This window comes from Pistacia vera, unplaced genomic scaffold (genome assembly GCF_008641045.1).
Source record: "Pistacia vera cultivar Batoury unplaced genomic scaffold, PisVer_v2 Contig528, whole genome shotgun sequence".
Classification (NCBI taxonomy): Eukaryota; Viridiplantae; Streptophyta; class Magnoliopsida; order Sapindales; family Anacardiaceae; genus Pistacia; species Pistacia vera.
In genome coordinates, this window is record NW_022196366.1 from 222,590 (window position 1) to 366,365 (window position 143,776).

General features: G+C 35.6%; 18 protein-coding genes and 2 pseudogenes across 18 annotated transcripts; 4 read left to right on the forward strand and 16 right to left on the reverse strand.

The window, feature by feature from the left end:
* Positions 1-22,906: 22,906 nt before the first annotated feature.
* On the reverse strand, positions 22,907-31,512 carry LOC116107115 (vesicle-associated protein 4-2-like). The gene is made up of 7 exons (XM_031393418.1): positions 30,981-31,512; positions 26,093-26,163; positions 25,394-25,475; positions 25,115-25,233; positions 23,564-23,641; positions 23,331-23,450; positions 22,907-23,249 (listed from the first exon to the last, which is right to left on the reverse strand). The coding sequence occupies exons 1-7, from the start codon at positions 31,249-31,251 to the stop codon at positions 23,190-23,192; spliced, it is 801 nt and encodes a 266-aa protein (XP_031249278.1). The 5' UTR covers positions 31,252-31,512; the 3' UTR covers positions 22,907-23,189.
* Positions 30,198-30,774, reverse strand: LOC116107118. Its single transcript, XM_031393420.1, has one exon. It carries the CDS (start codon positions 30,601-30,603, stop codon positions 30,334-30,336), a length of 270 nt encoding a protein of 89 aa, XP_031249280.1. The 5' UTR covers positions 30,604-30,774; the 3' UTR covers positions 30,198-30,333.
* A 2,521-nt stretch (positions 31,513-34,033) lies between the features above and the next one.
* On the reverse strand, positions 34,034-34,647 carry LOC116107117. Its single transcript, XM_031393419.1, has one exon. It carries the CDS (start codon positions 34,437-34,439, stop codon positions 34,170-34,172), a length of 270 nt encoding a protein of 89 aa, XP_031249279.1. The 5' UTR covers positions 34,440-34,647; the 3' UTR covers positions 34,034-34,169.
* A 1,834-nt stretch (positions 34,648-36,481) lies between these two features.
* Positions 36,482-37,197, reverse strand: LOC116107130. Its single transcript, XM_031393439.1, has one exon. It carries the CDS (start codon positions 36,958-36,960, stop codon positions 36,688-36,690), a length of 273 nt encoding a protein of 90 aa, XP_031249299.1. The 5' UTR covers positions 36,961-37,197; the 3' UTR covers positions 36,482-36,687.
* Positions 37,198-38,218: 1,021 nt separating this feature from the next.
* On the reverse strand, positions 38,219-39,189 carry LOC116107135. The gene has a single exon (XM_031393445.1). The coding sequence runs from the start codon at positions 39,027-39,029 to the stop codon at positions 38,757-38,759; it is 273 nt and encodes a 90-aa protein (XP_031249305.1). The 5' UTR covers positions 39,030-39,189; the 3' UTR covers positions 38,219-38,756.
* A 4,231-nt stretch (positions 39,190-43,420) lies between these two features.
* Positions 43,421-43,982, reverse strand: LOC116107098. The gene has a single exon (XM_031393394.1). It carries the CDS (start codon positions 43,868-43,870, stop codon positions 43,598-43,600), a length of 273 nt encoding a protein of 90 aa, XP_031249254.1. The 5' UTR covers positions 43,871-43,982; the 3' UTR covers positions 43,421-43,597.
* A 2,357-nt stretch (positions 43,983-46,339) lies between these two features.
* LOC116107144 lies at positions 46,340-48,384 on the reverse strand. Its single transcript, XM_031393453.1, has 5 exons — positions 47,833-48,384; positions 47,092-47,719; positions 46,954-46,999; positions 46,507-46,715; positions 46,340-46,404 (listed from the first exon to the last, which is right to left on the reverse strand). Exons 1-5 carry the CDS (start codon positions 48,382-48,384, stop codon positions 46,340-46,342), a joined length of 1,500 nt encoding a protein of 499 aa, XP_031249313.1.
* Positions 48,385-51,074: 2,690 nt separating this feature from the next.
* Positions 51,075-51,759, reverse strand: LOC116107166. Its single transcript, XM_031393471.1, has one exon. It carries the CDS (start codon positions 51,592-51,594, stop codon positions 51,334-51,336), a length of 261 nt encoding a protein of 86 aa, XP_031249331.1. The 5' UTR covers positions 51,595-51,759; the 3' UTR covers positions 51,075-51,333.
* Positions 51,760-55,345: 3,586 nt separating this feature from the next.
* Positions 55,346-55,933, reverse strand: LOC116107102. Its single transcript, XM_031393398.1, has one exon. The coding sequence runs from the start codon at positions 55,872-55,874 to the stop codon at positions 55,608-55,610; it is 267 nt and encodes an 88-aa protein (XP_031249258.1). The 5' UTR covers positions 55,875-55,933; the 3' UTR covers positions 55,346-55,607.
* Positions 55,934-57,304: 1,371 nt separating this feature from the next.
* Positions 57,305-57,889, reverse strand: LOC116107100. The gene has a single exon (XM_031393396.1). It carries the CDS (start codon positions 57,802-57,804, stop codon positions 57,538-57,540), a length of 267 nt encoding a protein of 88 aa, XP_031249256.1. The 5' UTR covers positions 57,805-57,889; the 3' UTR covers positions 57,305-57,537.
* Positions 57,890-62,723: 4,834 nt separating this feature from the next.
* LOC116107145 lies at positions 62,724-70,522 on the reverse strand. Its single transcript, XM_031393454.1, has 3 exons — positions 70,446-70,522; positions 67,710-67,853; positions 62,724-63,053 (listed from the first exon to the last, which is right to left on the reverse strand). Exons 1-3 carry the CDS (start codon positions 70,520-70,522, stop codon positions 62,927-62,929), a joined length of 348 nt encoding a protein of 115 aa, XP_031249314.1. The 3' UTR covers positions 62,724-62,926.
* A 16,380-nt stretch (positions 70,523-86,902) lies between these two features.
* Positions 86,903-87,408, reverse strand: LOC116107099. The gene has a single exon (XM_031393395.1). The coding sequence runs from the start codon at positions 87,220-87,222 to the stop codon at positions 86,950-86,952; it is 273 nt and encodes a 90-aa protein (XP_031249255.1). The 5' UTR covers positions 87,223-87,408; the 3' UTR covers positions 86,903-86,949.
* A 2,024-nt stretch (positions 87,409-89,432) lies between these two features.
* Positions 89,433-90,117, reverse strand: LOC116107165. The gene has a single exon (XM_031393470.1). It carries the CDS (start codon positions 89,950-89,952, stop codon positions 89,692-89,694), a length of 261 nt encoding a protein of 86 aa, XP_031249330.1. The 5' UTR covers positions 89,953-90,117; the 3' UTR covers positions 89,433-89,691.
* Positions 90,118-93,417: 3,300 nt separating this feature from the next.
* On the reverse strand, positions 93,418-94,005 carry LOC116107101. Its single transcript, XM_031393397.1, has one exon. It carries the CDS (start codon positions 93,944-93,946, stop codon positions 93,680-93,682), a length of 267 nt encoding a protein of 88 aa, XP_031249257.1. The 5' UTR covers positions 93,947-94,005; the 3' UTR covers positions 93,418-93,679.
* Positions 94,006-103,362: 9,357 nt separating this feature from the next.
* On the forward strand, positions 103,363-107,890 carry LOC116107105 (protein THYLAKOID FORMATION1, chloroplastic). The gene is made up of 5 exons (XM_031393403.1): positions 103,363-103,709; positions 104,753-105,020; positions 105,474-105,687; positions 106,921-107,036; positions 107,553-107,890. The coding sequence occupies exons 1-5, from the start codon at positions 103,508-103,510 to the stop codon at positions 107,644-107,646; spliced, it is 894 nt and encodes a 297-aa protein (XP_031249263.1). The 5' UTR covers positions 103,363-103,507; the 3' UTR covers positions 107,647-107,890.
* Positions 107,891-108,016: 126 nt separating this feature from the next.
* Positions 108,017-120,010, reverse strand: LOC116107104 (diacylglycerol kinase 5). The gene is made up of 14 exons (XM_031393402.1): positions 119,784-120,010; positions 119,484-119,693; positions 119,267-119,389; positions 119,015-119,143; positions 118,600-118,685; positions 118,153-118,279; positions 117,982-118,030; positions 117,697-117,779; positions 116,522-116,589; positions 109,894-109,986; positions 109,078-109,165; positions 108,857-108,973; positions 108,324-108,626; positions 108,017-108,151 (listed from the first exon to the last, which is right to left on the reverse strand). Exons 2-14 carry the CDS (start codon positions 119,679-119,681, stop codon positions 108,032-108,034), a joined length of 1,584 nt encoding a protein of 527 aa, XP_031249262.1. The 5' UTR covers positions 119,682-119,693; positions 119,784-120,010; the 3' UTR covers positions 108,017-108,031.
* A 2,561-nt stretch (positions 120,011-122,571) lies between these two features.
* LOC116107146 (coumaroyl-CoA:anthocyanidin 3-O-glucoside-6''-O-coumaroyltransferase 1-like) lies at positions 122,572-124,028 on the reverse strand. The gene has a single exon (XM_031393455.1). The coding sequence runs from the start codon at positions 123,988-123,990 to the stop codon at positions 122,572-122,574; it is 1,419 nt and encodes a 472-aa protein (XP_031249315.1). The 5' UTR covers positions 123,991-124,028.
* Positions 124,029-135,635: 11,607 nt separating this feature from the next.
* LOC116107108 (transcription factor MYB102-like) lies at positions 135,636-137,237 on the forward strand. Its single transcript, XM_031393404.1, has 3 exons — positions 135,636-135,867; positions 135,993-136,122; positions 136,274-137,237. The coding sequence occupies exons 1-3, from the start codon at positions 135,735-135,737 to the stop codon at positions 137,085-137,087; spliced, it is 1,077 nt and encodes a 358-aa protein (XP_031249264.1). The 5' UTR covers positions 135,636-135,734; the 3' UTR covers positions 137,088-137,237.
* A 3,967-nt stretch (positions 137,238-141,204) lies between these two features.
* Positions 141,205-141,976, forward strand: LOC116107147 (annotated as a pseudogene).
* Positions 141,977-142,372: 396 nt separating this feature from the next.
* On the forward strand, positions 142,373-142,939 carry LOC116107149 (annotated as a pseudogene).
* The last annotated feature ends 837 nt before the right edge of the window (positions 142,940-143,776 follow it).

Here is a 143,776-nt window from a genome sequence, read left to right on the forward strand (position 1 = left end):
TAAGCACAGTCAAAGCAGAACAAGATCATCCCAAGTGCACGATAACTTAAGTGATTTTGATATTGCTTAAGCGATTCTTCACTTTTAGCCTTGGTCGCTTAAGTGATGTTGGATCGCTCAGAATCAAGATCATCCCAGGTGCACAATCGTTTAAGCGATTCTTCACTTTTATCCTGTCGCTTAAGCGATGTTGGATTGCTTAAGCAATCAAGTCCAAGGCAGAATCAAGATCATCTCAGGTGCATGATCACTTAAGCGATTCTTTACTTTTAGCCTTGATCGTTTAAGCGATTAAGTCTAAGGCAGAATCAAGATCATCCTAGGTGCACGATCGCTTAAGCAATTTCAGGTCTCACTTAAGCGATTCTAGCCTTTTAGCCTTGGTCGCTTAAGGATGTTGGACCGCTTAAGTGATCAAGTTTAAGGCAGAATCAGGATCACCCTAAGTACGATCGCTTAGACGATTTAAGGTCTCGCTTAAGCGATCGTATAGAAAACCCTTACGATTTAAGGTTCCGCTTGATCACTTAAGCGATATATGTAGTCTTAAGCGATCATGGGCAACACATATGGTTTCCAGTCTTTTCTCTCAATTTTGACAAACTAAAATCACCAACATATACTAATTCCATATTTTTCTTGAATTTGACAACCATTGCATCAACACATTAATGTCATTTAACAAGAATACTAAATAAACTCAGAGTCAAAAAAGGGAAAGAATATTAATTGTTTTTGTACAAATCTTAAATGTGTCAATTACATTAAATTACCATTATAAACAACAATAATGTCCAATATGCACCCAAAATAAAAAAAGCGTCAGCACCTCCATCCTCCCTCTTTATCATTCTCTTCAGCCACTTCCCATTCTTTATCTAGCACAACTTTGTCGCAGCAGCAACCTCTTCGTCTCTTCTACAGAACCCTTCCAACATTATCCAGCCTTGGCCTTGGCCACAAAGCATGCATAAACCACACAACACAGCCTGACGCCTAACAACACCAGCTGATCAATTCAAGACAACCCCTAAGAAATGCTGCATTTCACATAAACTATAAAACTCTAAGTCCAACTTTCATACTTTTTGATGATAGCATCAACAATGACTTTATTTGGGTTTTGGTTAGCAAAAAGGATCCATATCCATGGAAGCACTCAACAGCCAAGCGCTCCCAAAAGTTGCTCATTGTTTCGTCATTCAACCTATCCATTGAGGTGATGGTCATATCAAACTCAATAAATTTTGTGCATATGCCCTGCCATCAACACTACAATAGGAGGAAGACATTAACATTAGAATCAACTTATAGAACAATTATATATGTAAGTTTTTTTGTTACCTCAAGTCATTTATCGGGACAGAAAAGTGGCTTGGTGGCCACTTTCCGTCAGTAGTTCATCACTAAGTGCTGAAACATCCCCTGTCGCGCAATAGCCGCGAAACAATATTCACAGCGACTGCAACTCCGTCTCTAACTACCTTTCTTGACAAATACTCAAGTTGCAATCAAGGATCTATAGCAAGCCCTCCTCTAGTAGCCAAACGATGGTTATCCAATGTATATCATTGATGTTCATGATGCAGTATACTCTTTTAACTTTGCCTAACTGTCGCCATATTTGGCCTTTCCCTCCGTACATACTGCTTCCTCTCATCAAACCGAAAATCATCAAGGACACCATCGAAGTCATCTAGGCCTTTCTTTCCACTTGCCTCTACTTGTTGCACCTCCACCATTGGCCTTTTTTATTAATTGTCATATGTAGTTATAGGCTTTGGCCAAAGGTCATATCGGTGATGGCACAGTACAGATACAAAATCACCATTACTACTCTGTCGTAGCCTCATAACTGCCAATACTCATCAATGTGCTGCATCAAATAAAAACAACGTGATAAGTATACAATACCTTATGGAAAACATAAGCAAAATAAGGAAAATAACTCACTAAGTCGTCGAGCCTATGCCCTTGTCAACTCTTTTCAAACCACTCCTAGGAATAATCCTCGGTCTTGCACTTCACACGCCCATCACTTCCAGAATCATTGTAATAGGCAAAGAAGAGTTTTTTATTTCCTCATCTATTGGCTTATACAAAGACCTTTAACTCCTCCGTTTTCACTTGCCTACTTCCTTTGCCTTCCTCCTCACCCTCCTCCATTTCACTTCCCCACTTCTCCGCCTTCCTTCTACCCTCCTCCATTTTTGCTTCTCCACTTTCATGGACTTCCTCATTTTTTTCTCCTTTTCGTTTTCTCTCTTCCATACATTACTGCCATGTAAGGGGATTTTACGTGCTTACTCTTTTGGCTCTCTCTTTGTGCTTAAGTTGCACTTCCACCACTTTCAATAGCCCACCAACTTCCTTCTCTACCCTACCGAATTTCTCCGCGACCTTATCAACTTTCTCCTTCACCATTTTCATCTGCTCTTCCATCTCTCAAACCTCTCATAAACAGTTGTTCTAAAACTGTCAAACAAACTGTTTATGAGGTCACACACCTCATTCTTCTAACCCTGATGCCTTGACAAATTGGTGCTTGTTGTACCAGTTTGCCAACTGGGTGGAGGCATACGAACCTCTTCCTCCTCCTCCTCCTTCTCCCCCCAACCGATTGGAGCTTCATCCTCCTCGACCTCAAACACATTCTCAAGAAGTGGCCCTGCAGCTGCACTCACTTGTGATGCCTTCTAAGTCTCGCATTAGGTGATCTATCCCTTCATTGCTACATCATCTACTGTCTGAACTATGTAATATACTCATCTCCCGCTTCACCCTAGTAAGGCGAGGAAGGGACAGACGCTCCTGCAAAAAAAAAAAATCATAATCTAAGCCACATTTAAAGCAAGTGCATATTCAAAAGATTAATCATTTAATCTTACAGGATTAATCTACCCAAACCGTTGAATTTCCATTTCTATTTTGTCATAATCCCAATGGGCACACTTCTCGGTATGCCATCAAACTGTTAGTGTATACCCTAGGAACCAATGTGCCGTCGGTTCCAAGGCATTATGTTTTGTATTATATGTTAATGTATATATTTTGTATATACATTTTTTCTTAACAATAGAAGAAAGTGTTTTTATTCACATGTGGTTTATTGCTTCATTATATATATGTATTACATGTGAAATGTCCGATGATACAAATCTTTAGAAGATCAAAATCATCAAAGTATTCCCTATATAGGTAATATTAATTGGGCAATAATATTACATAGTAGGCATGCCGAATGCCTTCGTAGAATATCATGTGATGGTATTAATGTGGGTGATTATAAAAGTTAATCACTAGGGCATTAGCATGGATAAGCGGTTAGTGAACTTTTATCGAATATGACAATTTATGATGAATCACATGGACATTAAAAATGTAGTCAATAATTTATCATAAAATCGTACTAGTGTATTATTAATTCTATACTGAGATATCACAATTGGATTCTGCATAACGCATATGGTTATATGGTGTATAAACACGAGACTAATCATGTCATATGTTAATAAGCCGATTTGGTCATGTGTTGTTTATGTGTGTGAGACAAGTGATAGTCAAGATGAGATCTGTTGACTTGGTATAGATGATAGCAATTCCTAGAACAAATGTTAAGATACATTGGAAAAGGGAAATCTCCGGCCGGGTATATAAATGTTACTTGAAAGCTTGTTCATGGTGACACGTTCCATATGTATTGATTGTCAAATTGATATAAAATTAAGATAAAGATTTTGACATACCATGAATCCATTCTTAATTGGGATTAGACAACAGAAGAATTTGATTATACAACGCGTATGATTATAAAATGGTTTGTTGAAGTATATCTTCATTGTACTTAGGGGTTATGGAGCATTGCTAGATGCCTACCATAATCGGTTGGAGTTTTGTTCATAAAGATTAATGACAAAACATATCGAAATAGACTATGATATTGGGCCTACGGCTAGGCCACAGTGAACCTAAGAGGTCACATATAAACTAAGGAGAATGAGAAATAGCTAAAGAGAGTTGATATCCAAGGTTGGCTAGCACCTACCAAAGGTAATAAAGTTATTTATATTATTTCATTGAATTAGATTCAATGGAGGGTTATATTAGTTATATATGAATAATTTAAGAGTTAAATTGCTAATTGGAATTAATAGAATTCCAATTCATAATTATCATTTCTTTATATTAAATTGGATTTAATAATGGGTTGTAATTGTAAACATATGAACAATTTAAGGGTTGATTGTTATGTAAACAATTTAAGAGTTAAATTGTCAATTGTGATTAAATGTTAATCCAATGTTATTATTTAAGAAGTTTAACAACTTTATAATAATTATGGATTATTTACAACTCCAAAACAATTATGGAATTGTTTAAGGAAGTCCAAACAATATTGAATTGTTTACAAAGCTACATATAAAAAAATAATATATATCAATTTTAGGGTAGAGATCAAAATTCTAAGAATCTTAAATGTCTCTCTTGGCCTAATTCTTCTTTTACCTAGTGTGGATACTTTTTTGTTTAATTTCTCTTGAAATTAAAAGTCTCCAAGGTTGCTAAGGACTTAATAACAAGTTATACCTTACTTGTTTTCATTTGATTGAATTTGTTTTGCAAAATATGAATATACATGTTCTGTATCAATGCATCATCTCTATGTATTCCATTTTTCAAACATCCTAGGAAATTACAGTCGCTCATCCGAAGTCTTCTTCTGTCCCCTGCCTAGCAAGACAGCGGCCTATACATCTAAGCCTACATTGTAAAAAAATAATCCATATCATATATCAAAACACATATAATACAAAAAAAATATAACAAAAAGCTATTAATATTTACCGGCATTGCCCATGGGAAGCCAAACAAATTGTATATGCTCGGTCTATCCTTCTCGACAGCTTGGCGATGTTTTATCGCCATGTCTTTTCCACGCAGGGACTCTGGTTAGCTGAAATGTAACCGTCCCAGCGGATAAGTATTAAGAAGTCCATGTTGCTCGCAAACTTCACCCAATCCATATTAACGGCTTTTGTTGAGTAGAAGTCATTAGGATCAAATGCACGAATCATACCAAGCACATCTGAACTTCTCTGAAGAGGTATCCTTTCCTCTAAATCACGTCCCGTAATAGACGCCTTCCTCCTTAAAACCTTTTTAGTCAGTTATCAGCTACCCTACTCTTCGTTATTCTCTCTTGCTCTTCTGCATCTGAAATGCCCACATCTTAAGCCTGTCATCAGGGCATATTCATCATCCCAAACGTAGTGACTTCCTATCCACTATGAACCACATTTCATTTTTTTTTTTTTTTTTTGCTTTTAATTGGTGCAACAACATATAATGCACTCCCTACCCCCAGAATGCCTTCTTCCAATTTTTTCCGATGTCGCAAAATGATTGAAACAACTATCTTTGAATCGGTCATACTCTTCCTTTTTTCCTCTAAAATCTCATTTATTCTCATAAAAACTTGCCAACTCGACCTAACTGCATCCCTTACGTGAAGTACGGTATCTTATCGCTTGCAGCCTCCAACCCTAGTCTTTATAATTTACGCTTCGAAAAATCTGCATAATCGATATAAACTAAATATTAGCAAAAAAAGAAACCAAAACAACCAATAAGCTGCCAATTTGGGGATATGGGCTTCGAAGGCATTTGAAGTAGTGTTTTTGGCTTCGAGAGGACCAGGGAAGCCATAGGCAAGGCCCTACAGGGCCGGATTTTATTAAATGACAAAATCAAATTTAAATTTAATTAAAATACTATATAGTTTAAAGTGTTAAGTAAATAGTTTAATTATTAATTAACGTTAATTAAATATGATTATTTGTTAATTATGATTATTGAAGTATTCTATAATCTTTTAAAATTTATAATATGTCCCCAAAAAGCTGAAATTCTTGCAAACAAACCCAAACACTTTATTCTTCTTTCTCCCGCCATTAACGCAGCTCCCCTGGTTGATGTTTCTTCTAAGCTTCGTCTACATCTTCTTCTTCCTCTCCATCTTCCTCCTTCCTCTACATTTTCTTCTTCCTCTGCCATTAACATTTTCTTCTTCCTTCGCCATTAACATCTTCTCCACCAAAGATCTGCCTTCTCCTCCTCCTCCTGACATTTCATCCAGGTATGTGCATCTCTTTTTTGCATTTTAAATTTTGATTTACAAAGATTTAATGATGGATTGGGTTTGGGTTATGATTTTGATTTAGTTGTTTAGGTTGTTAGGTTGTGTTTGATGTAATGCTAGTTGAAATGAGTGAAATTTGTTGAATATTTTCTTGCATTTGTTAGTAAGCGGTCCCGTATACGCAGCGGAAATAAATAAAATAAAATACAAGGATCATTTACATGAGCCAAGATCAAGGGTATAATTTTATAATTCATATTAAAGCAAGAATCTGCAGAAATTAATAATCTGTGTTTAGAAACCATACACACGTTTGGAGGCTCCACCACGATTGTCTTTGAACGTTTTGCTACCGATCCAAGTGTAGGATCAAACCCACGTAGTCCACACGAAGACAATCTCAAAAGAACTAAAGAGGTATTTGCTAGATCCTCTTTGGCTTCAAGATTAAGAAGAAAAGAAATCAAATTAATTTGATTTAGGCCAAAAGAAAGGTTTCTGCTGTGGGAGAAGAAAGTGGGGCTGCTGTGTATTGGTTTTTACAAAGAAAAAACAGCTTAATGAAAATCACCCATGTTTTTACATTTAACTTTTCTTTTATAGTAAAACCTTAATGCCCTATTCCCATATGGAATAAGTTTGGGCTCCAACCCAAACACCCCCTAATTAGATATTTTATTAATTTCATCATTATATATTATAATATATCGTCTAATAGATAATAAATAGATATAATATAATATATATATATATATATAACATTTAACAATAATGATGATTAATTAAATATATGCGAACACTTATTTAACGTATTTTCACTTATTAATTTTTCTAATAAATTAAATAAGACTACGACCTCAGCAATTTATTGCACTGTGAAATTACCAAAATACCTTTCGCCTAAAAAGACGAAAACGCCATTCTTTCTTATTGGATCTTAAATTATCTTCTATGTGTGTGACCCTAGGCTCCTTATCATATCGACAGTGTATAGTACGCGAGCAACAACCAATAATCATCTCACTAATACACAGACCAAGATTGGCCCCTAGCAAGGCATCATGGCCACCCGATAGATTCGAATTCAGCAAAGTAGCTACCTGTCAACGATATGGTTAACGTGCAATTCGATCCTTTCATCATACGTTATCTCGACGAGACGAAGGCATAGAAATAGTGTCAACCTTCGGTTACTCTCGATATTATTTATTCAGTTTCTAGACCAATGACCCGTATTATAAACTGGATAGAGCAACAACTCAATCCCACTGTGGCCACAGTTTTAGTGTCATTGCCATATACTGAATTGCGCCGTGAGATAACTTTCTCCCGTACCCGGGAGTGATGAATCATCTGTCAATCCACCATAGTCTTGATACACTCATTGATGCAGTCAATCACCACCGTATTGACAGCTCTGAAAAGAACTGCGTTAAGCTAGTGTCAAACTACACCAATCGGTGCACAAGGTGCTCCGGTGATCTCAAGTCTAAAGATCACATGCACCACCATTCGTTAGAGGATTTGTTCCATAGACACTGGGGTTACCATCCATATGGAATCCTCTGGTTGGTCAGTCCAGTGAACTTGCTGCGGTGTAATCGCCTACAGTAAGCACCCATGTGTTGCACCAGGTTGTCACCAAACAACCTTGACAAGCGAGATCAATCACTGCCTTCCGACAGGGTCGTTCAACACTATGATAGCCTTACCGTATTATCTGTGCCCTTACTTTAGAATAATACTGGGGCTATGGACGTTTCTAGAATGGCCACCATATGTGCTCATAGGGTTCTCACTATCAAGATTTGAAACACTTGATACCCTCGTTATGGTTCTACCATTCTAAGGACATATATCAATACATATTGCAATAATAATGATTTACGCGATATAATATAAAATGTATTTATTGATTAATGAACATTATTACAAAGAGTCAATTCCACAATAATTGATTGGCTCTAGGGCACCTACTCCAACAACATTGTGGGAAGTTGGGGGTGGTAGCATCAATTGTAGGTGGAGATAACTGAAAATGTGTTCTGGATCTGATGGATCGCTCAAGCGATCTAGTGTATTGCTTAAGCGATCTGGTATGTCTGGTATAATGCAGCAGATTGCAGATCGCTTAAACAATCAAGTATATGGTAGAAGATCGCTTAAGTGATCTACTATAAGTCTTATATATGGTAGCAAATCGCTTAAGTGATCACGTATATGACATAAGATCGCTTAAGCGATCTAGTAGGCAATATACCAGATCACTTAAGCGATACACCACATCGCTTAAGTGACTCTAGAGATGTTTTTTAAAATTGTCAACCCTTAATATATCGGTTAATAATTTTTATTTTCTTGCATTATAGGTATTTGGCTATTATTAGACATGAGACAAGTGGTTTTGGGTGTTGAATATTTTGGTGAGTGGGTGGAGGAAGAAAGTTGCTAGAAGTGGATTGGGAAGAGCAAATAAGTTAAAGCAATTGCTGTGAGTACAGAAGTTAGTTTTGATGAGTTGATTGATGAAATCATTAAAAGAGGTGGGTTGAGTTGCTCACGTAGTGATATAATTGTGAAGTATGTTTTAAGTAGAGCTCCTGCAAATTTTAAGGTCCTCATGTTGTATTAATGTCAAATGAAGATGTGAAGTTATTTATGCTTGATGTGGGTGGTAATGGTTCGAGGCCGATTTTAACAGTTTCGCTTGTAGATAAAGCTTTGGAAGTTGGTTCAAGAGTAAGCGGTGATTTGGGTGGGGAGAATGTTGGTTTTAATTTTAACTATGAGGGCATTGATTTCTTTGTTGAAAAATCAAGAGTAGGTAGTGAATTGGGTGGTGAGGAAGACACTATAGAAGAGGTTAGTCATGTGGAACATAATGAAAATGTGGACGAAGAGAACCCTGTACATATTCTCGCAGATATAGAGATTCCTATAAATACATGTTATGCAGAAGGTGTAGTTTGTAAGGAAGAGAACACTATAGTCATTTATGCAGGTTTAGAGGCGGCAATTGCGGGTAGTAGTGAACCACCTCATGTTTTTACTGATGGATCGGACTTGCGCGTAGGTTATTTATTTGACAGTAAAGAGAAAGTGGTGAGAAAGCTAAAACTTGTTGCTGTGAGAGATAATTTTGAGTTCATCATTAAAAAGTCTAATTCATCGGTTGTGACTTGTGAGGGTTGCATGTCATGACCGAAACTGCAAGTGACAGGTTTATTGTAGAAGTTTGATGGAGTCTAAAAAATTTATTGTTAGCACATATATCGGTGAGCACACATGTGGGTTGGGACATATTTTAGGCGAGCATCGACAAGCCTCTGCTGATGTTGTTGGACAATTTGTCAAAAGTCAGTTTGTTGAAGGGAAATGTCAATCTCCTAAGGACATTCAGAAACTTGTGCACATAGAGTTAGGATGCAATGTTAGTTACTGGAAATGCTGGAAAGAGAGATAACATGCACAAGATTTTGTGAGGGGCACGATAGAGCACAGGTACACAGTATTAGAAGCATACTGTTATATGCTTAAGTTGACAAACCAAGGTAGCAAGATGGCTTTAAAGTGGGACAATAATATGGGTTTAAATATTTTTTTGTTGCTTACGGTGCTGCTATAAGAGGTTTTATAAACATGAGAAAGGTGTTGGCTGTTGATGATTACTTTTTAACGGGAAAGTATGAAGGTACATTGTTGGTGGCCACTGCACAAGACAACGAGAATCACACATATCCCATTGCATAGTGTGGTTGACTCTGAGAACAACAAGTCACAGACTTGGTTTTTCCAACAATTACTTACAATAGTGTCTGACAGTGACGAGTTGTACATAATATCTTATAGGCTTAACTCTATAAAGAAGAGGATTGCCACTATTTACCCTCAAGCACATCACGAATTATATATAAGGCACCTTGGCGAAAACATAAAACAAAAGTTTAAGTGTGCTGGCCTCCTTCAAACATACTACATGGCAGCAAAAGCTTATCAAGTTGATGAGTTCGAGGAGCACTTTAAGCAAATCCGGATCAAGGATGATAAAATTGCTAAGTATCTTAAGCATGATGTTAGTTTCAAGCGATGGAGCAGAGCTCACTTTCCTGGAATAAGGTTGGACGTCATGATTACGAATATAGCCAGGTCCATAAATTCGAAGTTGTTAATAGAAAGAGAGTTTCCAATTGTTGCTCTTTTTTATGCAATCCAAAGGACATTGTCACGGTGGTTCCATGAGCGTCGTACAAATTAGATAATTTTACCACAATCCTTGTTCCATCAGTTGAAAAATTATTGTGAGAACGTATGGAACTATCAAATGCACTGTTTGCCTATCATCTCAATGCTCAAGAGTTCACCATGTGCGGCTATGGTTTGAATGCCCTAGTTAACCTTCACAGTAAAACTTGCAGCTGTAAAGTGCTTAACATCAACGTTTACCTTGTCCTCATGCATTAGTAACACTAAAACACCAACAGAAACCAGATTTTGGTTCAAGAATTTACATGGAACTTTTCTCCCCTCTTTATATGGCAAACCATTATATGCTGGCTTATTTGGAAATGATATATCCAGTTCCTCCAGAACAGCTGTGGGTGATGCCGCTAGAGTTGGTTGACATTATCATTCATCCGCCATTGAAGAAGACAGAAAAGGGGAGAAAAAGAGTTAAGCGTATTCCATCAGCCTGTGACGTTCCCCGGAGGATGAATAAGTGCTCAATTTGCAAGCAACCTGACCATAAGAGAAGCAGTTGCTAGAATCGATCACATGCAGATCTAGAAAATTAGGTTCGAATCCATCAGAAGTAAGAAAGCAAGCAACCTACCGTAAGATCTATAGATAAGATTAGATCGCTTAAGCAATCGGCTGTTATTTGTAGATCTAGATAGCAAATCGTTTGAGCAATCTTAGGTCACTTAAGCAATCTACTGTTCAAATCTCCTGATAAGAGCAGATCACTTAAGCAATAAGCGACCCTTGGTCACTTAAGCGATCTGCTCTTATCTGTAGCTTTGAACAGTAGATCGCTTAAGCGACCTAAGTTCACTTAAATGATCTATTGCTCAGATCAAATCTGGTTAACACCAGATCGCTTAAGCAATCCTTGGTCACTTAAGCGATCTGCTACTCAGATCAGATTTGGTGAACACCAAATCACTTAAGCGACAGAAGCTCGCTTAAGCTATTTACTCTTATATGCAGATCTGACTAGCAGATCGCTTAAGTGATCTGATGAAGTTATTATGCTTCTCTTTTGTGGTGCATTAAACTAAACTTATGTCCTTGTATTTTTAGCTATATCATCAAGAAGAATGACGAAATCGAGAGAGTTGCCAAGGCCAACCGTTGAAGACTTGTTGTTTTCAATTTTTTCTGTTTTAAATTTAATTGTCACCTTGAATTAATCATCCTTTATATCGTATTAAATCAAATTAATTATTTTTCATTTTCATTCATTTTAAAAAGGGTTTAAGTAAAATTTCGCATATTACCTCTATACAGCATTGATTGCTGCCCGAAAAAGTAAAACAGGAAAAATAAATATTATCAACATAATTATCATGTCAAGTCAATAAATTAATCAATTTACTGAATTAGTCACGAGTGTGACACATTAGTAGAAACGTATCTCATTTCACAATTATGGATGGTTATAATTGAATATAGAGCTGACCCACAATACGAAATATAATTTCTCACTCAAACATGCACAATATCAAAAGATCGAGGAGATAAGAAGCAAAATGGCCTTGGTTGCTTAAGCAATTCGACCAAGACTAAAAATGAAGAATCGCTTAAGTGATCTTGATTCTGCCTTGGATTTGATCGCTTAAGCGACCAAGGGTAAAAGTGAAGAATTGCTTAAGTGAGACTTTAAATCGCTTAAGCGATCATGCACCTGAGGTGACTTGATCTTACCTTAGACTTGATCGCTTAAGCGATCAAAGGTAAAAATGAAGAATCGCTTAAGTGATCTTGATTCTGGCTTGTACGTGATCGCTTAATCAACTGTGCATCGCTTAGGCGACTAAGACTAAATATACTAGATCACTTAAGCGAGATTTGAAATCGCTTATGTGATCCAATATATTCGTATGATCTTTATTCTACTTTTGACAAGATCGCTTAAGCGATAACATACATCGCTTAAGAGACCAAGGCTAAATATACAGGATTGCTTAAGAGAAATCATACATCGCTTAAGCGATCAAAGCTAATTTACTTTAGTACTTTAAAAACATTAAAATTTGTATTATATAGAATCATTCTAAACTTTAATATTTCTTTTCCATGTTTATCTACATGTAAAAAAATTAGTTTAATTAAAATTAAAAAAAATCGATTAAGTGATATAAATAATCAAATCAATTGATACAAGACAGATCATGGTCTACTGAACTAATCGTATAGTCAAAATTCAAGCTTATTTCAATCTAGTCCCCCCATATCGTACAAGATTTGACAGCATTTTGGTCAATAAAAAGAGCACAATAATCATTCTCAAATATACCATCCATATTTGTGAAATGAGATACGTTTCTACTGACGTGTCACACTAGTGCGCTATGACATTCATCCATATATCATACGGTTGTAAATAATCTTCTTACAGACCTTAATATGTGTTGATGGAATTAGGTTGCAAATAATCCTTCTTGATTGGCCTTAATATGTGTTAATAGCCCATGTTGCTTAATATTAACGTTAATAATCATGTGATGTTGTGAACGTCCGAAGTTCACATTAACGTCACTTAATAGGGGGTTGACAACTTATTCCAAAAAAAAAAAAAAAAAAAAAAAAAGGGATCGCTTAAGCTATCTAGTGTTTATAAGCCTTCATCGTTTAAGCGATCTTGTCAAAGGCAAAATAGAGATCATCCAAATATACTGGATCGCTTAAGCGATTTCAAGTCTCGCTTAAGTGATCTGGTATATTTAACCTTAGTCACTTAAGCGATGAATAGTCGCTTAAGCAATCACGTACTAGCCAGAATCAAGATCACTTAAACGATTCTTCACTTTTAGCCTTGGTCGCTTAAGCGATGCATGTTAAGCGATCAAGTCCAAGGCAGAATCAAGATCACTTAAGCGATTCTTCACTTTTAGCCTGGTCGCTTAAGCGATCAAGTCCAAGACAGAATGAAGATCACCTGAAGCCATGATCTCTTAAAAGATTTACTGTATCGCTTAAGCGATTTTCACTTTTACCCTTGGTCACTTAAGCGATCAAATGCAAGACAGAATCAAGATCATCCCAGATGCACAATCGCTTAAGCAATTTATGTATCACTTAAGCGATTCTTCACTTTTACCCTTGGTCACTTAAGCAATCAAGTCCAAAGCAGAATCAAGATCATCCCAAGTGCACGATAACTTAAGTGATTTTGATATTGCTTAAGCGATTCTTCACTTTTAGCCTTGGTCGCTTAAGTGATGTTGGATCGCTCAGAATCAAGATCATCCCAGGTGCACAATCGTTTAAGCGATTCTTCACTTTTATCCTTAGTCGCTTAAGCGATGTTGGATTGCTTAAGCAATCAAGTCCAAGGCAGAATCAAGATCATCTCAGGTGCATGATCACTTAAGCGATTCTTTACTTTTAGCCTTGATCGATTAAGCGATTAAGTCTAAGGCAGAATCAAGATCATCCTAGGTGCACGATCGCTTAAGCAATTTCAGGTCTCACTTAAGCGATTCTAGCCTTTTAGCCTTGGTCGCTTAAGGATGTTGGACCGCTTAAGTGATCAAGTTTAAGGCAGAATCAGGATCACCCTAAGTGTACGATCGCTTAGACGATTTAAGGTCTCGCTTAAGCGATCCTGTATAGAAAACCCTTAGACGATTTAAGGTCTCGCTTGATCACTTAAGCGATATATGTAGTCACTTAAGCGATCATGGGCAACACATATGGTTTCCAGCTTTTCTCCTCAATTTTGACAAACTAAAATCACCAACATATACTAATTCCATATTTTCTCTTGAATTTGACAACCTAATTGCATCAACACATTAATGTCATTTAACAAGAATACTAAATAAACTCAGAGTCAAAAAAGGGAAAGAAATATTGAATTGTTTTTGTACAAATCTTAAATGTGTCAATTACATTAAATTACAACATTATAAACAACAAATAAATGTCCAATATGCACCCAAAATAAAAAAAGCGTCAGCAACCTCCATCCTCCCTCTTTATCATTCTCTTCAGCCACTTCCCCATTCTTTATCTAGCACAACTTTAGTCGCAGCAGCAACCTCTTCGTCTTCTTCTACAGAACCCCTTCCAACATTATCCAGCCTTGGCCTTGGCCACAAAGCATGCATAACCACACAACACAGCCTGACGCCTAACAACACCAGCTGATTCAATTCAAGACAACCCACTAAGAAATGCATGCATTTCACATAAACTATAAAACTCTAAGTCCAACTTTCATACTTTTTGATGATAGCATCAACAATGACTTTTATTTGGGTTTTGGTTAGCAAAAAAGGATCCATATATCCATGGAAGCACTCAACAGCCAAGCGCTCCCAAAAGTTGCTCATTGTTTCGTCATTCAACCTATCCATTGAGGTGATGGTCATATCAAACTCAATAAATTTTAGTGCATATGCCCTGCCATCAACACTACAATAGGAGGAAGACATTAACATTAGAATCAACTTATAGAACAATTATATTATGTAAGTTTTTTGTTTACCTCAAGTCATTTATCGGGACAGAAAAGTGCTTGAGTGGCCACTTTCCCGTCAGTAGTTCATCACTTAAGTGCTGAAACATCCCGCTGTCGCGCAATAGCCGCAGGAACAATATTCACAGCGACTGCAACTCCGTCTCTAACTACCTTTCTTGACAAATACTCAAGTTGCAATCAAGGATCTATAGCAAGCCCTCCTCTAGTAGCCAAACGATGGTTATCCAATGTATATCATTGATGTTCATGATGCAGTATACTCTTTTAACTTTGCCTAACTGTCGCCATATTTGGGCCTTTCCCTCCGTACATACTGCTTCATCCTCTCATCAAACCGAAAATCATCAAGGACACCATCGAAGTCATCTATGGCCTTTCTTTTCCACTTGCCTCTACTTGTTGCACCTCCACCATTGGCCTTTTTTATTAATGTGTCATATGTAGTTATTAGGCTTTGGCCAAAGGTCATATCGGTGATGGCACAGTACAGATACAAAATATCACCATTACTACTCTGTCGTAGCCTCATAACTGCCAATACCTCATCAATGTGCTGCATCAAATAAAAACAACGTGATAAGTATACAATACCTTATGGAAAACATAAGCAAAAATAAGGAAAAATAACTCACTAAGTCGTCGAGCCATATGCCCATTGTCAACATCTTTTCAAACCACTCCTAGGAATAATCCTCCGTCTTGCACTTCACACGCCCATCACTTCCAGAATCATTGTAATAGGCAAAGAAGAGTTTTTTATTTTCCTCATCTATTGGCTTATACAAAATGACCTTTAACTCCTCCGTTTTCACTTGCCTACTTCCTTTGCCTTCCTCCTCACCCTCCTCCATTTTCACTTCCCCACTTCCTCCGCCTTCCTTCTTACCCTCCTCCATTTTTGCTTCTCCACTTTCATGGACTTCCTCATTTTTTTCTCCGTTTTTCTCTTCTTTCCATACATTACTGCCATGTAAGGGGATTTTACGTGCTTACTCTTTTGGCTCTCTCTTTTGTGCTTAAGTTGCACTTCCACCACTTTCAATAGCCCACCAACTTCCTTCTCTACCCTACCGAATTTCTCCGCGACCTTATCAACTTTCTCCTTCACCATTTTCATCTGCTCTTCCATCTTCTCAAACCTCTCATAAACAGTTGTTCTAAAACTGTCAAACAAACTGTTTATGAGGTCAACCACCTCATTCTTCTAACCCTGATGCCTTGACAAATTGGTGCTTGTTGTACCAGTTTGCCAACTGGGTGGAGGCATACGAACCTCTTCATCCTCCTCCTCCTTCTCCCCCCAACCGATTGGAGCTTCATCCTCCTCGACCTCAAACACATTCTCAAGAAGTGGCCCTGCAGCTGCACTCACATTTGTGATGCCTTCTAAGTCTCGCATTAGGTGATCTATCCCTTCATTTGCTACATCATCTACTGTTCTGAACTATGTAATATACTCATCTCCCGCTTCACCCCTAGTAAGGGCGAGGAAGGGACAGACGACTCCTTGCAACAAAAAAAAAAAAATCAATAAATCTAAGCCACATTTAAAAGCAAGTGCATATTCAAAAGATTAATCATTTAATCTTACAGGATTAATCTTACCCAAACCGCTTGAATTTCCATTTCTATTTTGTCATAATCCCAATGGGCACACTTCTCGGTATGCCATCACAACTGTTAGTGTATACCCTAGGAACCAATCGTGCCGTCGGTTCCAAGGCATTATGTTTTGTATATATATGTTAATGTATATATTTTGTATATACATTTTTTCTTAACAATAGAAGAAAGTGTTTTTATTTCACATGTGGTTTATTGCTTCATTTATATATATGTATTACATGTGAAATGTCCAGATGATACAAATCTTTAGAAGATCAAAATCATCAAAGTATTCCCTATATAGGTAATATTAATTGGGCAATAATATTACATAGTAGGCATGCCGAATGCCTTCGTAGAATATCATGTGATGGTATTAATGTGGGTGATTATAAAAGTTATATCACTAGGGCATTAGCATGGATAAGCGGTTAGTGAACTGTTTATCGAATATGACAATTTATGATGAATCACATGGACATTAAAAATGTAGTCAATAATTTATCATAAAATCGTACTAGTGTATTATTAATTCTTAGACATGAGATATCACAATTGGATTCTGCATAAACGCATATGGTTTATATGGTGTATAAACACGAGACTAATCATGTCATATGTTAATAAGCCGATTTGGTCATGTGTTGTTTATGTGTGAGGACAAGTGATAGTCAAGATGAGATCTGTTGACTTGGTATAGAATGATAGCAAGTTCCTAGACAAATGTTAAGATACATTGGAAAAGGGAAATCTCCGGCCGGGGTATATAAAATGTTACTTGAAAGCTTGTTTCATGGTGACACGTTCCATATGTATTGATTGTCAAATTGATATAAAATTAAGATAAAGATTTTGACATACCATGAATCCATTCTTAATTGGGATTAGACAACAGAAGAATTTGATTATACAACGCGTATGATTATAAAATGGTTTGTTGAAGTATATCTTCATTGTGACTTAGGGGTTATGGAGCATTGCTAGATGCCTACCATAATCGGTTGGAGTTTTGTTCATAAAGATTAATGATAAAACATATCGAAATAGACTATGATATTGGGCCTACGGCTAGGCCACAGTGAACCTAAGAGGTCACATATAAAAACTAAGGAGAATGGAGAAATAGCTAAAGAGAGTTGATTATCCAAGGTTGGCTAGCACCTACCAAAGGTAATAAAGTTATTTATATTATTATCATTGAATTAGATTCAATGGAGGGTTATATTAGTTATTATGAATAATTTAAGAGTTAAATTGCTAATTGGAATTAAATAGAATTCCAATTCATAATTAATCATTTTCTTTATATTAAATTGGATTTAATAATGGGTTGTAATTGTAAACATATGAACAATTTAAGGGTTGAATTGTTATGTAAACAATTTAAGAGTTAAATTGTCAATTGTGATTAAATGTTAATCCAATGTTATTATTTAAAGAAGTTTAACAACTTTATAATAATTATGGAATTATTTACAACTCCAAAAACAATTATGGAATTGTTTAAGGAAGTCCAAAACAATTATTGAATTGTTTACAAAGCTACATATATAAAGAAAATAATATATCAATTTTAGGGTAGAGATCAAAATTTCTAAGAATCTTAAATGTCTCTCTTGGCCTAATTCTTCTTTTACCTTAGTGTGGATACTTTTTTGTTTAATTTCTCTTGAAATTAAAAGTCTCCAAGGTTGCTAAGGACTTAAGGTAACAAGTTATACCTTACTTGTTTTCAATTTGATTGAATTTGTTTTGCAAAATATGAATATACATGTTATCGTATCACATGCATCATTCTCTATGTATTCCATTTTTCAGCAACATCCTAGGAAATTACAGTCGCTCATCCGAAGTCTTCTTCTGTCCCCTGCCTTAGCAAAGACAGGGACGACCTCATACATCTAAGCCTACATTGTAAAAAAATAATCCATATCATAATCAAAACACATATAATACAAAAAAAATATAACAAAAAGCTATTAATATTTACCGGCATTGCCCATGGGAAGCCAAACAAATTGTATATGCTCGGTCTATCCTTCTCGACAGCTTGGCGATGTTTTATCGCCATGTCTTTTCCACGCAGGGACTCAATGGTTAGCTGAAATGTTAACCGTCCCAGCGGATAAGTATTAAAGAAGTCCATGTTGCTCGCAAACTTCACCCAATCCATATTAACGGCTTTTGTTGAGTTAGAAGTCATTAGGATCAAATGCACGAATCATACCAAGCACATCTTGAACTTCTCTGAAGAGGTATTCCTTTCCTCTAAATCACGTCCCGTAATAGACGCCTTCCTCCTTAAAACCTTTTTAGTCAAGTTATCAGCTACCCTACTCTTCGTTATTCTCTCTTGCTCTTCTGCATCTGGAAATGCCCCACATCTTAAGCCTGTCATCAGGGCATATTCCATCATCCCAAAACGTAGTGACTTCCTATCCACTATGAACCACATTTCATTTTTTTTTTTTTTTTTTACTGATTTTAATTGAGTATAATGTCATATAATGCACTAGAACGCCTTATTCCGCCTTCTTCCAATTTTTTCCGAATAACTAAAACCTTTTTAGTCAAGTTATCGGCTACCCTACTCTTCGTTATTCTCTCTTGCTCTTTCGCATTTGGAAATGCCTCACATCTTAAGCCTGTCATCAGGGCATATTCCATCATCCCAAAAAGTAGTGACTTCCTATCCACTATGAACCACATTTCATTTTTTTTTTTTTTTTTTTTTGCTTTTAATTGAGTGCAACAACATATAATGCACTCCCTACCCCCAGAATGCCTTCTTCCAATTTTTTCCGATGTTCGCAAAATGATTGAAACAACTATCTTTGAATCGGTCCATACTCTTCCTTTATTCCTCTAAAATCTCATTTATTCTCATAAAAACTTGCCAACTCGACCTAACTGCATCCCTTACGTGGAAGTACGGTATCTTATCGCTTGCAGCCTCCAACCCATAGTCTTTATAATTTACGCTTCGAAAAATCTGCATAATCGATATAAACTAAATATTAGCAAAAAAAGAAACCAAAACAACCAATAAGCTGCCAATTTGGGGGATATGGGCTTCGAAGGCATTTGGAAGTGAGTGTTTTTGGCTTCGAGAGGACCAGGGAAGCCAATGCAGGCCCTACAGGGGCCGTTGTGGCAGGTTCCATGACTAAAGATGGCTGAGGATGGCAGGAGATAGTGGAATAGGGGGCTGAAGGGCTGCCCTGCAACTGGCCACGCACAATTGCGTGCGCGTAACGCTTCCACTCGCCCAATGCCCGCCAACTGCTCGACAAAACGCCACAACCACCTAACAATCAAAACCAACTACATATCCCCCAAATTCGCACAAACCAATCAATTTTTTCATCAAATTCAAAACCACCAGTAAAAAACGTACCTTTTCTTTACCAACGTCCTCCTCCTCGCCTGAATTCTCGCTGGTGTCCTCCTCTCTAGAACCATTTTCTGATTCTCCTCTCTATTCTTGTGCCACAATTATCTCCTCTGCCTCTAGACCACCTTCACTCATCGGATGATCCACCGGAGCGTCTTCTTCGACAACCTTTGAACAGCAGCTGCCACTGGAGTCTAGGATTTGGAGTGGGGTTGGGTTTTCCTCCTTTTTGTGAGATCAGCCATGATTTGTGTAACAAAGCTTTAGGATCAAATATTGGCCGGAAATAGGAAACTTTTGTCATCGCAAATCACAGAGAAATGGAAGGTGTTTCGTTGATCGTTTTTTGGGTATACTGCTTAATTAAGCGATTTTGAATGGAATGGATCGTTTTTTAATTTTCAAAATTTAAACAAATTTTCATTAATTATACTATTACCTATATACGTTTCAATCTTTTCACTATATCCCCTTTTTGCATGTTTAGTTAAAATTAAAAGTGTCACGTCAAATTTTTAAATTAAAAAAAAAAAAAAAAAAGCCTATGAATTTTAGGGTTATTTTTTTAAATCCAAATTTGGGATGTCCGGGAGTTAAATTTCCTCAACTTGCAAATCAAAGGACCTACACGCAGTGAGTTGATATTGATGGACTAGTGGCTCTCTCTCTCCTGATGGGTCGCATTGGGCCACCTCATGCCTATCACGTGATACTCTTACACTTCAATCATTCTCATCTTGTTTTATTTTGAGTATTTATTGCAAATTATTGAGAATTTCGATTACGTATAAGTTATTTAAGGACCATCAGCACAGCCCTTAAATTTAAATCCGAGGGCTGAAATTTTTTTGAAACTATTTTTTTGTCATTTGTTTGATTTCACAATATTGAAGGGTTTGAGGATGATGATGGAGATGGAGATGGTGATAAGAGGCGGGTCCCTCCTTTCCATTTTTCATAATTGTTAATACGACTTTTTTTCTTAAAAGTAAAAGAAAGAATCCTCTTTTATGATTCAGACTTTGTTTTTATCCAATTAAACCAAGTCCTTTCAATTCAAGTTTAAATAATTAAAAAGTTCAATTTCTTTTCATCCCTTGATGGGCTTTGGTGTGGTCTTACATCAACATGATAAACCAATCTTCAAAACCAGGCCATATAATCATAAATGTATTGCATATGGAAATGAATGTGATAAATGGGTGATATACAACGCATGAGGTTCAAGAATCAAGATGACAAGATCCAATGAGCTAGCTTTTTTCCCTTATTGGAGCTCATTGTTTAACGATAATGTGATCCCACCCAACAATCTTCTATGGGATGGGATTCCATAGAAGATTATAATTTTATTATTCGATATTTGTTAAAGAAATATTCACCCACACCCAACAAACCCAAAAATCATGAAACCTTGTTTCAATAGATGGACCTACAAGGAAAATAAAAATACCACTTAAAATAAATAAACCACTATGCCTTTAACGTTTAAAATAACAAATCTTGGATTCAACTTGCAGATTGAACGAAAGTAGATAAATAAATAAGAAAGAAAGTGAAAACATAATTATAATTATTAGGTGGGGCAAACCCACTATAGTAAGGTAGGATTTATTATTCATAATACTCTCCACTGCATATAATTGATAGTGATAGTGATTAGAGGCATCGTTATTTTGGGTTTCATTCATCCCACCCCAGTTGCCAATTTTTTTATCTTTCACTTTGTTCTCCATTCATCATTTTTTGATTCTTCAAGTATCTTCTTCATGCTTTTGTTGAGGACATGTTTGGATGTCTCAAAAGATATTGGATTTTCATGCCACTTAACAACATCAAATACAATGACTAAACAAATCTCCTTTTTTTTTTTTCTTTTTTTTTTTCATTTTTTTGATGATGGAGTGTTCGGTCTGATTAATGCACACCTCAATTAATCTCTTAAGATCCTGAAACTATTGACTGGATAAGAGCTTCAATAATTACCCCTATTAGTAATTAAGGATAATTAAAGAGAGACTCGAACTTAGAACCTCTTGAGTAATATATATAAAAGTCTCTATCGAACCACTCAACCACCGAGAGATAGTTAACAAATCTCTATGTGTGTGTGTGTGTGCGCACACACATGCACGTGCGTGCAGTGAAAGCCTATTCAAAGTTTCAAACCAACCCCACCCAAATATTTATCTCATTATTTCTCTAAGTCCAAACATCAAACATGCCATATATTATTGTATATATTTAACCAGATTAAGGACCTTAAAATAAGGTTAGTGGACCAGAAGATTCGGAACCATATCCAGAATTAAGATCTTAATAAGCACTTGAATAGCTCCACCTAATTGATAAATTAAACAAGATTATTTTCTTTCCTCGCAAATCTCCAGCTATCTAGCCTACATATCTTCTTTCCAGCAATTTAATAATAGTAAAACCAGAAGCAACATAATTATATCAATTATAGGGATTCATCATCATGTGCGAGAACATTAAGTATCTTTAATTCTTAATGGATGGTTGCAACATTAAGTGTATCAATGCCAGCAAAGCCCTGGACATACGAGTTTGTCAAACGATAATTGGAATCTACTTCATTTTAGGCTATATAAATTCATGAATTTCACTATTTTATAAATCCCTCACCAACAACTCAGGCATGGCCACAGAAAGTGAAAGATAATCGACCAAAATAGGGCTCAAGTCATTGTTCTACATCCTGCAAATATTTGCAACTTTTTGAAAGTGGTACATTGGTGTAGCTTGCGTTCTATAATTCAATCATCAAAATTCAGCACATATTTGAACCTTTCAATTTCTGAATAACCTTGAATACCACCCACCTGGCTGTGTTGCGTCTATTTCCGATGCTCAAATCTTCTACATTCAGGTACATGAGAAGGCTGAAAAATTCCCTGTTTACCACAATTCACCAACCAGAAAACCAAACCTAATGCAGAGACAATTTTCTCCAAATTTCAAACACCAAAATTTAAGGGTAGCTTACAAAGTTGAGGAGAAAATCAGCCACATAAAATATCATAAACGACAAAGTAACTTTGGATCCGCCAAAATCAACAATTTCCATACTAATCAAAATCCCATATCTACAAGTAGCAGGATAAGAGCCCTGAATCAAGTACCTTACACCAGATACAATTCATCTAAATACAACTCGGCTCAAACCTGATAACAACAACACCATACTTCAATTTTACCTTTTTGAGCATCCCTCTTAATCGCTTGAACATCCTCCCAATGACAAAAGGCCGAAGAATGCAACTTTGCTTGATGGAAATATCAGCTCTACAAAAGTAAGCGCTTAAAAAAAAGGTAACAACACTTTACACAGAATCAACCCCTTCAACCTGCTGCCGGGCCAGATACCTTTCCCGTCGTTCTTTCTGACAAAAAGAAGAGCAGAAGACAATATTAGAAAATGTGTAAGTAGAGTAAAATAAACTCCATTGACTGCAATGCCTCACCCATTCGTCTATAACAAGTCCTTCCCCAACAATTCGGGGTCCTGTGTCTTCTGGAGGTTTCTTGCGTGCCTCAAGTGCAGCCTCTGCCTCAGCCAACTGACGTTTGAGTTTATCCAGTGCCTTAGCAGAAACAAAGCCCATATGTAATGATTATGAAACTCCTTAAATGGATAGTACAAGCAAACAAATGAATGGAAATAGCAGGCACAACATTAATATCCTGTTCTACTCACAGGGCTAGGGCGTTCTGGGTCAAGGAAAATAACCCGTAAAATTTGTTCAACTGCTACCTGATCCTTTTGCTCATCAAACTGGATTGTAATAAAACACGTCTTGTCAGCATAAAATCATGGTGTCAAGTATCTTGTGAAAGGAGATAAAGATGACAAGCAGGACAACATTTCACAAACCTTTACATCACCAAACATTTAAGACTTGTTCAAATTTAGAAATCTGTACAGAAGTAAGCTCTTTTGCCTTAGATATATATGTGTGATTTGAATCACTGTTGGAATTTAAGATTGTAAGGAGCAGTTGCTTTTACAAGTGCTGAAGATCCAATATTAACCCGTGAACAACTGAGATCTGAAACTCCTTGTGTGGCAGGTGATGTGCAGGATTCATTAATATGCAAACCAAACTTTTCAGAATCGTTAAAGCCAACAGGTGGAGGTTTTTAGTAAATTACTAAAGAACAAAAAGTTCTTTTATTGTTTGAATATCAAGAATAATTCTAAAAGTACAGACAGGAAACAGAGCTTCAACAAACCTATGCAGAGCTATCAACCAATTTCTATTCTTGGTCAACAGATAAATCATGTTATTGATTGATTTGGTGACCCAGGATCAAAGAAATGGAGGGAGAAAGAAAATATTATACGACAGATATCTTTACAACAAAGCAAGACACAAAACTGAATGTCAAACAATGGAAGCCTATGCCCCAAAGTCTTCCAGATGTATGACCTATACTACATAACTAGCCACACACAATAATACAGCATCAGAAACAGAAACGCCATCACTCTTCAAACTATAGGAAGGCCCTGAGAATGGGGCAGGACCCATGTGCACCCATTAACATAATGGCAGCAAAATATGAATTAAATTTTCATGTGTGCTTGATTTTGAAGAGGCACAACCTATGATTGGACAAGTAAGCTTCCCTTAAGAGGAATGAAGTTATGTGATGAAAGAATTGATTAAAAATTGGGAAGTAAAAGTGATTTAGTTCTAAGACACAAATACAAGAATAACATTGGATTGGCAATAATTTAAAGAACAAACAGAGAGGTGTAAAAATCAGTCGTGAAAGAAGAAGTTACAACAAAATAAGACCTAATTTTAACTTCATTAGTAATTGAAGAACATGTCGAACATCAATAGATCTTGCTCAGCCAAAGCAGATTTCATTAGATAAATCAATAATATTGTTGTTCAGGTGCCCTAATAGTGTAATAACTTTCACTCTACTGGCCCTCAATCAATCCAGAACATAAAAAACTTCTTTATCTATTGTTTTCCCAACATGAAATAGACAAGACCCATTTCGGTTTCCTTAAAAGAGAAGAAATGTTATCTATCATTTGATCAAGAGGTTACTTAAACCATTGATGTTATGTGCTATATATAAACATAGGATTTGAAAGATAAAAAATTTGATAGTAAAAAGTAAAGTAATATCTTTATAAATTTATGAAATCCCATATCAGTTTGCCAAAATCAATAAGATCTGGGAGAAAAATTAATGCTAAAAGGTTGAGAGTTTGGGCCTGCACATTTACCAGCTCTGGGACATAGTCCATTTCTCCTTTCACTTTTAAGCTCATGATTTTAAACTTGACTTTGCTCTTCTGATCTACCGGTCTCTCATTGTTCTCAGGAGGCTCCACGAACTTGAATACTGCCAATTAAGTAACCAATTCAGAAGGGACCAAAATGATTACAGGTATTTGTTGGTCACAAAAATGGAAAAAAAAAAAAAAAAAAAAAAAAAAAAAAGAACAAAAAGCATTTCAAGAGGAGATGGGCAAAGAAAAGGAAAGACCAAACTGATGAATTACCTGTTGCAATAAGACTTTCACCAGGAGCAAGTATTCCCCCTGGAGGACGCATGTAACAACTCTTTGGTGCAGTTGTTTGGAACTGTAATGACAAGCAGGTAGGCAATGAGATGGCCATGTCTTGGTTTTTGATCTCAAGTGTTAATGACAGATAGAAAAGGGACATCAACGAAAAGGTAGAAATGTGATGCAATGTGAATTGTCTACTTGAAAGCCCTTGCAATAATATAATAGCAGAAATGTTTACAACCAATTTATGCTAAAAGTGGCATGGCCATAGAATATAAGCAGGGCTTCCAATATATTTTAACAGCTACTTTTAACTTAGACTTGCACCAGAACTTTCCCAACATGAATAACATAAAATTTCCCAACCGAAAATTTTCCTGAAATCTTGTACTTTTTTTTTAAAAGTCTTTTTCTAACATAGGTAATAGAAGTTATCAGAGAGGCCTACCAATAAATTAATTTCAATTTTAGGCCAGACATAAAACAAGTGTGAATGTCATCCAATTTCATCATGAGTACCAGGCAAATTTCAAGTTGATAAGCTAGCAATGCCTTGTTCAAATTTCAATTCCAGGAAAATAAGGTTTTACTAATATGAAAATGTCTGTGACAAGACCAGATATAAAACAAATCAAACATCAACATCAAAAACATTGAGCAAAAAAACATTGACAAGAACATTTTCCATACCTTGAAAGCTACATGAGACCTGCTAGTGTTTTTAATGGAAATGGCGCTCCTAACTTGTTTACCGGGTTCATCTTCAAATGCAACAGAGATTAAAGTATATCAGGCAGTTTGGAAAAGACAAATATACCTTGTAAACATCAATGGAAAAAGAAATTTGACCAACAATAAGGTTTCTAATCATTTAACAAAATTTTAAAGTAAAACCTGGATAAAGAAAACAGAAGAAAACAAAAATTAACAAAAAGAATCAAAGTTAAATTACCAAGAACTCAAATACTGAAGTAACTCAGATATTAACATCAATGAAAGAATCAAAGAAATTGAGTAATTAAACAAGGACAAACTAAGAACTCACGTAGAACCAATCTATTACACTTAACTCAGGATGCAACAAACAAAAAAACATATAGAACCTTATTTCTGGTGACTGAAATAAGCCTGGATTACTTCTTCTACGAAAAATCTCAAAATCAACAAATCATGGAGTCGAAGCAATAAAAAAGAATAAAGATTCTTTGTCTACACGCTGGATAAAGACATGGCAGATCAACAAAATCACATATTGGACCACAAATCGATTAAACCAGTTATACACAATGTAAACCACTATAACCAGAAAGATAAATAGATCATGCAATAAAAGAGATCGAAGGAAAAGAATAATTTTAAATTCAAGAGATTTAAATTCAATAGACCGAATGAAGGGCAGTGGATTTAAAATTAAAATTAATTTCAACCCAATAGAGAAGTCATATCACAGAATGGAGAACAGAAGAACAGGAGATCTTATAGATATTAAATAACAAAAGCCCACATCAGCCATTAGTAAATGAAACCACTAAACATACTTCAAACCAATCAAATCTGAAGAAAACAATTTGAACCACAGGAATAAAAAAAATAAACAAATAATGAAACACAAGAAAGCAAAAGAAAATAAAATAAAATGGAAAGATAATAGTCTCCAGAACCAGATTACCAATTTCCAAAAGAAGAAAAATTTTATTTCTAGAGAGATTAAAGAAGAATACCCAGATCAAAAAAAAAAAAAAAAAACATCAAACTTAACAACAAAACATATTCAATATATAAAATAAAATAAAAAATCATAAAAAAAGGCCTTACAAGGAAAGTAGAGCTTGTTAGGAGGATCAAGTCTGAGTCTTCTCCTAGTAGGAAGAAAAGACTTGGCCATAGTAGAAAGAAACGTTAGGAGAATGAGTAGTTGATCTTACTCCAAGTTGCTGACTATTGTTCTGCTGATAAACATTGTTGTTATGCATTGAAGAAGATGATGAAGAAGAAGAAGACCATTGCTTGATTGCCAAAACGGCATTTTACAGAGACTCCAAACCTTGCCTTCAGGCCCAGAGCTTGATTTCTGCTCATCAACAGCCATGGTGCTTTTTTTTTTTTTTTTTAGTTATTGTTTGTTTATAAAAATGGATATATGGGTTTGTTTATATATAAAAATTTTATAATTACTTGTCTGTCTGTGTTGGTGAAAGCTCTTTACGTATCAAATGCAAAAATGGTTTATGTTATGTGGGTATAATATGACCTTTCCTTGCAGTACTGCCTCTTTTTGATATTGAAACTGGCGGTGCTTACTTTTACTCTCTGGCTTGCTTAGTGCTGTGTTGGATCTCAAAGTTTTAAGTTTTAGATTTTTTTTTTTTAATTTGATGTGAACATTTCGAGTCCCATTTTATATCGATTCCTGGGCTTTTTAAAGTTGTTGGGGATGTTCTTTCAATTCTCTTACAGGAAAAAGTAAACAAAATAAATTACGCTTTTTTTTTTTTTTTTTGTTTTACAAATATACCCATATTATTTGAAGAAACAATTTTGAAAAACAAGTTAGAGAATAGTTTGAAATTACCCATCAATAGAAGTGACCCAGATTGGGCTGAAGAAAATTTAAAATAAAAATAAGTAAAATGCAATTTAGTGAATATTAATTATCGTTTTTATTCAATCAGATTTGTTTGTTTGATACAATTACCCACGTTATTTTACTAATACGTAAGATCTAAAAGGAATTGAAATTAATTTGTTAAAACAAAATTCGAAACTCAAAAACAGATTCCCTAATTAAGCACAAAAAGAAAATGTTGGGCAAAAGGATTTGTCCAATAACTTTACCTTAAAAAAGATAGAAGAAAGATTGATAAAAAATAGAAATAAAACTAAATTAAATTAAAAAGTAGGGATGAGAGCATAATGTTATGATGTTAGAACATGTCTTTGAGGTGACATTAAGATAACAAGACTGATACTCCATGTGGCCCTCTGCTAAAGCATTGTTCTTTTTTTTTTTTTTTTTTTACCAATCCACGCCCTCACCCAATTTTATTTAACCTCCAATAACACATTGGGCATAAGTAACTTGCTTGGGTATAATCAAACACCCTTTGCATAAGTCACTTTCCCTTCTCATATCTTTGACGCAGTCATCAATTTGGACCCACCATCACCATATAATCTTATTGCTTCAGTCTTTCCTATTATTTATTATAGTTTACTTATCTATCTCCATACAAACTAGCTCTGATTTGTTGATAATACACTTAGTTACATTTTTTTTTTTGTATAATCAGTTGATGCTATGACTTAAGATTTGACGGAACAGGATGTTGGATATTGTAGATAACGAACAGTTTGAGTTTTCGCTGATTCAAATCACAAACAGAGAGAGAGAGAATTTGTCTTTGACATGATCATCTATATGTCTACATCTTAGAATTTAACGACATCCATCCATTATAAGAAACAAAAATTCCACTTTTATTTATATGCATTCAATATTTTTCCTTTTTTTTTTTTTTTTTTGGAATAGATTTGATTTATATTCTAAGGATATGGGCATGTAATCAAACGTTACTATGAGTGAGATGTGTTTAGTTGAAAGCAATTGATCAAATCATCATCACATCTTTTAAATTTCAAGTTTCGGCGCATGCATGAAATACTTTCCTGATTTTAGGTGACTATGAGTATGCACATTTTGCTTTTTATAGAGAGATCAGGTCTAGGGTACACATTTTCTTACACTATTTCTCTAATTTTGTTTCTAACTCTAGTTGGGTCCCCAGCAACTCAAATACATGATTTTCCTGAACGACTCTTCTGATTGCTCTCGCTTGCTCCTCTTGGTTGATGAGGATGATGAAGGTGGTGATCTCTCCACTTGAGAAGACACTTGCCCCATTTTGGTAATGAGATGTTGGTGGTGGAGAGAGTGTATGGTTGAATTACAAGCGCTCATTTTCTCTATTTTGAACTCCTCCAAAGCTGCAATTGTTCCTGCAACAGCCCAAGCCTTGCTTTTCCAACTCATGTTTTCCTCTCAGTACTGTACTCTGGAGAAAGGGGATGAACTATTTTGTGGAGAGCTGCTAACTCAACTTATTATATAAGGTGATGGGAGGAGGGGCCGAGGGGCAGTTACACTTACAGCTTCTGGTTTTGGCCAAACCAAGGCTCTGGTTCCTTTTTACCAGTGGTGTCTTTCGCTACTTTTGAGCCCAGATTTAAGGAAACAGTTTCGATCGTTTTGTCTTTGGTGAATAATTTAGTCTTTTAGAGCTAGGATGCAATGAGAGGTTTAAGCCTTTGAGATTTGTCAAAGCTTGGTTGGCCCCATCCTTCAAGGCTAAAGCCAACATGAGGCCCAGTCTGGCCCATAACACAATGAAATTTGTTTTTGTAAGAGCTGGAAGTGGGCTTGGAGAGGCTTGAATAAATTCTTCTAGCGTGTTAAGCATTTCAATGATGGTGGGTACGCTAAATTCCTAATTTTTTCAAGAGTTCAGCGGTTTTAAGATTTCTTGATTAGTATTTTATTATGTATAAAATTTCATTTACATAGTTCAATTAACAGGCTTAGGAAACTAGTCATCTCATCTCATCTATCAGTGCATTTTGCTGCCATTAGCACCAGACAGTGAAACCTCTTCGTATTGCCACCGCCAAAGATATCAGGTAGCCCATTTATTGATGTGGAACAAACAGAATTAGGGAAATTCCCAGCAATATTATCCCATTTTAACTCGTATAAAAAAAAATATGATCGAGAGGAAGAATGCAATTGTCAAAAAATTGAGTTAATTCGTATATAATGGAGAAACTGCTCTCACGATTTACAAGTTACAATCACAGTGGCAACAAATATCTACCATCTGATAAAATCTACAACTGACTATTAAGTGATCTGATTCCTCACTCAAACAGGTAAGGGTTTAGTTGGGACCCCAACAACTCAAATACATGACTGTCCTTAAAGACTCCTCTGATTGCTTTGCCTTGTGTTCTCTTATTTTGCTTGAAACCACCGCAGAAGATGAAGAAGACAGCTTGTTGGACGACTGAGAAACAGACCTGATGTTGTTCTTGGCATGTTGGTTTAATGATCTAATGGTGTAGTTCCATCTGCAGAATCCTTGATCTTTCAAGGCTTCAACTGCCGCAACACTGGCTGCTACTATCCAAGCTCTGCTTGCTGAACTCATCTCTCCAATTAATGTATTCTTCAGATACCGTTCTTTGACTCTTCTCTTTGATCCTTGTAATCCCACTATGTTGTGATGTCCTGAATGCACGAGTTTTCTGTTTATATAGAGTTTTAGGATGCTGGTATAGTATGAAGTGAAAGGCCAAATGTTTTGGAAATAAAACCAGTGGCTTCAGCTTTTACTGGTGGTTTTATAAANGGAAAGATAATAATCTCCAGAACCAGATTACCAATTTCCAAAAGAAGAAAAATTTTATTTCTAGAGAGATTAAAGAAGAATACCCAGATCAAAAAAAAAAAAAAAAACATCAAACTTAACAACAAAACATATTCAATATATAAAATAAAATAAAAAATCATAAAAAAAGGCCTTACAAGGAAAGTAGAGCTTGTTAGGAGGATCAAGTCTGAGTCTTCTCCTAGTAGGAAGAAAAGACTTGGCCATAGTAGAAACGTTAGGAGAATGAGTAGTTGATCTTACTCCAAGTTGCTGACTATTGTTCTGCTGATAAACATTGTTGTTATGCATTGAAGAAGATGATGAAGAAGAAGAAGAACCATTGCTTGATTGCCAAAACGGCATTTTACAGAGACTCCAAACCTTGCCTTCAGGCCCAGAGCTTGATTTCTGCTCATCAACAGCCATGGTGCTTTTTTTTTTTTTTTTAGTTATTTTGTTTGATTATTAAAAATGGATATGTGGGTTTGTTTATATATAAAAATTTTATAATTATCTTGTCTGTCTGTGTTGGTGAAAGCTCTTTATCGTATCAAATGGCAAAAATGGTTTATGTTATGTGGGTATAAATATGACCTTTCCTTGCAGTACTGCCTCTTTTTGATTATTGAAACTGGCGGTGCTTTACTTTTACTCTCTCTGGCATAGCTTAGTGCTGCTGTTGGATCTCAAAGTTTTAAGTTTTAGATTTTTTTTTTTTTTTAATTTGATGTGAACATTTCGAGTCCCATTTTATATCGATTCCTGGGCTTTTTAAATTGGGGGATGTTCTTTCATTGCTCTTACAGGAAAAAGTAACAAAATTAAATTACTCTAAACAAAATTAAAACTGCTTTTTTTTTTTTTTTTTTTTTTGTTTTAACAAATAACCCATATTATTGAAGAACAAAATTTTGAAAAACAAGTTAGAGAAATTAGTTTGAAATTACCCTCAATAGAAGTGACCCAGATTGGGCTGAGAAATTTAAAAATAAATATAAAATGCAAATTAGTGAATATTATTATCGTTTTTATTCAATCAGATTTGTTTGTTTGATACAATACCCACGTTATTTTACTAAATACGTAAGATCTAAAATGAATTGAAATTAATTTGTTAAAAAAACAAATTCAAACTCAAAAACAGATTCTCCTAATTAAGCCAAAAGAAAAATTTTGGGCAACAGGATTTGTCCAATAACTTTACCTTAAAAAGAATAGAAGAAAGTTGATAAAATAATAGAAATAAACTACATTAAATTAAATTAAAAGTAGGGATGAGAGCATAATGTGTTATGATGTTAGAACATGTTCTTTGAGGTGACATTAAGATAACAAGACTGATACTCTCCATGTGGCCCTCTTGCATAAAGCATCTGTTCTTTTTTTTTTTTTTTTTTTTACCCAATCCACAGCCTCACCCAATTATTATTTAACCTCCAATAACACATTGGGCAATAAGTAACTTGCTTGGGTATAATCAAACACCCTTTGCATAAAGTCACTTTCCCTTCTCATATCTTTGACGCAGTCAATCAATTTTGGACCCACCAATCACCATATTAATCTTATTGCTTCAGTCTTTCCTATTATTTATTATAGTTTTACTTATCTATCTCCATACAAACTAGCTCTGATTTGTTGATAATACACTTAGTTACATTTTTTTTTTTGTATAATCAGTTGATGCTATGACTTGAGATTTGACTGAACAGGATGTTGGATATTGTAGATTAACGAACACGTTTGAGTATGTTCGCTGATTCAAATCAGAGGAAACAGAGAGAGAGAGAGAGAGAGAGAGGAATTTGTCTTTGACATGATCATCTATATGTCTACATCTTAGAATTTATACGACATCCATCCATTATAAGAAAAACAAAATTCCACTTTTTATTTATATGCATTCAATTATTTTTCCTTTTTTTTTTTTTTTTCTGGAATAGATTTGATTTATATTCTAAGATATGGCATGTAATCAAACGTTACTATGAGTGAGATGTGTTTAGTTGAAAGCAATTGATCAAATCATCATCACATCTTTTAAATTTCAAGTTTCGGCGCATGCATGAAATACTTTCCTGATTTTAGGTGACTATGAGTATGCACATTTTGCTTTTTATAGAGAGATCAGGTCTAGGGTACACATTTTCTTACACTATTTCTCTAATTTTGTTTCTAACTCTAGTTGGGTCCCCAGCAACTCAAATACATGATTTTCCTGAACGACTCTTCTGATTGCTCTCGCTTGCTCCTCTTGGTTGATGAGGATGATGAAGGTGGTGATCTCTCCACTTGAGAAGACACTTGCCCCATTTTGGTAATGAGATGTTGGTGGTGGAGAGAGTGTATGGTTGAATTACAAGCGCTCCTTTTCTCTATTTTGAACTCCTCCAAAGCTGCAATTGTTCCTGCAACAGCCCAAGCCTTGCTTTTCCAACTCATTTTTTCCTCTCAGTACTGTACTCTGGAGAAAGGGGATGAACTATTTTGTGGAGAGCTGCTAACTCAACTTATTATATAAGGTGATGGGAGGAGGGGCCGAGGGGCAGTTACACCTACGGCTTCTGGTTTTGGCCAAACCAAGGCTCTGGCTCCTTTTTACCAGTGGTGTCTTTCGCTACTTTTGAGCCCAGATTTAAGGAAACAGTTTCGATCGTTTTGTTTTTGGTGAATAATTTAGTCTTTTAGAGCTAGGATGCAATGCGAGATTTAAGCCTTTGAGATTTGTCCAAGCTTGGTTGGCCCCATCCTTTAAGGCTAAAGCCAACATGAGGCCCAGTCTGGCCCATAACACAATGAAATTTGCTTTTGTAAGAGCTGGCAGTGGGCTTGGAGAGGCTTGAATAAATTCTTCTAGCGTGTTAAGCATTTCAATGATGGTGGGTAACACTAAATTCCTAATTTTCTCAACAGTTCAGCGGTTTTAAGATTTCTTGATTTGTATTTTATTATGTATAAAATTTCATTTACATAGTTCAATTAACAGGCTTAGGAGACTAGTCATCTCATCTCATCTATCAGTGCATTTTGCTGCCATTAGCACCAGACAGTGAAACCTCTTCGTATTGCCACCGCCAAAGATATCAGGTAGCCCATATATTGATGTGGACAAAACAGAATCAGGGAAATTCCCAGCAATATTATCCCATTTTAACTGATATAAAAAAAAATATGATCGAGAGGAAGAATGCAATTGTCAAAAAATTGAGTTAATTCGTATATAATGGAGAAACTGCTCTCACGATTTACAAGTTACAATCACAGTGGCAACAAATATCTACCATCTGATAAAATCTACAACTGACTATTAAGTGATCTGATTCCTCACTCAAACAGGTAAGGGTTTAGTTGGGACCCCAACAACTCAAGTACATGACTGTCCTTAAAGACTCCTCTGATTGCTTTGCCTTGTGTTCTCTTATTTTGCTTGAAACCACCGCAGAAGATGAAGAAGACAACTTGTTGGACGACTGAGAAACAGACCTGATGTTGTTCTTGGCATGTTGGTTTAATGATCTAATGGTGTAATTCCATCTGCAGAATCCTTGATCTTTCAAGGCTTCAACTGCAGCAACACTGGCTGCTACTATCCAAGCTCTGCTTGCTGAACTCATCTCTCCAATTAATGTATTCTTCAGACACCGTTCTTTGACTCTTCTCTTTGATCCTTGTAATCCCACTATGTTGTGATGTCCTGAATGCACGAGTTTTCTGTTTATATAGAGTTTTAGGATGCTGGTATAGTATGAAGTGAAAGGCCAAATGTTTTGGAAATAAAACCAGTGGCTTCAGCTTTTACTGGTGGTTTTATAAAAAACGAAGCAAATGGATTTTGGGGTCGGTTTGTGGGGAATTTGTTTAATATGACTTCAATGTCCTTGTATAATCGCTTGGTCAGGCGCACTCAAAAGGGACAAAATGGGGTTTTGGATACATCACGACAAAGAAATTCAGATTTCAGGCAACGCGCACCTGGTTTTCCTTTTATAAAAATACACTTAAGCCCGAAGTACGCGAGTGAAAACCACCGGTTTTTTTAAAACAAGGAGAAAGCAAACGTTGCCTCGTGCGCACGTGTCTAAGTTATTTAGTACAAGTAGTCTATTAAGCAGAGGATAGGATATGACTGAATTAAATAACACGAGCCAATGATATTTCTATGATTCACTGAACGCATATCAACAAGTTGTACATGTCTTTTCTTATTTTCGTTTTTATTAATAAAAAAATAAAAATTAAAACAAACCTGACTATTGACTACGGTTAGTTTATGCTTAATCAAGATCTCTTGAAGTAAAACAAGTTGTGGTTTGACAATTCTACACTTCTACTGAGAGTTGATGCATTTGTTTTCAAGTTCTTTATCCTCTAGGCTCAAGGTTAATCATATTTGATTTAGTACTCACTTTTCCCTATGCATAAACATTTATACAGTAATAATTAGATCGAATATATTGGTTGACCTTCTCTTTCTTCTCCAGTACTTGTAATGGGGTTCCGTGGATCATGACTTCGTAAAATATAATTAAAGGTTTGTTTAGAATTATGAAACTAGTGAGAAGCTCTGTTTAAACTAATTGACGAGTCATATGAGTCAATTTTACCAAGTAGGCAATAAACATCATAAAGTTTCAAGGCGTTGATCATGTTTTCATATTTGCTTAAGTTGTAGTCCATGCGATTCACAAATAGATGAATCTTCCATGTAAATGCCTAACTAGCTAGCTAGTTATGTACAAATTAACATATTGTCAAAATCTACCTTAAATGATCAGTATAAATAACTTGAATTAAATGAAGAGTTAAGCTAGAAAGCTGACTAATTAAAGTCATCTGTACTTATTGACAAGGCTCATGCCATTAGAATAACAGTTTTTATCAATGATCAATTTGCTACGATCAATACATCGATGTGAACAAACCACGGCCGCTTTGGCAAATGTTCCATCCCCGTTAACTTCTAGAACAAATATTTTATTAACTTTGTTCTTTGAATGTTGTTTTAATGGTCTTATAGCATGGAACATCTGAAGAACCCTTGATCTTTCCAGGCCTTCATTACTGCTGCAAGTAATACTGGCTACCGTCATCCATGCTGTTAAGAGTTGAACCTATATTGGTGCATGTAAACATGGCTCAAGTTGAAGAAACAAAGGCTGCAGTGTTGAAGAGGAAGAAGGCAGATTTGTGGCCAGAGAAGAGTGTGCCGCGCACAGATAGACGCCAAAATCTGGAAAAATTCCAGAATCGGGCATGCCGTGGCACAAAGAAGAAACGTGAAAGAGGGTAACGCATGCCGCGGGACAGGTTAACGCATGCCGCGGGACAGGTTAACGCATACCTTTAGATTTTCGTAAATTTCTGTTTAAAAGTAACTGTTTTAGGAGATTTGTTATTTAGGAAGAATTTCTCTTTTATTTAATTTAGGAATAAAATTTGTTTTAGATTTGGTCTTCTACTATAAAAAGGGTGAAAGTTTTATGTTTGTAATTGAGTCATTAGATTAATAAAAGTATATTTCAGTTTCTCTCTCTCGTTCATCACGTTTTGGGCTTCTACACATGCTATGCTACTCGAACAGAACTCAACTATTATGCTTTAATTTAAAGTCTTTGGGTTAAAGATAGACAGGTTGAAACAAATAAACGGAATTCTCAAAATGAAGATAGGGGCTAATAATTCTCAAAAATTGTATATATTGCTTTAACAATTTACAAGTTCCCATTACTTGGAACACAGATATCTGCCATCTAGTAATTCTTCTAACTACTGCACGAGAGTGACAAATTCGAATATATAACTATAATTTGTCTGAATCCTCCTCGTTCAAACCTTCAAAACTCTCTGCGATCCTCTATCAGCTTAGGTATTTGGACCCCAACAGCTCAAGTACATGACTGTCCTTAAAGATTCCTCAGATTGCTTTGTTTTCTGTTCTCTTATTTTGCTTGAAACCAGAGCGGAAGATGGAGAAGACAACTTCGTGGACGACTGAGAAACTGACCTGATATTATTCTTGGCATGTTGGTGTAATGATCTAATGGTGTAGTTCCATCTGCAGAATCCTTGATCTTTCAAGGCTTCAACTGCAGCAACACTGGCTGCTACTATCCAAGCTCTGCTTGCTGAACTCATCTTCAATTAACGTATTCTTCGGATACTCTTTGACTCTTCTCTTTGTTCTTTGTAAACACACTATGTTGTGATGGAGTAAATGGAATTAGTTTTCTTGTTTATATAGAGTTATAGGACGCTGGGATAGTATGAAGTGAAAGCCAAATGTTTTGAAAACAAAACCACTGTCTGTGGTGGTTTTATCAGTAACGAAGCCAACGGATTTTTGAGTCGGTTGATGGGGAATTTGTGTAATATGATTTCGGTGTCCGTTATATAATCGCTTGGTCACGCACATTCAACAGGGACAAAATGGGGTTTTTGATGGATCACGACAAAAATATTCTGGCAACGCGCTCCTTGTTTTCTTTATAAAAATCCACTTAAGCCCGAAGTATGGAGTGAAAACCGGTTCTTTTATAACGCGGGCAAAGCAAACGTTGCCTCGTGGACACGTGGCTAAGTTCTAAGCTTTTAGTACGATAGTCTGAGGATAGGACTGAACTAAATAATATCAGATGAGATGGGCCATAATTCTATTATCAGTAATGCTATCTGTATTAATCGTACTAAACTAAATACTAATATTAAAAATTTAAATTTTTTTACTTAAAAATTTTAAATTTTAAATATTAATACTGGATCGGTACATATTAGTCGGTGCACATGGTATTATTATTCTATAATTCATTGAACATGTATCATTATCAACAAGTTGCACATGGCTTTTCTTATTTTCGTTTTTATTCATTTATCTTTTTTAGAGAAAAAAGAAAAAGAAAAAGAAAAAAAAAAAAGGCCAGACTAGTAACTACGGTTAAATTATGCTTAATGAAGAGCTATTCCTGAGAGTAGTTGCATTAATTTGTTTTCAAGTTCTTCATCCTTTTGCCTTAAACTTACCGTATTGAATTGGTACTCACTTAGCCTTCTTATATTGCTTCACTGCACATAGTGCTTTTCAATTTCTTCACTTCTTATGAGGAACCAAGTTAATATTTAATCATTCTTGGATGATGACTTATACCAATTAAAGACTTGTTCAGAATTATGAAACAACGCCCACAAGACCACTGTTCAGAATTATGAAGCAACGCCCACAAGACTTTTTAGACGCCTTGACCAGTCATGTGAATCAATCTTATAGCAAGAAGGCAATAAACAAAATAATGTCTCAAGGTAGATCATGTTTTTATAAGCTTAAAGTAGTAGTCCACCTTATATATGCATGATTCACAAATTGATGAATCTTCCTTGTACTTTGCCTAATTAGTTACAGCTATAAAATTGATTAAATCTTCCTTAAATGATCAGTATTAAATAACTTGAACCAGAAGAAAAATTAACCAAGAAATCTGACTAAAATCATCAGCACTCATCATTGTTCTTTGAATGTTGTAATGATCTTATCGCACGGTACCATTTGCACTTTGCAGAACCGTTCATCTTTCAAGGCGTTAGCATCAACAACTACTGCAAATAATACTGGCTGCTGTTATCCCTGCTAATATATGCTCCTCGAACTCATCTATTATGCTTTAATTATAAAGCTTCTCTTTTATGATCTTTAAGTTAAAGACAAGCATCGAGTACTGAACAGATTAAATGGAAACTCGGAGCAAAGATGAGTGCTACTAATTCTCTCAATTTGTATATATACAAAATTTACAAGTTACAATTACTTGTAACACAGATATTTATCTACTCTCTCATGAATCTATAACTTCTACACGAGAATGACAAATTCGAATCTATAACTAAAATTCTTTGGTTCCTCATTCAGACCTTCAAAACTTACAGCAACTCTCATGATCAGCTTAGTTATTGGGACCCCAACAGCTCAAGTACATGACTGTTCTTAAAGACTCCTCTGATTGCTTTGCCTTGTGTTCTCTTATTTTGCTTGAAACCACCGCAGAAGATGACGAAGACAACTTGTTGGACGACTGAGAAACAGACCTGATATTGTTCTTGGCATGTTGGTGTAATGATCTAATGGTGTAGTTCCATCTGCAGAAACCTTGATCTTTCAAGGCTTCAACTGCAGCAACACTGGCTGCGACTACCCAAGCTCTGCTTGCTGAACTCATCTTCAATGAAAGTATACTTCAGATAATCTTTGACTCTTCTCTTTGATCTTTGTAAACACACTATGTTGTATTATTGTGATGGAGTAAATGGCACGAGTTTTCTTGTTTATATAGCGTTTTAGGATGCTAAGACAGCATGAAGTGAAAGCCAAATGTTTTGTAAACAAAACCAGTGGCTATAGGCTTTGCTGGTGGTTTTATCAGTGACGAAGCCAATGGATTTTTGGGCCGGTAAGTGGGGAATTTGTGGTAATATGACTTCGATGTCCTTTGTACGATCCCTTGGTCACGCACATTCATAAGGGACAAAATGGGGTTTTGGCCGGATCACAACAAAGGAATTCTGGCAACCCGCTCCTGTTTTTACTTTTCTAAAAACCACTTAAGCCCAAAGTATGGGAATGAAAACCACCGGTTCTTTTAACATGTGGGGCTGGCAAACGGTGCCTCGTGGACACGTGGCTAAGCTATCAGTTATTTATTATAGATAGTCTTAAATTATAGAGAAGAGGATAGGACTGAAATAAATACCCGAGATGGCCATAGTTCCATGATTCATTGAACATTACTTTTCGTTTCATTCATGAGTAAAGCACATTTACCCACCCAAGGATGGGCGAATCAACAACTTTTCACCCGTGGTTTCATAAATGGTAAGTTCTCACTCTATTTTAAACTCCGTTAAGGTAAATTTTGCTTTGACCAATTTGATTTGTCAAATACCTTTTTTTTTTTCTTTTTTTTTTGTTTCCCTTATTATAATAATGAGTAAATTAATCAATTATTTCTAACCCTCAAATTAATAGAATTAACAAAATATTCAACTTTCTTTCAAATTTATTTCAATAACACTCTCTTCTTCAACCTTCACCTTCTTCGCGACGGTCAGATCTAGTCGTCAGGATCTTTTCTGCCTCTTTCTCTCTTTCTCCTTATCTCTTCTCCACCTCTTTCTCTCTTCTCTTCTCTCTCTCGCTTTCTCATTTCCTCATCTCCGCAACATTTAGATCTCAGTAGCCAGATCTAGCCATTGTCACCTCTTTCTCTCTGTCTTTCTCCTTATCTCTTCTCTGCCTCTTTCTCTCTGTCTTTCTCCTTATCTCTTCTCTGCCTCTTTCTCTTCTCTCTTTTCTTTTTCTCATTTCCTCTTCTCCGCAGCAGCCAAATTTGGTTGCCGGTGGTGTTGGTGGCAGTGGTGGTGGTGGTGGAGTTGGAGACAGAGAGGAAGGGTTGGGTTATGAGAAAATTTTGAGATATAGAGGGTTATTTTAAAATTTTACTAATTTGGGAGAGTGAGAGAGATTAGGGTTTACTCCTTTTTGGATAAAAAGACTTAAATACCCTTTTAACTGTTAAATTTAATGTTTAAAATTTTAAATTAGGTAAAAATTTAAAATTTATGAAACCTTGGGTGGGTAAATGTCTTTTACTCCTTATTCATTTATCTTTTTGGGAGAAAAATAAGGGGAAAAAAAAAAAAAAGGCCGACTAATGGCTACGGTTAATATATGCTTAGTTAAGAGCTATGTCGTACTGAGGGTTGTTGCATTTGTTTTCAAGTTTTCATCCTTTTGGGGGACATTTTATTAAAAAGTCATATGAAGTTAAAATTTAATTAAAAGGCTATATAGTTTGTAAGTGTTAAGTAAAGAGCCTTGTTTTTTATTAAGGTTAATTAAACATGATTAGGGGTTAATTAGGATTAATGAAGTATTGTATAATCTTTTAAAAATTATAATATGTCCCCAAAGAGCCGAAATTCTTGCAAACAAACCCAAACACCTTCTTCTTCTTCCTCCTGCTACATTAACGCATTCCTCACCTGGTTATTGTTTCTTGTAAGCTTCGTCTACATCTTATTCTTCTTCTTCTACATCTTCTTCTTCGTCTACATCTTCTTCTTCCTGTACATCTTCTTCTTCCTCTGTCCTATACATCTTCTTCTTCCTGCCATTAACATTATCCTTTTCCTTTGCCATTAACATCTTCTCCGCCACAGATCCTCCTCCTCCTCCTAACATTTCGTCCAGGTATGTGTATCTCCCCTTTCCATTTTATATTTCGATTTACAAAGATTTAATGATAGATTGGGTTTGGGTTATGATTTTGATTTAGTTGTTTAGGTTGTTGAGTTGTGTTTGATGTAATGGAAGTTGAAAGGAGTGAAATTTGTTGAATATTTTCTTGCATTGTCGGTAGCTGGAGTAGTAGCACCAATTATAGGTGGAGATGACTGAAAATGTGTTATGGATATGATGGATCGCTTAAGTAATCTGGTATGTCTGGTATAATGCAGCAGTTCATAGATTGTTTAAGCGATCATGTATATGGCAAAAGATCGCTTAAGCGATCTGTTATAACTCTGGTGTATAGTAGCAGATCGCTTAAGTGATCAGGTAAATGACATAAGATCACTTAAGCGATCCAGTAAACGATATACCAGATCGCTTAAGCAATACACCGGATTGCTCAAGCGACTCTACAGATGCTTTTTAAAATCTTTCAACTCTTAATACATCAATTAATAATATTTTTTTTCTTGTATTATAGGCACTAGCTATTATTAAACATGGGACAAATTGTTTTGGGTGTTGAATATTTTGGTGAGTGGGTGGAGGAAGAAAGTTGTTGAAAGTGGATTGGGAAGAGCAAAAATAAGGTTACCAAATAATCTTAAAATACTTAATAAAATGGAGGTAATTTGCCCGTTATATAATAAAACAATGAAAAATCTAATGCATCATAGCCAGCCCTGCAATTTAACACTTCTAACACAACAATCATAGCTAGCCCTGCAAACAATCATGCAACCCCTACAGCCCTACAGTAGGGCTTGCATGATTGTTTGGTACAATCATAGCCAACAATCATGCAAACCCATATTGGCAAGGCTGGCCTCGTGCGTGCTATGCAAGTTGTGCATGGCCAACCTTGCCAATATGCAGGGCAGCCCTTTAGCCCGCCAAATTCGGCCACCTCTTGCCATCCCCAGCCCACCGAACTCCTTGAAACAACCTCCCTACGGCCCCCCTTGCCTTCCCCCATCCTCTGGAACCCAAACAAAGCCACTCCACCAATGCCCGCCAACTGCTCGACAAAACTCCACAACCACATCTCCCCCAAATTCGAACAAATCAATCCATTTCTCATCCAATTCAAAAAAACAAGTAAAAAATGTACCATTTCTTCACCAGCGTCCTCCTCCTCGCCTGAATTCTCGCCGGCGTCCTCCTCTTCAGAATCGTTTTCCGATTCTTCTCTTTTTTCTTGTGCCGCCATCATCTCCTCTGCCTGTGGACCACCTTCACTCATTGGATGATCCACCAGAACGTCATCTTCGACAACCTTTGAACTACTGGCGCCTCTAGAGTCTAGGATTTGAAGTGGGGTTGGGTTTTCCTCCTCTTTGTGAATGTCAGCCATGGTTTTGTGTAAGGAAGCTTTAGGATTGAAAATTTGCTGAAATTTAGGCACTGTAGTTGCCAGAAATCGCAGAGAAAGGAATAGTATTCATCGATCGTTTTTTGGGTATATGGCTCGATTAAGCGATTTTGAAGGGTGGGGACTCATTTTTAAATTTCAAAATTTAAACAACTTTCGTTAATTATGATTTTACCCACATATGTTTAAATCTTTTTAGTTTAATCTATTTTACATGTTTAATGAATCTTAAGTGTAGCACGTCAGCTTTTCTAAATTAAAAAAAAAAAAAAATCAAAAAGATTTTCAGGTCATTTTGTTAAATGCAAACTTGGAAGTCGGGAGTTAAATTTCCTCTCCTTTTGGCTTAAACTTACAATAAATTAATTGGCACTCACTTAGCCTTAATATATTTGCTTCAGTGCATGTATTGCTTTACCTTCTCTACTTCTTACGGGGAGCCAACTTAATATTAATCACTTCTATTGATGATGACTTGTACTAATTAAAGGCTTGTTCAGAATTACGGAGCAATACCCACAAGATTAACTAGTGAGAAGTTCTGTTTAGACTCCTTGACCAGTCATGCCTTGACCAGTCATGTGAATCAACTTTATAGCATGAAGGCAATAAACAAAATAAAGTCTCAAGGTAAATCATGTTTTTATAAGCAAAATTGATGAATCTTCCATGTACATGATAGTTAGTTACAGACTTACAGTTATAATGTCCAACTCTGCGTTAATTACGTGATCACTATAAAATCACGTGATCTTTCAAGGCGTCTATAATTGCTGCAAGTGATACTGGCTGCTGCCATCCATGGACCATCATCCATGCTATGCTCCTCGGACAGAACTCATCTATTATGCTTTAATTATAAAGCTTCTCTTTTATGATCTAATTTGGGTTAGAGATAAGCATAGATACTGAACAAATTAAATGGAAACTCGGAGCGAAGATGGGTGCAAATAATTCTCTCAATTTGTGTATATAAACAATTTACAAGTTACAATTACTTGTAACACAGATATCTACCATCTCATGAATCTATAACTACTACATGAGAGTGACAAATTCGAATCTATAACTATAATTCGTTGATTCCTCATGCAAGCCTTCAAAACTCACTGCAACTCTTGATGAGCTCAGTTATTGGGACCCCAACAACTCAAGTACATAACTGTCCTTAAAGATTCCTCAGATTGCTTTGTTTTCTGATCTGCTAATTTGCTTGAAACCACAGCAGAAGATGAAGAAGACAACTTCTTGGACGACTGAGAAACTGATCTGATATTGTTCTTGGCATGTTGGTGTAATGATCTGATGGTGTAGTTCCATCTGCAGAACCCTTGATCTTTCAAGGCTTCAACTGCTGCAACACTGGCTGCCACAATCCAAGCTTTGCTTTTTGAACTCATCTTCAATGTTTTCTTCAGAAAATCTTCTCTGGTTCTTTTGTAAAGACTCTTGTACTCCGATGGCCTAATTGGCACGAGGTTTCTTGTTTATATAGGGAGGGACGCTGGGATAGTATAAAGCCAAATGTTTTGGAAATAAAACCAATGGCTGTAGTTTTTGCCGGTGGTTTTAGCAATAACAAAGCCAATGGATTTTTGAGTCGGTAGATGGGAAATTCATGTAATATGACTTGAATGTCCTTGTAGAACTTCTTGTTTAGTCTTAGTCAGTGAGGACAAAATGGGTTTTTAGGAACATGACGACAAAGAAATTCTGGTAAAGCGCACCTGGTTTTTCTTAATTAAAATCCACTTAAGCCCGAAGAATGGGAAAAGAAACCACAGGTACTTTTTAAAAACTGAGAAGGATGCCTAGTGTCTAATTTATAAGTTAATTAGTGCTAGTTAATGCGCCAAACATTTTGGTAAAGAAATGAGGACTAAATTTAATAATGTGAGCCAATGTTTCCAATGATTCATTAAACAAATACAATATAAACTTTTCTCTCTTATTTTCTAATTTAATTTTAATTTTCTTGGTAGGAGGACAATAGATGCTTAATAAAATTAAGGGCGAACGACAACTTCCCACCCGAGGCTTGGCCTAACGACAAGTTGCCACCTGAAAAGTTTCAAAATGATAGAGTCTCACCCAGCCATCCAATTTCTCTGTTAATTTCAACTACAGAAGGAAAAAAATGACAAATTCAGTTTTTTTTTTTTTTTTTTTTTTTTTTTTTTAAATTTTGGTAACCTAACAAGATGCTTCACTAATCTTCTGACATGATTTGATGAATGCTTCCTCAATTGATTCACAAACCCACCCAACTCAAATTATGATCAAGTTTTGAACTTCAATCACTGAACAAACAAGAACAAAAACAAAAGTTTTCCCATAAAAAAATTAATTTTAAAACTTTGTATGTTATATCCATGTCTGCCAAACTTAGAAGCAGATCAATCGAAGAATCTTCAAATTGAATAAAAAACAAAATCAAACTCATCTTGTAAAATTCATAAAAACAAAAACTTGAAATGAAAAAAAAAAAAAAAATTATCAGGATCTTCAAGAATCAAGATGTTCTTTAATTTCAAGAGTTCTTTCCTGTTCATCACAAACTGCCATAAGGATCCACATCATCACCATGATCATCATCATTATCATCAACTAAATGGGGCGTGTAGGGTGACACATGGCCTTTATTCAAGCCGTCATGTTCAATCTCCTTCTTAATCTTAATGTCAATTCAATTAACCCGATTATCTCCCCCACCACCGAAGTCACAGTTTTGACACCGTCTGGAAATACACGTGGCCGCTTAGTCACCTCTTCCCCTAAGCAAAACCCATCCCAAACACACCACCAAACTTCAATTCTTTCTCAACACAATTACCGCAACACATAACAATCATCAATCAAGAAAAATCATATAAAAAAAAGCAATCAAATAATCAAGTCTTCTCTCGGTCAAGTTGGCTTTGACTCAGTTTGGCCGACAAATAAAGCTTCTCGGTCGGACAAATCAAGCCGACATGTGTCTCTTGGGCCAATGCAAGGGCCTCATGTGTCGTCTAGATCTGGCTAGCAACGGCCACTGCCACAGTGAGGAAAGATAAGAAGAGAAGAAAAAGGAAAAGGAAGAGAGAAAAAGAAGAAAGAAAAGAAAAGAGAAGGTGAAGACATAAAGCGGCCTGGTGCGATTGAGAAAGGAAAGAGAAGAAGAGAAAATTGGGGTTTTGTTTTTCAAGGTTATATATTGGGGATAAAAGGACATAATTATCCTTTAATTTGTTTTTTGAAATTACCATTCTATCCTTTTGTAGTTGAAATTAACGGAGAAATTGGATGGATGGGTGGGAAACTGTCATTTTGAAACTTTTCGGGTGGCACCCTGTTGTTAGGCCAAACTTTGGGTGGGAAGTTGTCGTTCGCATAGAGAGACAGTTTACGGTGAAAAGTGTTTTAAGTAATGTTTTAAAAACCGACCCGGGACAAAACGAAAAGTGTTTTAAGCAATGTTTTAAAAATCGACCCGGGACAAAACCCGGCAAGATGGTCGGGTCCTAGGTCGACCTGTTTAACCGGTTGAACCAGTTGGTTCAATCGGTGACATCATCATATTGACATCAACATGATGACATCATGCAAACACTGTTCACAGAACCTGTATTTCCCAAATTTTGCTCCAAATCATAAATTCTAGTATAAAAACTCCTTAACAAAGCATTATCATACATCATTACATCAATAATACAACAAATTTCAAATCAAAATAACAAAATAAATGAAGAAAAATCAAAAATCACATAATAGTTGTTTCAAGTTTTCAACTTCCAAATCAACACTTCAACATTCTAACCAAAAATGATCTTCACCGAATGGTCTTCAATCCATCATTCCATCCTCAATTAAAATTCACAATTCATAATTCACACACCACCTGGTAGAGGATCGCCATCATTATTAACATTGACAACATCATCTATAAAAAATTCTAACAAGAAAAGAAAACCATAAGTTAAATTTTCCTATTTAAACTAATTGAATATAAACTAGATAATACCAAATTGAAATTGCTTAAAAAATTGTAAATAACCTTCTGAAGCATCTGCTGAGTTATAATAAGAAAGGTGATCACCAGATTCACCACCATTTATAGGAATAGCTCCTTCTCCATATAATGATTGTTCCAATTCTTCGTAATTAAGCTCACCAACCTCCTCTTCCTCATCAACTATCCACCATTCAGTTTTATCAATACTCTCATAATCAATAGGATCATATGTAATTTTCTTGTAACAACCCCTGAAATAGAAGAATTAAATATTCAAATCATGACCAATAAAGACATCAATAAAAATAAAAAAATGAAGAAGGCTTTATACCTATTTTGCAAATGCAAGTTATAATGAGTGAAAACCCAATCATTCAACCGTGGATTCTCCAATCTGTTCCGCTTTTTAGTATGTATGTGTTCAAAAACATCCAATTTCACTCACATCCGGAAGAGGCCGAAGTTTGACTTAGAATTTTGATTGCAAACTTTTGCAAATTTGGAGCACTAAAGCCAAATGTCCTCCACCATTCATCTAATTGAGAATAAAAGTATAAATTACATAAGAAATAAACACAATTTTATAACTTAAAAATTAGACTTAAAAAGTTAATAACTATTACATACCCGGCCGTGTAGTTTTGCAAGTTTGAAGAGCAAGCTCATGAGAAAAGCTTTCCAGACGGTCTCGATATAATCTACTCTCCTCTAGTAACTTTGTCTTGCTCATTTTGAATGCACCTGCTTTATTGTCAATAGTGTCAAGAAAACCATACATGACCTCAGGTTTTTTGGAAAAAGTATCTTCGTCATATTTGAAAGCAGGATTCAAATAATATGCTGCTGCATGAATATCATGGCGCAACATCCTATCCCAACGCTTCTTAATAATTGTTGTATAAGGCTTGTACAATTTTTTTTTGTTCTTAAACAGCTTCTTGATCCCCATCCTCGTTCTGTACATGCCATCATACACATATCCTATTGAAGGCCTCTCATCTGAGTCTATAATCCGAAGCATACGCATCAATGGACTCACAACTTTGGAAATTATACCAATGTCATCCCAGAACCGGTTATCTAGAACTATGGAAATAAAGGCTTTGCCTTTATTAGTTTTTGCATATCGAGACTCCACAAAAGTTCTATCTGTCACTGTAGATTGCAAGTCATGTTTGTGCCGATGTAGGCTGCTCAATGCAATGAAAGTAGTGGCAAAATGGGTTGAACTTGGGCGTATAATTTCTATCCAACCCTATTCAAGTGATAGACAATAGATGTTAGTACTTAGTAAATTATTAAAAAGTGTACATATATAATATGTCTTGACAATGTAAATTATAAACATATGAAGTAAAAGTATATAACCTGTTTTTTCCTCAGCAAAACTAGCACAAAGGAATGATTATACACAAACTTTGTAACCTCAGATGCACGTGTCGAAAGGTTGACTATATGACTCATCTCAACTATGTCTTTCAACGTCAAATTAATGCAATGTGCTACACAAGGAGACCAAGTAATACTGCTATATTTGTCAGTCAACAACTTTCTAGCCACTTTATAATTTGCTCCATTGTCAGTGACAAGATGGACAATATTGTTTGGTCCAACCCATAAAGCTATTTCCTCAAACAAGCTACACAATGTTGTAGCATCCTTTACAACATCTGAAGCATCCACTGATTTCACAAAACACACTCCTTTAGGACAGTATACTAGGAAATTAATCAACGACCTATGTGAATTATCTGTCCAACCATCAGCCATTAAAGTACATCCAACATCCTCCCAAGTTTTCTTGTAACTATCAACAAGTAATTGCACTTCTTTCCTTGCATCTCTCAATAAATTTACACGCAAATTATGATAAGTTGGGATTTTATACCCAGGACCAATTGCAGCTATAACATCCGCCATATGTTGAAAATAAATTGAATTAATAACATTAGTTGAGATGCAAGAATCATAAAATAACCTTGCAACAGCCATGTCCGCTCTCCACTTAGCTTCTTTTCCGGCTAAAACACTCCTAATTGAGGGCTGAGACCTAGCCTTAGTCCTCAGAGCAAAATAGTCACATATCCCAATAGATTTTTTTTCTCTTAGAGCTTGAAATTGAAGTTGGAGCTGGAGCTGGACATGGAAAAACCTCTTCACACTCTTGATCTTCATCTAACATATCACCCTCTTCTTGTTGTACACTAGCTCCATAAGGATTGACATTCTTAAGAAGTTCAACTTTTTGATTATTCTTGGCCCCAATTTCATTTAGTGCTTCTCCAATCTTGAATTTAACATCGAAAGGAACTTTAGGGCACTTTCCAACTTTTCCCTTTATACTCGCTAGATGCAATTTCACTCGATAAATTCCTCCACCTCTAATTATCTTGCCACAGTAAAGACATGTTAATATCTTCTTCCCATTTTCATCAACGCCCTCATTAACATGTCCCCATGCTATATCATTTCTTCCTCGAAAAGTTTGTGAAACATCCATGGAAGCAGATTGATGACAAGACCCAGATGATGACATATTCTTTGTCTTTAATCTTAATATGTACCTTGGTGACACAAATAACAAATAAGGATGGATGATCTGTTACAATCAAATTATCAAACTTTAAAGATCTATTCTAGGTCCCATCTCAACCGATAGGCTGTAACATCAAAATATATATGTAAGCTAATGTAGTGAACTGACTGAACTGAAACAAACAAACTTACAACTTACAAGTTACAACAATTCAGAGAGCAACTAATCAATCATTTTTCACCACAAACACTTTGCAATCACTCATACTATCAATAGAAGAAACTGATGTTACGACAGAGACAAGACCAAATCAGTATCATGCCATTGCTGTAGCTATAACATTTCCATAAAAAAATTCATGGAGTTTACGGTAGCATATCAATATGATTCTAAAGTTGTAAAGACCTTCCCTCTCCCACACCAACATTACCACAACCTTCCCCTGTATTAATTATCCAACAAGAGGATGAATAACAACACATTGTTAAGCTAAAGCACTGAATCCCCTCAATATTAAGCATACAAGAAGCATCAAGGACTAGGGATACACATATCAAGAAGTATATAATATCAGCATCACAAATGAAGTCAATCAACCTAAAACTAAATGCTACAATCACAATATGAACAGATAACATCAAATTACCACGAAAAGAGCTAAAAGAAAATTACAGATCACATAACAAGTCAATCAATGCTGAGACAATGGGGACTCTTGCTGATTACAAACGGCAATATAAAGTTTATAAACTATAAACTATAAACATTGTAGTAAAAAACTAAAAATGAAAATACAAATCAATACCTCGTGTTGGTGAGACTGAAGACGAGCTACCGTTGACCGTTGGAGAGGTGGAGCTCGACTACGACTGATGAACAGGAACACTGAACAGAGCAGAACTGCACATTGCAGAAGAGAAGAAGAGATCGCGATTGCCCACAGTTCGTCAGTTCCTGAGCAAGAAGAAGATGACAACGATGGTGTAGCTTCCAGATCGACGGTGACGGAAGAACATAGCAAATTGGCGGTGAAGAGAGGACTGGGAACAGATCGCGAAATGGGAGATTATTCGCACGGTACCCCAGCTGACGACGAGCTATACAGTTGACGGTGAAGGCTAATGCGACCAGATTCGAAGGTGAACTGGTGAAGGGGAGACTCGTGGATGATGAAAATGCAAAATGGTTCAGTTCAGAGTTCAGAGTTTTCAGACGAAAGAGAGGGAAGAAGTAGCGTGAAAATGTCAAAATGGGGGGAAATGTTGATACTGTTTAAGTGTTTAGTACTTTAGTTTTAGTATTTATTAAATTTAATATTTTTATTTTTTAAATTTTGTATTAATATGCATGACCCGGTTTGCTGTAAAATCACCGGTTGGACCGGTGGGTGCTACAGCACCCCAGTCCAACCGCGGGTCAAGCTGGGCAGAGTAATTCTGCCAGTTATTAGGCTCACCCGGCCCGGCTGACTGGCTGAGTCCCGGTTCAACTGGTTCAACCGGCCGGGTCGGGCTGGGTTTTAAAACATTGGTTTTCAGTACTACTCAAGTATATGCAGTTTTTTGGAGCGTTTTTATTAGTGTCAAAAGACTCAAACCATTTCTTATAGCTAAATATTTTTCAAGGAGTTTGATAATTTTTCTTAACAGCTTCATGGTTTTGGGCAACACACACTTAGGCAGAGCTATTTAACTAAGACGTGCAGTCTTGATCTCTTTAACTAACTCCTGGAGGTCTAGCTGATGGGTCGACTGGTACTGAGACTTGAATGGCTTTTGATTTAAGTTCTTCATTCGTTAGGCCTCAAGAATTACCGTATGTGTGAAGTTTTATTTAGATTTCTTGACCAGTTATGTGAGTCAACTTTACGAAGAAACAACATAAAGCCTCAAGGTCGATTATGTCTTACTTTGCTAAAGTAGCCCAACTTACGAGCGGATTAACAAATTGAGAAGCTACCATGAACAGGGCTAATTACAGAGTCACAATTTTGTCCAAACATATAAAAAAATAAAGTGAGTATAAAAATCATAAATTAAAAGAAGATTAATTTCCAAGAAGCTAACTGTAATCATCGGTAAAGTTATTGATAATCCGTTTCCATTAGATTTACAATATACGTCATTGATCAATTTGCCGCACAATCACACATCGATGTCCTTAGTTGTATATATGAAAAAAAAAAAAACCATGGCCCGTCCAGCTGCAATTCTATCCTTATGTGACTTGATGAATTCGCTCAGCATGCATTAATTTTCTTTAAATATCCAGATACGATATTTTCCTTTCACTGAAGTATCGATCAATCATCCTGATCTTTAATTACTTAGCTTTCAATATGGACCCCAATTACTCAAGTACATAACTTTCCTCAAAGACTCAGTGTCTGCTTCACCTCTTCTGACTTCACTTGAAACCACCGCAGAAGATGTGGAAGAGAGCTTCTTAGCCTGTGAAATTGACCAGAGATTATTCTTAGTATGTTGTTGTATTGATCTTGTAGCATAGTTCCATCTGCAGAAGCCTTGATCTTTCAAGGCCACAACTACTGCAATACTGGCTGCTGCGATCCAAGCTCGGCTCGTCGAACTCATCTTAGTTACCCTAAAACTTCTTCTTTTAGAATCTTTGGGTTACGGAGAACAAACTGTGAGCTCTAGTGAAAAACAAGTGCTCGTAACTCGTAAGGAGTAACAATCTTTTTAATGAAGCAACAGACGAGGGGTTATTTATAAAGCTATGTACTAGTGTAGTACGGGACTAGGCGTAAAACCAGATGTTATGTTTTGAAGAGTGGTTTTGGAATATAAAAGAACCCAGCATATAGATAAGTACATGAGTGGGACACAGCTTTGTGCCTTTGTCACACTAATCATCATGTAACATTTAAGCTATGTTTTTAGTGACGATGGGGGCCATGATGTGAAGCCACTTGGGTGACTGTCTATTATGTACGCGGTTTCCTTGATAATAATCCTTCCAAGCCCAGAGTTTGGGAGCAAAAACTGCTTGGTTCTTAAGACCGGGGGCTAAAAGGATAGCATTGCCTTACAATCTTGCGTATAAGTGTTGTCGCATTAGCTCAATACTTGATTACTTCATGACAACAAGTCAAAAATAGATACTTGGATTATGTGTCATTTCTTTGAGTCCAAAATTGAGCATCATTTAAGTACGTAAGTAGCGTATATTTATGTTTATCTCCAATTATGTCTAAAAACTTAGGGTTAATCTTAGGATTATACTGTTTTATCTATGCTTTTTGGCTAGATTTTGGATACTTCGTCTTAAATTTGTACCTAAATTGTAACTTAATTTCATATATTTTACGTTTCAGGCCAAAACGCGCAATTAGAGCAAAACCGAGCGGAATTGAGTTTCTAGACCCAGAATCAAGCGAATTTCAGGAATCGGGAAAATTCTGATGCGGACTGGAAGCACTATGAAGCTTGTTCCTATCAGGGATCACGAAGATTGAAGATTCAAGCAAAGAAGCAAACGGAGGGCAGTTTCGTAATTTCAAAAAAGTTAGCCGCTGCGAAAACTGCAATATTTCAGTTTGCTAAAACTGTGCGTTTTAATTGTATTGGATAAGTCTGAGGGTTTTGGGGTCGACTATTTAAGAGGGACTTGTTCATTTTAAAAGGGGTTCGACGCTATTTGGAGGGGAGAAGAGAAAAAATGGAGATTGGAAGCCTTTGGGTTCATCAAATAGGGAAGATTTTATTCTTCTTTCCTTTTTCTAGCATGTTGAACTCTATTTTTATAGTTTTTCTTATGAGTTGCTTTATTTTGAGTATGAACTAACTTACTTTTGGGTTAGGGTTTTGATGTAATTGAGATTTTAATGTCTAATCTATAAATTGATATTGCTTTCACATTCTATTGCTTGGATTATGTATTTATTCTTGTTCTAATTGCAATTAATTGTTGAGCATGATGAGACTGAGAAGTGATTCATGTATTAGCCTCTTAGAGTAAATACCATTGATTGATTGAACGCTAGAGATAGGTTCGGAGATCCATGAAATCAATTTAGGATTCCACTTAGCTTAATGGACTTAGAATTATTAACCTTCAATTTGTAGGGTGCAGAAGCTTAGTAGGGATAAGTAGCAGAATATAGCCTAAGAAGATATATTCTATAGATTAGGGTGTTTGATTTATAATCCTTGCATATGAACTTAGAAGCAAAAGAAATCATAAACTAAACCAGAAAATCCTAGTGAAGTCAAAACCCTAACCGCTTTGTCTTGAATTGATATTGCCTTCATTAGTTGGATTTTAAATTATGTTGTTGATTTTGTTTTAACTTCAACTTAATTGTCTCCCACAAATCCAACCATTTTTCGTTTACTCCAACTTGATACAAATTAGGAAAATTAGTACTTGACACGCAATCCTCATAGGAACGATACTCTACTTATCATTCTATTACTTGTTGCGACTAGTGCATTTGCTACATTTGCATGCTTATGAAAACACGCATCATTGACGTAAGCTTACATCAACAAGTACCAAATAGAGTTTAAGAAAGCTTTGCACCATTCAGGATCTGCCACATCGCCCCAAGACAGAGAGAATACGATTGTCACCAACCCAGCAGATTCAAGTTTTGTCTAAAAGTGAACGGGGACTGCACACCTGTCCAAGCCCTAGATAATTTGAAGATATTTCCGAAGTTATCAACCAATGAGAGGCAAAGAAGGACCTGCACGACATCTACCCACTTGTAGACTTGTAATCATTACCTTGAATTCATAAGCTATAAATAGAGGACTCCCCCTCTCAAATTTGGGATCGATGAATCTCTAATTTTCATAACAATCAATAGCAAAGACAACCTAAGAGAAGGAGACTGTCTTAATATTCTCTCTGAATACACAACCATTATACCTCTGCTCATTATTCGCTATACGCGACCTCTTGTAACACATTTATATAAAAGAAACAGTGGATGTAGGAATTGCTTTAAGTATCCGAACCACAATAAAAATCTCATATCTTGTTCATTATTTAGTCTTTGCATTCAACTGTGTTTATAACCTTATTCTAACTTACAAATCATACCACATGTATTTTTTAACACTTGTTTAGCCGCACGAAGTCATTGGTGTCAAAATCAAGCATCAACATCTCCTTTCAATTTTGATTTAAATAAATATCTTATTATAAAAAGAAGAAGTAAATTATGAGGAGAAAGGGTTTTAACTAATTTCATAAAAATGTAATGAAGATGCATATCGATGTATAGTTCTCGTAATTTAGAATATGGTTCTATGAATTTTAAAATTAATAAGATTTTATTTTAATTATTGTNTAGATAATTTGAAGATATTTCCGAAGTTATCAACCAATGAGAGGCAAAGAAGGACCTGCACGACATCTACCCACTTGTAGACTTGTAATCATTACCTTGAATTCATAAGCTATAAATAGAGGACTCCCCCTCTCAAATTTGGGATCGATGAATCTCTAATTTTCATAACAATCAATAGCAAAGACAACCTAAGAGAAGGAGACTGTCTTAATATTCTCTCTGAATACACAACCATTATACCTCTGCTCATTATTCGCTATACGCGACCTCTTGTAACACATTTATATAAAAGAAACAGTGGATGTAGGAATTGCTTTAAGTATCCGAACCACAATAAAAATCTCATATCTTGTTCATTATTTAGTCTTTGCATTCAACTGTGTTTATAACCTTATTCTAACTTACAAATCATACCACATGTATTTTTTAACACTTGTTTAGCCGCACGAAGTCATTGGTGTCAAAATCAAGCATCAACATCTCCTTTCAATTTTGATTTAAATAAATATCTTATTATAAAAAGAAGAAGTAAATTATGAGGAGAAAGGGTTTTAACTAATTTCATAAAAATGTAATGAAGATGCATATCGATGTATAGTTCTCGTAATTTAGAATATGGTTCTATGAATTTTAAAATTAATAAGATTTTATTTTAATTATTGTTCTTTTTCAAAGGAATTAATAGTTACAAGTAATATGAAAAGTACAAACTTATCTACCAAGAAAATAAAATAAAAAGTATTAAAACGTCCAATTACATGCGCAAAGAATTCAACACTAAATTTAGCAAAATTAGCCTCAAGCTGGCTCATGAAGAACATTTTACATAGGATTCTGGTTTTTTTTCCGTGTTTAATAACATTTTAACTTACAAAACAATGGAAAGTAATTTAGTTTTTCCGATCGGAATATCATGCCAAGAGATAGAACTTAAGTTTGTCGCTTAATTAATTATCATTAATCCCATTGTAGGCAATTCTCAATTTCAATACCCAACTTAATTCGGAAAAGTAAAAACAACCTCTCTTAAATTCAAAATATTTGTGTTTGATACTGAAACCTCCATTACATTGTAACATTTACACCCCTGTTGCAAAAATATACAAACATGAATCTCACCAATAACGGCCAATATGGCTCCAGAATTTGCCATCCTTGTGATGTATTCATTCAATAATCAGGCTAATGGCTCACTTCGTTTTATCTTATTTCTATCTTTCAATCAATATATGACGAAGCTATAGCCGCACCCGCACAAGCTCTCGTGATTCCTGTTCATTATTCGGTTCAATATGGACCCCAACAGCTCAAGTAAATGACTTTTCTCAGAGACTCCTCTGACTGCTTTGCCTTCTCTTCTCTCAACTTAACTGAAACCAAACCAGAAGATGGAGACGAAATTTTCTTGGCTTGAGCAACTGGTCTGAGATTGTTCTTGGCTTGTTGGTGTATTGATCTTAAAGTGTAGTTCCATCTGCAGAATCCTTGATCCTTCAAGGCCTCTACTGCTGCAATACTGCCTGCTACCATCCAAGCTCTTGTCGTTGAACTCATTTCTAAGTCTATTTCTTTAAATAAAAATGGATATTAATTCTTTGTTGAAGATAAAACCGATTAATCAGGATATTTGTTTTGATGGAATAAATTGTGAAGAGTGTTCCTTATATATAACCGGAGCTGTTAGTATTGAGTACAACTTTAGTAGAACGTGCTCAAGGTTTAGCGAAACCAGGGGCTATATCTTCTCTGGATGGTTTTGGACTCCAGGAGGCCCGCCGTATCCCTGTGGTTTATTCTAGGTTGATATGACTGTATTGCCCTTACAGGACTAGTTGTTGTTTATTTAACTAGTTCCCGTTTGGGGCTAAATTTGGATTTCTGAGTATACTTCGTAAAACGACGAAGTAATGTCCCACTTGACACCTGAGTTAGCTAATGCGCAAGCAGTTATTTTCTTTATTAAAATCCATTTAAGTCCGGATATTTGGAGCTAAATGTTAGAGCCATTTGTTTTATTGACGATTGCAATTTGCAAGCTTGCAGCTAAAATAACAGTGTCACATTTATTATATAGATATATATGACAAGAAGACAAGAACTAAGATAAGAACTATGATCGATGATCGTACATTAAATTTTATAAATGACTTGAACAAAATTTTGCGGGATTTCTCTGTGCTTGTCTGGCCGGAGTTTTGCATATTTCATAAAAGAAAGATTATAGCTTAAGCATATAGTAATAACGCTTTCTGACTTTTTGACGAAGCTCGTAATTGATTCGGTTACCTGTTTAATATACAAGACAAAATTTCTATTGAATATATCCTTGTTTTCCAATCAAGTGTATAATTATATTCATTTAATATATAACATATCAGATAAGTATCAAGTATCTTCCAAATAAAACAAATTAACATGATTCCGAGGAAAATTAAATCTCTCTGACCCAATCACCCAAAGAGAAGTGTTTCAAGAAATGATTAAATGATAGAGCATTTGGCATTGCAATATTTATTTTATAAATCCTCAATGGAACAGAACAAATCTCTTAAACTCACTTTTAAATATCGCCCACTTACGATAAAAGTTCAATAGTTGGTTAATATCATTACGAATAATGACCAAAATTCTCATTGTTAGATTGATTATACCATGAAGATATCAGTATGCTATATCATATTATATTATATCAAAGATTGCAATAACATGCAAGTGATCCATCTACTTTTCAGAGAAACTGTATAATCATCCCCAGTTTATGAAGTGGCCTGGCTTGGCAGAGCTTGCAACTCTGCAACTCATCATTTTTAGTTTTTAACTTAGGCTAGGCAATGAGTTATCCAAAATCTCCAACAAATTAAACTTAAATCTACGCTTCCAAATAAGCCGATAAAGAAATTAATAAAACAACAAACTCTGTGAAAAAATTCAAAGAAAAAAGGAATCAATCCATCATCTGATCAATAATTTGCTTTCAAGCAAGTTTGTATTCAAGTAATTTATATTTTACATGATTTCCTCTGAGTGTCCTGTTTTCTGTAGCAGTACACATTTCTCGTCACTTCTAGGACCTCACATCACTAGTCGCTATAGGAAACTACAACCTGAACTCTTTCCTCTGATTTGAAGCTGAAATATCAAGAAGTAGTCGCCAAAATACATGTTGGTGAAGAGGGTTCAATTGATTTGGTAAACTCTGGCTTCAACTCCTCGCTTCTCAATTGGGAGCCCAACAGCTCAAGTACATAACTTTCCTCAGAGACTCCTCAGCTACTTTCATTTTCTCGTCTCCCACTTTATTCGAAGCCATAACAGAAGATGAAGAAGAAAGTTTCTTGGCTTGAGCCAATGCTCTGAGATTTGTCTCGGCGTGCTTCTTCACGGACCTTATAGGATAATTCCAACGAGCGAAGCCTTGATCTTTCAGAGCCTCCACAGCTCCAATACTTGCTGCCACAATCCAAGCTTTGCCTTTTGCACTCATTTTGAACTCACGAAATCTTCTTTTTTTGTTTTTTTGTTTTTTTGTTTTTTTGTTTTTTAAAGTTTCTCTTCTTTTGCTTCTAGATAGTTCGATAAGTTGATTATGCTTTCAAGTCCTCAGGATGTTGGGTTATATATAGGTAAAAGATCAGCACTCTTGGTGCCTAAGTGATGGTTATTGGTTTTGTTAAAACAAGAGGCGGGCTTTGTCCTCTTGTGGGTGCCAATTATCATAAACAACTTGTTGTAGGATCCCTAGTCTAATATTTTATTATCGAACGCTTTGTGAGTGCCCCTCGTAAGAAAAATGTTCTCATGGTTCTCTCAAAACCGGTGGGCGCATGGATTAATGGGCTTCTCTCTGGGGAATTTTCTCAGGTTCGGTGCATGTGTTGCCTTGGAGAAGCACCATGTTGCATGTCGGTTGATGAAACACGTGGATCTTTACATGTTTTGTATACAGCTGGTGAATCAGGAAACTGCTACGTAGAATGGTATCTGAGATTGTAAATTATTGGAGAGGGGCTTATCACACGTACTTGGTAGCCGCACCCGCACCCAATTACAAGAGAGCTGATTTTGGCTGGATGTTTCTTGGAGTTGATGAATTGAATAACTAATTAAATCAGCCAGCCATATGTATAGTTCCATGTTGGATTGACTCAATGACAAGTAATCAAGTTAGGCCAACGTAGTAGTTGGCTTTTCCTTTTTTACGCTTTCTTCAACTGTTGTTCAATCAGTGTAAAAACTTGAAATAAGTATATATATAAATATTCGATACGTTTGGGCGAATCCTGAGAATAGATATTAGAAATTACTTGGGATAATTTACTTTGCATAAAGATATATACAATTCTAAAGCCAACCTTTTGTATATTATGCTAGCATTAATTATATATCCATTATCATTTTCATTTGTAAGTACAAAATTAATCTTTCAAAGGGGGTAATAACAATTTCGTTCCTGAAGTTTGGTATAAATAACGTGAAGTCTTGCAGAACTTTCAAGTAAAGTTTTTGTCCCTGTGAAAGTGTTAGTTGCAATTTGGTCGCTAGGATATGCTAATGTCATTGTTAGGGATCAAAATGTTACTGATAGTTTAATACGGGATTAAATGATTGCCAGAAAAAAAATAGAAGACTAAAGCATACTTAAGCCAAACCTTAGAGATGAAATTGTTATTTTCCCCTTCCTTTAATTTTTCTAGTGTACTTTAATGTCAAACCAGTGGTGTTGTAATGAAATATTTAAAACCTTACCTACTTGAGTAAATACTTTCTGATCAAGGGCCGCAAGGTTGCGTTTAAATTGTTCGGTTGGCCAATATTTGTGGAAAGGAATAAATGTTAACGAGAAGTGGGCAATGATACTGGCAGCTTCATGGGCTTCCTAAATAGGAGATGAGAAATGAGGATTATGGATAACATTTATAATTTCGTAGCATACTGCTCTGAGATTGACCTCACTGCACACATACAACCCTTGGCATAAAAGGTGTTAATTATATCATAATATATTCTTTTAGGTAACTATAACGTAAATAGCGTAATGAACTTTGCTGAAATGGATTGGGACATTTCTTAATTATGCATTCATCAAGATAATATATTTTTTACACATTAACTTAGACAAAGAAACATAGTCATCCAGGGAAATTACAATCTCCTGAAATTATACATATACAATCCACATACATTATGTACAATAAGCTATTAAGCTGCTTCCATGTGCCTCGGGAAACTGCAGCTATCGATAATANTTAAAGTTTCTCTTCTTTTGCTTCTAGATAGTTCGATAAGTTGATTATGCTTTCAAGTCCTCAGGATGTTGGGTTATATATAGGTAAAAGATCAGCACTCTTGGTGCCTAAGTGATGGTTATTGGTTTTGTTAAAACAAGAGGCGGGCTTTGTCCTCTTGTGGGTGCCAATTATCATAAACAACTTGTTGTAGGATCCCTAGTCTAATATTTTATTATCGAACGCTTTGTGAGTGCCCCTCGTAAGAAAAATGTTCTCATGGTTCTCTCAAAACCGGTGGGCGCATGGATTAATGGGCTTCTCTCTGGGGAATTTTCTCAGGTTCGGTGCATGTGTTGCCTTGGAGAAGCACCATGTTGCATGTCGGTTGATGAAACACGTGGATCTTTACATGTTTTGTATACAGCTGGTGAATCAGGAAACTGCTACGTAGAATGGTATCTGAGATTGTAAATTATTGGAGAGGGGCTTATCACACGTACTTGGTAGCCGCACCCGCACCCAATTACAAGAGAGCTGATTTTGGCTGGATGTTTCTTGGAGTTGATGAATTGAATAACTAATTAAATCAGCCAGCCATATGTATAGTTCCATGTTGGATTGACTCAATGACAAGTAATCAAGTTAGGCCAACGTAGTAGTTGGCTTTTCCTTTTTTACGCTTTCTTCAACTGTTGTTCAATCAGTGTAAAAACTTGAAATAAGTATATATATAAATATTCGATACGTTTGGGCGAATCCTGAGAATAGATATTAGAAATTACTTGGGATAATTTACTTTGCATAAAGATATATACAATTCTAAAGCCAACCTTTTGTATATTATGCTAGCATTAATTATATATCCATTATCATTTTCATTTGTAAGTACAAAATTAATCTTTCAAAGGGGGTAATAACAATTTCGTTCCTGAAGTTTGGTATAAATAACGTGAAGTCTTGCAGAACTTTCAAGTAAAGTTTTTGTCCCTGTGAAAGTGTTAGTTGCAATTTGGTCGCTAGGATATGCTAATGTCATTGTTAGGGATCAAAATGTTACTGATAGTTTAATACGGGATTAAATGATTGCCAGAAAAAAAATAGAAGACTAAAGCATACTTAAGCCAAACCTTAGAGATGAAATTGTTATTTTCCCCTTCCTTTAATTTTTCTAGTGTACTTTAATGTCAAACCAGTGGTGTTGTAATGAAATATTTAAAACCTTACCTACTTGAGTAAATACTTTCTGATCAAGGGCCGCAAGGTTGCGTTTAAATTGTTCGGTTGGCCAATATTTGTGGAAAGGAATAAATGTTAACGAGAAGTGGGCAATGATACTGGCAGCTTCATGGGCTTCCTAAATAGGAGATGAGAAATGAGGATTATGGATAACATTTATAATTTCGTAGCATACTGCTCTGAGATTGACCTCACTGCACACATACAACCCTTGGCATAAAAGGTGTTAATTATATCATAATATATTCTTTTAGGTAACTATAACGTAAATAGCGTAATGAACTTTGCTGAAATGGATTGGGACATTTCTTAATTATGCATTCATCAAGATAATATATTTTTTACACATTAACTTAGACAAAGAAACATAGTCATCCAGGGAAATTACAATCTCCTGAAATTATACATATACAATCCACATACATTATGTACAATAAGCTATTAAGCTGCTTCCATGTGCCTCGGGAAACTGCAGCTATCGATAATATTCAAAACTTGTATTATGTACGGACACGTACTAGAAAAACTTAATTAGGTCCCCAGCAACTCAGGTACATCACAGTCCTGAGAGACTCCTCAGCTTGTTTAAGCTTGTTAGCATCACTACCTTTAGAAACATTGTTGCAATTTCTGGTATTAGAAGCTTCTGAAAACCTACTCACATGCTCAGAAGAACAAGATGATGTACAGCCAGAGTCACTTCTGGAAGCTTGGTCCTTGCTTCCATGCATTACCTGAGATCCTAATTGAAAGAATTCCCGGCTTTTGTTCCTAAACATCTCCAGTTCCCAAAACAAACTCAAGTACTTTTGGGAAAGAAAGAGAAAGAGGATCTTGTTAGTCAGAAATAAACTGGATTGGAATGGTTGATATACAAGTGGATGGCCATTGCTCTTGGAAATGTAGTTCGATATACATATATATATATATATAGTGGGTGAATAACCAGGAAAAGAAAAAGAAAAGCGGTTTTGCCATATAAAGTTCCTGGTTTCAAGAGCGCTTTCCATAAGTAGTTTAGAATAATTTATTTAGTTCATTCAAAGATCTTCAAGTACTAAACCACTTGGCAAGATCCCTTCCATCGATCCTTGATATTATGTTGCTTTTAAGTTTTAACCGCACTATATTAGAAGAGAAAGTTCAAAGTTACTTGTGATTGGAGAATATTATTAAATTGGATGAGTGAACACGTATTACCGTCTTTCCCGTTGTAATTTAATTGAACAGCACCACCAGCAGGCAGCAGCCACATGCACCTCCACCCTACTGGCAAGATTCGGTCATAAAAAGGAACAACAATGAATGACAGAGAAGATAAGTCCTTACTTTTATCAGCCTCAATCTTTCATGGAGCGCTCTTTTTAAATTACACTATTACAGTCCCGACTACTAAAATATAAATAATTGTCCTTGCCATTATTTCTCCTTATTACTTTACTATAATTAATTAAGACTGGTACAGATTTAGAAAGATGCTAAGCACGTTGCACCAACATTCATTGGAGCACAAGGCACATATCCATGTGAATAAATGGATACCATAGACACGTACGTTTGAGTCGTTTGGATAAGATTGACACATTTATAGCTACCCATGCTTTAGCTTGTAGGCTTATACCACAAGTTATGTTCCTCTGGTGAGCTTTAGATAGTCCACCGTCCATGACCACTACAAAAACTTTGGGCCTAAATATCTAGTTTTGCTATTGTACTTGATTTACAATTATTTTAAAGTATATTGAAATATTTACTTTTAAATTTTAATATAAAAATGAAACCTCTTGGTATAGCATTTTGAATTCTTGAATTGCTATGCCTAAAAAATATACATTGACATCAGTACCGCTNCATAATATATTCTTTTAGGTAACTATAACGTAAATAGCGTAATGAACTTTGCTGAAATGGATTGGGACATTTCTTAATTATGCATTCATCAAGATAATATATTTTTTACACATTAACTTAGACAAAGAAACATAGTCATCCAGGGAAATTACAATCTCCTGAAATTATACATATACAATCCACATACATTATGTACAATAAGCTATTAAGCTGCTTCCATGTGCCTCGGGAAACTGCAGCTATCGATAATACTGAAAACTTGTATTATGTACGGACACCTACTAGAAAAACTTAATTAGGTCCCCAGCAACTCAGGTACATCACAGTCCTGAGAGACTCCTCAGCTTGTTTAAGCTTGTTAGCATCACTACCTTTAGAAACATTATTGCAATTTCTGGTATTAGAAGCTTCTGAAAACCTACTCACATGCTCAGAAGAACAAGATGATGTACAACCAGAGTCACTTCTGGAAGCTTGGTCCTTGCTTCCATGCATTACCTGAGATCCTAATTGAAAGAATTCCCGGCTTTTGTTCCTAAACATCTCCAGTTCCCCAAACAAACTCAAGTACTTTTGGGAAAGAAAGAGAAAGAGGATCTTGTTAGTCAGAAATAAACTGGATTGTAATGGTTGATATACAAGTGGATGGCCATTGCTCTTGGAAATGTAGTTCGATATACATATATATATATATATAGTGGGTGAATAACCAGGAAAAGAAAAAGAAAAGCGGTTTTGCCATATAAAGTTCCTGGTTTCAAGAGCGCTTTCCATAAGTAGTTTAGAATAATTTATTTAGTTCATTCAAAGATCTTCAAGTACTAAACCACTTGGCAAGATCCCTTCCATCGATCCTTGATATTATGTTGCTTTTAAGTTTTAACCGCACTATATTAGAAGAGAAAGTTCAAAGTTACTTGTGATTGGAGAATATTATTAAATTGGATGAGTGAACACGTATTACCGTCTTTCCCGTTGTAATTTAATTGAACAGCACCACCAGCAGGCAGCAGCCACATGCACCTCCACCCTACTGGCAAGATTCGGTCATAAAAAGGAACAACAATGAATGACAGAGAAGATAAGTCCTTACTTTTATCAGCCTCAATCTTTCATGGAGCGCTCTTTTTAAATTACACTATTACAGTCCCGACTACTAAAATATAAATAATTGTCCTTGCCATTATTTCTCCTTATTACTTTACTATAATTAATTAAGACTGGTACAGATTTAGAAAGATGCTAAGCACGTTGCACCAACATTCATTGGAGCACAAGGCACATATCCATGTGAATAAATGGATACCATAGACACGTACGTTTGAGTCGTTCGGATAAGATTGACACATATATAGCTACCCATGCTTTAGCTTGTAGGCTTATACCACAAGTTATGTTCCTCTGGTGAGCTTTAGATAGTCCACCGTCCATGACCACTACAAAAACTTTGGGCCTAAATATCTAGTTTTGCTATTGTACTTGATTTACAATTATTTTAAAGTATATTGAAATATTTACTTTTAAATTTTAATATAAAAATGAAACCTCTTGGTATAGCATTTTGAATTCTTGAATTGCTATGCCTAAAAAATATACATTGACATCAGTACCGCTAATCAGAGCTCAACAAGCACTTAAGGGTAAAGGGTATTAGTTATCAAAACCTAAACCGTCTCAAAGAAATATTATATAATATATGTCCCACCTTTTATCAAAATAAAGGATCTAGATGAATGAGAGCTCTCCATGTGTTAAGACAACTTGCAAAAGCACTCATTACGTTGAGCTCAAAGGTGTATAAATGGATAGCTCTCTTCATAAAAAAGAGAGGCTGGACATATGAGAGTTAGGTATATACTTGAGCTTTTGCCATTATTCTTCTCTGTAAACAAAACATTACTTCATTTTTGTATGCCTTATAGGCGATATCAGAAAAATAGTTGGAGAATAATAAAATAACAGTGGATGTAGGATTCGTTTTAAGCATCTGAACCACTATAAAAATCTCTCTTGTCAATCTTTTATTTATGTTTCTTCAAACATATATCATCTCAGCATCATAATTAACTCTCACAATCATATCACATATAATTTCTAAGACTCTCTTAACACTTTGCACGTACAATATCGTTAGTGTTAAAATTAAGCATCAACATGAATTAATAATAAATTATAGATTTTATGAATTAAGAATTAACTCCACTATCAATTAGTCATGAGAATCTGAGTATAGAAATTCAAATAGGATTCAAATAGGGATACTGATGACCATTTTTATTCTCTTTTATGTAAAGGTTCTGTCCAAATTGTGATCCTAACACCACTTTTGACTTAGGAATTTTAATAAGAATTATCTTAATTTATAGTGTTGAAGTGTAATTTTGACACCAACGATTCGCACGTACAAAATGTCAAAAAAGTCTTAGAAATTACATGAATGATTACGAGAGTTGATTATGGTGCAGCGATTATATATGTTTGCAAAACCAGAAATAATAGATTGATAAGAGAGATTTCTATAGTGGTTCGGATGTTTAAAGCGAATCCTATATCCATTGTTATTTTATTATTCTCTGACTATTTTTAAGATACTACCTGTAAGGCGTACAAAAATGAAGAAATACTTTGTTTATAGAGAAAAATAATGAAGCTCAAATTTGTGCCCAACTCTCATATGTCCAGCCCTTTCTTTCGTGAAGAAAGGTGTCCATTTATACCTTTAAGATCAATGTAACGAGTGATTTTGCAAGTTCTCTTGACACATGGGGACCACTCTTTAATTTTTATCTTAAAATGGGATAGGATTGATATAAAGTATCTCTTTGAGGCAATTTGGGTTTTAACAGCTAATACCACTTTGTCTTTGAGTGTTTGTTAAGCTCTAATTGGTAGTGCTGACATTAGTGTGTATTTTTGGCACAACAGAACCCCCCTAGTTTTTGGAGTGCGTAATTGCACTTCAAAAACTCATGTATTAGATCTAAATGGCTGTTACACTATAGGCTACAGTCTCGAACTAAAGAGCTCAAACTATGCCTGACATGATTGAGTGTTGAGAGCTAGGATTGCGATCTGAGAGCTTAGAGTGATCCAAAGCTAATCACGATCTAATAACTGACATAAAATGTCTAGTAGATTATTCCTGGAGAGAGCTGAGCGTTAGAAGCCCAAACGCGTGGCTTAGAGGTCCTGAACAGACAAGCCAACTTAAAACAGCCATAACTTTTGATCTATGAGGAGTTTTGGAGCCCGTAAGATATCCACGGAAACCTTGTTTCGAGCTCTACATCATGACAATTAGGAAACCTTGTTGGGACCATTTTTCAGGGCCAAAATCCATCATTTCGACATGTTTTGGGGTTGTTTTGAGTTTTCTACATGTTTTTTTCTAACACTGGCAGCTGGTTGCGATCTGAGAACTGATCGCGATTTGAAAGCTAAGAACACAGTTTGAGGCTATTCGCAATCTCAAAGCTGAGAATTGATCACGCGCAATTTGAGAGTTAGGAGTTGATCGCGATATGATAGGGGCTCGATTTGAGAGCTTGGGGTGTGTGATCTGAAAGATCCGATGCACGATCTCAAGGCACAGAGCTGGATCTAGAGTGCGTGTTCTGAAAGCTTAAAGAGCTCGATTTATGCATGTGATCTCAAGCAAATGAGCGAGCTTATGAGCTCAATCAGAAAACATAAAGAACTTGATTAGAGAGCATAAAAAGCTCGATCTGAGATCATAAGGAGCTCGATCTGAGAACTCCAGAGCTCTTTGCAATTTGAGAGCATAAGGAGTTCAATCAAAAAACAAGAGTTTGATCAGAAAGTGCGAAGCTTGATCTGAGAACTCGAGAGCTCTTTGAGATATGAGAGCTTGAGATCTCTTTGCGATCTGAGAGCACAAAGAGTTCGATTAGAAAGCATATAATACAAAGAGTTCGATTAGAAAGTGCGAAGCTTGATCTAAGAACACCAGGAGTTCGATCAGAAAGCACGAAGCTTGATCTGAGAACTCGAGATCAGCGATCTAGGCACTTGGAAGTGCGATTTGGGTGCTCAGAAACACGATCTGGTCGCTCAGGAGTGCAATCTGAGTGCTTGGAAGCACAATTTGGTTGCTTGGGAGCACAATCTGAGTGCTCGGAAGCACGATCTAGCCGTTCGGGAGCACGATCTGAGTGCTCGGAAGCACGATCTGGCTGCTCAACAGCATGATCTAAGAGCTTTGATGCGTGCGATCTGGACAATCTGGTCATGCGATCTGAGAGCTATGATGCGCATGATCTAAGAGATTTGAGCGCGTGATCTAAAGTTGAAGATCAAAGTGATCTGGTCACGCTATTTGAGAGCTCTGATGCATACGATCTGGGAGATCTGGCCCGTGATTTGAGAGCTCTGATGTGCGCGATTTGGGAGATCTGAGTGCGCGATCTGAACCTGAAGATCGGAGCAATATGACCACGCAATCTGAGTGCTTTGATGTGGAACAGGCTTCAGTATTTTGACGATAACTTGAGCTGTAGACCTCAGATTTGGATAGTTCTTGGACCATCGGAAAGCTAACTCGAAGGGCTACAACTCTTGCATTTACCACTGCACCAAATTCAGACTTTATCTGGAAAAATATTGAGAGTTGATGTGAATCATGCCCTTCCTCTAGCGTCAAACTATTGATGCGTGATTTTGACACCAACGACTTGCATGTGTAAAGTGCTAAGAAAGTCTTAGAAATTACACGTGAATGATTATGAGAGTTGATTATGGTGTAGAGATTATATCTGTTTGCAAAAACATAAATAATATATTGACAAGAGAGATTTTTATAGTGGTTCGGATGCTTAAAGCGAATCCTACATCCACTGTTATTTTATTATTCTTTGATTATTTTTTGATATTGCCTGTAAGGTGTACAAAAATGAAGAAATACTTTTACAGAGAAAAATAACGAAGCTCAAATTTGTGCCCAACTCTCATATGCCACCCCCTCTTTCGTGAAGAGAGGTGCCCATTTATACATTTGAGGTCAATGTAATGAGTGTTTTTACAAGTTGTTTTTCTGATCTGCTAATTTGCTTGAAACCACAGCAGAAGATGAAGAAGCAAATTCTTGGACGACTGAGAAACTGATCTGATATTGTTCTTGGCATGTTGGTGTAATGATCTGATGGTGTAGTTCCATCTGCAGAACCCTTGATCTTTCAAGGCTTCAACGCTGCAACACTGGCTGGCACAATCCAAGCTTGCTTGTTGAACTCATCTTCAATGTTTTCTTCAGAAAATCTTCTCTGGTTTCTTTGTAAAGACTCTGTACTCCGATGGCTAATTGGCACGAGGTTTCTTGTTATATAGGGAGGACGCTGGGATAGTATAAAGTAAAGCCAAAGTTTGGAAATAAACCAGTGGCTGCATTTTTGCCGGTGGTTTAGCAAACAAAGCCAATGGATTTTTGAGTCGGTAGATGGGAAATTCATGTAATATGACTTGATGTCCTTGTAGAACTTCTGTTTAGTCTTAGTCAGTGAGGACAAAATGGGTTTTTAGGAACATGACGACAAAGAAATTCTGGTAAAGCGCACCTGGTTTTTCTTAATTAAAATCCACTTAAGCCCGAAGAATGGGAAAAGAAACCACAGGTACTTTTAAAAACTGAGAAGGATGCCTAGTGTCTAATTATAAGTTAATTAGTGCTAGTTATGCGACAAACATTTTGGTAAAGAAATGAGGACTAAATTTAATAATGTGAGCCAAGTTTCCAATGATTCATAACAAATACAATATAAACTTTTCTCTCTTATTTTCTAATTAATTAATTTTCTTGGTAGAGGACAATAGATGCTTAATAAAATTAAGGGCGAACGACAACTTCCCACCCGAGGCTTGGCCTAACGACAAGTTGCCACCTGAAAAGTTTCAAAATGATAGAGTCTCCACCCAGCCATCCAATTTCTCTGTTAATTTCAAACTACAGAAGGAAAAAAATGACAAATTCAGTTTTTTTTTTTTTTTTTTTTTTTTTTTAAATTTTGGTAACCTAACAAGATGCTTCACTAATCTTCTGACATGATTGATGAATGCTTCCTCAATTGATTCACAAACCCACCCAACTCAAATATGTCAAGTTTGAACTTCAATCACTGAACAAACAAGAAAAAACAAAAGTTTCCCATAAAAAAATTAATTTAAAACTTTGTATGTATATCCATGTCTGCCAAAATAGAAGCAGATCATCGAAGAATCTTCAAATGAATAAAAAACAAAATCAAACTCACTTGTAAAATTCATAAAAACAAAACTTGAAATGAAAAAAAAAAAAAAAAATTATCAGGATCTTCAAGAATCAAGATGTCTTAATTTCAAGAGTTCTTTTCTGTTCATCACAAACTGCCATAAGGATCCACATCATCACCATGATCATCATCATATCATCAACTAAATGGGGCGGTGTAGGGTGACACATGGCCTTATTCAAGCCGTCATGTTCAATCCTTCTTAATCTAATGTCAATTCAATTAACCGATTATCTCCCCCACCACCGAAGTCACAGTTTTGACACCGTCTGGAAATACACGTGGCCGCTAGTCACCTTCCCCCTAAGCAAAACCATCCCAAACCAAAAACCAAACTTCAATTCTTCTCAACACAATTACCGAACACATAACAATCATCAATCAAGAAAAATCATATAAAAAAAAGCAATCAAATAATCAAGTCTTCTCTCGGTCAAGTTGGCTTGACTCAGTTTGGCCGACAAAAAAGCTTCTCGGTCGGACAAATCAAGCCGACATGTGTCTCTGGGCCAATGCAAGGGCCTCAGTGTCGTCTAGATCTGGTAGCAACGGCACTGCCACAGTGAGGAAAGATAAGAAGAGAAGAAAAAGGAAAGGAAGAGAGAAAAAGAAGAAAGAAAAGAAAAGAGAAGGTGAAGACATAAAGCGGCTGGTGCGATGAGAAAGGAAAGAGAAGAAGAGAAAATTGGGGTTTGTTTTTCAAGGTTATATATTGGGGATAAAAGGAATAATATCCTTTAATTTGTTTTTTGAAATTACCATTCTATCTTTTGTAGTTGAAATTAAAGGAGAAATTGGATGGATGGGTGGGAAACTGTTTGAAACTTTTCGGGTGGCACCCTGTTGTTAGGCCAAACTTTGGGTGGGAAGTTGTCGTTGCATAGAGAGCAGTTTACGGTGAAAAGTGTTTTAAGTAATGTTTTAAAAACCGACCCGGGACAAAACGAAAAGTGTTTTAAGCAATGTTTTAAAAACGACCGGGACAAAACCCGGCAAGATGGTCGGGTCCTAGGTCGACCTGTTAACCGGTTGAACCAGTTGGTTCAATCGGTGACATCATCATATTGACATAACATGATGACATCATGCAAACAATGTTCACAGAACCTGTATTTCCCAAATTTTGCTCCAAATCATAATTCTAGTATAAAAAAAAATCCTAACAAAGCATTATCATACATCATTACATCAATAATACAACAAATTTCAAATCAAATAACAAAATAAATGAAGAAAAATAAAAAATCACATAAAATTGTTTCAAGTTTCAACTTCCAAATCAACACTTCAACATTCTAACAAAAAATGATCTCACGAATGGTCTTCAATCCATCTTCCATCCTCAATTAAAATTCACAATTCATAATTACACACCACCTGGTAGAGGATCGCCATCATTATTAACATTGACAACATCATCTATAAAAATTCTAACAAGAAAAGAAAACCATAGTTAAATTTCCTATTTAAACTAATTGAATATAAACTAGATAATACCAATTGAAATTGCTTAAAAAATTGTAAATAACCTTCGAAGCATCTGCTGAGTATAATAAGAAAGGTGATCACCAGATTCACCACCATTAAGGAATAGCTCCTTCTCCATATATGATGTTCCAATTCTTCGTAATTAAGCTCACCAACCCTCCTCTTCCTCACAACTATCCACCATTCAGTTTTACAATACTCTCATAATCAATAGGATCATATGAATTTTCTGTAACAACCCCTGAAATAGAAGAATTAAATATTCAAATCATGACCAATAAAGACATCAATAAATAAAAAAATGAAGAAGGCTTTATACCTATTTTGCAAATGCAAGTTATAATGAGTGAAAACCCAATCATTCAACCGTGGATTCTCCAATCTGTTCCGCTTTTTTATGATGTGTTCAAAAACATCCAATTCAATCACATCCGGAAGAGGCCGAAGTTGACTTAGAATTTTGATTGCAAACTTTGCAAATTTGGAGCATTATGGCCAAATGTCCTCACCATTCATCTATTGAGATAAAAGTATAAATTACATAAGAAATAAACACAATTTATAAACTTAAAAATTAGACTTAAAAAGTTAAAAACTATTACATACCCGGCCGTGTAGTTTTGCAAGTTTGAAGAGCAAGCTCATGAGAAAAGCTTTCCAGACGGTCTCGATATAATCTACTCTCCTCTAGTAACTTTGTCTTGCTCATTTTGAATGCACCTGCTTTATTGTCAATGTGTCAAGAAAACCATACATGACTCAGGTTTTTTGGAAAAAGTATCTTCGTCATATTTGAAAGCAGGATTCAAATAATATGTGCTGCATGAATATCATGGCGCCAACATCCTATCCAACGCTTCTTAATAATTGTGTATAGGCTGTACAATTTTTTTTGTTCTTAAACAGCTTCTTGATCCCATCCCGTTCTGTACATGCATAATACACATTCCTATTGAAGGCCTCTCATCTGAGTCTATAATCCGAAGCATACGCATCAATGGACTCACAACTTTGGAAATTATACCAATGTCATCCCAGAACCGGTTATCTAGAACTATGGAATAAAGGCTTTGCCTTTATAGTTTTTGCATATCGAGACTCCACAAAAGTTCTATATCGTCACTGTAGATTGCAAGTCATGTTTGTGCCGATGTAGGCGCTCAATGCAATGAAAGTAGTGGCAAAATGGGTGAACTGGGCGTATAATTTATCCAACCCTATTCAAGTGATAGACAATAGATGTTAGTACTTAGTAAAATATTAAAAAGTGTACATATATAATATGTCTTGACAATGTAATTATAAACTATGAAGTAAAAGTATATAACCTGTTTTTTCCTCAGAAAACTAGCACAAAGGAATGATTATACACAAACTTTGAACCTCAGATGCACGTGTCGAAAGGGTGACTATATGACTCATCTCAACTTGTCTTTCAACGTCAAATTAATGCAATGTGCACACAAGGAGACCAAGTAATACTGCATATTTGTAGTCAACAACTTTCTAGCCACTTTATAATTGCTCCATTGCAGTGACAAGGTGGACAATATTGTTGGTTCAACCCATAAAGCTATTTCCTCAAACAAGCTACACAATGTTGTAGCATCCTTTACAACATCTGAAGCATCCACTGATTTCACAAAACACACTCTTTGACAAGTACATTTGGAAATTAATCAACGACCTATGTGAATTATCTTCCAACCATCAGCCATTAAAGTACATCCAACATCCTCCTAAGTTTTTGTAACTATAACAAGTAATTGCACTTCTTTCCTTGCATCTCTCAATAAATTTACACGCAAATTATGATAAGTTGGGATTGTATACCCAGGACCAATTGCAGCTATAAAATCCGCCATATGTTGAAAATAAATTGAATTAACATTTTGAGATGCAAGAATCATTAAATAACCTTGCAACAGCCATGTCGCTCTCCATAGCTTCTTTTCCGGCTAAAACACTCCTAATGAGGGCTGAGACCTAGCCTTAGTCCTCAGAGCAAAATAGTCACATATCCCAATAGATTTTTTTTCTCTTAGAGCTTGAAATTGAAGTGGGCTGGAGCTGGACATGGAAAAACCTCTTCACACTCTTGATCTTCATACTAACATATCACCCTCTTCTTGTTGTACACTAGCTCCATAAGGATTGACATTCTTACGAAGTTCAACTGTTTGTTCTTGGCCCCAATTTCATTTAGTGCTTCTCCAATCTTGAATTAACACGAAAGGAACTTTAGGGCACTTTCCAACTTTCCCTTTATACTCGCTAGATGCAATTTCACTCGATAAATTCCTCCACCTCTATTATCTTGCCACAGTAAAGACATGTTAATATCTTCTTCCCATTTTCATCTACGCCTCATTAACATGTCCCCATGCTATATCATTTCTTCCTCGAAAAGTTTGTGAAACATCCATGGAAGCAGATTGATGACAAGAACCAGATGATGACATATTCTTTGTCTTTAATCTTAATATGTACCTTGGTGACACAAATAACAAATAAGGATGGATGATCTGTTACAATCAAATTATCAAATTTAAAGATCTATTCTAGGTCCATCTCAACCGATAGGCTGTAACATCAAAATATATATGTAAGCTAATGTAGTGAACTGACTGAACTGAAACAAAACAAACTTACAACTTACAAGTTACAACAATTCAGAGAGCAAACTAATCAATCATTTTTCACACACAAACACTTTGCAATCACTCATACTATCAATAGAAGAAACTGATGTTAAGACGAGACAAGACCAAATCAGTATCATGCCATTGCTGTAGCTATACATTTCCATAAAAAATTCCTGGAGTTTACAGTGCATATCAATATGATTCTAAAGTTGTAAAGACCTTCCCTCTCAACACAAACATTACCACAACCTTCCTGTATTAATTATCCAACAAGAGGATGAATAACAACACATTGTTAAGCTAAAGCACTGAATCCCTCAATATTAAGCATACAAGAAGCATCAAGGAATAGGGTACACATATCAAGAAGTATATAATATCAGCATCACAAATGAAGTCAATCAACCTAAAACTAAATGCTACAATCACAATATGAACAGATAACATCAAATTACCACGAAAAGAGCTAAAAGAAAATTACAGATCACATAACAAGTCAATCAATGCTGAGACCATGGGGACCTTGCTGATTACAAACGGCAATATAAAGTTTATAAACTAAAACTATAAACTTGTAGTAAAAAACTAAAAATGAAAATACAAATCAATACCTCGTGTTGGTGAGACTGAAGACGAGCTACCGTTGACCGTGGAGAGGTGGAGCTCGACTACGACTGATGAACAGGAACACTGAACAGAGCAGAACTGCACATTGCAGAAGAGAAGAAGAGATCGCGATTGCCACAGTTCGTCAGTTCCTGAGCAAGAAGAAGAGGCAACGATGGTGTAGCTTCCAGATCGACGGTGACGGAAGAACATAGCAAATTGGCGGTGAAGAGAAGGACTGGAACAGATCGCGAAATGGGAGATTATTCGCACGGTACCCCAGCTGACGACGCTATACAGTTGACGGTGAAGGCTAATGCACCAGATTCGAAGGTGACTGGTGAAGGGGAGACTCGTGGATGATGAAAATGCAAAATGGTTCAGTTCAGAGTTCAGAGTTTTCAGACGAAAGAGAGGGAAGAAGTGCGTGAAATGTCAAATGGGGGGAAAAGTGATACTGTTTAAGTGTTAGTACTTTAGTTTTAGTATTTATTAAATTTAATATTTTTATTTTTTAATTTTGTATTAATATGCATGACCCGGTTTGTGTAAATCACCGGTTGGACGGTGGGTGACAGCACCCCACCAACGCGGGTCACAGCTGGGCAGAGTAATTTGCCAGTATTAGGCTCACCCGGCCCGGCTGACTGGCTGAGTCCCGGTTCAACTGGTTCAACCGCGGGTGGGCTGGGTTTTAAAACATTGGTTTCAGTACTACTCAAGTATATGCAGTTTTTGGAGCGTTTTTATAGTGTCAAAAGACTCAAAACATTTCTTATAGCTAAATTTTTCAAGGAGTTTGATAATTTTTCTTAACAGCCTTATGGTTTTGGGCAACACACACTTAGGCAGAGCTATTTAACTAAGCCGTGCAGTCTTGATCTCTTTAACTAACTCCTGGAGTCTAGCTGATGGGTCACTGGTACTGAGACTTGAATGGCTTTTGATTTAAGTTCTCATTCGTTAGGCCTCAAGAATTACCGTATGTGTGAAGTTTTATTTAGATTTCTTGACCAGTTATGTGAGTCAACTTTACGAAGAAACAACATAAAGCTCAAGGTCGATATGTCTTACTTGCTAAAGAGCCCAACTTACGAGGGATTAACAAATTGAGAGAGCTACCATGAACAGGGCTAATTACAGAGTCACAATTTTGTCCAAACATATAAAAAATAAAGTGAGTATAAAATCATAAATTAAAAGAAGATTAATTCCAAGAAGCTAATGTAATCATCGGTAAAGTTATTGATAATCGTTTCCATTAGATTTACAATATACGTCATTGATCAATTTGCCGCACAATCACACATCGATTCCTTAGTTGTATATATGAAAAAAAAAACCATGGCCCGTCCAGCTGCAATTCTATCTTATGTGACTTGATGAATTCGCTCGCTGCATAATTTTCTTTAAATATCCAGATACGATATTTTCTTTCACTGAAGTATCGATCAATCATCCTGATCTTTAATTACTTAGCTTTCAATATGGACCCCAATTACTCAAGTACATAACTTCCTCAAAGACTCAGTGTCTGCTTCACCTCTTTTGACTCACTTGAAACCACCGCAGAAGATGTGGAAGAGAGTCTTCACTGTGAAATTGACCAAAGATTATTCAGTATGTTGTTGTATTGATCTTGTAGCATAGTTCCATCTGCAGAAGCCTTGATCTTTCAAGGCCACAACTACTCAATACTGGCTGGCTGCGATCCAAGCTCGGCTCGTCGAACTCATCTTAGTTACCCTAAAACTTCTTCTTTAGAATCTTTGGGTTACGGGAGAAAAATGTGAGCTCTAGTGAAAAACAAGTGCTCGATCGTAAGGAGTAACAATCTTTTTATGAAGCAAAGCGAGGGGTTATTTATAAAGCTAGTGCGTGTAGTACGGGACTAGGCGAAAACCAGATGTTATGTTGAAGAGTGGTTTTGGATATAAAAGAACCCAGCATATAGATAAGTACATGAGTGGGACACAGCTTTGTGCCTTTGTCACATAATCATCATGTAACATTTAAGTTGTTTTTGTGACGATGGGGGCCATGATGTGAAGCCACTGGGTGGACTGTCTATTATGTACGCGGTTTCCTTATAATATCCTTCCAAGCCCAGAGTTTGGAGCAAAAACTGCTTGGTTCTTAAGACCGGGGGCTAAAAGGATAGCATTGCCTTACAATCTTCGTATAAGTGTTGTCGCATTAGCTCAATACTTGATTACTTCATACAAAAGTCAAAAATGATCTTGGATTATGTGTCATTTCTTTGAGTCCAAAATTGAGCATCATTTAGACGTAGTACGTATATTTATGTTTATCTCCAATTATGTCTAAAAATAGGGTTAATTAGGATATATTTTATCATGCTTTTTGGCTAGATTTTGGATACTTCTCTTAATTGTACCTAATTGTAACTTAATTATATATTTTACGTTTCAGGCCAAAACGCGCAGTTAGAGCAAAACCGAGCGGAATTGAGTTTCTAGACCCAAATCAAGCGAATTTCAGGAATCGGGAAAATTCTGATGCGGAATGGAAGCACTTGAAGCTTTATCAGGGATCAGAAGATTGAAGATTCAAGCAAAGAAGCAAACGGGAGGGCAGTTTCGTAATTTCAAAAAGGTCACCGCGCGAAAACTGCAATATTAGTTTGTAAAATGTGCGTTTTAATGTATTGGATAGTCTAGGGTGTTTGGGGTGACTATTTAAGAGGGACTTGTTCATTTAAAGGGGTTCGACGTTTGGGGGGGAGAAGAGAAAAAATGGAGATTGGAAGCCTTGGGTTCATCAAATAGGGAAATTTTATTCTTCTTTCTTTTTCTAGCATGTTGAACTCTTTTTTATAGTTTTTCTATGAGTTGCTTATTTTGAGTATGAACTAACTACTTTTGGTAGGGTTTTGATGTAATTGAGATTTTAATGTCTAATCATAAATTGATATTGCTTTCACATTCTATTGCTTGGATTATGTATTTATTCTTGTTCTAATTGAATTAATGTTGAGCATGATGAGACTGAGAGTGATTCATGTAGCCTCTTAGAGTAAATACCATTGATTGATTGAACCTAGAATAGGTCGGAGATCCATGAAATCAATTTAGGATTCCACTTAGCTTAATGGACTTGAATTACTAACCTTCAATTTGTAGGGTGGAAGCTTAGTAGGGATAAGTAGCAGATATAGCCTAGAAGATATATCTCTAGATTAGGATGTGATTTATAACCTTGCATATAACTTAGAAGCAAAAGAAATCATAAACTAAACCGAAAACTAGTGAAGTCAAAACCCTAACCTTTGTCTCAATTGATATTGCCTTCATAGTTGATTTTAAAATGTTGTTGATTTGTTTTAACTTCAACTTAATTGTCTCCACAAATCCAACCATTTTTGTTACTCCAACTTGATACAAATTAGGAAAATTAGTACTTGACACGCAATCCTCCTAGGAACGAACTCTACATCATTCTATTACTTGTTCGACTAGTGCATTTCTACATTTGCATGTTATGAAAACACGATCATTGACGTAAGCTTACATCAACAAGACCAAAAAGAGTTTAAGAAAGCTTTGCACCATTCAGGATTGCCAGCGCCCAAGACAGAGAGAATACGATTGTCCCAACCTAGCAGATTCAGTTTTGTCTAAAAGTAAGGGGACTGCACACCTGTCCAAGCCCAGATAATTTGAAGATATTTCCAGTTATCAACCAATGGGAGGCAAAGAAGGACCTGCACGACACTACCCACTTGAGACTTGTAATCATTACCTTGAATTCATAAGCTATAAATAGAGGACTCCCCCTCTCAAATTTGGGATCGAGAATCTCTAATTTTCAACAACAATAGCAAAGACAACCTAAGAGAATGAGACTGTCTTAATATTTCTCTCTGAATACACAACCATTTACTCTCTCATTTTCGCTATACGCGACCTCTTGTAACACATTATATAAAAGAAACAGTGGATGTAGGATGCTTTAAATCCGAACCACATAAAAAATCATATCTGTTCATTATTTAGTCTTGCATTCAACTGTGTTATAACTTATCTAACTTACAAATCATACCACTGTATTTTTTAAACTGTTTAGCCGCACGAAGTCATTGGTGTCAAAATCAAGCATCAACATCTCCTTTCAATTTTGATTTAAATAAATATTTATTAAAAAGAAGAAGTAAATTATGAGGAGAAAGGGTTTAAGAATTTCATAAAAATGTAATGAGATGCAATCGATGTATAGTTCTCGAATTTAGAATATGTTCTATGAATTTTAAAATAATAAGATTTTATTTTAATTATGTGTCTTTTTCAAAGGAATTAATAGTTACAAGTAAATGAAAAGTCAAACTACTACCAAGAAAAAAAAAAAGTATTAAAACGTCATTACATGCGCAAAGATTAAACTAATAGCAAAATAGCAAGCAAGAAGAATTACTGGATTTGGTTTTTTCCGTGTTAATAACATTTTAACTTACAAAAATGGAAAGAATTTGTTTTTCCGATCGGATCATGCCAAGAGAGAAGAACTTAGTTTTCGCTTAATTAATTATCATTAATCCCATTGTAGGCAATTCTCAATTTCAATACCCAACTTAATTCGGAAAAGTAAACAACCTCTCTTAAATTCAAAATATTTGTGTTTGATACTGAAACCTCCATACTTGTACATTACACCCTGTTGCAAAAATATACAACATGAACTCACCAATAACGGCCAATATGGCTCCAGAATTTGCCATCCTTGTGATGTTTCATTCATAATAGGTAATGGCTCACTTCGTTTTTTATTTATTCTTCATAATATATGACGAAGCTATAGCCGCACCCGCACAAGCTTCGTGATTCCTGTTCATTATTCGGTTAATATGGACCCCAACAGCTCAAGTAAATGACTTTCTCAGAGACTCCTCTGTGCTTTGCTTCTCTCTTCTTCAACTTAACTGAAACCAAAACAGAAGATGGAGACGAAATTCTTGGCTTGAGCAACTGGCTTAGATTGTTCTTGGCTGTTGGGTTATTGATTAAAGTGTAGTTCCATCTGCAGATCCTTGATCCTTCAAGGCTCTACTGCTGCAAAACTGCCTGCTACATCCAAGCTCTTGTCGTTGAACTCATTTTAAGTCTATCTTTAAATAAAATGGATATTAATCTTTGTTGAAGTAAAACCGATTAATCAGGATATTTGTTTTGATGGAATAAATTGTGAAGAGTGTTCCTTATATATAACCGGGCTGTAGTATTGAGTAAACTTTAGTAGAACGTGTGCACAGGTTTAGCGAAACAGGGGCTATATCTTCTGGATGGTTTTGGACTCCAGGAGGCCCGCCGTATCCCTGTGGTTATTCTAGGTTGATATGACTGTATTGCCCTTAGGACTAGTGTTGTTTATTTAACTAGTTCCCGTTTGGGGCTAAATTTGGATTTCTGAGTAACTTCGTAAAACGACAGAGTAATGTCCCACTTGACACCTGAGTTAGCTATGCGCAAGCAGTTATTTTCTTTATTAAAATCCATTTAAGTCCGGATATTGGAGCTAAATGTTAGAGCCATTTGTTTTATTGACGATTGCAATTTGCAAGCTTGCAGCTAAAAAAACAGTGGCACATTTATTATATGATTATATGACAAGAAGACAAGAACTAAGATAAGACTATGATCGATGATCGTACATTAAATTTATAAATGACTTGAACAAAATTTTGCGGGTTTCTCTGTGCTTGTCTGGCCGGAGTTGCTATTTCATAAAAGAAAGATTATGCTTAAGCATATAGTAATAACGCTTTCTGACTTTTGACGAACTGCGTAATTGATTCGGTTACCTGTTTTAATACAAGACAAATTCTATTGAATATATCCTTGTTTCCAACAAGTGGATAATTATCATTTAATATATAACATATCAGATATAGTATCAAGTATCTTCCAATAAAACAAATTAACATGATCCGAGGAAAAATAATCTCTCTGACCCAATCACCCAAAGAGAAGTGTTTCAAGAAATGATAAATGATAGAGCATTGGCATTGCAATATTATTTTATAAATCCTCAATGGAACAGAACAATCTCTTAAACTCACTTTTAAATATGCCCACTTACGATAAAGTTCAATAGTTGGTTAATATCATTACGAATAATGACCAAAATTCTCATTGTTAGATTGATTATACCATGAAGATATCAGTATGCTATATATATTATATTATATCAAAGTGCAATAACATGCAAGTGATCCATCTACTTTTCAGAGAAACTGTATAATCATCCCCAGTTTATGAAGTGGCCTGGCTTGGCAGAGCTTGCAAACTGCAACTCATCATTTTTAGTTTTTAACTTAGGCTAGGCAATGAGTTATCCAAAATCTCCAACAAAAACTAAATCTACGCCCAAAAAGCGATAAAGAAATTAATAAAACAACAAACTCTGTGAAAAATTCGAGAAAAAAAGAATCAATCATCATCTGATCAATAATTTGCTTTCAAGCAAGTTTGTATTCAAGTAATTTATATTTACATGATTTCCCTGAGTGTCTGTTTTCTGTAGCAGTACACTTTCTGTCACTTCTAGGACCTCAACACATAGTCGCTATAGGAAACTACACCTGAACTCTTTCCTCTGATTTGAAGCTGAAATATCAAGAAGTAGTGGCCAAAATACATGTTGGTGAAGAGGGTTCAATTGATTTGGTAAACTCTGGCTTCAACTCCTGTTCTCAATGGGAGCCCAACAGCTCAAGTACAAACTTTCTCAGAGATCCTCAGCTACTTCATTTTCTCTCCCACTTTATTCGAAGCCATAACAGAAGAGAAGAAGAAAGTTTCTTGGCTTGAGCCAATGCTCTGAGATTTGCTCGGCGTGCTTCTTCACGGACCTTATAGGATAATTCCAACGAGCGAAGCCTTGATCTTTCAGAGCCTACACCTCCAATACTTGCTGCCACAATCCAAGCTTTGCCTTTTGCACTCATTTTGAACTAAGAAATCTCTTTTTTTTTTTTTTTTTTTTTTTTTGTTTTTTAAGTTTCTCTTCTTTTGCTTCTAGATAGTTCGATAAGTTGATTATGCTTTCAAGTCCTCAGGATGTTGGGTTATTATAGGTAAAAGATCAGCACTCTTGGGGCCTAAGTGATGGTTATGGTTTTGTTAAAACAAGAGGCGGGCTTTGTCCTCTGTGGGTGCCAATTACATAAAAAAACTGTTGTAGGATCCCTAGTCTAATATTTTATTATCGAACGCTTTGTGAGTGCGCCTCGTAAGAAAAATGTTCTATGGTTCTCTCAAAAACGGTGGGCGCATGGATTAATGGGCTTCTTCAGGGGAATTTTCTCAGGTCGGTGCATGTGTTGCCTTGGAGAACACCATGTTGCATGTGATTGATGAAACACGTGGAACTTTACATGTTTGTATACAGCTGGTGAATCAGGAAACGCTACGTAGAAGTGTATCTGAGATTGTAAATTATTGGAGAGGGGCTTATCACGTACTGGTAGCCGCACCCGCACCCAATTACAAGAGAGCTGATTTTGGCTGGATGTTTCTTGGAGTTGGAATTGATAAACTAATAAATCAGCCAGCCATATGTATAGTTCCATACTTCCATGTGGATTGACTCAATTACAAGTAATCAAGTTAGGCCAACGTAGTAGTTGGCTTTCCTTTTTTTACGCTTCTTCAAACTGTTATTCAATCAGTGTAAAAACTTGAAATAAGTATTATATAAATATTCGAACGTTTGGGCGAATCCTGAGAATAGATATTAGAAATTACTTGGGATAATTTACTTTGCATAAAGATATATACAATTCTAAAGCCAACCTTGTATATTATGCTGCATTAATATATATCATTATCATTTATTTGTAAGTACAAAATTAATCCTTTAAAGGGGGTAATAACAATTTCGTTCTGAAGTTTGGTAAATAAAGTGAAGTCTTGCAGAACTTTCAAGTAAAGTTTTTGTCCCTGTGAAAGTGTTAGTTGCAATTTGGTCGCTAGGATATGCTAATGTCATGTTAGGGATCAAAAGTACTGATAGTTTAATACGGGATTAAATCATTGCCAAAAAAATAGAAGGCTAAAGCATACTTAAGCCAAACCTTAGAGATGAAATTGTTATTTCCCCTCTTTAATTTTTCTAGTGTACTTTAATGTCAAACCAGTGGTGTTGTAATGAAATATTTAAAACCTTACCTATTGAGTAAATACTTTCTGATCAAGGGCCGCAAGGTTGCGTTAAATTGTTCGGTTGGCCAATATTTGTGGAAAGGAATAAAAGTTAACGAGAAGTGGGCAATGATACTGGCAGCTTCATGGGCTTCCTAAATAGGAGATGAGAAAATGAGGATTATGGATAACATTTATATTTCTAGCATAATGCTCTGAGATTGACCTCACGCGCACACATACAACCCTTGGCATAAAGGTGTTAATTATATCATAATATATCTTTTAGGTAACTATAACGTAATACGTAATGAACTTGCTGAAATGGATTGGGACATTTCTTAATTATGCATTCATCAAGATAATATATTTTTAACATTAACTTAGACAAAGAAACATAGTCATCAGGGAAATTACAATCTCTGAAATATACAATACAATCCACAAATTATGTACAATAAGCTATTAAGTGCTTCCATGTGCCTCGGGAAACTGCAGGATCGATAATACTGAAAACTTGTATTATGTACGGACACTACTAGAAAAACTTAATTAGGTCCCCAGCAACTAGGTACATCACAGTCCGAGAGGACTCCTCAGCTTGTTTAAGCTCTGTTAGCATCACTACCTTTGAAACATTATTGCAATTTTGGTATAGAAGCTTCTGAAAACCTACTCACATGCTCAGAAGAACAAGATGATGTACAACCAGAGTCACTTGGAAGCTTGGTCCTTGCTTCATGCAATACTGAGATCCTAATTGAAAGAATTCCCGGCTTTTGTTCCTAAACATCTCCAGTTCCCAAACAAACTCAAGTACTTTTGGGAAAGAAAGAGAAAGAGGATCTTGTTAGTCAGAAATAAACTGGATTGTAATGGTTGATTACAAGTGGATGGCCATTGCTCTTGGAAATGTAGTTCTATATATATAATATCTATATATATATATATATATATATATATATATATGGGTGAATAACCAGGAAAAGAAAAAGAAAAGCGGTTTGCCATATAAAGTTCCTGGTTTCAAGAGCGCTTTCATAAGTAGTTTAGAATAATATTTAATTCATTCAAAGATCTTCAAGTACTAAACCACTTGGCAAGATCCCTTCCATCGATCCTTGATATTATGTTGCTTTAAGTTTTAAGCGCACTATTATATTAGAGAGAAAGTTCAAAGTTACTTGTGATTGGAGAATATTATTAAATTGGATGAGTGAACACGTATTACCGTCTTTCCCGTGTAATTTAATGAACAGCACCACAGCAGGCAGCACCACATGCACCTCCTCCTACTGGCAAGATTCGGTCATAAAAAGGAACAACAATGATGACAGAGAAGATAAGTCTTACTTTATCAGCCTCAATCTTTCATGGAGCGCTTTTTTAAATTACACTATTACAGTCCCGACTCTAAAATATAAAATATTATGTCCTTGCCATTATTTCTCCTTATACTTTACTATAATTAATAAGACTGGTACAGATTTAGAAAGATGCTAAGCACGGTGCACCAAATTCATTGGAGCACAAGGCACATATCCATGTGAAAAATGGCCATAGACACGTAGTTTGAGTCGTTCGGATAAGATGACACATATAGCTACCCATGCTTTAGCTTGTAGGCTTTTACACAAGTATGTTCCTCTGGTGAGCTTTAGATAGTCCACCGTCCATGACCACTACAAAAACTTTGGGCCTAAATATCTAGTTTGCTATTGTACTTGTACAATTATTTTAAAGTATATTGAAATATTTACTTTTAAATTTTATATAAATGAAACCTCTGGCATAGCATTTTGAATTCTTGAATTGCTATGCCTAAAAAATATACATTGACATCAGTACCGCTAATCAGAGCAACACGACTTAAGGTAAAGGGTATTAGTTATCAAAACCTAAACGTCCTAAAGAAAATATTATATAATATATGCCCACCTTTTATCAAATAAGGATCTAGATGAATGAGAGCTCTCCATGTGTTAAGACAACTTGCAAAAGCACTATTACGTTGAGCTCCAAGGTGTAAAATGGATAGCTCTCTTCATAAAAAGAGAGGCTGGACATATGAGAGTTAGGTATATACTTGAGCTTTGCCATTATTCTTCTCTGTAAACAAAACATTACTCATTTTTGTACTTAGGCGATATCAGAAAAAATAGTTGGAGAATAATAAAATAACATGGATGTAGGATTCGTTTTAGCATCTGAACCACTATTAAAATACCTTGTCAATCTTTTATTTATGTTTCTTCAAACATATATCATCTCAGCATCATAATTAACTCTCACAATCATATCACAATAATTTCTAAGACTCTCTTAACACTTTGCACGTACAATATCGTTAGTTAAAATTAGCATCAACATGAATTAATAATAAATTATAGATTATGAATTAAGATTTAAGTCCACTATCATTAGCCATGGAATAGGAGTATAGAAATTCAAATAGGGATACTGATGACTTTTTTTTCTCTTTTATGTTCCAAATTGTGATATACACACTTTGACTTAGGAATTTTAATAAGAATTATCTTAATTTATAGTGTTGAAGTGTATATTTGACAACACCGATTCGCACGTACAAATGTCAAAAAAGTCTTAGAAATTCACATGAATGATACGAGAGTTGATTATGGTGCAGCGATATATAAGTTGCAAAACCAGAAATAATAGAGTGATAAGAGAGATTTCTATAGTGGTTCGGGATGTTTTAAAGCGAATCTATATAGGTGGAGATGACTGAAAATGTGTTCTGGATATGATGGATCACTTAAGCGATCTGGTATGTCTGGTATAATGCAGCAGTTCGTAGATCGCTTAAGCGATCAGGTATATGGCAAAAGATCGCTTAAGCGATATGTTATAACTCTGGTATATAGTAGCAGATCGCTTAAGTGATCAGGTAAATGGCATAAGATCGCTTAAGCGATCCAGTAAACGATATACTAGATCGCTTAAGCGATACACTGAATCACTCAAGCGACTCTACAGATACTTTTTAAAATCTTTCAACCCTTAATACATCAGTTAATAATATTTTTTTTTTCTTGTATTATAGGTACTTGGCTATTATTAGACATGAGACAAATTGTTTTGGTTGTTGAATATTTTGGTGAGTGGGTGGAGGAAGAAAGTTGTTGGAAGTAGATTGGGAAGAGCAAAAATAAGGTTACCAAATAATCTTAAAATACTTAATAAAATGAAGGTAATTTCCCCGTTATATAATAAAGCAATGAAAAATCTAATGCATCATAGCCAGCCCTGCAATTTAACAATTCTAACACAACAATCATAGCCAGCCCTGCAAACAATCATGCAACCCCTACAGCCCTACAGTAGGGCTTGCATGATTGTTTGGTACAACAATCATAACCAACAATCATGCAAGCCCATATTGGTAAGGCTGGCCTCGCACAACGCGCATAGCGTTGTGCAAGTTGTGCGGGGCCAACCTTGCCAATATGCAGGTTAGCCCTCCAGCCCGCCAAATTCGGCCACCTCCTGCCATCCCCAGCCCACCGAACTCCCTAAAACAACCTCCCTACGGCCTCCCTTGCCTTCCCCCATCCTCTAAAACTCAAACAAAGCCACTCCACCAGTGCTCGCCAACTACTCGACAAAACGCCACAACCACATCTCCCCCAAATTCGCACAAATCAATCCATTTCTCATCCAATTAAAAAAAAAAAAGTAAAAAAAACGTATCATTTCTTCACTGGCATCCTCCTTCTCACCTGAATTCTCACCGGCGTCCTCCTCTTTAGAATCGTTTTCCGATTCTTCTCTTTGTTCTTATGCCGCCATCATCTCCTCTGCCTATGGACCACCTTCACTCATCGGATGATCCACCGGAGTGTCGTCTTCGACAACCTTTGAACTAGTGGCGCCGCCAGAGTCTAGGATTTGAAGTGGGGTTGGGTTTTCCTCCTCTTTGTGAATGTCAGCCAATGTTTTGTGTAAGGAAGCTTTACGATTGAAAATTTTCCGAAATTTGGGCATTGTAGTCACCGAAAATCGCAGAGAAAGGAATAGTATTCGTTGGTCGTTTTTTGGGTATATGGCTCGATTAAGCGATTTTGAAGGGTGGGGACTCATTTTCAAATTTCAAAATTTAAACAACTTTCGTTAATTATGATTTTACCCACATATGTTTAAATTTTTTCAGTTTAATCTATTTTACATGTTTGATGAATCTTAAGCGTGCCACGTCAGCTTTTCTAAATAAAAAAAAAAAAATCAAAAAGATTTTCAAGGCCATTTTGTTAAATGTAAACCTGGATGTCGGGAGTTAAATTTCCTCTCCTTTTGGCTTAAACTTAAAATGTAAACCTGGATGTTGGGAGTTAAATTTCCTCTCCTTTTGGCTTAAACTTACAATAAATTAATTGGCACTCGCTTAGCCTTAATATATTTGCTTCAGTTCATGTATTGCTTTACCTTCTCTACTTCTCACGGGGAACCAACTTAATATTAATCACTTCTATTGATGATGACTTGTACTAATTAAAGGCTTGTTCAGAATTACGGAGCAATACCCACAAGACTAACTAGTGAGAAGTTCTGTTTAGACTCCTTGACCAGTCATGTGAATCAACTTTATAGCATGAAGGCAATAAACAAAATAAAGTCTCAAGGTAAATCATGTTTTTATAAGCAAAATTGATGAATCTTCCATGTACATGATAGTTAGTTACAGACTTACAGTTATATTGTCCAACTCTCCGTTAATTAAGTGATCACTATAAAATCACTTGATCTTTCAAGGCGTCTATAATTGCTGCAGGTGATACTGGCTGCTGTCATCCATCGACCATCATCCATGCTATGCTCCTCGGACAGAACTCATCTATTATGCTTTAATTATAAAGCTTCTCTTTTATGATCTAATTTGGGTTAGAGATAAGCATAGTGTGCTGAACAAATTAAATGGAAACTCGGAGCGAAGATGGGTGCAAATAATTCTCTCAATTTGTGTATATAAACAATTTACAAGTTACAATTACTTGTAACACAGATATCTACCATCTCATGAATCTATACCTACTACATGAGAGTGACAAATTCGAATCTATAGCTATAATTCGTTGATTCCTCATGCAAACCTTCAAAACTCACTGCAACTCTTGATGAGCTCAGTTATTGGGACCCCAACAGCTCAAGTACATAACTGTCCTTAAAGATTCCTCAGATTGCTTTGTTTTCTGATCTGCTAATTTGCTTGAAACCACAGCAGAAGATGAAGAAGACAACTTCTTGGACGACTGAGAAACTGATCTGATATTGTTCTTGGCATGTTGGTGTAATGATCTGATGGTGTAGTTCCATCTGCAGAACCCTTGATCTTTCAAGGCTTCAACTGCTGCAACACTGGCTGCCACAATCCAAGCTTTGCTTTTTGAACTCATCTTCAATGTTTTCTTCAGAAAATCTTCTCTGGTTCTTTTGTAAAGACTCTTGTACTCCGATGGCCTAATTGGCACGAGGTTTCTTGTTTATATAGGGAGGGACGCTGGGATAGTATAAAGTAAAGCCAAATGTTTTGGAAATAAAACCAATGGCTGCAGTTTTTGCCGGTGGTTTTAGCAATAACAAAGCCAATGGATTTTTGAGTCGGTAGATGGGAAATTAATGTAATATGACTTGAATGTCCTTGTAGAACTTCTTGGTTAGTCTTATTCAGTGAGGACAAAATGGGTTTTTAGAAACATGACGACAAAGAAATTCTGGTATAGCGCACCTGGTTTTTCTTAATTAAAATCCACTTAAGCCCGAAGAATGGGAAAAGAAACCACAGGTACTTTTTAAAAACTGAAAAGGATGCCTAGTGTCTAATTTATAAGTTAATTAGTGCTGCTAGTTAATGCGCCAAACATTTTGGTAAAGAAATGAGGACTAAATTTAATAATGTGAGCCAATGTTTCCGATGATTCATTAAACAAAGAGTACAATATAAACTTTTCTCTCTTATTTTGTAATTTAATTTTAATTTTCTTGGTAGGAGGACAATAGATGCTTAACAAAATTAAGGGCGAACAACAACTTCCCACCCGAGGTTTGGCCTAAGGACAAGTTGCCACCTGAAAAGTTTCAAAATGACAGAGTCTCACCCATCCATCCAATTTCTCTGTTAATTTCAACTACAGAAGGAAAAAATGGTAAATTCAGTTTTTTTTTTTTTTCTTTCAAAAATTTTGGTAACCTAACAAGATGCTTCACTAATCTTCTGACATGATTTGATGAATGCTTTCTCAATTGATTCACAAACCCCCCCGATATCAGTCTCCTGTAATTACAACTCAAATTATGATCAAGTTTTGAACTTCAATCACTGAACAAACAAGAACAAAAACAAAAATTTTCCCATAAAAAAATTAATTTTAAAGCTTTGTATGTTATATCCATGTCTGCCAAACTTCGAAGCAGATCAATCGAAGAATCTTCAAACTGAATAAAAAACAAAATCAAACTCATCTTGTTAAATTCATAAAAACAAAAATTTGAAATGAAAAAAAAATTATCAGGATCTTCAAGATGTTCTTTAATTTCAAGAATTCTTTCATGTTCATCACAAACTGCCATAAGGATCCACATCATCACCATGATCATCATCACTATCATCAACTAAATGGGGCGTGTAGGGTGACACATGGCCTTTATTCAAGCCTTCATGTTCAATCTCCTTCTCAATCTTGGCTAGCAGCGGCCACTGCCAGAGTGAAGAAAGATAAGAAGAGAAGAAAAAGGAAAGGGAAGAGAGAAAAAGAAGCAAGAAAAGAAAAGAGAAGGGGAAGACATAAAGCGGCCAAGTGCGATTGAGAAAGGAAAGAGAAGAAGAGAAAATAGGGGTTTTGTTTTTCAAGGTTATATATTGGGGACAAAAGGACATAATTATCCTTTAATTTGTTTTTTGAAATTACCATTCTATCCTTTTGTAGTAGAAATTAACGGAGAAATTGGATGGATAGGTGGGAAACTGTCATTTTGAAACTTTTCGGGTGGCACCCGTCGTGAGGCCAAACTTTGGGTGGGAAGTTGTCGTTCGCGTAGAGATGCAGTTTACGGTGAAAAGTGTTTTCAGTACTACTCAAGTATATGCAGTTTTTTGGAGCGTTTTTATTAGTGTCAAAAGACTCAAACCATTTCTTATAGCTAAATTTTTTTCAAGGAGTTTTGATAATTTTTCTCAACAGCCTCATGGTTTTGGACAACACATACTTAGGCAGAGCTATTTAACTAAGACCTGCAGTCTTGATCTCTTTAACTAACTCCTGGACGTCTAGCTGATGGGTCAACTGGTACTGAGACTTGAATGGCTTTTGATTTAAGTTCTTCATTCGTTAGGCCTTAAGAATTACCGTATGTGTGAAGTTTTATTTAGATTTCTTGACTAGTTATGTGAGTCAACTTTACGAAGAAACAACATAAAGTCTCAAGGTCGATTATGTCTTACTTTGCTAAAGTAGCCCAACTTACGAGGGGATTCACAAATTGAGAAGCTACCATGAACAGGGCTAATTACAGAGTCACAATTTTGTCCAAACATATAAAAAAATAAAGTGAGTATAAAAATCATAAATTAAAAGAAGATTAATTTCCAAGAAGCTAACTGTAATCATCGGTAAAGTTATTGATAATCCGTTTCCATTAGATTTACAATATACGTCATTGATCAATTTGCCGCACAATCACACATCGATGTCCTTAGTTGTATATATGAAAAAAAAAAAAACCATGGCCCGTCCAGCTGCAATTCTATCCTTATGTGACTTGATGAATTCGCTCAGCATGCATTAATTTTCTTTAAATATCCAGATACGATATTTTCCTTTCACTGAAGTATCGATCAATCATCCTGATCTTTAATTACTTAGCTTTCAATATGGACCCCAATTACTCAAGTACATAACTTTCCTCAAAGACTCAGTGTCTGCTTCACCTCTTCTGACTTCACTTGAAACCACCGCAGAAGATGTGGAAGAGAGCTTCTTAGCCTGTGAAATTGACCAGAGATTATTCTTAGTATGTTGTTGTATTGATCTTGTAGCATAGTTCCATCTGCAGAAGCCTTGATCTTTCAAGGCCACAACTACTGCAATACTGGCTGCTGCGATCCAAGCTCGGCTCGTCGAACTCATCTTAGTTACCCTAAAACTTCTTCTTTTAGAATCTTTGGGTTACGGAGAACAAACTGTGAGCTCTAGTGAAAAACAAGTGCTCGTAACTCGTAAGGAGTAACAATCTTTTTAATGAAGCAACAGACGAGGGGTTATTTATAAAGCTATGTACTAGTGTAGTACGGGACTAGGCGTAAAACCAGATGTTATGTTTTGAAGAGTGGTTTTGGAATATAAAAGAACCCAGCATATAGATAAGTACATGAGTGGGACACAGCTTTGTGCCTTTGTCACACTAATCATCATGTAACATTTAAGCTATGTTTTTAGTGACGATGGGGGCCATGATGTGAAGCCACTTGCGTGACTGTCTATTATGTACGCGGTTTCCTTTATAATAATCCTTCCAAGCCCAGAGTTTAGAAGCAAAAACTGCTTGGTTCTTAAGACTGGGGGCTAAAAGGATAGCATTGCCTTACAATCTTGCGTATAAGTGTTGTCGCATTAGCTCAATACTTGATTACTTCATAACAAGAAGTCAAAAATAGATGCTTGGATTATGTGTCATTTCTCTTGAGTCCAAAATTGAGCATCATTTAAGAACGTAAGTACCGTATATTTATGTTTCTCACCTATTATGTCTAAAAAATTAGGGTTAATCTTAGGATTATACTATTTTATCCATGCTTTTTAGCTGGATTTTGGATACTTCTTCTTAAATTTGTACCTGAATTGTAACTTAATTTTATATATTTTACGTTTCAGGCCAAAACGCGCAGTTAGAGCAAAACCGAGCGGAATTGAGTTTCTAGACCCAAAATCAAGCGAATTTCAGGAATCGGGAAAATTCTGATGCGGATTGAAAGCACTCTGAAGCTTGTTCCTATCAGGGATCAAGAAGATTGAAGATTCAAGCAAAGAAGCAAGCGGAGGGCAGTTTCGTAATTTCAGAGAAGTTCACCGCTACGAAAACTGCAATATTTTAGTTTGTTAAAATTGTGCGTTTTAATTGTATTGGATGAGTCTTAGGGTTTTGGGGTCGACTATTTAAGAGGGACTTGTTCATTTTAAAAGGGGTTCGACGCTGTTTGGAGGGGAGAAGAGAAAAATTGGAGATTGGAAGCCTTTGGGTTCATCAAATAGGGAATATTTTATTCTTCTTTCGTTTTTCCAGCATGTTGAACTCTGTTTTTATAGTTTTTCTTATGAGTTGCTTTATTTTGAGTATGAACTAACTCACTTTTAAGTTAGGGTTTTGATGTAATTGAGATTTTAATGTCTAATCTATAAATTGATATTGCTTTCACATTCTATTGCTTGGATTATGTATTTATTCTTGTTCTAATTGTAATTAATTGTTGAGCATGATGAGACTCAGAAGTGATTCATGTATTAGCCTCTTAGAGTAAATACCATTGATGGATTGAACACTAGAAATAGGTTCGAAGATCCATGAAATCAATTTAGGATTCCACTTAGCTTAATGGACTTGGAACTACTAACCTTCAATTTGTAGGGTGCGGAAGCTTAGTAGGGATAAGTAGCAGAATATAGCCTGAGAAGGTATATTCTGCAGATTAGGATGTCCGATTTATAATCCTTGCATATGAACTTAGAAGCAAAAGAAATCGTAGACTAAACCCGAAAATCCTAGTGAAGTCAAAACCCTAACCACTTTGTCTTCAATTGATATTGCCTTCATTAGTTAGATTTTAAATTACGTTGTTGATTTTGTTTTAACTTCAGCTTAATTGTCTCCCACAAATCCAACCATTTTTTGTTTACTCCAACTTGATACAAATTAGGAAAATTAGTACTTGACACGCAATCCTCATGGGAACGATACTCTATTCATCATTCTATTACTTGTTGCGACTAGTGCATTTGCTACATTTGCATGTTTATGAAAACACGCATCATTGACGTAAGCTTACATCAACAAGCACCAAACAGAGTTTAAGAAAGCTTTGCACCATTCAGGATCTGCCTCATCGCCCCAAGACAGAGAGAATACGATTGTCCCAACCTAGCAGATTCAGGTTTTGTCTAAAAGTGAATGGGGACTGCACACCTGTCCAAGCCCCAGATAATTTGAGGATATTTCCAAAGTTATCAACCAATGGGAGGCAAAGAAGGACCTGCACGACACCTACCCACTTGCAGACTTGTAATCATTACCTTGAATTCATAAGCTATAAATAGAGGACTCCCCCTCTCAAATTTGGGATCGACCAATCTCTAATTTTCATAACAACCAATAGCAAAGACAACCTAAGAGAATGAGACTGTCTTAATATTTTCTCTGAATACACAACCATTGTACCTCTACTCATTGTTCGCTATACGCGACCTCTTGTAACACATTTATATAAAAGAAACAGTGGATGTAAGAATCGCTTTAAGCATCCGAACCACTATAAAAACCTCATGTCTTATTCATTATTAAGTCATTGCATTCAACTGTGTTTATAACCTTATTCTAACTTACAAATCATACCACGTGTATTTTTTAAAACTTGTTTAACACTTTGAAGCGCGAAGTCATTGGTGTCAAAATCAAGCATCAACATCTCCTTTCAATTTTGATTTAAATAAATATCTTATTAGAAAAAGAAGAAGTAAATTATGAGGAGAAAGGGTTTTAACGAATTTCATAAAAATGTAATGAAGATGCACATCGATGTATAGTTCTCGTAATTTAGAATATAGTTCTATGAATTTTAAAATTAATAAGATTTTATTTTAATTATTGTTCTTTTTCAAAGGAATTAATAGTTACAAGTAACATGAAAAGTACAAACTTATCTACGAAGAAAAAAAAAAAAAAAAAGTATTAAAACGTCCAATTACATGCGCAAAGGATTCTGGTTTTTTTTCCGTGTTTAATAACATTTTAACTTACAANCACGAAGTCATTGGTGTCAAAATCAAGCATCAACATCTCCTTTCAATTTTGATTTAAATAAATATCTTATTATAAAAAGAAGAAGTAAATTATGAGGAGAAAGGGTTTTAACGAATTTCATAAAAATGTAATGAAGATGCACATCGATGTATAGTTCTCGTAATTTAGAATATAGTTCTATGAATTTTAAAATTAATAAGATTTTATTTTAATTATTGTTCTTTTTCAAAGGAATTAATAGTTACAAGTAATATGAAAAGTACAAACTTATCTACCAAGAAAATAAAATAAAAAGTATTAAAACGTCCAATTACATGCGCAAAGAATTCAACACTAAATTTAGCAAAATTAGCCTCAAGCTGGCTCATGAAGAACATTTTACATAGGATTCTGGTTTTTTTTCCGTGTTTAATAACATTTTAACTTACAAAACAATGGAAAGTAATTTAGTTTTTCCGATCGGAATATCATGCCAAGAGATAGAACTTAAGTTTGTCGCTTAATTAATTATCATTAATCCCATTGTAGGCAATTCTCAATTTCAATACCCAACTTAATTCGGAAAAGTAAAAACAACCTCTCTTAAATTCAAAATATTTGTGTTTGATACTGAAACCTCCATTACATTGTAACATTTACACCCCTGTTGCAAAAATATACAAACATGAATCTCACCAATAACGGCCAATATGGCTCCAGAATTTGCCATCCTTGTGATGTATTCATTCAATAATCAGGCTAATGGCTCACTTCGTTTTATCTTATTTCTATCTTTCAATCAATATATGACGAAGCTATAGCCGCACCCGCACAAGCTCTCGTGATTCCTGTTCATTATTCGGTTCAATATGGACCCCAACAGCTCAAGTAAATGACTTTTCTCAGAGACTCCTCTGACTGCTTTGCCTTCTCTTCTCTCAACTTAACTGAAACCAAACCAGAAGATGGAGACGAAATTTTCTTGGCTTGAGCAACTGGTCTGAGATTGTTCTTGGCTTGTTGGTGTATTGATCTTAAAGTGTAGTTCCATCTGCAGAATCCTTGATCCTTCAAGGCCTCTACTGCTGCAATACTGCCTGCTACCATCCAAGCTCTTGTCGTTGAACTCATTTCTAAGTCTATTTCTTTAAATAAAAATGGATATTAATTCTTTGTTGAAGATAAAACCGATTAATCAGGATATTTGTTTTGATGGAATAAATTGTGAAGAGTGTTCCTTATATATAACCGGAGCTGTTAGTATTGAGTACAACTTTAGTAGAACGTGCTCAAGGTTTAGCGAAACCAGGGGCTATATCTTCTCTGGATGGTTTTGGACTCCAGGAGGCCCGCCGTATCCCTGTGGTTTATTCTAGGTTGATATGACTGTATTGCCCTTACAGGACTAGTTGTTGTTTATTTAACTAGTTCCCGTTTGGGGCTAAATTTGGATTTCTGAGTATACTTCGTAAAACGACGAAGTAATGTCCCACTTGACACCTGAGTTAGCTAATGCGCAAGCAGTTATTTTCTTTATTAAAATCCATTTAAGTCCGGATATTTGGAGCTAAATGTTAGAGCCATTTGTTTTATTGACGATTGCAATTTGCAAGCTTGCAGCTAAAATAACAGTGTCACATTTATTATATAGATATATATGACAAGAAGACAAGAACTAAGATAAGAACTATGATCGATGATCGTACATTAAATTTTATAAATGACTTGAACAAAATTTTGCGGGATTTCTCTGTGCTTGTCTGGCCGGAGTTTTGCATATTTCATAAAAGAAAGATTATAGCTTAAGCATATAGTAATAACGCTTTCTGACTTTTTGACGAAGCTCGTAATTGATTCGGTTACCTGTTTAACATACAAGACAAAATTTCTATTGAATATATCCTTGTTTTCCAATCAAGTGTATAATTATATTCTTATAGTATATAATTATATTCATTTAATATATAACATATCAGATAAGTATCAAGTATCTTCCAAATAAAACAAATTAACATGATTCCGAGGAAAATTAAATCTCTCTGACCCAATCACCCAAAGAGAAGTGTTTCAAGAAATGATTAAATGATAGAGCATTTGGCATTGCAATATTTATTTTATAAATCCTCAATGGAACAGAACAAATCTCTTAAACTCACTTTTAAATATTGCCCACTTACGATAAAAGTTCAATAGTTGGTTAATATCATTACGAATAATGACCAAAATTCTCATTGTTAGATTGATTATACCATGAAGATATCAGTATGCTATATTATATTATATTATATCAAAGATTGCAATAACATGCAAGTGATCCATCTACTTTTCAGAGAAACTGTATAATCATCCCCAGTTTATGAAGTGGCCTGGCTTGGCAGAGCTTGCAACTCTGCAACTCATCATTTTTAGTTTTTAACTTAGGCTAGGCAATGAGTTATCCAAAATCTCCAACAAATTAAACTTAAATCTACGCTTCCAAATAAGCCGATAAAGAAATTAATAAAACAACAAACTCTGTGAAAAAATTCAAAGAAAAAAGGAATCAATCCATCATCTGATCAATAATTTGCTTTCAAGCAAGTTTGTATTCAAGAATTTATATTTTACATGATTCCTCTGAGTGTCCTGTTTTCTGTAGCAGTACACATTTCTCGTCACTTCTAGGACCTCACATCACTAGTCGCATAGGAAACCAGCCTGAACTCTTTCCTCTGATTTGAAGCTGAATATCAAGAAGTAGTCGCCAAAATACATGTTGGTGAAGAGGTTCAATTGATTTGGTAACTCTGGCTTCAACTCCTCGCTTCTCAATTGGGAGCCCAACAGCTCAAGTACATAACTTTCCTCAGAGACTCCTCAGCTACTTCATTTCTCGTCTCTCACTTTATTCGAAGCCATAACGAAGATGAAGAAGAAAGTTTCTTGGCTTGAGCCAATGCCTCTGAGATTTGTCTCGGCGTGCTTCTTCACGGACCTTATAGGATAATTCCAACGAGCGAAGCCTTGATCTTTCAGAGCCTCCACAGCTCCAATACTTGCTGCACAATCCAAGCTTTGCCTTTGCACTCATTTGAACTCACGAAATCTTCTTTTTGTTTTTTTTTTTTTTTGTTTTTTTTTTTTAAAGTTTCTCTCTTTTGCTTCTAGATAGTTCGATAAGTTGATTATGCTTCAAGTCCTCAGGATGTTGGGTTTATATAGTAAAGATCAGCACTCTTGTGCCTAAGTGATGGTTTTGGTTTTGTTAAAACAAGAGGCGGGCTTTGTCCTCTTGTGGGTGCCATTATCATAAACAACTTGTTGTAGGATCCCTAGTCTAATATTTTATTATGAACGCTTTGTGAGTGCCCCTCGTAAGAAAAATGTTCTCATGGTCTCTCAAAACCGGTGGGCGCATGGATTAATGGGCTTCTCTCGGGAATTTTCTCAGGTTCGGTGCATGTGTTGCCTTGGAGAAGCACCATGTTGCATGTCGGTTGATGAAACACGTGACTTTACATGTTTTGTATACAGCTGGTGAATCAGGAAACTGCTACGTAGAATGGTATCTGAGATTGTAAATTATTGGAGAGGGCTTATCACACGTACTGGTAGCCGCACCCGCACCCAATTACAAGAGAGCTGATTTTGGCTGGATGTTTCTTGGAGTTGATGAATTGAATAACTAATTAAATCAGCCGCCATATGTATAGTTCCATGTTGGATTGACTCAATGACAAGTAATCAAGTTAGGCCAACGTAGTAGTTGGCTTTTCCTTTTTTTACGCTTTCTTCAACTGTTGTTCAATCAGTGTAAAAACTTAAATAAGTTATATATTTATTCGTACGTTTGGGCGAATCCTGAGAATAGATATTAGAAATTACTTGGGAATTTACTTTGCATAAGATATATACTTCTAAAGCCAACCTTTGTATATATGCAGCATTATATATACATTATCATTTTCATTTGTAAGTACAAAATTAATCTTTCAAAGGGGGTAATAACAATTTCGTTCCTGAGGTTTGGTATAATAACCTGAAGTCTTGCAGAACTTTCAAGTAAAGTTTTTGTCCCTGTGAAAGTGTTAGTTGCAATTTGGTCGCTAGGATATGCTAATGTCTAGTGTAGATCAAAATGTTACTGATAGTTTAATACGGGATTAAATGATTGCCAAAAAAAATAGAGACTAAAGCATACTTAAGCCAAACCTTAGAGATGAAATTGTTATTTTCCCCTTCCTTTAATTTTTCTAGAGTACTTTAATGTCAACCAGTGGTGTTGTAATGAAATATTTAAAACCTTACCTACTTGCGTATACTTTCTGATCAAGGGCCGCAAGGTTGCGTTTAAATTGTTCGGTTGGCCAATATTGTGGGAAGGAATAAATGTTAACGAGAAGTGGGCAATGATACTGGCAGCTTCATGGGCTTCCTAAATAGGATGAGAAATGAGGATTATGGATAACATTTATAATTTCGTAGCATACTGCTCTGAGAATTGACCTCACTGCGCACATACAACCCTTGGCATAAAAGGTGTTAAATTATCATAATATATTCTTTTAGGTAACTATAACGTAATAGCGTAATGAACTTTGCTGAAATGGATTGGGACATTCTTAATTTGCATTCATCAAGATAATATTTTTTACACATTAACTTAGACAAAGAAACATAGTCATCCAGGGAAATACAATCTCCTGAAATTATACATATACAATCCACATACATTATGTACAATAAGCATTAGCTGCTTCCATGTGCCTCGGGAAACTGCAGCTATCGATAATATCAAACTTGTATTATGTACGGACACGTACTAGAAAAACTTAATTAGGTCCCCAGCAACTCAGGTACATCACAGTCCTGAGAGACTCTCAGCTTGTTTAAGCTTGTTAGCATCACTACCTTTAGAAACTTTTGCAATTTCTGGTATTAGAAGCTTCTGAAAACCTACTCACATGCTCAGAAGAACAAGATGATGTACAGCCAGAGTCACTTCTGGAAGCTTGGTCCTTGCTTCCATGCATTACCTGAGTCCTAATTGAAAGAATTCCCGGCTTTTGTCCTAAACATCTCCAGTTCCCAAAACAAACTCAAGTACTTTTGAGAAAGAAAAGAGAAGAGGATCTGTTAGTCAGAAAAAACTGGATTGAATGGTTGATATCAAGTGGATGCCATTGCTCTTGGAAATGTAGTTCGATATACATATATATATCTATATATGGGTGACTACCAGAAAGAAAAAGAAAAGCGGTTTTGCCATATAAAGTTCCTGGTTTCAAGAGCGCTTTCCATAAGTAGTTTAGAATAATTTATTTAGTTCATTCAAAGATCTTCAAGTACTAAACCACTTGGCAAGATCCCTTCCATCGATCCTTGATATTATGTTGCTTTTAAGTTTTAACCGCACTATATTAGAAGAGAAAGTTCAAAGTTACTTGTGATTGGAGAATATTATTAAATTGGATGAGTGAACACGTATTACCGTCTTTCCCGTTGTAATTTAATTGAACAGCACCACCAGCAGGCAGCAGCCACATGCACCTCCACCCTACTGGCAAGATTCGGTCATAAAAAGGAACAACAATGAATGACAGAGAAGATAAGTCCTTACTTTTATCAGCCTCAATCTTTCATGGAGCGCTCTTTTTAAATTACACTATTACAGTCCCGACTACTAAAATATAAATAATTGTCCTTGCCATTATTTCTCCTTATTACTTTACTATAATTAATTAAGACTGGTACAGATTTAGAAAGATGCTAAGCACGTTGCACCAACATTCATTGGAGCACAAGGCACATATCCATGTGAATAAATGGATACCATAGACACGTACGTTTGAGTCGTTTGGATAAGATTGACACATTTATAGCTACCCATGCTTTAGCTTGTAGGCTTATACTACAAGTTATGTTCCAAATTAGGCCTCTGGTGAGCTTTAGATAGTCCACCGTCCATGACCACTACAAAAACTTTGGGCCTAAATATCTAGTTTTGCTATTGTAATTGATTTACAATTATTTTAAAGTATATTGAAATATTTACTTTTAAATTTTAATATAAAAATGAAACATCTTGGCATAGCATTTTGAATTCTTGAATTGCTATACCTAAAAAATATACATTGACATCAGTACCACTAATCAAAGCTCAACAAGCACTTAAGGGCAAATGGTATTAGCTGTCAAAACCTAAACCGTCTCAAATAAATATTATATAACATATGCCCCACTTTTTATCAAAATAAAATATCCGGATGAATGAGAGATCTCTATGTGTTAAGACAACTTATAAAAGCACTCATTATGTTAAGCTCAAAGGTATATAAATGGGCATCTCTCTTCATAAAAAAAAGAGGCTGGGCAGATGAGAGTTGGGTATATACAGGGGCGGATCCAGCCACTTTTTGGGTGGGCCATGAAATATATATTTTTTAAATATTAATATGTATAATTTATATATTTTGGCCCACCCTAACAAAAATATTAATGGACAAAAATAGTAATGTATAATAAATTTTTATTTTAGCCCACCCTAAAAGAAATTCCTGGATCCGCTATTGGGTATATACTTGAGCTTTTGCCATTATTCTTCTCTATAAACAAAGTATTACTCCATTTTTGTACGTCTTAAAGGCGATATCAGAAAAATAGTTGGAGAATAATAAAATAACAATGGATGTAGGATTCGCTTTAAGCATCCGAACCACTATAAAAATCTCTCTTGTCAATCTTTTATTTATGTTTCTTCAAACATATATCATCTCAGCATCATAATTAACTCTCACAATCATATCACATATAATTTCTAAGACTCTCTTAACACTTTGTACGTACAATGTCGTTAGTCTTAAAATTAAGCATCAACATGAATTAATAATAAATTATAGATTTTATGAATTAAGAATTAACTCCACTATCAATTAGTCATGAGAATCTGAGTATAGAAATTCAAATAGGATTCAAATAGGGATACTGATGACCATTTTTATTCTCTTTTATGTAAAGGTTCTGTCCAAATTGTGATCCCAACACCACTTTTGACTTAGGAATTTTAATAAGAATTATCTTAATTTATAGTGTTGAAGTGTAATTTTGACACTGACGACTCACACGTGCAAGGTACTAAGAAAGTCTTAGAAATTACACGTAAATGATTATGAGAGTTGATTATAGTGCAGAGATTATATATATTTGCAAAAACATAAATAATAGATTGACAAAAAATATTTTTATAGTGGTTCGGATACTTAAAGCAAATCCTACATCCATTGTTATTTTATTTTTCTCTGACTATTTTTAAGATACTACCTATAAGGCGTACAAAAATGGAGAAATACTTTGTTTACAGAGAAAAATAATGAAGCTCAAATTTGTGTCCAGCTCTCATATGCCCAGCCCTCTCTTTCGTGAAGAGAGGTGCCCATTTATACCTTTGAGGTCAATGTAATGAGTGATTTTGCAAGTTCTCTTGACACGTGGGAACCAATCATTAATTTTTATCTTAAAATGAGATATGATTGATATAAAATATCTCTTTGAGGCAGTTTGGGTTTTAACAGCTAATATCACTTTGTCTTTGAGTGCTTATTAAGCTCTAATTAATAGTGCCGACATCAGTATGTATTTTTGGCACAACAGAACCCCCTAGTTTTTGGAGTGTGTAATTGCACTTCAAAAACTCATGTATTAGATATGAACGGTAGTTACACTATAGGCTACAGTCTCGAACTAAAGAGCTCGAACTATGCCTGACATGATCGAGTGTTGAGAGTTAGGATTGCGATCTGAGAGCTTAGAGCGATCCAAAGCTGATCACGATCTGATAACTAACATAAAATGTCTAGTAGATGAATTCCTGGAGAGAGCTGAACGTCAGAAGCCCAAACGCGCGGCTTAGAGGTCCTAAACAGACAAGCCAACTTAAAACAGCTATAACTTTTGATCCAAGAGGAGTTTTGGAGCCCGTAAGATATCCACAGAAAGCTTGTTTCGAGCTCTACGTCGTGACAATTAGGAAACCTTATTAGGACCATTTTCGAGGCCAAAATCCATCAGTTCGGCACGTTTTGGGGTTGTTTTGAGTTTTCTACACGTTTTTTCTAACACTGGCACCTGGTTGCGATCTGAGAACTGATTGCGATTTGAAAGCTAAGAACACAATCTGAGGCTATTCGTAATCTCAAAAGTTGAGAGCTGATCGCTCGCGATTTGAAAGCTAGGAGCTAATCGCGATCTGATAGGGGCTCGATCTGAGAGCTTGGGGTGTGTGATCTAAAAGATCCGATGCACGATCTCAAGGCACAGAGCTGGATCTAGAGTGCGCGATCTGAAAGCTTAAGGAGCTCGATTTATGCACGTGATCTCATGCAATTGAGCGAGCTTATGAGCTCAACCAGAGAGCATAAGGAGCTCGATTAGAGAGCATAAAAACCTCGATCTGAGATCATAAGGAGCTCGATCTGAGAACTCCAGAACTCTTAGCAATTTGAGAGCATAAGGAGTTCAATCAGAAAACAAGAGTTCGATCAGAAAGCGTGAAGCTTGATTTGAGAACTCGAGAGCTCTTTGAGATATGAGAGCTTGAGATCTCTTTGCGATCTGAGAGCACAAAGAGTTCAATTAGAAAGCATATAATAAAAAGAGTTTGATTATAAAGTGCGAAGCTTGATCTGAGAACACAAGGAGTTTGATCAGAAAGCGCGAAGCTTGATCTGACAACACAAGGAGTTCGATCAGAAAGCACGAAGCTTGATTTGAAAACACAAGGAGTTCGATCAGAAAACGTGAAGCTTGATCTGAGAACACAAGGAGTTCGATCAGAAAGCGCAAAGCTTGATCTGAGAACTCGAGATCAGCGATCTAGGCACTTGGAAGTGCAATCTGGGTGCTTGGTAGCACGATCTGGTCACTCGGAAGTGCGATCTGGTCGCTCAGAAGCACAATTTGAATGTGTGATCTCAACGATCTTGAATGTGCGATCTGGGTGCTCGGAAGCACGATCTGGTCGCTCGGGAGTGCAATCTGAGTGCTTGGAAGCACGATCTAGTTGCTTGGGAGCACAATCTCAGTGTTTGGAAGCACGATTTGGCCGTTCGAGAGCACGATCTAGTTGCTTGGGAGCACAATCTGAGTGCTTGGAAGCACGATTTGGCCGTTCGGGAGCACGATCTGAGTGCTTGGAAGCACGATCTGGCCGCTCGACAGCGTGATCTAAGAGCTCTGATGTGTGCTATCTGGACGATCTAGCCACGCAATCTGATAGCTATGATGCGCGTGACCTAAGAGATCTGAGCGCGCGATCTAAAGTTGAAGATCAAAGTGATCTGGCCACGTGATTTGAGAGTTCTGATGCATACGATCTGTGAGATCTAGCCATGCGATCTGAGAGCTCTGATGCGCATGATCTGGGAGATCTGAGTGCGCGATCTGAAGCTGAAGATCAGAGCAATCTGACCACGAGATCTGAGTGCTCTGATGTGGAACAGACTTCAGTATTTTAACGATAACTTGAGCTATAGACCTCGAATTTTGATGATTCTTGGACCATTGGAAAGCTAACTCGAAGGGCTACAACTCTTGCATTTACCACTTCACCAAATTCAGACTTTATCTAGAAAAATATTGAGAGCTGATGTGAATCATGCCTTTCCTCTAGTGCTAAACTTTTGATGCGTGATTTTGACACCAACGACTCGCACGTGTAAAGTGCTAAGAAAGTCTTAGAAATTACACGTGAATGATTATGAGAGTTGATTATGGTGTAGAGATTATATCTGTTTGCAAAAACATAAATAATAGATTGACATGAGAGATTTTTATAGTGGTTTGGATGCTTAAAGTGAATCATATATCCACTGTTATTTTATTATTCTTCGACTATTTTTTTGATATTTCCTGTAAGGCGTACAAAAATAGAGAAATACTTTTACAGAGAAAAATAACGAAACTCAAATTTGTGCCCAACTCTCATATGCCCAGCCCCCTCTTTCATGAAGAGAAGTGTCTATTTATACCTTTGAGATCAATGTAATAAATGCTTTTGTAAGTTATCTTGACACGTGAGAACCACTTCTTAATCTTTATCTTAAAATGAGATAAGATTGATATAAAATATCTCTTTGAGATAGTTTTGGTTTTGACAGTTAATACCACTTTGTGTTTAAGTGTTTGTTAAACTCTAATTGGTAGTGCTGACATCAGTATGTATTTTTGGCACAACATATAGATTTTTTTTTTTTAAATAAATTGCTGTTAGGAAATGTAAGGACAATAATTGAATTTAAACAAAAAAAGAAAGAAGTTACTTTCAAACGATACGAATGCGGTATATCTCCCAAATTTATAGTTTCGTGGAAGACAAAACGCACGACGCCGTTTGGGGAATTACAGGCCCATTAGTTGCTTTTCCTTCCAAATAAGTGAATAACCTTAACCACAAAGCAAGCAAGATGTAACAAATCAGAAATCGCCATCGCCAACAAGGGCCACGTGTCAACAACTTAGCTTCTCGTCAACAAAATGGCAAAAATCCACATTTCATACACTTGGATAAGCCTAGGCTACTTCTTGGCCCTCACTTTCTCTCACTTTCCGAGCAAGAAAAAAAAAAAAAAAAAAAAAATCAAAGAAAAAGAAAACAGAATCAAATGCAAAAATCTCCACTTCTCTCTCTACATTAACATACACATTTATACAATTAGAATGGCTTCTGTTACTTCAGTGGCGTTTACAGCAATCGGTCAATCGTCCTGTGAGAGGAAGGTCAATGTTCCGTCGATACGCTATTTAGCTTCGAATTTCGAAGGTTTTCGTTTCCGTACGAGTGTATTATGTCACTCTACCGGTGTTAGAGCTTCAAATTCAGCTTCTCATATGGTTATTCAATGCATGTCTGCTGCTACTGGTGAGTGACTGAGTTTTTATCTATTTATTTTTGTTAAAGTTAATATTGATTTCAAATTTTATGTCTATCACAAGTGAATGAATACGAAAATTATTATCATAATTCTTTGTTATCTATAGCTAAATAGGTGGGGGAAAAAAAACAAAACTTGATTATAATTTCTTTTTTATTTGCAATGCTCGCTTAGTGCTACAAAAATTTCATTTATTCATTTGTTTTGATATGACCTGTTTGTTTCTGTCGAAATTAATTAAGGATGTCGAAATTAATAAAGGAAATAAAATTGAGAAAACTTGACCTGTTCGTTTCTGTCGAAATTAATTAAGGATGTCGAAATTAATTAAGGAAATAAAATTGAGAAAACTTCTTATGTAAAATTGTGCAATCGTAATGCGTTGTGTTGTTGAGGAGTGCCAAATCAACTCGGATTTTATCAAATTTTTTGAATCTCCTTGGCTTGATTCGAGACTAGTTTGCTTATTGAGCTTAAATATACTTGTAAAGTTCAGCTGGATAGCCTGATAAACAATCAGTTTATATATTACATGTAGTTTGTGCGTGTATGTATGAATATATTGCATGCAAATGCAATACTAATTTGCGCCAATTTTAGGCTCCTACTCAATCTTGAGCTTGAAATTGTTTATTGATTTATTCGTTATGGCCAAGTTCATTAAGCCGAGAGTTCTGGTTAACTCAGCTCATTTGCACCTATATTGGTCGTTGGAGTGGGATTTAAAATTTTGAATTTTCTTGGACTATTTTGATTGGCATACATGGTGTCATTTTGGTTTGCATATGTGGTACTTTCAAAAAATTGCATAATGTTTCATCCAAACCAAGTCACCTGCATTGAAGCAAATGATTACTGATTGTGGTACTGTATACTCAAGTTTGCCCAGGTTTTTGTACTCTTAAATCTTAATCCATTCTCCTTCAGTTACACTTGGCATTTAGAAGTGCAAAATTTTCTATCTTTGATCTTATTATTTTTGTTTTAAATCATTTCTTTGTCATGATTTGTTAATTTACATAACCTTCAGATCTGCCAACTGTGTCTGAGACAAAGTTGAATTTTCTAAAGGCATATAAGAAACCAATACCCAGCATCTACAACGCAGTTCTACAGGAACTGATTGTCCAACAACATTTGATGAGGTACAAAAGGACATACCGTTATGATGCTGTGTTTGCCCTTGGTTTTGTTACTGTTTATGATCGACTCATGGAAGGATACCCAAGTGATGAGGATCGAGAAATCATCTTCCAGGCATATATAAAGGCGCTGAATGAGGACCCAGAGCAATACAGGTCTGTCTACCAAGTTTCCTGTTGTTATGTTGGGATCTCTTTTTCTTCATATTTTTAATAAAGACTATAATGTCATCTGTTTAGAAAATGAAAATGAGAAATGATTGAATTCTTAAAAATAAATGACATATAAAGTATGTAGAACAGATAAAAAAAGTTCCAGCTAAAGGAAAAAGGTTGAGCAAAGTGTGGCTTGCTCTGAGAACCCGAATTAAATCCTTAAAAATTTGGAGATATGCGGAATAAAATTGTGACTATGTGAATATGCTCTGTCGCACCATTATTACTCTTCAGAAGATACAATACAGAAAATTTCAATCTATGTGTGGCTAAATTAGAAGTGCTTAATGTCCTTAAGGATGTCTGTGCCACATCAAATTGATTGCTTACAAGGATGGATGAAAAAAAGGAGTTCTATCTGGATTAAATAATTTTGTATGTTATGCCCTATAGAACTGATGCACAAAAATTGGAGGAATGGGCCCGGGCTCAGAATGCCAGTTCATTAATTGAGTTCTCCTCCAGAGAAGGAGAAGTAGAGGGTATATTAAAGGACATTGCAGAAAGGGCAAGTAATGGGAGTTTCAGCTATAGCCGTTTCTTTGCCATTGGTATGTTTCGCCTTCTTGAGCTGGCAAATGCAACTGAACCCACAGTACTGGAAAAGGTTTGATCTTCAATCCCTTCTTAAAATCATTGCAACCCCTGTATTGCCTGGTGAAGATTCATCTATTTCCTCACCATTAATACTTGCATGATCTTGCTTGATGTTATTTTAAACCTGCACTAATTGAAGAAGATCATTTCTTTCATTTTATATAAATAGCTATTGTAGTTTGGTCCTACCATCCTAAGCCGTATCACATGATGTCTGATAACATTATATTAAAGATACTCAAATATTTGCTTTGATGTACCTGATATAATGGACATGAATTTTATTTATGAAGAGTATGATCTTTGGCATACACATAAGAGTTTTGACAATAAAATTAAACCTACTGTACTGTTCCTTAAATCTGTATATTTTTTGGGTCTAAAATTTCCTCTAGTGCCTAGTGCCCAAGTAAAAGACATATTTAACCCTTGAATTTAGATTAGAACTTGAGGTTTTCTCTGCATATACTTCTTGAGCTAGTGATGTAACTTGCTCCCATGCTTCTGGAGAGATTAGATACCCTGGAAGTATCATGGGAGTGTGCAGAGCTGTACATTCCCAAATCCCAAGTAACGTAAACCTGACAGCTAAGACATATTAAAACTCCTAGAGGCTTGAATGTTTTGGAAATAATTTGTGATGATTGATCAAATTATCATACTTTCATCCTGCTAGGTCAATTCTTGCCTTCCATGAGTGAGTTCAATGGTGGCTTGCCATGTGTTAGGATAGGTTCAGATAGATATAAGCACCATAATAATTTACTGAAAAGTACACAGAATAATTCAGTTTTGTTTGGAAGATTGACCTTCAAATGGATTTTGATTTGGCAGTTATATCTAAGATTCTAACCCATAGCCCGCAATCATACATGCCAGTTTGAGCATGGGTGTACTTTTTTCTTTGGGTCTTTTCTTTTGGACAGATGGGGGGGATTGGATGTGCATATGGTTTTATATACCATTTCCTGGTTGAAATTGACATTTTTGACATGGCATGATGCTAAGTTACAATTAACTTCTCACATATAAACATCATATCTCCACTGAAGTATGTATCATTTTACTGAAGCAACTGAGCTTCTGAAAGAAGCTCTCTCTACATACATGCTTTCAATTTTTTATTCTTGTATTAATTTTTGTGTCTTGATAACTTATACAGAAGGAAATTCAAACTTCGAATGAATTTCCTTACAAAAATATAGAAAATGGAAGTTTCTGACAGATGGTTGCTATGCATCAGCTTTGCACAGCTTTAAACATTAACAAAAGAAGTGTAGATCGGGACCTTGATGTGTATCGCAATTTGCTATCCAAGCTGCTTCAAGCAAAAGAATTGCTGAAGGAGTATGTAGAGAGGTAAAATAACAATTCTCAACTCATACTTCGGATTGTCTTCTTCTCTAATGTGGCATGATCTCTTATTTTATTTGACTGGTGTACACCATCGTATATATTAATGGGACACTAGTACATCAGTGAGGACTGAAGCTTTCAAAACTTGAAAATCTTAAAAATGAAGAGATTTAACATTAACATACATAAACTCCTGCAAGGATTGCAGTAGCAAACCATAGACCAGAGGAAGAAGCTTCATGAACAGCTCACTGATTAGAGGTTTAATCCTATTCCTATGCAACCTTGGTCTTGGACTTGGTTCAAATTCCCTTTTTTACCAGAAAGATTAGGGGTTGAAAATGCACATTTCATCAAACTATACATCAGTTTAACCTCTGGACCTCTGTAGAGTACAAACCTGACAGTATTTGGAACTTTCCGTGTCATCCCTGTAATTTATTTCTCATAAACTTTGTAGCATCCATCTGCTTTCTGTTTGCTCCACAAACTGCTTTTAAAATTGTTTGGGGCTTTCAGGGAGAAAAAGAAGAGAGATGAAAGGGCAGAATCACAGAAGGCAAACGAGGCCATAACAAAATGTGTTGGAGAATACCAATATGTACGCCAGTAATTCAACACGTGTAGCACTCCCACAGTGCTAAATAATCTGTTGTGAAGCTTCAGTACCGTTTTTGTTTCGCTTCGAGGTAGAGTGGGAGCCTCAATGGTCTGGGCACCGTGTTTTAGCTTGTGGGCTTTCTTGTTTTAGTTTACTGTTTACTGTTTTTAATATGGTGATTAAGATACATCCTGTCTCGCCATGCTTATATGGAAACTTGCTTTGCTTTCGCCAAATGTAATTTTCTGTTCATAAATTCTCTAAAGATGCATACAAATCAGCATTACCATTTTTTGAGTTGAGGGCTTTGCATCTTTTTAGTTTTTAGTGCACACCCTTTTATTTTTTTGAAATATGATGATTGAGACCATGTTTAGAAGAATAAGTTTAAATATTTTTAACTCCTCACCGTCTCCAACTGTATAACCATCAGGATCATATCATTCTTTTCGGATATAAAAACCCTACCGTCTATACTGTAAAAGAAAAGAAGAAATTGAAACATCCTCCCATCTTCCTGTAATAAATCAGTTTATGACTATTAAGCTCACATCATTTATATTCAAATAATAGAGTCATCAATAACAATTGAGAAAACCAAATAAAAATCATTATTGGATCTCCTAGTTAAGAAGTTGAAATAATAATATAAAGTAAATGATATATTAACTTAGATGAGAAATATCAACCTCATCTGGGATCTTGAATGTTTCTGCTGCACCGAACTTCCTCCTCTCTTCCCCTTCTTTGACAGAGTCGTCTTCGTCACTAAAACTTCCATCACTGTCATTATGGCTAACTGATGGGTGATCATGCACACTTCTAGAACGACAGTCGTGGGTAGCAAGCATGTTCACTTGGCCAAGATGAGAGATTTCAATCACAACAGTATCATCATCTACTGGCAGTGGTTGCTTCCAGGGTTCTCCATCAATCCTCATGAATGTATGATCAGCTCCACCTTTGTGAAACTCAAAGCGAATTCGATGTGCCTATCTCCAAAGAAAATCAAAGATAGAAAATGAGGTACTACATATATAAAGACATTCACATTAACCCTTACTGAATCACCAAGGTCATCATTGAGTTCAAGAAGCAAGGACACTAACTAATAAAAAATCAGAAATCAGGTGACTTTTAGTGATGCGATTCACATACATGATTCTTTCATGTAAGAAAGAGTCCTGGGACCCCTCTGTGCATATTAGACAGGGATTTTCACCTGTGCAAGACGGGTTCCATGTCCATTTGGAGCAAGTAGAACAAGCCCATGCCAGGCATCTCTAAAACCAACCACTTCTAATAAGCCGTCATCAACATATGGTGGAGTCAAGTCTCTCTGCAAAGTCAAATAAAAAAGGTGTTTCAAAAGGTCTGAATCAGCAAAAATAAAAGATTTACTTACTTCAGCACAGATATACTAGCAACATATTTGGAACTAACATCACGTGTCTTATTGCTGTTTGGCGTTCCCCAAGGATTCAGTCCACCAGAAAAACTGGGCAAGTTAAGACATACAATTGACCTGATGCTGTTTACAGAAGAAGTGAAAGTCAATTCAGTATAATTTGATTCTTTTTTTCTATTCTAAGTGGTATATATAAACCATAAAAAACAATAGCAGTTTGTTAACGAAACTAACTTAAATGCATACTCTCAAAATTACAGCAATGAAAGAAGAACTAAAGTGGAAAATAGGAAGAAAACTGTAGTTAATAAAATATTCAATGAAAAAAAAAAAAAAAGCGGAAAAAATCACAAAATCCAATGCCATAATTGTTTACGTAAAACATTGCAACTAACAGATGCTGAAGAGTACTGTGCAATTTGAAAGAACAAATGCATGCCAATATGAGAGGTATTATGAAAAAGTCCCTTTCATGATTGAATGGTATGCATATTGCCACATGAATAAAGATACCTTGTTAGAAGCTCTTGTTCTTAATGCTAAAGCTCAAATTAAGGGAGAAATTATTGTTTGCAAGTAAATTTTAGACATTTATACATCATTTTCCTTTCACGACTGGATATATTATGCAAAGGTTTCCCAACCATAATTCAATCAGGAGAAATGTGGGAAAAATCACAACTTAAAGGGCACATGTAAGAATCATCAGTTTAAATTTCACATATAATAGTTTTATTGAGAGAACACCATTCAGTGTGATTATATAAACTTAGTTGCATCAAATTGAAAGAAATCTATCCTTTTAAGGAACCAAGAAAATAGTTTAAGACTGACTGTAATACAAATATTACCTGTTAGGTATCTCAAGATCATGCCATTGCCCTTGCCCTTGCCCTTGCCCATTTTTTTTCATAATCTTCACCTTGGCAAGCTGAGCTATGTTTCTGTGACAAAGATCACATTATGTCACAATTTAACAAGAAAATCAGCAAGACCTCTATCATTAAATCCAGCCAAGACAATACATTATAGCATTGAAATGCATTCCTCTAGATCCAATCTATTTTTTTTTTTTTTTTTTTTTTTTGGGTGAACCCGGTAATTACCTCTCCCATGACTCGAACATAAAACCCCTAGGTATAGCTAACCTAGTGGCTAAAGGGCTTATCATTCAGCCACAAGGAGAGGTCCCATCTATTTCAATGCAACAGATTAATATTCAAGCTTTGGACTATAGGTGGTTGAATTACATGAATCAGGACAATGAATGATATACTAGCATAAAATGTAATGCATAGACCTCAATCTGATTCTTCTGGATACGACAAGTTATTGATTAATTTTCTCTTTTCTCTATACTCCACACACTGCTATTCATTATTGAGAAGTTCATTACAGAAAAGCATTCTAACATAAGCATAAATAATTGAATTACTTCTAAAGCCAACAAAATGTATAATCAGTGAGGTAGAAAAACCTATATGTGATCAAATAGAATTACAGTTAAACGAAAGGAAATTGATTACATTCATTAATAATAAAGAGTGAAGTGATATCACACGATGTAATAATAAGTCTTACATGAAAGATTACTATTATTGCAAGAGCTTTTTTATAATACTTTCGTAGCATTTTATCCATTCATGGAACAATTAAAATAAACCTAGGAAAGCTAACCATACCATGGATGTCAATGACATCACCAAAAAAATCTAAAATTAACTACTCTGTCATTGATAAAGCCAACAATAGCAAATGTGCAAACTCTAATGCATAACAAAAAAATATGGAAACCTCTAAAATTCTAAAAGCAAGCAAATATGGAATTACTAACATTGACAAAGCCCACAATGTANCAGCAAGGCACCTCACATTCCCGATTTTCCCTTATTCCCTTTGTATTGGTAAACATGTTTAATGGGAGGTCTATCAATACCACCCCACCCCACCCAACCCCAAACCCCCCAATGAAGAGCCACCTTGTCCTCAAGGTGGAATTGAGGAAATTGCAGTTTAATTACGTCATAAGCCTCCCACGATGCTTCAAACAGAGCCAAATCTTTCCACCTTATAAGGACTTCCCGAGAGCCATTAAGTAGAGTGCGAACAGACAACACCTCTTCTGGTTGAACAAGGAGTTCCATATCTTCGGAGAGGCAGGATGGCAGGGGCTGGATGGGTACTGCTGTGTGCAGGCTGCATTTCAGTTGAGATATGTGAAAAACTGGATGAATTTTGGCCGTAGGAGGCAGCTCCAATCTGTAGGCAACTTGTCCAATTTTTTCTAGTATAGGGAAAGGGCCGTAAAACCTGGGGCTAAGTTTTTCATTTAGTTTCTTGGCCAAGGATTTGAAACGGTATGGTTGGAGCTTCAAATACACCTGGTCTCCTGGTTGAAAACTAACATCCCTACGGTGCAGGTCAGTTGTACCCTTCATCTGTGCTTGGGCTACCGACAGGTTATGCTTCAGTTCATCCAAAATTGAATTTCGGGTGGCCATTTTCTGGTTGACTTCTTCCACAGCGGAAGGGTAATCTATAAATCTGAGAAGAGTTGGGGGATCTCTCCCGTATAAGGCTTTGAATGGAGTCATTTTAATGGAGCTGTGGAATGTGGTATTATACCAAAATTCTGCCCAGGATAACCATTTATGCCACTGTCGTGGCTGTGAACTACAGAAACAGCGCAAATAAGTTCCCAAACAGCGGTTTACGACCTCCGTCTGACCATCGGTTTGAGGATGGTATGCAAAACTAAACTTTAGTGAAGTACCAGCTGCTTTGAACAGTTCCTGCCAGAATTGGTTGATAAAGATTCTATCTCGGTCCGAAACTATGGACTTGGGAAATCCGTGGAGCTTCACAATCTCAGAAACAAAAATGGCAGCAACATCCTTAGCGCTGTAGGGATGGCACAGTGAGAGAAAATGTCCATATTTAGTGAATCGGTCTACCACCACCATGATGGTATCCTATTCTGTTGCCTTCGGTAACCCTCCGATGAAGTCCATGCTGATATCTTCAAAAACCTGGGATGGTACTGGTAAGGGTTGAAGAAGACCTGCTGGTTTGAGAGCAACATATTTGTTTGCTTGGCAAATGGAACACCTCTGTACAAACTCCTGCACATCCTTCTTAATACCATCCCAAAACACCACATTTATCAACCTCTTATAAGTTCTGAAAAAGCCTGAATGCCCCCCCCCCCCCCCCCCCCCCCCCCCCCCCCCCCCCCCCCCCCCCCCCCCCCCCCGGGGACTGCTGTGAAATTCTTCTAGAAGCTTAAGAATGAACTTCGAATTTTTGGGTAAGACCAACCTGTTTTTGTAGGTGAGGCAACCACGGCGAAAACCATAATGAGGACGGCTGGAAGGGTCAAAAAGAAGGTCTTGGATGAGTGCTTGGAGCTTCGGATCTTGCTGTGCTTCAGCTGCTAACTCATCCAAATCTGAAAACTTTACTACTGAAATGGCCTCTAACTCAGCTGCTAATTCAGCCCCCTCTCCCCGTCTAGACAAAGCATCAGCCACCTGGTTTGAGCTTCCCGGTTGGTAATGGATTTCGAAGGAAAATCCTAAGAGCTTGGAAATCCACTTTTGCTGTTCGGGTGTCTTAACACGCTGATCTGTCAGAAACAGTAGGCTGCGCTGATCCGATTTAATGATAAATTTGCGCCCACTAAGGTAATGGCTCCACTTGTGGACAGCAAATACGATCGCCATCAACCCCCTCTTGTATGCAGATTTTTGTCGGGACTTTTTGGAAAAAGCTTGGCTGATGAAGGCAATGGGCCGCTGATTTTGGACCAGGACAGCACCAATTCCTTGTCCTGATGCGTCAGTGTGAACCCCAAATGGAAGGGTAAAATCCGGAACTGCCAGCACTGGAACTGAAGTCATTGTCATTTTAAGAGTTTCAAAGGCCCGTTGCGCTTGATCATCCCATGCAAAGGAGTCCTTACGCAGCAACTGTGTCAACGGCTGCACGATTAACCCATAATTCTTCACAAAACGGCAATAGTACCTAGTTAACCCTAAAAACCCCCGTAGGCCTTTGAGTGTACGTGGGACTGGCCAAGTCAGCATTGAATCAATTTTTTGGGGGTCAGCCTCTACCCCGTTTGCTTAAATTAAGTGACCCAAGTACTCCAATCTCCGCTGGCCAAACATAAACTTCTTGTAATTTATTACCAACTCATGCTTGGCTAAAATTTGGAAGGTATGTCACATGTGGATCCGATGAGTCTGCAAATCAGGGCTATAAATCAAGATATCATCAAAAAATACAAGTATGAATTTCCTCAAGACTGGTTTAAATATAGTATTCATTAAGGCTTGAAAGGTGGAGGGGGCATTGATCAATCCGAAGGGCATGACCAAGAACTCGTAATGCCCTTCGTGGGTCCTAAAAGCTGTCTTGGGAACATCCTCTTCTCTAACCCTAATCTGGTGGTAACCTGATTTTAGGTCCAATTTCGTGAAGATTGCTGCCCCTGAAAGTTCATCCAACAGTTCATCAATGGAAGGGATTGGAAATTTGTCAGGGATTGTGATGTTATTCAGTGCCCTGTAGTCCACACAGAATCGCCAACTCCCATCTTTCTTCTTAACCAACAACACAGTACTAGCAAAGGGACTGGTACTGGGCTGTATAATCCCTGCCACAAGCATCTCTCCCACCAATCTTTCGATTTCATTTTTTTGGGTATAGGAATATTTGTATGGGCGAATGTTAGGAGGTTTGGTATGGGCTTCTAAGACTATGGCGTGGTCGGTGGGTCTTTTGGGTGGAAGCTAAATAGGCTGTTCAAACAGATGATTAAATTTGTGTACCACTGCTGCTACTGCCGGATCCATGGTTTCCCCTGTTTCTTCTTCCTTGACACCAATGGAACAAAATTCAACCACATATCCCGCATCCTCCTGCTGTAGGGATTTCAACATTGCCTTTAAGGACACAATTGTCTTGACCAATGACGGATCTCCTTGTAAAACCACCCTCTTCCCCTCACTGATAAAAACCATTGTCAGATTTCTCCAATTCGCACAAACATCACCCAGCGTACTGAGCCAAGAAACTCCTAACACCACATCTGCCCCACCTAACTCAAATGGAAAATAATCCTGGCACAATTCAATCCCCTGTATCCTCAATTTTACTCCTCTACAAATGCCCTCCCCCTCTGACAGTAAACCCATTTCCGACCATAACTCCAAAAGATTTTCCCCTTTCCACTGCTAAACCTAATTTACGCACCAAGTCATGCGAAATGAAATTATGGGAAGCCCCACTATCCACCAGCACAATCACCTCTATATTTCCAATCACCCCTTTCAATTTTAAAGTTTTATCGGTGGTCACCCCTATTATTGAGTGCATAGACAGGGCCAAAGGAATACCTTCGTCGTTGTTCTCTGAGGTAGGTTCGGGCGTGCTGTCGTCGTTTTCAGTCACTTCGTCGTCGGTCACCAGCAAGATCTGGATGGATTTGCTCCGACATCGGTGGTTTGGCCCGAACTTTTCATCACAACGGAAGCAAAGTCCCTTTTCGTGTTTCTGCTGCATTTCGACGTCAGTCATTCTCCGGAAATTGTCCCTGCGAAAGCTCAGCGTCGACGTTTCGCTGAATCGATTTCTGTCGTGAAATCGATTTGGGGAAAATGGTTGACCTAACTCGTTATTACGCGACGGGTTGGTCCAAGTGGTGCGACTGGGTTCTGGGCTTGGTGTGACCCGGGTGTATAAATCTGACTTAATTCCTTGGGCCTTCGCAAATCTGGGCCTGTTCTTTTCAAGGACCCAATTTCTTTCCTCCACCCTGTGAGCCTGGTCCATCAAAGCCAAAAAGCGAAGTGGGCTGAGTCAGACGAATTTCAGCTCTGACTTCTTCCTTCAGCCCGTTTGTGAACACCCCCATCAATATATCTTCTCCTACCTCACGCAAGGGAGCTGCGTGAGCTTCAAAATTTTCCCTATACTCCGTCACTGTTCCAGTTTGCTTAAGAGCTACCAAGGCCTCGTAAACTGATCTCTTATATGACGGTCTGAATCTCTCCACCACTGCCGTCTTAAACTCGGTCCAAGATCTAATGGGTTGCTCTGGACTCCACCCACTGATACCAGTTCAGGGCACGACCTTCCATACATACTGCGGCTGCTGCCACCTTTTCATCCTCCTCATATTGGTTTACCGCAAAATACCGGTCAGCTCTGAATGTCCACCCATACGGATCTTCCCCATTGAATATGGGTAATTCCAATTTTTTTTACCTTTGAGTTCTCTCCCTCCTTATTCTTATCACTTCCCCTACTGTTAGTACTGTTTGAAGAATCAGAGTTAGATGCCTTCCCTTTATCGTGATTCGATTTGCATCCCTCTCTTCCTTCAATCTCATCCACTCGCGCAGCTCTAATAAGTATCCCTTAATGCTCCCTAGTTCTTCCTTTACAGTTCCCATTTCTTTCTCTACGTTTCCCATTCCCTTTTCCAAACCTTCAACTCTATTCTCCATCTTCGATTTAACTATTACTCGAACGAAGCTCTGATACCACTTGATAAGACCCCCCTGCACTAACAACAGACAATAGCACAAACAAAAGCACAAACAACCCAAGTTGACAGATTATAATCACTCAATCGAGCCTCAACCATATGTATATTACTGGAAATGAAAGAAAAAAACAACCAACAGATAGATCCCAGCAATTCGAGGAGCTGGGGACCTCCCACAATGACACTATTTTTCTATCCCCTTCACCAACTCTGACCCCTGTATTTATACTAACTTCCAGACTACCCATTTCTATGCTAACAACTTGATTCCCCACTCATACCAATAACAACTTGATTCCTCCTCACACGTGACTGTAACCAATTCCCCTAACAACCCTCAGCAAGGCACCTCACATTCCCGATTTTCCCTTATTCCCTTTGTATTGGTAAACATGTTTAATGGGAGGTCTATCAATACCACCCTTGATTCCTCCTCACACGTGAATGTAACCAATTCCCCTAACAACCCACAGCAAGGCACCTCACATTCCCGATTTTCCCTTATTCCCTTTGTATTGGTAAACATGTTTAATGGGAGGTATATCACAGTCTTACATGAAAGATTACTATTATTGCAAGAGCTTTTTGATAATACTTTCGTAGCATTTTATCCATTCATGGAACAATTAAAATAAACCTAGGAAAGTTAACCATACCATGGATGTCAATGACATCACCAAAAAAATCTAAAATTAACTACTCTGTCATTGATAAAGCCAACAATAGCAAATGTGCAAACTCTAATGCATAACAAAAAAAAATGGAAACCTCTAAAATTCTAAAAGCAAGCAAATATGGAATTACTAACATTGACAAAGCCCACAATGTAGCAGAACCTCATCTCTGAAAGCCAAAAAAACACAGACAAGAAAAAGAAAGAAAAACAAAAAAATGTCTTCTGTAGAAGGGAATTACTGTACACTCACCGAGATGAAGGATGGAAAAGAGAAGCACAAAACCATCCTTGGGTGCAGCCAAGCTTTGCATAAGTACTCTGATTTAAGATAAGGGAAATCAGATAAATGACATGTAGTAACATGCCAATCAAGCAAATTAACATTTTACAATTTTTAGGTTAAGATGCAGTACTGTACACCTCATAATGAAATATTTTTATCCATTTAAAACATAAAATCATTCACAGAAATCCATTTTCCTGCAGAACTTTTATGATCTTCAATCTATGAAGATCAAAGGTTTATGGACATAAATAGTGCCATCTTCCATTAAAAAACCAAAAGGTGGCTAGATATAGCACAAAAATTAATTAATCAAATTCTCAAATCACTGTATCAATAAATTAACACAAAGGGGTGCTAAAAATTCCAATTCACCATCAAAATATCAAGGGTTTGAATAAACTCCAATTTAAGTTTAGCATGCATACTCCAGTTCCAAAGGAAAATTAAGGGATGTGAAAAATCCATCACTAAATTGACTTTGAACATCTTGACTAGTTCCTGTATTCACATTGTATGTTTAGAGTAAGTACTTTAATGATAAAAAATGGCAAGTGCACAAGATTATCCCGGCAGTTCAGATGCATGAACCTCAACCCAAAAGAATTAGCAAGGAAAATTAATCATTCATATCTATGAAATGCTACTAGGTTACCACATTCACAATTTAGAAGAAAAAAAATGATTATTAAGATTTAAGACCAAATACATCTTATTGGATAGATATTCTTCTTCTGCCATTCAGTAATACTAGGCAAGCAGCCACATCATCAATCTCAACTGCACATCCGCTTCACAGGTGTTGTCATATATATGTGGACAATCCTTTCAAAATTTATTAACCCTCTATTCGGTACCATTAGTACCCTTCATTCATCTACTAAATCTTACATCTATAAAATAAATAGTTGTCAGGATAACAACTCCATGAGCCAGCATCTAAGACTAACGCTTGACATTATACTCTCAAAGCTTAATTAGAAAAAATCTGATTTAAATATTACCCAATTCAATCTTAAAAACTGCACTACAAATTCCATGCTAAAATAAACTGAGCAAAAATAGAAAAAACAGGACGATCACTCTACTACATGTTCAGGCATCATCCAAAGAAGAAAGTAGCAGAAGCTGTGTGATAATACCTGATTAACCAATTGGTTTTTAAATTTTTCAGGATGCAACTTTCGTTCAGAATGAAATGCATATGATACTTGAGCATCCATCCCTGCCACAACAGCAATATAAGCAAGTGGTTGACATCTAGGAACTTTTTTTATATGAGAACAAAAGGCCATAGATTTAAAGCACAACATCTCTCAAGAAAAAAAATTTGTCAGATCAGAAATTTATCTGTTTCAACTCCCCAGTTTACGTAGTATGACACTAGATCAGCAATAATGGAGAAACTATGCATTAGAAGAGCTTACCCATACTGAAGTAATTCCAGAACCCCCCACGAAATGTATGGTACCCTTCCTGAGGCATAGTCAACATATGTTTAAAAGAATGCAAATGCTGTACATGCTTGAGAAACAACTAATAATTGAGAAACTCGGAACATTAAAGGACTTAAAAGTAGGCAGCATAGCCTATCTAACCTCATTCAACTCATCTGTCGCTGAGACGCGATGAAAAGCATGTAAAGAATGTGGTAGCTCAAGAGGTGCAATAGGATCACAATTAGAACCTTCTTTAGGAGTCTTCATCCTCATGAGAATATGCCAGCTAAAATATAAAAATCCAGTATCACTAACTAAATTGAACTAAAAACAAGAAAACAGAAAGTATTAATAAAAAATTAGATGAAGTGCTCCTGTAATATCATTTACATTTGATCAAAACAAAGTACTATTTAACCCAAAAAATACCATATGACATAATACTTTAGTAACATATTGTATACAATGAAGATAACAAAGAATAAAGCTTCAAGAAATGATATAAGAATTAATCCATGTCATATAAGCAGCAGATATATGCAATTATATTAATTTCTTTAAAAAAATATATATATATAAACACAGAGATCATGTCAACATCCTCACTTGTCTATTTTCATTTCCTTTGCTTGCATTACTTGTTTCAAAAATTGTATAACAGAGTGACGATCAGTCCCAGGATTCTTCTTTCCCTGTACATTAGCTAATTGCATGTTAGAAATACCCTGCTTCAAACAGTGCACTGGTCAGATGACCATGGCCATTTATGGAAATTATTATTCAAATCATAATTATCCATAACTCATACTTAAAGTAGATACTCGTTACAATCTCAATCAAAAACAGAAAGAAAATCTTGGAGCATACACCCAAATTTAGATGATATAAGCTTAATAAACAAACTGATGTTGCTATTTCAAAATTAAGAAATAGAATATAATTGGTCTGGAAATGAATTAAATTTAGCTACTGATTACTGTGAACTGTATGGAAAATGTTTGATTAGCAAGCAAGCTCTTACACAACCAAATGCGAAGGGAAGATTATTTCCTGTTCCAAGAGGCACTGTAGCAACTGGTGGTGAATGAGATAATTTGAGATCACAAACAACTCCTAGAAGCCAGCCAGCTGTCCCATCACCACCAGCAACCTGAAAAAAAAAAATAACATTTAAGATACTTTTAACAGAATAATTTACATATACACACAAGAAAGTAATGAATAAAAAAAAAAAAAACTTGGTAGAATAATCAATTATCAGTCCTTAACTCACAATTATTCTTAATCTCTCCTGAATCTGTACAGCATATTGATCTCCATTAGCTTTGAGCTTCTCTAAATTAAGATAGATTTTCCGTAGAGCTTTATCGGGCGCCTCTTCTCCAACATCAAAAACCTGAAAATGATCCAAATAGAAACTTAATCGCAGCTACAGAACTTCAGTCACACAAAGTAACGAACATCAAGTAGCACTTCACTTTTAGACTTACCTGATTCTTATTAAGAAGATCACGATAAGTTACAAGAAGATCTCCACCGAGCTGTCCACCGCTTCTGGAGTTTATATACACCAGCACCGGACACTTGGGCACATCAGGAACTTCAATGGTCTGTAATTCAGGTACTAATATGTACGTAGGTATAATGAATTCCTTCAAGAAGCTTGCCTCAGAATGAGGATCCTCCATAATCGAGCTTAACTGCGTTTTTAAACAGCGCATTTCGTCGTCAAATTTGAGATCAGAATACAAAAAAAAAAAAAAAAAAAAATAGAGACAGTAATGAATTACCGGAAATTTAAATTTTCTCGGGAAAGTGAAAAGGCGGAGAGATCTGATTGGTGTTCGTTAATATAATATACCGAGTTAGTTATTTTGGATCTTGATTCTAGGAAACAATTCTTTAAAAGAAGCGTTTAAGAAGGAGATATCAAAGGAGGAGTTGACCGACTGGTTCATGAATGAATATGTTAATTAATGTGTAATTTATTTTACTTATTTAAAAGACAATGAGAACGTGATAGTTGTGACTCTGAAAATGAGTTGTGTGGAAATAGCATGGGGTATCTTCATCCATTTATTTGTTGTGACTTGTGAGTTGGACAGTGGAAACTGGTATATTCATTGTGGGTGTTAAAGTTAATTATGAAGAGGAGAAAGGCTTTCCTCCATGGAATGTCAGATTCCACTTGGCAACACGCCGTGGCCCCACTCCAATATGTGGACATTGATTTCGACTTGACTGGTTTTTACAAAGCGATAAGTCACGCCGTTTGGGCCCTCAGACCATGGATCCCTTCTATTTCTAAGTTCGCCCACTCTGCTTTCAAGGGCTTATCAACAAAATACCTTCTTACGTAAGAGACTTAACTGTATGATATTGTATATAGTATAGTACTGCGTGATAGCTCAGTAGAATAGTTTTAAATTGAGGAAAGTACAGAAACTCTTGTCAGAAATTAGTGGTTGTATTTGAAAATACTTTTGGTATACGATATTCCATACTTCTACGCAAAGCAGCTTGTTCTGATGTACCTCAACTTTACCGTGTATTATAAATTTAGCAAAAGTTTTACATCGAACTCATAATTTAAAGGGGCAGTTTATGGTCCATCTATTACCTCAGTGAAGGTTCAATTCTGCCTCAGAGAAAGCTTCAACAATTGAACTAAACTAGACCATGAAAAGAAATTTAATTCTACTTCACCGTAAAAAAGTTCAAGTGTTCAATCAAGCCTTAAACCTGACTAAATAATAAAAAATGCAATGGGATGCGCATAAACATTAAAACATATCAAGGCCAAAGTCCAAACCCAGAAAGATATAATCAATCTAAAGTTTGTTGCATTATCAGTTGGAAAGTGCAGTGTTGTGCCTAAAAAATCGCACAGATGTCAGCACCAACCAAAAAGCTTTGTGCCATCCAGGAACTGTCATGTCACCCCAAGACAAAAAAGATACGGTTGTCACTAACCCAACAGATTCAAGTTTTACCTATGAGTGGACGAGGATCGTATACATATCCCAACTTTATCAAAATAATAAAAAAAAAGATAAGGAGTGGGTCTCCACGCTCATGACAACTTGCAAAGTCATTATATTGGCCTAAAAAGTGTATGAATGAGAGCTCTCTTCACAAAAAAAGGGGTTAGACATATGAGAGCTAGGCATAGATTTGAGTTTCATTATTTCTCTCTGTAAACAAAGTATTTCTTTATTTTTATATGTCTTATGGGCAATATTATATAAATAGTCAGAGAATAATAAAATAACAGTGGATGTAAGAGTTGCTTTAAGCATCCGAACCACTATAAAAACCTTTCTTGTTAGTATATTATTTATGTTTCTGCAACATATATAATCTTAGCACCATATTCAAATCTCATGGATCCATCACGTGTAATTTCTAAGACTCTCTTAACATTTTGCACGTGCGAATCGTTGGTGTCCAAAATCAAGCATCAACATATAGTATTATTGATTGTAGTAATTTCGATAAGTTGAATAAGAAAATAAAGTGCTGAAGTTATTAGCCAAAAAAAAAAAAAAAATTCTATATTTACCTGGATTGATTGAAAGCACATCCATCTTCCTGGTTTCTGCCGAGGTTTTTTCAGAGAACTACTTATCTCTGCTGAAGAAGAAATATTTCCCATGTCGAGTGCCTTGTTCTAGACAAAGGTTGTTAATTTTTGTATACCCAAACCCTTACAGAATCGCGCGTGCAATCGCTCTCATTGTATACAAGTTGGGGCAAACCTCCAGTGCCACCTATATGTAGTTTGCGTTTTGAGCTAACTCAACTGGCATAAAAGTTTTTTGGGCGTGTTTAGCCTTTAGGTCAGGTGAAGGAATAATGAATGGGAAATTTTTGCACTGTATTAATGTTAGGATCATTATTCTCACTTCCCCTGAGGTTTAGGTTTCAATCATTGACACCCTAAAAGTTTTTTTTTTTTTTTTTGAAAACAAAAAAATTATTTCCTCACCTCACATTTCAGAAAAGGTCTAAGACATCCCTTTATTCAATGTATTTGAGTTGTGATTCTGATAATATTTATATTAAATTTAACTAATTTGGACCCATTTCAGGTATTTGTTAAGATCAACAAAAATATTCAGGCTGCAAGATGTCCAATTGCGTGCAAGTTATTCAACAGTTCAGAAAAGATGATACAGATTACATGAGCTTTCATCTTGATGATTCGGAAATTTCATGCATGATTAAGGTTTCGTCCATTTTTTAAAAATAATTAATTTAAATTAAGATTAAAATCTTCAAGAATCAAGAGTGCCAGCAACATAGCAAATCCTTTTTATCCTTTAGAGCCAACTATTGACTAATAACAAACTTCGAGATGATGCCAATCTATTATTTAATAAGAAATCTGGTTAAATACAATAGCTGAAGGAAATAAACATCATTTATTTATCAAACTAATATCTTTCTTGACATCGACAGAATCCATATTTCAATGAAATTGAAATCTTATTTTACGCTATCTATCTGTTACAACTTACATCTAACAGCATCTTATTAGCAGTAAGCTGACAGTACCCTCAAACAAACATTGAAACATTAAGCAGCAAAATCTAATGGATATTGATTTTCTAAGCCCTGCACAAAAATTTCGTTGTACAAGTCCATCTTGTCTCGGCCGAGGACTAAGCCGATCTCAACACCACCTTCCTCATTTCTACATTCACTGAGAGAGAAAGACCCATAAGCGCCGATGTGAGCCAACTCACTCTTTTTTGGTCTGCCCCACCCGAAATCAGTCTCGTACACGCATAATTTTGGCGAGCCAGCTACTGTAACAAGATCTCCACTTTTCACTACTTCCCACAATTTCGACGTCCAATGCTCTGCCCCTATTAATGGCCCTTTCTCCAATCCACTAACCGTTTTTGCAATAGCTTGGGCCGCAATGGCTATCCCATTTTCCCCCGTTAGCTCACTTCGTTTAGCTGACACAAAAAAATATGCCAGGCAGTTTCCAAAATATTTTGCCGGTACCGCAAACCCATACCGCTCCCTGCAGTCGGCTACAGAAATGAAGTGGTAATGCGTGTCTTCATCGAAGTGATCGCTACCAGTTTCACCCTCTTTCAGTTTCTCTTGTATTCTCATCATATTAACCCACATGAAAGCACAAGTTACCACATATGTTGATAAGCGTATCGGCCCCAGTTCCGGGTCGTTTTTATTTCTGCTTTGATTTTTGACCCATTCTTTCAATTTCTCAATTCGGGCACGGCTTAGAACCAAAGTGATGCGAACGTTGTCTTCAGGAACAGTTTCGGTAGGGTTTGAATAATCCCAAATCAGCAAATCCTTCAAGTTAGTAGACGCAAGTTCACCTGGGTCCTTGACCACGTCCTTGTTGTGGTAAGGTAGTGAAAGGGAGGTTAAGGCTTCTCCTCCGGACCTATTAATGGACGCCCAAGATTTGATGAAATGATTGAAACTCCTCCCATCAGCAGCCACGTGGTTAAATGTTATACCGAGGGAAATACCCGAGTTTGGAAATATAGTAATCTGCAGAGCCATAATAGGCGCCACTTGTTCGGTATCCGGTAACACCCTGACCGTTGGCAATTTTGGGACAAGTGACTGAAAAGCTCTGTTATCTCGTGCATGGTTGCCTATAAGATGGTGGAAATCGGCGTCCGATTCAGCGACCGTGACCGAAACAGAGTCGCATTCAGTATAACGAATATATGGCTTGTTGGGTGGTAGAGGGCACGTCAGTGTGGCGGCCAAGGGGAAGAAATGAGGGAGAGTGAGAGAGAGAGAGTGCTTGAGATGGGGAAGGATAGTCTCTATGAAATGAAGAGTAGGGTAAGGAAATTCGTACAAGAAGATACGCTGTATGGGGCCACAAAAAAGCCATAACACATCGAAGAAAGTTAGAGGAACGGTTGTTGTGGATACGGAGCCCGGAGGCAGAGCAACATGGCTGTGTTCAAGAACATTGACTGTGTACCGTTGAGCCATCTTTGGAAACAGAGAAAGAGTTGTCTTCGGAGTCAAAAGACAAATGTTATTGTCTTATTGAAACTTGAGAGTACCTCGTTTATAGATTAAAATAAGGAACTTTAGCATCGTAGTATTCTATTAAATATGTTAAAATTAGCCGGCTAAACCTCGGGCGGTGGTGGTGGTGGGAATATGTTGTATACTCTATTTTATATTAAATTTGTTTTATTTTCCGTGATCCTTATCTAATAGTCTATAACTGCGTCTCAATTTGTTTTGCAAGAGGAACCCCATTGAAAGTTACAACTTTAAAGTAGTTACAAGAAAAAATTATTAAAAACAAGTTGTTTAAGAAAAATCGTCATCTCATAGATCCTCAAATCTTAATTCAGAAAAATTGGCAAATAAAGTAAAAGGAAATGGATCAATTAATATTTCTAATATAAAAATGAAGCATTCAAACTGCATAATTTTTTGGCAGACCAAAGGTTTCAACATCAGAAATTTGTCCTCAACATGATTTTGCTTTAGATTAGATGCCTAATTATTTTTTCAATAATGCTACGGATGCCAAAATTTTACATCAAAATTTTTTATCGAACGACGTGACATCCAATCAGACGTGAACACGTTGAATAAAAAACACATGTCCCGTGAATGGACAACCGTCTATACTTTATGAACAATTGTTCATCACGAATAAACGAGCGTCCACAAAAATATCAATTGACCACGTTCATATTATATGGATGGATATCCATTTATTATAGACGCTCGTCCAAAAAATTTTAAAAATAAAATTATTAACGCCCGTATGGACGGCCGCCCATACCGTCCATATAAAATCCTTCCCATAGAGAATCTTATATAAGTTTCGTTATTCGGAAATGGAGCACTGGGGTTAGTTACAAGTGCTTTTATCTCTGTGCAGTGCTCTTGGTGAGATCTTCAAATTACCGCTGTAGGACTTTAATTTCTTTCTTTTCTCGAATTCAAGTTCTTGTACTGACAGAACAGTTTATAAAAATGGTGAAATTCTTCAGCATCGGGCTACAATAAGTTGTTTATTAACTGTGGATCATCAAATGATTCATCAACAGCCGATGATGGCTTCACTTTATGGCACACTGATAAAGAGTTCATATAAACCGGAAAAAATGTTCTGCTCACTCCCAACAAAATCTTTGATAAGATGAATGCCCTTCGATTCTTCCCTGATGGCCGCAGAAACTGCTACAAGTTGCCATTAGTTTCCCATACTAAGTTTCTATTTCGGGCTGGTTTCTTTTATGGTGACTATGATGGCTTATCTAGGCCTCCAAGTTTCAGTTTGGAGATAGATGGCAATTTATAGGCAACAGTGACAACTTCTATGAACCAAGATCAGCCTGTTTACCATGAACTCATTTATAGGCCAAAAGAAGAAGAGTCAACCGTCATGATGTCTGCTTGCTTAGTGCGTATTAGAGAAGATGCGATTCCTTTTATTTCTTCTCTTCTAAGTAAATTCAGTTACTTTATATGGACAGTATGGACGGCTTTCCGTATTACATGGACGGGCGTCAATCATTTTGTTTTTAAAAATTTCTAGATAGGCGTCCATCTTATATGGATGTCTATCCATAGTAAATGGACACTTGTCTATATAATATGGACGGGGTCCATTGATATTTTTGTGAACTTCGTCCATTTGTGATGAACGGTCGTCCATAAAATATGGATGATCATTCGTGATTGTTAGACGGTCGTCCATAAAATATGGATGATCATTCGTGATTGTTAGACGGTCGTCCATTCACGGGAAGACATGTTTTCTATCCAACGTATCCGTGTTTGACTAAATGTCACATTGTTCGGTAAAAAAATTCGACGCAAAAATTCGGTGTCCATAGCATTACTGTTATTTCTTAAGCTGGCTAGCTCGATCCCGTCCCCTAACCAAATGATTTCATTTTTATCATAGCTAAAGCCCAAAGTTGTCTTCATATTGTCTTACACTATTGAAAATGTTCAAGTATATATATTAGGGTTACTATTAAAATTAAATCCACTTGATCCCTCAACTTTTCCTACAGTGCAAAGTTTATCTTTTTATTTAGTTTTTCAACTAATTGAAAAAGTTCTACATGAAAACTGGAAGCATTAAACTGTACTAAAAATCAGGAGATCGATATCCTTTTATTAATATTGTCTAAATTCAATAATAGATTAGTCGAGTGGTAAAGATTTGGGGCCAAGGGATTTGCTCCCTCTGTGGTCTCAAGTTCGAATCAAAAGAACGGTTGTTAATATTACTGATCACGGATCTTAGGGTTTACCTTATTTCGAAAGTCTTATTTGGGATCAAGCGATTAATCAAAGTATGTATAAATTGGCCTAAACACCTCTGGTAACAAAAACAGATCGTAGGGTTTATCTTATTTTGAAAGCTTTATTTGGGATCGAGTGATTAATCAAAGTATGTATAAATTGACCTAAACATCTCTGGTAAAAAAAAAAAAATAAAAAAAAAAAATTAAGAATGAACCAACCTAATTGATATCATGAAGAGCAGTGTGATGTGATTGAATCTTTGAAGAGAAGTGGTAAACTTTATCATCATTATGAAATTATGTAGTAGTCTTCTGATTTGGTTGAATAAAGGAATATTAAAGTATGAAGTGGACGTATTGGTACCCCACTAATAGATTAAAATAAATTTCATTGTGACAACTTTATCTCTATATTAAATTATTAAAATTAATATTATTTTCTATTTTTTACAACTACTTTTGACATTATTATCCTGTAAACCCAAATTTTTTTTTTTTATGTTATTCAAATCATTCTTAAAAAAAATAGTTTAATGATAGAAGACGATTTGCAATATAATATATCATGTTACAAAGAGGGTTCAGCCCGGACCACCAAAAGGGTGGGTTGCATGCAACCCCTGGACGGACCTGGTTGCTATATGACAACTCGACGACCCGCGGGTTGTAATTTTGTCCTTTCTAAGAAAGGACCGCCAACCCATCGGGTTGACCTGCGGGTTGCAACAGCCAACCCGTCGGGTTTGGCCCAAAAAAATTAAAAAAAAAACTAAAATTTATTTGTTTTTTTGAATTCCCTTTTTACCCTTGAAATATAGTCGTTTTATAGCAGTTGGAGAGGTTTTTTTCGTCATTTTGTTTTCCCAATTTTTTCTATAAATTGGCCCTAAACTCTCATATTTTCTCACAACTCAAATTCTCTCATTCTCTCTAATCTCTAGTCTTTATTGAAATCTCTCAATTATTCTCTTAATCTCTTTGTTATCAATTTGCTCTTATTTTAATTTTTATTAGTTTTTGCAATTTTCAATTTATATTTCCAATTTTTCATATTCCAATTCTCCTTCTTTAATTTTTTATTTCTTCTACATCAATTTTTTTTTTCAACTACAATGGATATATATTTCTCTTTTATCAATTTCAATGAGGAAGGAAACTACTATCCTAGTCCTAGTCCCGCTGAATTTACTAACATGAATACAGGAGGAGATTCAAATAGTCCCACTTTCCCGGTCTCAGAATCCGATACACCTCAAAATATGCCCCCGATTCCTCCCCACGCGCCCCACCTAAGCTCCCCCGTGGTTCTAGAAGTTGTCTGTAATCGTCGTCCTCTTCCAACTTCATCTCAAGCTGAAGCGGGTTATCAACTACTGTTGAAGACGACGACAGACACACATCAGACGTTTGGACGCATTTCGATAAGTTTTACGAGGTAGAAAATGGAGTTCAAGTGAAGAAAGCAAAATGCAAGATTGTGGAAATATATAAAGCGTTCAGGTAATGGTATAGTATTTTAAAAGGCATGCTAATAAACATATTGCTCACACGGAAATAGAGAAACCAATCAAACTTAAATAACTAATATGGGTATTACTTGGCGTTATAATTCTGATGTATATATGGAACAATTAGCTTTATATATTGCTGCAATGATCAACCTATTAATATGGCTGAAGATAAATATTTTGAAAGATTTATAAAAATTCATTTTTTCCAGGATTTAAAAGTTGTTCTAAAACTGCAACTAGAAATGATTTAATAAAATTGTTTAAGAAAATGAAATTAGAATTAAAAAATAAATACATACTTGTCAGTTAGTGGCTCTAACTACCGATATTGGAGTGGTAGAGCTAAATAAGATTATATTTGTGTGACTAGTCATTATTTTGATAACGAATGTAAATTAAATAAATCTTTATTAGAATTTAGATTAATGGATGTAGATCTAGTGGTCAACAAATTTATAATAAAATTGTTGAAGTTTTAGAAGATTATGATATTGTTACTAAAGTGATAAGTTTCATTTAGATAATGCAAGTTCTAATAGTAAAGCTATAGGTTTTTTTCAAAGTAATTATCCTTAACATAACAATTTGAAGTTTTTTCACACAAGTTGTGCATGTCATGTTATTAATTAATTGTGAAAAGTGGTATGAAAACAATTAAAGAAAAATATGATAGAATTAGAGATTGTTTAGCGGATTACTGGTAGTAATAAAAGAAATGCTGAATTTCAAGATGCTTGTATAAAATCAATATGTCTCCTATAACTTTTATATAGACATGCTTGTTAGATGGAATAATACTTATTTAATGCTTGATTCATGTTTACCTTATGCTAATTATTAGTTATTTGTAGCAAATATAGAGGTCTTCATTATTTAATAGAAAATGATTGGCAAATAGCTAAAATATTTCATTCTTTTTAAAAATTTTACCAATCCACTTTGCAATTTTCTGGTATGTATATCCTAACGTCCATTGGTAATACATACAAATATAAAAATTTCAGAGTTATTTACAAAAAACAAAAACAATGAAATTTTAAAAGAACCAATAAAGGCAATGGAAAAAAGTTTTTTAAAATATTTAAACCCATTCCTTTTCTTTATTGTTTAGGTGTCAATTGATCCTGAATTAAACAAGAAGGTTTAGAAAATGGTTTAGAGACATTAACTGAAATTTACAAAACTTAGCATTTGTCAATCAAAATGGAGAGGTAAAAAATTGTCTTGCAGAGGTATATTTCCAATATGAAACAGGTATGGGAACCCGCAAAGACAGAAATACACACGGAAGTTGCATCAGAAGAAACAAATGAAGCATTCTACACCTGAAGTGCATTAATAGGCTGAAGAGGAACCGAACCCGAAGCACCGGCACAACCTCCTCTTCAAAAGCACCAACGGCAACAACGAATCTACTGTCCGTCATGCAGTCACAGAGTAACGAGCTTCAATAATATTTGGGAGCCCCGAAACGTTACCAACAGATCCACAAAAAGAGCCAACTTTGATGTCTTGGAATATTGGAAAACCAGAAAATGTATTTTTCCGGTATTATCAAGACTTGCCTTGGATGTTTTTGCTGTTCCAGTCTCAACCGTCTCATCTGAACAAACATTTAGTGCAAGTGGAAGAATTTTAAATGAAATGAGGACTAAACTTCACAAAAAATGATAAAGTCCTCACATGTCTCGAGATTGGGAACGGTCGAGCCATCAAGATCATATGAGGTTGTCGACGATACTTTAATAGAATTATTTTAATTTTGTAATATAGATGATACGGATGAGGGAGGTCCTAGTCAACCCCAAAATTAGTTGTTTGTAAATTGTAAATGTAAATTATTGTCAATTATTACACTTTTTTTTCCTTACCAAGTTTTTGTCCCATTGAGTTTTTCTTGGTGAGGTTTTTAACGAGGATAATTATTGTAATTTCTTATTTATTTTTGATAAATGAATAAATTTAATTTTTCTTATATTACAATTTTAATGTATTAAAATTGAATTAATATTTGAAATGTACAAAAAAAAATTAATTTAATTGAATTATTGATATTTGAAAATAAGTTAACTAAAAATAATTACATTTATTATTTATAAATTGTTAATTATTCATTTGAAAAATTAATTAAACAAAACAAAAAAATCAAAATCAAAAAGGGGTTAACCCGACCCGACCCGCAGCCTAACCCGGCGGGTTAGGGTTGGCAGGCCGGGTTGGGCCAACAATCCCCAAAATTGGCGGGCCAACCGGCTCGCCTTTGTTGGGGGCGAGTCAAGAACGACCGCCAAAATGAGTAACCTGCTGCGGGTCGGGTCAGGCGGGGCCAGGCTAGGCGGGTTACTTTTCCACCACTAAATTGTATTATGTTCTTGAGATTATTTGTAAGGATTTTTTTAACTTTTATTTTTTCTGAATTCAATTTAATTATACAAATTTATTTCAAGAATGATGATGATGGAATATATAACATAAGTGAAGGGATGAAATGTAAACTCTTTAAATATTAAAAAAATGAAATGAAAGCATTTATGAAATTTATGGGATATCATAGAAAAAAAAAAAAATTTAAAATTTGAAATAAAGTTCTTAAAACGAGGTTTCTTGTCCATTATTGGAGTGTCAATGCCTCCACTCTAAAACATGTGTTTAATGTTATAAATGTTAATAGGATTAATTACAACCACCACCCCTCAGGTTTAAAAAACTGAAGGTTAGATTTCGAGTTTAGGGTTATTATACCAATATCACCCTCGATGTTTAAAAAATACTCAAATACCACCTTCTGTCAACTGTCATTAGTCATTACAACTTCCTTTATAAAATAATTAAAATAACCTTTTTACCCTTATATTTGATTTATTTTATCTTCGAAATTTTTTAAAAAACCTTGAAATAAGATGTCTCAAAAATGGGGTTTCTTACTTTCTTTAGTCCTATTGCTCCGTCTAAAAGAATGTGTTTAAAGTTAAAAAATGTTAATATCCCAATTGGTTTGAATCATTGGGCTCATGCATCATGAATTTTAGCCCAACGTTTCAGGAGCGTCGCCCCGATTTTGCTACCTGATCTGATAAGTTGGATTGGTCCCAATTCCTCTCAACAAAGATCCCTTCATAGTTCATATAAATGGCCCGAAATTCGCAAGGGTCCTTGATCATACTCCTATGAGGTAAAGATCCTCATTATTTTTTGATTGTGCCCACGATCAGGAGCTCTCATATGAAAGGATCTCACCAAAACATCTTGAAAGTTCATGATTAGATCCTCCGGCAACTAGGTTCTAGAGATGGCAATGGGCCCGATATTTTCAGGTGCCCAGCCCGTCCAGTCCCGAAAAGGTTAGGCTTTACTCGATGTTCGTGGGCTTAGGCCTGGGCCTGGTTTTAAGGCCCAACCTCGAGTATGGGCCAAGCCTGGGTATGTCTTCAGGCTCGGCCCAGCCCGACAATTTTAGTATTAATTATATTAAATTACCTTATACTATATATTTAATTACAACATTGTCCTACATATATATACAATATATTCATTTTTCTCAAACCCTACATCGATAGATGGATGCATTTTGTGGAAAGTTATTTATGTATTTGATGAGTATTAAAAAATAAATTAATATTTAAAAATTGTTTCTAGAATTAAAAATATAAAAAAAATTGAAATTTATTAATATTTAAAAATTCACATTATAAAAATAGGTGGGCTTGACCCGGGCCTGAGGTTACAAAAAATCCATCGGGCCAGGCTTGAGCTTTACCTATCATACCCATGACGGGTCCAAGCCGGGCTTAGGCCTTTGTCATTAGGTCGGGCTTGGGCTTGAGCCAAGGGGTACTCGGTCCCGACCCGACCCATTGTCATCACTACTAGGTTCTATTATTGGCCCGACTCCTAGCGACAAACAATAAGAAATATATTCTCTCAAATAAAATATTATATGTGCAAATCACCTTTCCACACAAATTTATGTGAATAATATTTATATGAATGGAGGAACGAAAACTAAAAATAATTAAACAATTTCACATAGAAATAATACTATACATCTCAATTTTCTTATTTTAATCAATTTATTTTCGACATATAACTATGAGTTGATCATGATCATGTTATAAACGAAATTAATGCAACATGCAAAAATATATTTAAAATGAGAAATTATAAAAACATGCAATAATAATAATTTACATCTATTTACATTATTACAAGAGAAACAAATCTTAAATATAAAGTTAATTTCTTAATGCCGATAAGAATGTGATGTAGAATGTCTAGCAGATGAATTTCTAGAGACGGATGAGCGTTAAAAACCAAAACACACGGTCCAAAAAATCTTAAATCTAAAATGGACATGTCAACTTAAAACAATTATAACTTTTGATCCAGAAGAAGTCACAGTGCCCATAAAATATCAACGGAAAGCTTGTTTCGAGGCCGACAACATGGTAACTGGATATCCCAATTGGGGAATCCATAGTTTTGATGTGTTTCGGGACAGTTTAAGTTTTATGTGTGTATTTCCTATTCAGTAATACTACACTTACAAACCATTCTCACTAACTTTCTCTCACAAACGCGACGTGTCAGCTCGTAATTGGTCAGCTCGCAATGGGCCATGTCTGACCAATTACGAGCTGCTATGTCAACGTTTGTGAGAAGTATTTGTCAACCTATCTTTATTATTTCTTATTTTATTTTAGGATTTCTTATATATATATAATTTAGATTTTATTTCCTTCTTTATTAGGAGTCTTGTTATGGTTGGTTGTCATCTTATATAAACTTATTTGTTTTTGGATATTATTCAATAATTATTCAGATTTTATCTTTAAATTTTATGACTTAAGTTTACATTAGACTTATTTACCAATCCTAAAGGTATAATAGATTGTTATCCTTTTTGTTACGCTAACATGCTGCCTTAGAATATAAGAAATATACTTAAAAATCACGCGTAATTATGACATAATTACTGTTAACCCTATCACCTTATAAACATGTAGAAACTAGAAAGTTGGCAAAACACAAGCCGATGGATTGACACCAACATGTTTAACAACATCCTCTACGTGTAATATCGCCATGCATAATTGTCACTTCCACCACATTGCTTTGCCACGTGTCCTGATCATGAACGTATATAATATTATAATTCAACGACTGACAGGAAAAGAGGCAGGTTCATCTTCTCCCGAATAATATATTACTACTTTTCTATACGTTTTAGAATTTGTAGTACAAACTTGATTCTGTGGATACCATATCTTGCATGCGTACGTAGGATAGATTTAAAAAAAGTGCATGAACTGCCTTAATAATAATAATAATTTATAAAGCGTTACGCCCATCCACACGAACTTTATTAGTACTTTTAACTTGTAAACTCAAAAGATGATACCTTGCAGAGATTAAGAAAAAAAAGACATTAATATTCAAAGTTTGTTGGATCTCTTCGACACATCTCAACAATAATTTAACAACATTTGTATAACTACCATAATTTCTATTATAATATATATTCAGGTCAACTCCATAGACGATAATGACTATATTGGGTAAGCCATGCATGTACAAGTAAATCACCCAGATGTGTGACAAGTAATTGTTTCAACAAGTATATTATGTAAGCACAAATTAAATTATGGAGGAGATGATTTAAAATATAGAGGGAAATTTGTTGAGAATCTATATCTGTATGATCAGAATGAGTACCTTATTTGTTTATTAATTAGCTAATTTAAATACGGGCATATATGTGTCGTCATGGTAAAATCTTCTAAAGCTTATCTGTAATGTTTGGATAAGGAAATGTCTGTCTCTAGACAACAAACAGGGGGGCAAAAGATTTAATTAATCAAGATTTCGATTTACATGATAAATCACTTTTATAATCTGTTAGTAAACGCTAAAGAAACACATGTAATCAAGACGTTATAGTAATGAAATGGCTAGTAATTGTAATTCTATATCTAAAATTAAAACAGTTGTTCATGTTCTTCTAGAGAGTTTTCTGGGAAGACAATAAAGAAAGGTGAAAATGTGGCACAAGCAAGCTGAAGAAAACAGTGTTTTGACAATAGGGCAAATCTCAGTAGATAATATAAAAGCATTTGACCATTGGCTGTATTGTTAGATAGAGTTGGATGAAAAAAACACCAGATTTTCAATGACTTTGAATTCAATCTAAAAATAAAAAGCTAGCTTCATATATGCGTCTGCAGAAGAAGGAAGGAATACACTTGTGCCTATAATGGACAATTGTCACAGAGAAAGGAAAGTAACGAAGATAGTTGACTTTATTGGTTGGAAGTAGAGAGGACACCTGGCATCACATGCTACGTGGTGAGATTTGAATGGTTTAAAGCAACCTAGTTCCAGCTTGGAAAGATTTGCACTTTTCGTTCTGTAGAAATCCACGTGTTTCTCAGTAGGTGACACAACAATATCATATAATTATTTGCTTTACCAGAGAACATTTGGAAATGCACAGTGAAGTTTCCTGCAATCGATTCAGACCATTTTTTTAAACACATGTTGAAAAAAAATATATTTGAAAGCATTGTGAAAAGACTTTCCCTGTTGACTATACAATCAAATCAAGCTTTATGTCGATTGTGAATTTGTGATACATTTTCAATTTGAGTTTGTATTCGAATACAAATCTTATATAGGAAATTAGATCATGAAAATGATCTTATAATCTTTTAATATGTGAAATAGTAATAATAATGAATATGCATGATGAAGCGTAAATTGTAATTAACCATATTTTTTCCTCATAGCATGTTCAAATTTATAACGTATTCTACATATAGTCACAGAATGATTGTGATTTTCATGATAGTTATATATATATTAGTTGTTGCAGCTAATCATAAGACCAATTAAGCTGATGACTGACAGCTAACATAGATAAAGCCTTGAAGGCAAATAAATTCAAAATTTTGGAGAAAAAAGACAATAGAACAGTGGAAAAACTTTTCCTTCTTGATAAGGATTAAGGCGGGACCTGCCTACCTTACCGTCCAATTTTCTCACTGTGGAAATGTAAAAAAGAAAAAAGTCAACCCCAGAGGATTGCTGTTTTTGTATCACTGTTTTGGTCAATCCGAAAGCACAATTAGTTCATGTTCAGTCTTTTTTCAAGTGTTAAATTCAATTTAATTTGCTAACTTTTTTTTTTTTTTTTTTTTAATTTTTTTTTACGATAAGTTCAATTCAAAACCGAAGTGAACTCATACCAAATTCATAAAATGATCAAGAATAAATTTAACTCATTCCATATAATAATAACGAATATACTTCATTCAATTTGCATGGATAATTTATTTCGAACTCCAAACTTACGAAATTGAATACAAAGGGCAAATTATTAATTTATTGAAATGAATATTTTAAATGTTATTAAAGAATCTAGGCACATATGTAAAAGCTAGGGAGTGGATTAAAAGAAAAGAAACCAAGGCATGTGTTCACATACGGTATTCTAGCTTTTGTATTCTTAATTTGCTACATTTGAAAAAATGAGAAGTATATTTGGGTATAATCAACCTAACTGCGACTAAAATTGATAGCAAGAGGCTCTTAAAATTACTTTTTTATTTATAATAAGTGGGTACGTGTTGCTCTATTATTGTGTACATTTGTTATTTGTGGAATTAAACACTTCGGCACATACATATTACAAACACACATGTATTGAGCTAAATGGAGAAAATTACATACACTTGTCATGAGGACGGCGCCAAATAATTTTGACTACAACCAATACCGCACACTTCTCACCAAATCCTATAAATAGAGCTCATCTTTCCATGAGGAAGCAACAACGAATTGACAATTTGTTTCTTTCAGAGCCAACACTTTCAGTTCTATCGACTATCGATCTTGTTCTTCTATAAACGTCACCGTGTGCGTACTATTTGTAAGAAAGAACACAATGGGAAGAGCACCTTGCTGTGATAAGAATGGACTCAAGAAAGGTCCTTGGACTCCTGAGGAAGATCATAATCTCATCAGCTATATTCAATTGCATGGCCCAGGCAACTGGCGAAATCTTCCTAAGAACGCCGGTACTGATCCATCTTTCTCCTGCTTTTTTTTTTCTCACTATCAGGATTTAATTAGTTTGATTTGATGATTTTTCAGATATGATCAATTTTTTATTTCTAATACATCTTATTATTCAATGATGTAGGGCTTCAAAGATGTGGAAAAAGTTGTCGTCTTCGATGGACTAATTACCTGAGACCTGATATCAAGAGAGGAAGATTTTCTTTTGAAGAAGAAGAGACCATAATCCAGTTGCATAGCATCTTGGGCAACAAGTATGGCCATGATTTTCCAATAATTTTCAATTTTTAAAGATAATATACAGTATAAGTATAGTCAAGAAAGTATACGCATATATGTTAGGTTAGCAACTCCGTGGAAATGATTATTTTTGGAGCTCACATACTTTTTTTTTTTCCATTATAGGTGGTCAGCTATTGCCGCTCGCTTGCCAGGAAGGACCGACAATGAAATCAAAAACTACTGGAACACTCATATCAGGAAGAGGCTTCTTAGAAACGGGATTGATCCTGTGACTCATGCTCCTCGCCTTGATCTTCTTGACCTATCAACACTTCTTAGATCAACTTTGTGCAACTCTTCACTTCTCAATGTGTCAAACCTGTTTGGTGCTCAAGCTCTCCTAAACCCAGAACTGTTAAGGCTAGCTTCTACCCTTTTATCATTAAAGCAAGAAAACCCAGAAACAGTTATGCAGTATCTCCAGCAAAACCAACTTTGCAATATTCCTCAGCTGCAAAACCAGACACCAATTACTTCCCAAGTAAACGATCAGTTTCAAACTCATATTCCAGAAGTTTCAAATTGCACCACATCTAATGCAATTTGTACTTCAAATTTTGATCAAACGCAACTCATGCAAGCCAATCTGGAAGGGCTATTGTCAAACTTGACAAACTTGAGCAGCCAAAATTTCCAAGAGAATTTGATACCTTCAAGTTTAACTGAAACTTTTGTTTCGGAACCAAATCACATGTTTTGTAGCTCAAACCCCACAATTCCTGTTACTTCTGAAGGTTCAAGTTTCCAATCACTCAACAACGGAAACCAAAATTTTAGCTTTGATTCTGTTATGTCAACGCCGTTATCAAGCCCGACTCCGTTGAATTCATCATCCACATACATCAATAGCAGCCCCGAAGATGAGAGAGAAAGCTACTGCAGCAGCTTGTTGAAGTTTGAAATTCCAGAGAGTTTGGATATTAGTGATTTCTTGTAAATTTTGTGTAAGTGCATGTGAGACTTGTAATGAAAACTATCCTTGTGAATTAGGGTTTGGTTTTGGTTTTGTATTAGTTGTTGTTGTCTTGTTGATAAGTGGAATTCTTTGTTATTTTTTCAATAACAGTTTACCATAGTCATTGTCCTATCATCATTATCATTATTATCCTTAATCCTTATTCTGATCAACACTCCATAGCTGAATGCAATGCAGAGATAGTAATTAATATTGTTTGAACCCAAAATAAAATAATAATTTACAATGGTTATAATCTGTTTGATCTTTATCTTATTCTTTGTGGAAAAGTTAGCCTTTCCCAACTTTTCTAATCCAAGTCATAGTGATCTAATAATTATTAGAGTTGATGCTGCAAAATAAGAAGAAATCAGCTGATTAACTAGGCTTTCTTGGCCCTTTGTTAATTTACTTGAAAAACTCAAGTTATAACTATTAAAAAGCTATTGTGTAAATAAATGAAATAGCCAAAAGGCAAAAGGTAAGAACGTTTTTCACATAGATTTCTTGATCGAGTCTTTGCTATTGTCAGGATAATACATTCTGCTTAAAATTTCTAATTTCCGTGACTACCGTTTCTAAGTTAGTTAATTCTGAAAGAAGCACCCCATTAATACCGGACATTTCAGCTTTATGATAAATGGGAGCCGAAAGGAAATGCAAAAAAGATTTTTCCTTTGGTTTATTTATTTTCTACAGTTCTTTTGGCGAACAATCCATTCCTCTGAACTGTAGATGAAGAAATCTATAATTCATGTTGTAGGATGGAAAAGGAAAATTGAATTTTGTATTTTTAAAGATTTGACGTATCATTTTCCTAATAATATGTTTGGAAACAAAAACACTAGTTATGTATTTATTAAAGTTTCAAAGAAAAAAAGAAAATGGTAACAGACAATAGTCCACTATTATTCAAATTTAAACTTTTAAATAAAATTTGTTTCGGATCAACGACCTTTTCTGTTTTTTCTTCTTCTTTTAATTAATATCTGGTTCTTATTGCATGATGACAGAGGCGTGCACACATGATCTAAAAACTAACAACCAAGCTGGCACTCTTATATGGCAATTCATTTTAATTACGCAATTATCTTATCATCATCTCGTCATCATCATCACTTTCTTCTTCTTCTTCTTCTTCTTTTAGTCTCGCCGCCCACGCATAAAAGGCTTTGTTGGCCGTAATCAGCTTCTCCAAAGGTCGTTTTGTCCTTTAAATTCAAAGAACAAAAAGTGCCTTCTTGTTCTTACATGCCCTATTACTTAATCCCCTATAAGGCTGTAAGTATAAAAGATCACGTGGAAATACGAATATGAAACGCTTTTACATTATGATTAGGTAAAGGAGAGAAAATAGAAGACGATATCTCATTCTCATATACTTTGGTCCATTTCATATTGGTATAGAATAGAATTGATACAAGTGAAAGGTTGTAGCTTTTGAGTAAGTCCTTATGCATGTTTAATACAATATAACCATTATACTTGTATAAATACATATGAAGTGTAATAAAAGTGATTTCGTAGAGATCTCTCTAGTAAATTTCATCGCATGACTGAAAATTGAAAACAATCCCAAGAATCAATTATCAATTAAGCACGTGACAGAGTGTTATTCTACGGATAAAATTGTAAGATCATGTTCACATATATTATCACTTGTTCTTTTATTTGTGTTTCTGAAGACTTTGTAAATATTTCTTCCATTTATAAGTTACACGTCGCCACCGGTCAAAAGAACCATAATTTGTGAAGTACAAAAGGTGCTCATCACATAATATGGCTCACCAACCGGATGACTCTTTTGATATATGACAAAGAGAGTGACATTAATTTCTCTCATTATTTAGCTTATGGGACCAAAATTAGAATCATTTGAAAAAGATAAGAATCAAATCAGAAAAAGAAACGGAATAAGTCGGTTTGATGCCAGAACAAATAAGGTCTTATAACTGATCTTGTTCAACCATATTTGATTACTTATTCTTTAATTTATTGATTCACTACTAAAAATGAATTAAACTCTATTTTAGGTCAAAAAAGTACCACTCATATTTGATTATTCTTTCTTGGCCTGTTTTTTGGCCTGGCTTGTACTAGTTTCATTTCCCTGGTCAAATTGATTGCTTGTCTGAAAGGCAAAAGAAAAAAGAGTGGCCTCAATAGATCAGCTACCAATAGTTAGTGATGGATGATGGGACACATATTATTGCTTTACGGATTAAATATCAAATAGAATTGCAAGGATAATTAAATTCTTAATTACTCTTATACATGAATTCTTTTTAAAATTGATCGTTATTCAAAATAACCCAAACTTGCCGAAAATCAACCTATTGTAACCTTCCTTTAAAGGCTAATATAAATCATAGATTAAAGAAAGAATTAAACAGTAATTTTCATGTAAATTGGAGTTTAGAAAATAGGATTGCCCATTTAGCATTACTCCTTGGTTTTTAATGGGCCTGGAGGCCATGACCCATACAGTTTGCGTATACATAATTATCTAATATTGAAGATAAAGGTTTCCGTCAACATTATCTTCTCGATGTCTATAATTATAGATTGTGACATAATTGTCAACTTTTAGCTTAAATTATGAAAACTTTTGAAGATCCTTACAAGGCAACCATAAAGTGAGAATAATTAAGCAATGCATCTTTTGCTTTTGATTACCTTATACACTTGGTTTGCTTTAATCTTAAAAAGAAAATGTTTATCATCCTTTTCATATTACTTTTCTTCCTATTCCTTTTCTTTAACTTGTAATTTTCAGTTTCATTATCCCGTAATCACCACTCTTTTGAAGATTAATTAAGACCACCTACTCAAAAAAACTTAATTATATGGCTTTTCTTGATTGATTAAAGAAGTGGGAAGCCTTCAAAGGATGTGTACTTGCTGATTGTAGAATGATTAAATTTCTTTCTTCTCATATATGGGACCAAAATGAGATTCAATTTTTGCTTATAAATTTGTGGACTCTCTATTCAATAATTATATCGCGGCTGCAGAGAATGGGGAACCAGATACTATTTACCAAGTCATTTTATATATAAAACTACATGATAATATATCATTTGATAGTGCTGTTTCCATCTAGAACCGCAATGAGGCCAGTAATCACTAGAGGGAAAGGTACCTTGATGATTTGCATTAATAATTCTTTTGTCTCCATTCCATATTAATTTTAAACTGAGACTGAGTGCTCATTCTTGTGCTAGATCAATGCTTTTGCCAAAATAAAATGCAGGATTTGCTTATATGATTGGATGGTTGTAGGGCTTTGAAAAGTTAAATAGCGACTCCAGGAAAGTCCATAATGCAGTCTTTCTTACCTACTACTTTCTATCATTCAAAATTATGTTCCTTTTAGCATGATTGATGGTTTAATTAAGACTTAAAAGTTGTGCAAAAGTTATGTGAATTTCACCAAACTCTTTCTTTTCACCTCTTCCACCAAACACACTTCGCTTTAAGTAATGAGAAATAACTAGGTCAATGACCTCTTCATTGTTAATTTTGGTTTCCTATGTTTGTAAATGGGTATTTTAAAAATTCAAGATATTAAGGTAGCTTTTCTTTATCAATTTAAAAGCTCCAAGTCCCTTTAAATTTCGTGAGAGCACTAGTAACAAGATACTTTTAAGTCAAGCGAACTCTTCATTCTAACATTCTAAATTCTTTAATTCAGATGAATCAAATTCCCCAAGTAGGATTTCGACCTACGACCAATCAGTTAACAGCGACCGCTCTACCACTAAGCTACTAAGGATAGCGGGAGATTCTATCTCATAAAGTTCAATTTCCATTCTCAACCCATGACCAATATGAACTCAAGTTTCCTTCGTAACTCCGGAACTTCTTCGTAGTGGCTCTCCATGCCTCGTTTCATGGGAACCTCAAAGCGCTCTATTTCATTATATTCGTCCATATCCATCCATTCATTTAATATCCCTTGGTGTCATTGACATAAGATGTCGTTTCTAGTATATCTGTTTCTATTTCTATATATGCAAAGTTCAAAATTCATCAAAAGTTGCAAAATCACCATAAATAATCCAAAATTGAAATAGAACAGAAAAAGGGGAGGTTTGTGATGATTTTTCAATCTTTTATACTAGGTAATCTAGTATCCTTATACATGAAGATAATCATTCATCGTCGTGGTCGAACTCTATTATGGATTTCTGACCACACTTCTCCATAAGGCCTTCTTATCTCTTCCTTCTCTGAGCTCGGGTTATGGAAAAAGAGAAGAAGAATCGGAGAAGTGTATCACAACAACTGGTTTTATTAGGATAGCTCATGATTGTTCATATCGATCTATTATGCGCCTCTGCATCTAGCATTGGGTAGACCTCATACAATAACTATCATAACTCTACGTATCTTTTGTTTCATTTCTTCTGGAACGTTCACAAACACTTTTTGATTTGGATCTACTATCAGAAATTCAATGTGTAATCTTAGCATTCAATGCGTAATCCTAATAATCTCATTTTTTAATTATTCAACCATTTCATTTTACCAAGTTCATGTTAGCCAGATTGCAAATTTCTATGTTTCGATGAAACAACAGTGTTATTTGTAACAAGTAGTTTTTTGGTTGGTTAATTGGTCACATTTATTCATGAAATGGGTTGGATTGGTATTAGTTTGGATACAACAAGAATTCTATTATTCTAATGTACTTATTCGATCTAATAAGTACCTGGTGTCAGAATGAGAAATTCTATGGCTCGAATCTTTAGTATTATCTTATTTATTACTTGTATCTACTATTTGGCAGAATACCATCACCCATTTTTACTAAGAAACTGAAAGTGAAAGAATCTTTGAAAGGCAAAAAGGGACGAAAGTGCGAATAACGAAGGGAAATAGAACGACTTTCAAACAAGGGGACTAAACAGGAACAAAGGTATCCCGGAGAGAATCTTCTCCTTCCCTTTTTTGGAAAGAAAAGAGGATCCAGACAAAATCGAGGAAACAGAAGAGATCCAGTGAAAAAGGAAAAAAAAAAAAAAAAACAAGTATAAATTTCACTTTCACTTTAAAGAAACATGAGATAAATAGCCCAGTTTATGAAACTTCTATCTGATGGGAATCAAGAAAATGTGAATTTAGAATAGTTAAGAAAAGTAACAAGTAACAAATAAAGAAAAATATCTATTATGGTTTGAAAAACCTCTTGTGACTCTTCTTTTCGACTAAATGAGGGATTGTCCATTTCGATATTAAAAAAAAAAAAAAAAGAATCAATTTGAACATCTGTAAGAAATGAAATGGCACACTTTTTTTTTTTTTTTATACATGTCAAAGTGATGGAAACGAAAGGACTCTTTAACGTATCCACAAGTTTGTCAACTTTTTTGAAATGATACAAAAAAAAAATGTCTTTTTTTACAACAGAAAAAACTTTTCTCTGATGAATTGTATAGCATTGGAGTTACAACAATGAACAACAAGGAACAATTTAACACGAGTTTCTAATTAGAATCGAAGTTTTGGATAAAAGATCTTTTACCCGGATGTACTCGAAAAAAAGGACTAATTTGTAATGATGGACTAAAAAAAACATACCTAAAATATATGATCCTTTCGCGTATGGATCTTCTCGTGGAAGAATGAAAAATTATTTTCACTTGTAATCCTAATGAAACTTGTATCCAATACAGAGGAATTTTTTGGATAAATAAGATTCATGGTCTACTTCTTATTAATGATTATCATGAATTTGAACAAACAATAGACGATTGAGTAGAAAATTATTTTCAAGAGAAAAGAAAAGTACATTCTTATTTTCCAGAACCCAAACGGAGAAATTGATTTAGAATCGATCAAAATTAAAATTTCTATTTGATGTAGTTCTAACGATTCCCAATGCTCACAATTAAAAAAAATCTATGGGAATAAAAGAAATTAGTAAAACATTTCCTCGTGGTCATACAAATTATTTTCTGATTTAGATAAAAGAGAGCGAACTGACAGAAACGTGGCGGATGGTCCTGGAATTAGTACAAAAACGCGAACGAGTATTGATTTATCTTATACTAATCCAATACCGATACTTATACTAATAACAAATATAAAAAGAATTATCACAAACCAAGTTATTAACTTTTATAATTTAAGATTTGTCCTTCAATATCACGGAAAATACTAAATAGTCTTATATCAAATCGGGAGCTTTGGTTCTTCCCAGAATTGTGTCTACTTTTTAATGCTAAAAATGAAACCATGGATCATACCAATCTAATTACTTCTTTTCGATTTTAACGGAAATGCAAATGGTAATAAAAGAGAACTGAAAGAAAAATGAATATCTTTTTATATCATCGAATCAAAAAAATTATCTTGAATTAGACAATGGAAGTCAAGAAGAAAAGAAACCGCAAGCCAGGAAATTCCAGATCAATGCACAAAACCAAGTAAGTCTGTTCAGTTCCTCAAACTAAGAAAAAGAGTTGAAGAAACTATGCGGATCTGACATGAAAAAACGTAGAAAGAAAAAGCAATACAAAAGCAACACAGAAGCAGAGCTTCATTTCTTACTAAAAATATTTTCATTTTCAGTTGAGATGGGATAATTCTTTAAATGAAAAGCTAATGAACATATCCAAATCAATTGTCTCCTACTCCAACTGATAATCCAAGAGAAATTATTATAT

Bases quoted from the DNA above. Each gene is read 5' to 3' on its own strand.
- LOC116107118 (XM_031393420.1), bottom strand. From the start codon at position 30,603: ATGAGTTCAGCAAGCAGAGCTTGGATAGTAGCAGCCAGTGTTGCGGCA.
- LOC116107115 (XM_031393418.1), bottom strand. From the start codon at position 31,251: ATGGCTGTTGATGAGCAGAAATCAAGCTCTGGGCCTGAAGGCAAGGTT. The intron at 26,164-30,980 runs GTAAGGCCTTTT...TTGCATTTGAAG, and splicing joins TAACAAGCTCTACTTTCCTT to ATGAACCCGGTAAACAAGTT. The intron at 23,451-23,563 runs GTGAGTAGAACA...GTTTCTGCTAAG, and splicing joins ACCCAGAACGCCCTAGCCCT to GCACTGGATAAACTCAAACG.
- LOC116107117 (XM_031393419.1), bottom strand. From the start codon at position 34,439: ATGAGTTCAGCAAGCAGAGCTTGGATAGTAGCAGCCAGTGTTGCTGCA.
- LOC116107130 (XM_031393439.1), bottom strand. From the start codon at position 36,960: ATGAGTTCAGCAAGCAGAGCTTGGATAGTAGCAGCCAGTGTTGCTGCA.
- LOC116107135 (XM_031393445.1), bottom strand. From the start codon at position 39,029: ATGAGTTCAGCAAGCAGAGCTTGGGTAGTCGCAGCCAGTGTTGCTGCA.
- LOC116107098 (XM_031393394.1), bottom strand. From the start codon at position 43,870: ATGAGTTCAAAAAGCAAAGCTTGGATTGTGGCAGCCAGTGTTGCAGCA.
- LOC116107144 (XM_031393453.1), bottom strand. From the start codon at position 48,384: ATGGCGGATGTTATAGCTGCAATTGGTCCTGGGTATAAAATCCCAACT. The intron at 47,720-47,832 runs GTTATATACTTT...TCACTTGAATAG, and splicing joins TTTTGCTGAGGAAAAAACAG to GGTTGGATAGAAATTATACG. The intron at 46,716-46,953 runs GTTTGCAATCAA...CTTCTATTTCAG, and splicing joins AGTGCTCCAAATTTGCAAAA to GGGTTGTTACAAGAAAATTA.
- LOC116107166 (XM_031393471.1), bottom strand. From the start codon at position 51,594: ATGAGTTCGACGAGCCGAGCTTGGATCGCAGCAGCCAGTATTGCAGTA.
- LOC116107102 (XM_031393398.1), bottom strand. From the start codon at position 55,874: ATGAGTTCAACGACAAGAGCTTGGATGGTAGCAGGCAGTATTGCAGCA.
- LOC116107100 (XM_031393396.1), bottom strand. From the start codon at position 57,804: ATGAGTGCAAAAGGCAAAGCTTGGATTGTGGCAGCAAGTATTGGAGCT.
- LOC116107145 (XM_031393454.1), bottom strand. From the start codon at position 70,522: ATGGAGAAGGAGCTATTCCTTAATGGTGGTGAATCTGGTGATCACCTT. The intron at 67,854-70,445 runs GTTATTTACAAT...GGATTGTGCCAG, and splicing joins ACTCAGCAGATGCTTCGAAG to CCAGTGTTGCAGCGTTGAAG. The intron at 63,054-67,709 runs GTTTCAAGCAAA...GCATGTGAGTAG, and splicing joins CTTCTTCATCTTCTGCTGTG to GTTTTCAGAAGCTTCTAATA.
- LOC116107099 (XM_031393395.1), bottom strand. From the start codon at position 87,222: ATGAGTTCAAAAAGCAAAGCTTGGATTGTGGCAGCCAGTGTTGCAGCA.
- LOC116107165 (XM_031393470.1), bottom strand. From the start codon at position 89,952: ATGAGTTCGACGAGCCGAGCTTGGATCGCAGCAGCCAGTATTGCAGTA.
- LOC116107101 (XM_031393397.1), bottom strand. From the start codon at position 93,946: ATGAGTTCAACGACAAGAGCTTGGATGGTAGCAGGCAGTATTGCAGCA.
- LOC116107105 (XM_031393403.1), top strand. From the start codon at position 103,508: ATGGCTTCTGTTACTTCAGTGGCGTTTACAGCAATCGGTCAATCGTCC. The intron at 105,688-106,920 runs GTTTGATCTTCA...GCTATGCATCAG, and splicing joins AACCCACAGTACTGGAAAAG to CTTTGCACAGCTTTAAACAT. The intron at 107,037-107,552 runs GTAAAATAACAA...TGGGGCTTTCAG, and splicing joins CTGAAGGAGTATGTAGAGAG to GGAGAAAAAGAAGAGAGATG.
- LOC116107104 (XM_031393402.1), bottom strand. From the start codon at position 119,681: ATGGAGGATCCTCATTCTGAGGCAAGCTTCTTGAAGGAATTCATTATA. The intron at 117,780-117,981 runs GTAAGCTCTTCT...CTGTTGTGGCAG, and splicing joins CTGGAATTACTTCAGTATGG to GGATGGATGCTCAAGTATCA. The intron at 109,987-116,521 runs GTGAGTGTACAG...TCTTTGTCACAG, and splicing joins CTTTTCCATCCTTCATCTCG to AAACATAGCTCAGCTTGCCA.
- LOC116107146 (XM_031393455.1), bottom strand. From the start codon at position 123,990: ATGGCTCAACGGTACACAGTCAATGTTCTTGAACACAGCCATGTTGCT.
- LOC116107108 (XM_031393404.1), top strand. From the start codon at position 135,735: ATGGGAAGAGCACCTTGCTGTGATAAGAATGGACTCAAGAAAGGTCCT. The intron at 135,868-135,992 runs GTACTGATCCAT...TCAATGATGTAG, and splicing joins AAATCTTCCTAAGAACGCCG to GGCTTCAAAGATGTGGAAAA. The intron at 136,123-136,273 runs GTATGGCCATGA...TTTCCATTATAG, and splicing joins CATAGCATCTTGGGCAACAA to GTGGTCAGCTATTGCCGCTC.